Here is a 144,179-nt window from a genome sequence, read left to right as displayed (position 1 = left end):
AAAACAATCAATTATAAATGATCAATTTTGGTACTTCTGTCTACATATTGTAAAATGGTACGGTCCATGTTGATGTTCCCTAAATCCATCTGTTGGAACCTGTTAAAGACACTAGTGGATTCACAATACCCGTGGGGCAAACAAGTGTGTAGGAATCTCTTTCTGCGGTATGAAAATGCTGTGAAGTACTGAGCGTCTGGATGCAATGCTATTCTGAAGCAGGCATTTTTAACATCTTCTACAGAAAAGTAAACTGCATCGGCGGATATGTTGCACAATATGGATGCAGGGTTTGTCACTTGAGGATATTCTACTCCCACTATGTTGTTTAGAGGGCGGAGATCCTGAATGAATCTCAATGATCCCCCTTTGCTTTTTTCAATGGTTATATAGCTGTGTTGCAAGGTGAGTATGAAGGCACTAGGATGCCTTGGTCAATCAATGTTTTGATTGTGTTGTAAATTCCCCCATCTGCTTCTTTGGACAGTGGGCATTGTTTTACTCCAGCGAGTATGGTACATGGTTTCAGTTAGATTTGTACTGCCCCTATACTGGTCAGTCATCACGTTGGTTGCTTGTCCATAGTCAACTAGGCACCTTTTCTACGTCTTTGTGTAACTGTGTATGTATTGTTGTAGCTGTCAGGCTTCCTTATGTTGTATTACCAAATGACAGATATGCTGGTTTCAGAAACTATCTCCCTTCCATGTTCAAGTTTACAAATAGCTGTTCATCTATAATTTAGCTCAATGGCGGGATGGGGGCGATGCATAGCACACTTCTCCACTCCATCTCTTCCTTACAATGATTGCGTCTTTTCTCATCATCATTGCATCAATGTGTAGGGTGAAAACTGTTCCTGGGGGTTCCTCATGTGGCACTGCTAGCCTAAATAGGAATTCTGCTCCAAGGCAAAATATCACATGTTGCATTCATGGTAATCAACCTATCAAAATGGTAACTGCATATGCAAATAGTGACTCATTCAGTGGTAATTTGCGAATTGTGTTGGTACTGCAAACTGTATGTATGACTGTGGTTATTTCGTTGTAATGCATGCCTGGTGTTGAACACATGATTCCTTTGTCAGTGAATATAATTGTCATATTGAGCGTCTTAAGGAGATTGCTCCCTAATACATTCACTGGTGTATCGGTACTATACAGTAATGGTGTGACTATCACTTGAATACCTATAGTGAGCGGTACATCTTCTGTGAAAGGAACCTTTACAATTGCCCCAGAAAAACCTTGATTATCCATGTTGTTGTCTATTAACCGAGACTGTCCTTCCCTTATGCAAGATTGCATGGTTCCTGTGTCAAACATGAGAGTAAACATTATGTTCCCTATCTTCACCCCTACTTTGGGGTCCTTCACTGCATTCAGAGTGATCACAAGAACTGGGCACACTAAGGCTTGCTGTGGGCTGTCCTATTGTGCATAAGTGTTGTATCATAGAAGAGGGAAAGTATTGTTGCTTATAACACTGGCTCCAGTGCAGTGTGCAAGTGTTCCCCGTGCTAGGGCATTATGTTCCCATGGTGCTTTAATTTTTTTTTAAATAAAATGCATTTGGTTTGTATCTTAAACCTTACATTTGTGATTCAGCTAAATTAACATTGTCCTTGTCATAAAGTCTTTAACTTTAATACTCTGTGTTACTGAGACAGTTTTCAGAAATAATGGTTTCCCAGAAATGGATGATAGTAGCAACCATCTTTCTGTTGTTTCCCATTAGGATTTGGCTCAATCGTACTTCAGTTTCCATTTCAACAGGAGCACTTTGGTATTTGCCACTGTATATAAGTTGTTTCTGATTGAGTGCCTCACATTCCATTATTACATGGTATAAAGTTTCAGTTTTCCCCGAAGTTAAGCAGAATCTACAATCTTTGTTTGAAGCTTTGTTTTGGGTCCATTTACCCACAACTTCTCTTGTGGGGAGAAGATTCAGCCTCAGTCTTAGGAACTTGTCACAAATTCTTCAATCTGGGTATAGATTGAGATAGTGGGGTAATTGATTAAGCGCTCTTGATTCACCATTGCACTTTAGATTCAGCTTATAACGGTCTTTCTGATCTTGAGTGGCAATCCAATCTAGCCGTGCCAGCTTTTTTTTTTGCGTTTTGGCGCATTTGCGTCAGTGTCTCTAATGAAATTTCTCTTTTATTCCATATGCTCATAGCTGCTTTGTTCCATTTTGTTAGTACAGTGTCATTAACCTTTAAATGTGAAGTTCTCAAGATGTCCAGGGCCGGGATCTTTTCTTCACTGTTCAGCTTTCTGAATAGATCCAATGTTTTCCATTCTACTATTGATACGAGTGATTGGAGGCCCACTCATAGCGTATACGGGACATTGGCATAGCTTGTGGCAGGCCAAGTATTTTCCGCCAGTAAATCGCCTCCAGCTTTGTCCATATAGTTTGATCCAGGTTGATCATCGATTCAGCTCCGTATACAAGAATAGCTGTCACCTTTTGTTTGTAAAAGACTAGCGCTGGCTTAAGAGAACATTTCCCAAGTTTTCTATGGATCATCAAACCCTGTCGTGCTAGGGCTTTCGTTTTGGACTTCAAATGCTGTGACCACAGAATTTCTGTCAGTGATTGGTTGATCCAGATTCCTAGATATTTGTAGGTTGAATCCTGTGCCAATTTTTCTTTTTGAAAATAATATGCAAATACGTTTTTCCCTTTTTGCTTTCTACATGTCAAAGTCATGATTTTTGTTTTCTTGATGTTTATTGAGAGTTTGTTTTTGTCCAGATATTCTTGTGTTTTATTGAGTGCGGTTTGTAGCAACAAGCTGATCTGCTCGAAAACTGCATTAACAAAGTGAGCCCCATTGTCTGACCTCATTACCTCGCACACCCCCCATCTAGGGAACACTTCCCTCACTAGACATTTGGCACCACAGGTAGAGTCTGGATGTGCACAGGGACCTGCTTCTATCCATCTAGAGAATGGACACACCACCACAATTAAATACCTGCACCCATTGCACACTTGAATCATGTTGACGTAGTCGATATGCAAGTGCTGGAATGGCCCATTTGGCCGGGGATAACTCCTCTTACTACTTTTAGTGTATGCCCAGCGGTGAATTGCTGGCAGATTATGCCGTTCACCATGAAGAACGCAACATGCAGTGATAAATGCGGTGTTAACCAGTCTTCTGCAAGTGTTGCAGCTAGATTTTCTTTTGACATATGCATAGGGTAGTCTAATTGCTCCAATGCTACTTTCAGTAGGGCGACAGGCATTACTGGTTTACCAGTGCTGTCTTGCCTCCGCAACCCATCAGAGGGGTTTAAGGAACACCTTCAACGCTTCCACAAATTTTTCTCCTCCTGAGGTGCATCCCCTTTGAGTTCCATTTGCTGAGTCTGTCCCATGTTGCTATAGGCCTCTGGTGTGGCTTGTGCTACCATCATACGCTCATGGATACGTGTCACCTCCACGTCCATGATTGTTTCATCCTTGGATGCCATGCACTTGGCTTCCGTGTCCGTTTCATGATTTCCACGTGACACAAAATCTCTCCCTTTGGTGTGAGCGGCACATTTCACGACCGCTATGCCCACTGGGAGCTGTAGTTCTTTTATCAACCTGTCCAATAAGTCTGCATGTTGCACTGGCGTGCCATCCGCTCGGAGATAGCCCCTCCTTTCCCAGCATGCTAAGCCTGCGTGCACGGTCGATGTCACATAGGCGGAGTCACTGTACACTATTACTTCCTGGCCTGCATGATTCTCAATGGCGAGTATCTGCACCAATATTTCTGCAGCTTGCGCAGAATAGTGAGATGGTATTCGTGCACTGATGAGTACCTGGAACTCTCCATTCGCTAGATATTTTATCACGGCCACGCCTGTGTATCTTTGTCCATCTTCTTGGTCGATTCTTGATGAGCCATCAATAAACACAATCTCACCACCTGCCAGGGCATTTTCATTACCCTGCGGATTTCATCATAGAATTCCTCATTATTCGTGCAGTCATATACTGGTTCTCCCTCTGTGACCGGCTCAGCTATGAACGTAGCTGGATTCACAATTTTACATCACACTATTTTTATCGATGGGTTAGAAATAATCACTTCATATGCGGATGTTCTCTGAGATGTTAGCCTGCCCTTTGGCTTCTCTGGTATGGAGAATAACGAGTGCTTGACATACAATGTCATGGAGCACCCTATCACAATAGATGACGCCTTTTCAATGGCAAACGCGGCAGCAGCTAGATTTTGTTCACATGGGAAGTTGCCCTTCATGACCGGGCCCAGACTCCTGCTTTAGTATGCTAGGGGCTTGTACCCCAGTGAGGTTCACTGCGCGAGCACTGCTGTTATAAAATTACCATCAGTATGTGAGAACAGGTAAAATTCCTCTGCATAATTAGGAATCCCGAGAACTGGGGCCTTACAAATCGCCCCCTTGAGTTCTGCAAACCCCTTTTCCATTGCCTCCGTCCATTCGATATTTTCCCTTGTCGCCTGGGCCTTCTTTAGGGCCTGAAGCAAGGGCTTGGTATACGAGCTGTAGTTGAAGAGCCATGCTCAGACATAATTGCACAGGCCTAAGAAGCTTTGCTTTTGTTTTATCGTGAGCGGTTTAGCCGTGTTCATGATAGCTTCAGCCCTTTCTGGGGTTACCTTTTTCCCCTCATGTGAGATTATATGTCCTATATACAGCACCTCTCACTGACAGTATTGTAGCTATTCCTTGTCAACTTTATATCCTTTCTCAGCCATGATAGTCAATAACTGGACAGAGTCGTGCCTGCATTGTTCCTCAGTGACGCTGCAGATCAGAATATCATCCACATACTGCAAAACAACACTGTCTACTGCAATATTGCTTAGATCCATCTGCAGGACTCTGTTGAAAATGGATGGAGAATCATAGTACCCCTGTGGCAGCCTTGTGCTTTTGAAATGCATTTGCCTAAAAGTAAATGACGTCAGGTCTTGTGAGTCACGGTGCAACGTAATTGAGAAAAACATGTTTTTCAAGTCAATCACCGTGAAATATTTTGCCTCAGTGGGTATGTTGCATAGAATTGTGGATGGATTAGGGACTAGAGGGAACTCGGCTCCAACTATATCGTTTAATGCTCTTAAATCTTGGATTACACGCCAAGACCCTCCCTTTGATTTCTTGACAGGGTAAATCACTGTGTTGCAAGATGATTCTGATGTCACTAGGATGCCCTGTTCCATCATGGTGGAAATTGTCTTAGCGATCCCTTCATCTGCCTCTCTGGACACAGGATATTGTCGGGCTCATATTCAATTTAGTCATTAAGTCCCAACCCAGGATGTTTACTGGGGTCTGATGCGAATATAATAAGGGTACATTCATTTTGTGCTCTCCCACAGTGACTGGGAGCGCGCCTGTAAAGGGAACTCTACTGTGAGCTCCCGTGAAACTCTGAGTATCTATGGCCTTGCCGGACAAAGGAAAACTTGCCTTCTCTTATGCATGAGCGCATCGCACCTGTGTCAACTAAGAAGGAATATTCTTTACCCCCTATGACGACATTCACCCTAGGTTCCCTTTTAGGGTCTGATGTCACTGATAGGATAGAACACATCAGAGTCCCCCGTGAGCTGTCCTTTTTCATATATAAGTTCGGTCCACTGTATACTTGCTGATTCCTCCCATTTCCAGGGTTGACTCCCCCTCCAGAACTTGTGCCCTGTGACATTTGCTGTGGTGCCTGCTGGGATTGTCCTTGCGGTACGTTCCCCATGTGCGAGGGTTGAACCACTTTCTGTGAGCCTGACACCTCCTGCTGCACTGTATGATTTTGGGCACTGCCCTGGTGTGAGATGGCAGGCTGATTCACCATGCCTGTTCCCATTCCCTGGCCGTTTTGCCACATGCCTTGGCTTCCGCACATGCGCGCCACATGTCCTGTCATTCCACAGAGCCAACACACTGGCGGTGGTCGGGCCATCTGTCCATCTGGCGCAGCTGGACTGCCCATCTGTGCGTTCTGAAAGCCATCTTGATTATTCTGAAAGCCTCCTTGGTTACCTCAAAACCCACCCCAATTACTCTGCCATCGTGTTCCTCCAAAACCACTTCCCCTCGGGTAAAATCCCGCTCTACCCTGATTATTCAGCGATGGGTTAGTTGCTTGTGTGCACGCGGTTCAGCTGGGCTTGTCAGCATGGCTCCGTCGAGAGCATACTTTGAGAGTTTATTTTGCACCAGCTTCACCTCCTCCCCCTTACGAGTTGCCTCCTTTTTCCGATTCTTTTCTTGCAACAATCTACAGTAATATGTAATTGTCAACTGTATTTCAGCCCATGGTTTGGCTTCTATTCCTACTAATTTCGTGAGCTGTTTTTGCTCTGGCTCAGGCAACCATTGGCATAATATGTGGTAGAATACAGGGATAGATTTTGTGCAATTCTCATGCGTTTCGAGCACCCATGTGTCTTGAAGGTTCTGGATATAAATCAATGGATCCTCTGACTCTTTCATTTTCTGAGTCATTATAGCCCCCATATCAGAAGTGTCTGGATACAGCATTCACAGCGCTTTCCACATTGCTGCTCTACAATTATTAATTGGCGCTCCGTCATGGGAAGTTTTAATTAGGGTTATCCTATCGTAGCCTGCCCGTTTCCATACATTGTCTGCTCTTTCACCAAGTATGGCAATTAGGAGGCCCTTAATGTCCCCTATAGCTAAGGAGACACCCCCCGTCATTTTCTCTAACTCATGTGTCCACTTCCCGGTTCCCGATGTCAGCATTGGAAGCTTATTTTTTAGGTTCTCTCGGTCCATCTGTGGCCATGGAATATATTGTGGTCTTGCTCCCCATTTTCTAGCAGCAGGAATTGGAATGCGCAGTCTTCCTTTTCTTTCCCCATAGCTCTCCAGTCTATTGCTGGGGTGGCATTTCCGTGTTGCCGTCTCCCTGGCAATGCCCTGAATCTATCTGACGCCCCCCTCTGACCGTGGGGTGTTCCTTCATGTTGGCCGTACTGCGCGACAGACTTTGGTGTCCTACTTGCGGACTTGCTAGCATCTGACCATCGTACCCCTCGGTCCCCTGGGAGCCGTTTTTCCTCGTGTGCCACATCCTCCGTTTCCCCACATGAGTCAGATTCTGAATACTCCCAGTTTACACAACTCCTTGCATCTTCTTCGTCCTGCCCAATCTCCAGTCTGTCTAGGGACAGTCCCCTGTTCCCACTACTTTGGGTTGTTAAGTGACTTCAATTCAGCAATCCCACTAAGTCAGTGCCTCGTCTGGGACGCCCAAGGGAAGCCCTTATTTATATATTTTTATGACAAGTTATACTCTGGATGATAAACCCTTGCATATCACCCCTCTCTATGAATCCCCCTGATCTCACTGAGCCAAGAAGTAGGTTTGTTTTGCAATTTAAACGATTTATTGGAAAATGTAAACAATATATACATCACACTTTTATAATAAATTAATATTTGATATCACACTTAGGAATATGATGTTGATCAACAATGGATAATCTTACACTAGCACACTTATTTTATTACTTAGGAGTTGGTATGGAAAGGATAAGGTAGCAGAGAATACTTTTATGGTTTCAAGGAATGCAGTGATGGAAAAGAATGCAGCACAGGAATAAACTGACATGGGTTAAACAAAAGCTAATATGTTCACTTTTCCCCTTGTGGAAATTCACTCCCCCCCTTTATGCAATATAAGGAGATGGAAGTAAGCACACAGTTTTCAGGAATACTATCAACATGCAATTCAGTTCCCATTCCCCCCAGCAAGCTTAGAGAAACAGGGATGATTTTAAACACAGGCAAAAGTACTTTAAATGTGGTATGCAAAGAAGGGAAAAATATTCTAAAAATGATTTTAATTCCCTATAAGAGATTCAGGGTGGGTGATAGCTACTTTAAATTAGTTCAGGATCACTTTAGCAATGCTCTATGAATGATTGTCAGGTTGCAAACGAATTTCAGCAAGGGAAAGCAAGAAGCTGCTATTTTGACAAGTGAAGAAATTTGAGCCAAATCGCAAATCGCGGCACTTTTTCGGAGTGCATCGAGCGTGATTATGGAAAAAGTATAATGAATAGAAAGTTGGAAAGCCTAGAATCCTAGCTTTAAAATGAAAGTTAAAACTCGCTTCTAGCACAAACAGTTCAAGAGATACGGACGATTTAGTGGAGGTAGATTTTTCAGAAATGAAATTACAGTTTCAGAATGACAGATGCGCTTGGAAGGTTTGAATCAACAGGATGGACAGACGATTTCCTATGATGCAGTTCTAAACAGGTTCATATGTTTTGAATCAGATTATTTTAAGCTAAGAGATGGGTTCTGCACAGTTATAGCTGGGTACTCACACTATAAATGTTAAAGGAATGGCCTCGTCACAGATCTGGTCAACAAGTTTAGCTGCAGTTCTCTCTGCTCGGTGGGTCAATCAGGCACCGCTTCTGTTCACAGCGGTCTGGTCTGGGTCTCTGGTTCTGCTGGTCTGGATCAAGTGGATTCTGGATACCGCACTGCTTTCTGGGTACTGGTCCTGTTCTGGATACCCAGGACTCTTTGCAAGCAGCAAACCGCACAGCCCGGCGGTTGAATAGTTTGCAAAAGATTTTGAGGCCTGCTGAAGAGTCCAGCTCTTTGGAGTTTTTGTTCTGGAGTTAGTCTGGATCTCTGGAGTTCTGATTCTGGAGTTCTTCGTCAGCATGCTGCGCAGGAATTCAGTTGAAAGTTGGAAAATGAATGTCCCTGTCTGGCTTCCAGTGGCTCTTTTTATGTCTTTTGAAAATGGGTGTGGATGCTAACTTGCTATGCCCAACCCACTCATGATTTGATAGGTCAAGGATTTCTCTTGGACCTGATTTGAGAAGGGAGCAGTGAGTCATCCTATGTCATCAGGTGGCATGTTTATGGCTCCAAAGAAAGAACACTCCCCTTTCCTTTTACCTTAGAAAATGATTTTCATAATTAAACATATTTCCCAAATACACAAGTGGTTGACATTACATGTACATATCATATATTATTTCAGGTAGGTCTCTGTTCCAACTCTGATGTTTCTAAGAGCCAGGGTTCAAAAATGGCAACTTATTTTCGTTTTTAGTTGGTTTACCAATATTGGATTTATACCATAAATTACACAGATGTACACCGCCATTCTACACATATTCGAGTACATTTTTTATTTTTCTAGCGTGAACCCCGTGTCTGCAATCTCCATAATTCATGGGGTTTTGCCTCAGAACATGGTACAGAGTCCTAACACCTCTTAAAATGTGCACATAAAAATCACAAGAATAATGATATTAATTATATAATTTTGACAAGTCCGTACTATGAATTATCCATCTTTTTAAAATTATGCTCTGGCCCAGAGGGGTGTGGTTTCCCAAAGCACATGTTGGAATTTCTGGTTTGTCCACTTCCTCCAACTCAAGTTGCTCACAGAGGCACTGCCCCTTCCAGTTTCTCTCAAGAGGAAGCCATTTACGACCCCCACCACCCTAATTTAACATTTGCCTGAGCCAAGGAAGGCTCAATGTTCAGTTTCCTGCAGTCCCCAGCTGCTCCTCCCCTAATCCAATCAGAGAGGTGTCATCTCCCTTTGGTGAGGGCAGGAAAATGCAGGCCAGGCTTGGGAACATTTGTTGAGCAAGTTTCAACTCCCGTCGGGGGTAGTTGTCAGGCAGAATTCAATCTCTTTAAGCCAGGCTTCAGCTAAATGTCACTTTTGTTCCCAGTTTTTCTTCATCCAAATCAAACTTACAATTTTTACACATGCAGCTAGAACACTGATTCTAAGTTCAAAACTATGACATTTAACAGTTGCAAACTATGTGACACTCAACAGAAGGTCACTCATTTATTCTAAACATTTAGATTTTAGTGGCTTTCAGTCCAATTTAACTTAGGCTGCTGACATCCACAGCTCAGCCAGTTTAATTATGAACATTATTTTAGGCTCTTTCTCTTTCCAGATTTTGTATGCACACAAGTCTACCTTCTGCCAAATGTCTGCTGGTGTTCATTGAGATTTTTGAATATCTTGCAATGTTTAAAATAGGACTTTTTAGCTTGCATTTCAGAGAAACAAAGGTGATTTCAAAGCACTTTTTGAGCTAACCGGCACTGCTGTTTTTCCTTTGGCACACATTCCACTCATGGCACTCCTGGCCCATCACGCTCGCACTGGTGGGTGGTAGGTCAGGCGAACAATTTTGTTGTGCGCAAAAAAAGCGCGGTGTTCATGGATTCTGGCGCAACGTGGGCTTTTTCGACCATCTAGGATTTTCTGAGCCCACAGCCCCAAATGTTGCAGCATAATAGGCCAAACGTGGGTCAGGACACCCATCAAGCCCCCCCGCCTGACTGCGCTATGATTTCGAGTCGAGGTGGAGTCGGGTGCAAAGGATATTTTGATACACGCGCTGGGATGTCCGCATCATCTTCTTCCGATTCCGCAGATGACAAAGTTCAGCATCTTTTCCTCCATCAGGGTGGATCGATCGGTTCTCCTCGCCAGTCCTGATGGGAGTATTGGTGGTACCCGGGCCCCTTGGATCTTTGCTCCTGGTCCCCAGGTCATATTCTGTGGTCAGTCTCCAGGTTTTCTTTCTCCTAGGATGACAAAGCAAAGCGGCAATACCTATTCGTAGACATTTCTCCCCCACTATTGATATAGAGGGGCGGCATAGACATTTTATAAATCAGTAGACATTTACATTCTTATTTTAAAAAAAAACAGATATCATCAAGAATTATTCAAGAATCATAATAGTTTAGAGACTATATGTGGGATATTTTAGGGTTGGAACTGAATTACTCTGGAGCTGCCCCCTCTGGTATTGCAGATGACTCCTCCAGTTGCTGCAGAGTGTGCTTGGGATGGCAACACTTTAACTGATTTATATGGACCCACTTGTCTTCCCCTTCTACCAAACTACCTTTGGGGATGCGGATCTTGTAGGCAACTTGGGAGATCTTGTCTATAATTTCAAACAGTCTCTTCAATGTAGGCAAACATTTTCGCTGTTTGGCCTGGTTCCTTTGGAAATTGCATAGATAAACCCGGTCTCCCACATTGTATTCTTTCCGGGTGGTCTTCAGGTCGTAATGGGTTTTCATGCTATCAGCTGATCTTTCCAGATTCTGCTGAGCATAGGCAAAAGCATGTTGGAGGTGTTTCCTCAAATTCTCCACATACTCATGAGTTGTGGAGGCATTTATCAATGTCTGCTCTTGGGTCCTGTAGAGCAAATGCTGGGAAGCACCATCTTGCGTCCAGTCATCAACTCAAATGGCGACATTTTGGTTGCAGATGAAGGGGTAGATCCGATGGCCATTAGGACCAGAGGTAATCGGATATCCCAACTTGGCCCAGAATCTGCCACAAACTTTTTTAAGATGTTCACAATGGTTCGGTTATAGCGTTCTACTGCCCCAGAAGAAGCTGGACGGTAAGCAATGTGTAGCTTCCTTTTGACCCCCAGTATCTCCCACATCTTTGTCATCACTTCACTAGTGAAGTGACTTCCTCGGTCCGACTCGATCCGCTGGGGCAGTCCAAACCGGGACAAGATATGGTTTATCATCAGGGCAGCTGCAGTTTCTTTCTTGCAATTTGGGGCTGGGAGACAATCCAACCACTTGGTAAACAAGCATGTGACCATCAACATGTACTTATTCCCCCGAGAGGAGCGAATCACGGGGCCTATGAAATCGATATGTAAATCTGACCATGGCAGTGTCATCCCCCTCTTTTGGAGAGGCGCACGGTGTGTGAGGGATGTAGGCTGAAATTGTGCACACACAAGACACCCCTTCAAGTATTGGTCGAGGTCCTGCCCCATGTGTTGCCAGTATGCAACCTCTCTTAAGATCTCAAGTGTTGTATGAAACCCCCTATAACCGGCGGTGGCCGCATCATGGGTGTGATAGGTGTAGAGACCACCCACTGATCATGGCCAGCTTGGGATTTCCTTACCAACAAACTGTCTTGGATTCGGAACATCTTTGGACATTTCATCAACACTCTAAGGTTCTCTTTCCCAATGTAATCGGTATCCGTCAGGGGAAAGTTCTCAGGGTCCTCAATGTGTTGGTAAAACGTACCAATTGTTGGATCCCCCTTTTGAGCCGTAATCAAATCAACATCTGGGGTCTCCTTACTCCATTGTGCAGTTGAAAGATCATTGTGAGCATTTGTCTGGGACCTAGTGATAGCAGTGACCTGGATTTCCCCCAACAGGGACTCGATCTCTATTAGATTCCCTTGGATGGCCCCGGTTTTGGCCAGCTGATCAGCTAAGTCATTTCCAGTTTTGTCTGGTCCCTCTACTTTGGAATGACCCTTGATCTTTTTCCAGTAGATGATCATCCCATTTGAGGTGACAAGATCATCAATGTTTTGGATTAACTTCCCATGTTTCAAGGGTTTGTTATTAGCACATAACATGCCTCTGGTTTTCCAATTAACCAGGTGTTCCACAAACCCGTTCCGTACATAATCTGAATCTGTGATTATGACCAGTTCGTGGAGTTGATGTTGGACAGCAGTGAGGATGGCCTGATGCACAGCCATCAATTCTGCCACCTGACTACTTCGGGGACCAATTTTGTACCCAGCGGAGGGTTCTGGGGACTCCTTCACCAATGCATTCCCTACGCCGGCCACCAGTTCTTTCTCCCCATTGTTGTCAACATGTTAAGAGCATCCATCCACATAGACAGTGGGCATTCCCTCACACTTGTCTTCTTCAAAGACTTTGTGTGGGGAATTAAGATATGCCTCCATGTTGTCCTTGATTTTTAGACTTTTGTCCTCGAGACATTTTTCTCTGGCACAATCATACAAGTCGGCCAGACCTTGCGCAAGGGGACTCTTCTTGTTTTGGCCATTTCTGACCTCCACAGGAAAGCCTTGCATTGACAGAATCCAGGATGTAATTCAGGAATTACTCACATTTCCGGCTCGGATTCTGTCACTTTGGAGATATTGCAGAGGCAGGTGTGGAGTCTCCACTATGATGTGTTCCCCCTGGATGAACAGGCGATAATTCTTCAATGCCCAAACCATTGCCAGGAGTGCCTTCTCACAATCGTTGAATTTTTCCTCCACAGAGGATAAAGTTTTGCTCGTATAAGAGATTACTTTATTGATCTTGTCATGCTTTTGGTATAATACTGCCGTCAAGCACGTATTAGAGAACCCTCTCTCCAGGAAAAACTCCTTGTTTCTGACAGAGTAAGCTAAGCAGGGCTCTTGTGAGAGGCTTCTTTTGAGCTGTCTTATTGCCTCGGATTGTCCTGGACCCCATTCCCACTTTACCCACCCTTCAAGAGATGAATCAGGGTTCTGGTGATCTCTGCGTAGCCCTCAATGAACTTTCTGCTGTAATTAGTCAGTCCAAGGAGGCTCCTTAGTTCCTGCAGAGTTGTGGGGTCTTTCAGTTTCTGAAGTGCTTCCACTTTCTTTTCTTGGGGACAGAGACCCTGAGGAGTAATCTCATGCCCCAAGAAATTAACACGGGTTCTGCACCACTGTGCTTTCTGAAAGGAAAGTTATGCTCTGGCGGCCCGCAACTGGGTCAGAACATAACGGATCTCCGCTATGTGTTCTTCCACAGATGAACTTTTGATGAGGACATCATCTACATAAGCCAGGTTACCCCTCGCACCTAGGTCGGGCATGGCCTTGTGTAGGAAAATGTAGAACTCATTGCCGGAGTTGAGGTATCCGAAGGGAGTCCGGGTCCATGTGTACTGCTGGCCCCCAAAGGTAAAAGCCAGTTTGTATTGGTCCTCCCTACTGACAGGCATGGTCCAGTATCCATTTTTCAGGTCTATTGCAGTGAATACCTGTGACCCCTGAATCTGGGCCAGCCCTTGGTCAATGTAGGGCAGAGGCCATCGGGCAGTATGGACCCGTTTGTTGAGCTCCCTAAGGTCGGCGCAGAGTCTCCACTGGCCATTTGGCTTCAATATTCCCAGCACCGGATTATTGAAGGTGCTGTGTACTGGACGGATTATTCCCCGGGACTCAAGGTTCTTAATTATTTCAGTAAGGGACTCCATTGATGCGAGAGGCAAGCGATATTGCTTCACAAACACTGGAGTCATGCCAGGGTCCGTGGGAATTGTTGTTGTGTGGATGTCGGTGCGACCACAGTCATATGAGTCTACCGCTAAGAGATCTTGGAAATCCAAGAAAACTTGTTTTAACTTTTGCTTCTGTTCCAGAGTCACACAGGCATCAGCTAGGTTGACTCTCTCTTCCACCATCCGCCTGAAGCCTGGAAAGACTTTTGGTTTTGCTATCTCAGCGGCCTCCTCCAGCTGGGTGGAGAAGTCCCTGGTCAGAGTGCTGATTTGGACCGGAGGCTTCAGGTGGAAAAGGCAGCCCTCATGGACCTGGAAAATCACCTCATCCCCTCTGAAGTCACAAATCACATCTTCCTTACCATAAGAGCAAGGAGTGTACACCAGGAAGTTCCCCCCATGCTGGGTAAAGATCCTGTCTGGTGTTGTATTGTCATCACTATCACTGTCAAAACAGTCCTTGGGGATTGGTCCTAACAGATCATTTCCTAAATCAATGGAGAAATGTCGTTCATTAACCGCCATTCCAATAATGGTGCCCGTGGCTAGAGTAATACTCTTTAAGTCGCTGTTATCCACCTCTATTGGAATGGTGTCATGTTCTATTTTGACTAATGGTGATGGGTTTACCCGTAACCCTTGCTGTGGAGAGAAGCATTTAGATGAATATAAGCATCAGGGTTTTTCAAATTTTGTCCTCTTTTAACTTTCACTTCCAGGGAGAATTGTCAGGTCCTTTCTGGGATGGTCACTTCCTCTTTAATCTGAATTTCAACTGCATAAGGTAGCAATTGAGCTGACCAAAATGCTTTTTCTGGATCATCAAAGCCCATGGAATTATCTGCTAATCGGGACCAAGCTTTGAAGTTTATTAGGTCCAAACTAATGCCAAAGCGATTGAGAATGTCAATGCCTAAGTAAAAGGCGGCAGTGACGTCTCGCACGACCCAACAATTATGGACTATGCTCTTGTTGCCAATGGAGATTTTGAGCATACACCTGCTTGGCAGGAGATGTTTGGAATTGGGTGTTTCCAGATCCATTTCCCATTTGTCTATCAGTTTGAATGCGGGAATGGCTGGATCTTTTGGGAGTTGGCGGAACATGGCTTCGCTGATGAAGCTCTTACTGTTGTTCACACACACTCGGGCGAGAACAGAGTCCTTCACATCATTTGACTGAACAGGGATGAACAACTGCTCTCCAATTTGCTGAATATCAGCCAGGCTCTGAGCTGATTTCACATCTTTCTGGACTATCGGAGTGGGAATGTCTGATTGTGGATTAGTAAAGAGTTTCAGAGTGTTTCCTTCCAGTGTGGAATACCACCTTAAACTCGAAGGAAGGTTGATTTTCAGAAATAGAGAGGACCCCCCATTACCAGTCTGTTGTCGTACTGCTATTACTGTCACATCTGGAATTTGGTTGTTCTGGAAGTGAAAATCTACTTGTCAGATCTTTGTTCAACCAAGTGGCACGTGCCGTTTAAACTAACATGGTTGACACTCTGTTTTAGTTTTATTGGTCGGCTAGTCTGGATCCAGAGGACCCTGTTTACGCAATCTATTAGGGGTGACAACCTTCTCAGGAGGTCGTTCCCTAGTAAACAAGGGGTGCCATCTGGAGTCACTACTATGACCGGGTGTTTCACCTTGTGTCGCCCAATTTTAATGTCCAAATCTGCCATCCCCTCGACGGGAATTTCCTTCCCGTCAATGTTCTGAAGCTGTCCAGGAAGAGAGGTGAGAGGAATACGGTAATTCTCCCCCCTTCCTACATTTAGTTCATCAAAGGCCCTTTTGGACAGAAGGGTAGCTTGGGATACAGTGTCCACCAGTGCCAAAATTGTACCCTGCCCCTGTACTTGTACTGGGGCATAGTATCTTCCCTCCTTCTCCTCACAGGTGCACAGATAATGCAAATTTTTTGGACAACTGGTGGACATTGGGAGGGGAGAGATTTGGGCAGAATTCTGTGGAGAGTCATGGGAACCTGCAAGAAAAAGTTGGCAACTTGAAAGAAGATATTCGAGTTCCCCTGGTTCCGGTCCTGGGCCGCCCCCCCTTTTTGGAGGCAGTCACCAGAATGGGGTTGAACCCGGAGATTTTGATGCTGTTGGTTCTGGGATAGAATGATGGGTGGTGACAGCTCAATCCCCACATCTACCCAGTCTATTGATGCGGTTTTGGGTTCCCCTGGTTCCGGTTCTGGGCCGCCCCCCCCTTTTTGGAGGCAGTCACCAGGATGTGTTTGAACCAGGGGTTTTCGGTCTTGTTGGTTCTGGGATAGAATGATGGGCCGCGACAGCTCAATCCCCACATCTACCCAGTCTGGGTTGGAATCCCTTGGAACCCATTTTTCCTTGGGAGGAGTTCCCCCATCTCTGAATGAGAAGATCCTTTTCCCAGGATCCTCTGAGGATCCCTCTCCCTCAAATTGGAAGACCTGTACATCCTCCACAAAATAGGTCTGTTTGGGTCCTTTGTTTCTCCTACCTCCTCTCTACTCCTTGGGTGGCAGACATTCAGGGGTAGGAGATTTTGTTTCCGGTTCCTGGATTTCCAGGGGCTGTTTGCAAGTGGGGAAGGAAGCTTCCTCCAAGGCTTTACACCCCCCTTCCCCTTGTGCCTCCTCCATGGGAACCGGTGGGTTATCGGGGTGCTGCCCCCGTCATTGTTCTGGAGCACCAGGCCCAGAGTTTGGGGCATTCTGCGCCAGCATGCTCATCTGAGGGTTCTGCTGAGCCCTCAGCACGCGACCCAGCTCCTGTGCCAGATTTTGGACCTGGCGCTCTAACTGTGAAACCCGCTCAGGCTGATACCGGGTTCTATTTTCTCCCCTGGGCTGATCCCGGGAAGGTTAGCTATCACTTCTCTGGTAGTACCCCGGGTTGGGAAGATTTGGGTACCCCTCCATCCTTGGACTCCCCTCTCCCGGATTAGGTTGTCTTGGCTCAGGGATTTGGGGAAAGAAGGATGGATGATTTTGGGGCTGGAAGTTGGGTGGATACCTGGGGAACAAGTTCTGCCCAGGATTTGGTGAATTTCTGCCCTCCTGGGGGAAGTGCGGAGGGAAGTTCCCTGGGTTGGTCGAATGGTTGGATCCCCCATTGGGCCGGAGGAGTCCACACATAACCCAGGATTGGACTGTTTCCCTTATAGCGGGGATTTACATAGTCAGGGGAGCGAGGGACCCCATTTGTGGGACTACCTCCTCGACTCCCAGTCTGTGACTGGCCCGAGGGCCTTCTGGGCTTAGAATTATTTGGTGCCGGCAGGTTTTTAGGTCCCCCATCTCCAAATCTAAAACGGGGGCAACCTTTAGCTCTGCCACCTTGGCAGCAGCAGCTGTGCTGTTGGTTTTGGGGTTTTTGGGCTGATTCTTATTTTCCACTGGTTTCTGCACCTCATAGATGCGGGTGGCTTGCTCAATGACCCAGTCTAAACATCTTTTCTCGTGAAAGTCTCTCACGAGCTAGGTCATTATGTATTTGGGTAAGGCATGGAAAAACGTATTAACATATTCTTTACTGTCCGTGCGTACCCTTTTGTAGTTTGCGCAAAAGCACGCTTTAACTCCTGCACAAATTCTTGTGGGGCCTGATCCTCCTCACATTGTAAATTGTAGGCTACCTTGCGAACCTCTTGGGGATTTCTGTGGACAGAAAAATGTTTCAAGATGGCCGTCTTGTAGCTGGACCATCTTGAATGATTTTGGTCCTCCAGCCCCGCAAAGAAACTGGAGTATTCTGGGGAGAAAGTCCATTTTACATACTGAATGCAGCTACTGCTGTCTTTCAAATGGAAAGTCTCCATCATTTGCTCATAAAGCTCCAAGTGTTCCCAAACAGAATACTTGGCGTTCTTGTGATAAGGGGTGATGACACTCCTTATTGCCTTGATCTGCTTAAAGGGGTCCTTAAGCAAGGCCCTTTTTTGCCTTATTGGCCTTTTTGGTTCGGGTAACCCTGGTCCACTCATCCTCTGACTCAGAGGCACTGCTCCCAGAGGTGCCCGTCTGATCTTCCAGGTTTTCCCGGATTCTGCGAGCCTGGGAATGGCTGGCCGAATGTGGGGACCTAGTCTCCTGTGTCCTGGGACACTCAGAGGAGTCTTCAGATCCCTCCTTGCTGCCAGGATTTGATGGGTACCCCCCAACTGACCTAACTGGGCAGAGGTTTTTAGGATGCCCTTAATGGGCCTACTTTCCTGAGGTTCCCCACTAAATTGCACTGTGCTTGGGTGCCCATACCCGGATGCCCGCCCATCCATTCGTGGGAGGTACTGGCCTATGAACTCCATACTTTTGGCTGGATAGTCATCTGCCATCCCCGTGGCCTTGGGCTCATGTGCGCCATGGGACATGGGGGTGGCAGAGTCCAAGGACTGGGAGAGATGAAGGCCTCTGGTACTAGGGATCCTGAGGTTATGCTCCGGTGTTTCCCTTTCCCAGCAAACCTCATCTCTATCAGCCCCTGCTCCCTGTTGCAATGCAAGAGCCTGCGCGTTCAGTTCCTCAGTTACGGCCTTACTAGACTCTATCAGTCTCTCCTGCATGGCTACCTGTTGCTGGAGCCTATCATTGTGCTGACAGAAAGCCTCATTTTCTCTCTGCGCCTCCTGATTGGTCCTGGAATACTGGGCCAGTCTTTGCTGCAGGAGGGTTACCTCCTGAGTCCCATCCCTACTGGCCTGTTCCTTTCTTGCCAGAGCATCTTCCACCCTCCTGGTGTGCTTTAACAAGTTCTGGTGCTCTTTTTGGAGGTCACCCAGCCCCTGGATGGCCAGGTGATTTTCTTCAACTTTTTCTTTTAATTGGCAGACTTCCTGGCCTAAGGTGTCCCTTTCCTGACTAAGAGCCTGCATCTGTGCTGCCAGGTCGTCCCTTTGCCTTTGAAAGACACCAGCTTTCTGGCATTCTTGATCAAACTCTACCTGGGTATCCAGGTCTTTCAAAATCAATGTATTGCTTTACTCTTTCTCTCTGTCTAGTCGGATTTGCAGGGTGGCTACCTGCTCTGTGCATGCCCTGTTAAAGTCTAGTTTTTGCTCCAGTTTTTTTTTTCTCTGCAGTAGGGAGTCCAAACCTTCTTGGTACTCCTTCTGCAAGGCCAGAAATCTGGTATCCTGGTCAGCCTTTTCCTGTTGCAGGATATCCATACCCTCCTTTATTTTAATGATGTACTGTCTACTCTCATTTTCTGACTCCTGGCTCCTCTGCAGCCTCTGCTCAGAAGAGACCAGGTCGGATTGGACCTTATCTAATGCCATCAGTTGCCTATTTGCCAGATCTTGGCCTTCAGCACATTTGTCCTGTATGGCTTCCATATATAAATATAAATATGCCGCTATCCTGGCAATCTTGTTGTGCTCATCCTTTGCCTTAGGGGCCATATATATTTCACTCAGGGCCACATGTAAGGGACCCTGATATCTCCATATATCTGACCCTGTTTCAGTGATCTGGGGTGCGATTGCCTGCAACCAGACAACCTGGTCCTGATGAGCCCACTCACCTCTCACAAATAGCTTATGTAAGAGGTGTTCTCTGGCTATTTTGATATCTACCAAGGTCGTCATTCTTGAAATTGATTTTTTTCCAGATTTACCAAAGTTAGTATTTTATTTTGCAAAACAGACCGTTTCTTGAGAGCGTTCCTTTTTGAGGGGTGTTTTCACAGCGTAGCACAGTGTGGTGATCCAACAGGATTTATGTATCCTATCAGTTAGTACACTGTATTAAGCTGCACAAGTGGTAGCTCTAATCCAGAATCCCCGGCTACGAGCCCCCACCCTGGTTAAGTGACTTCAATTCAGCAATCCCACTAAGTCAGTGCCTCGTCTGGGACGCCCAAGGGAAGCCCTTATTTATATATGTTTATGACAAGTTATACTCTGGATGATAAACCCTTGTATAACACCCCTCTCTATGAATACCCCTGTCTCACTGAGCCAAGAAGTAGGTTTGTTTTGCAATTTAAAAGATTTATTGGAAAATGTAAACAATATATATATCACACTTTTATAATAAATTCATATTTGATATCACACTTAGGAATATGATGTTGATCAACAATGTATAATCTTACACTAGCACACTTATTTTATTACTTAGGAGTTGGTATGGAAAGGATTAGGTAGCAGAGAATACTTTTATGGTTTCAAGGAATGCAGTGATGGAAAAGAATACAGCACAGGAATAAACTGATATGGGTTCAACAAAAGCTAATATGTTTACTTTTCCCCTTGTGGGAATTTACTCCCCCCCTTTATGCAATATAAGGAGATGGAAGTAAGCACACAGTTTTCAGGAATACTATCAACATGCAATTCAGTTCCTGTCCCCCCTCCCCCAGCAAGCTTAGAGAAACAGGGATGATTTTAAACACAGGCAAAAGTACTTTAAATGTGGTATGCAAAGAAGGGAAAAATATGCTAAAAATAATTTTAATTCCCTATAAGAGATTCATGGTGGGTGATAGCTACTTTAAATTAGTTCAGGATCACTTTAGCAATGCTCTATGAATGATTGTCAGGTTGCAAACGAATTTCAGCAAAGGAAAGCAAGAAGCTGGTATTTTGACAAGTGAAGAAATTTGAGCCAAATCGCAAATCGTGGCACTTTTTCAGAGTGTGTCGAGCGCAACTACGGAAAAAATATAATGAATACTGGGTTCTGGGTTCGTTGGAAAGCCTTGAATCCTAGCTTTAAAATGAAAGTTAAAACTCACTTCTAGCACAAACGGTTCAAGAGTTACAGACGATTTAGTGGAGGTAGATTTTCAGAAATGACAGAATGACAGATGCGCTTGGAAGGTTTGAATCAACAGGATGGACACACGATTTCTTATGATGCAGTTCTAAACAGGTTCAAATGTTTTGAATCAGATTATTTTAAGCTAAGAGATGGGATCTGCACAGTTCTAGCTGGGTACTCACACTGTACATTTGAAAGGAATGGCCTCGTCACGTATCTGGTCAACAAGCTTAGCTGCGGTTCTCTCTGCTCGGTGGGTCAATCAGGCACCGGTTCTGTTCACAGCGGTCTGGTCTGGGTCTCTGGTTCTGCTGGTCTGGATCAAGTGGATTCTGGATACCGCACTGCTTTCTGGGTACTGGTCCTGTTCTAGATACCCAGGACTCTTTGCAAGCAGCAAACCGCACAGCCCGGCGGTTGAATAGTTTGCAAAAGATTTTGAGGCCTGCTGAAGAGTCCAGCTCTTTGGAGTTTTTGTTCTGGAGTTAGTCTGGATCTCTGGAGTTCTGATTCTGGAGTTCTCCGTCAGCGTGCTACGCAGGAATTCAGTTGAAGGTTGGAAAATGAATGTCCCTGTCCGGCTTCCAGTGGCTCTTTTTATGTCTTTTGAAAATGGGTCTGGATGCTAACTTGCTATGCCCAACCCACTCATGATTTGATAGGTCAAGGATTTCTCTTTGACCTGATTTGAGAAAGGAGCAGTGAGTCATCCTATGTCATCAGGTGGCATGTTTATGTCTCTAAAGAAAGAACACTCCCCTTTGCTTTTACCTTAGAAAATCATTTTCATAACTAAACATATTTCCCAAATACACAAGTGGTTGACATTACATGTACATATCATATATTACTTCGGGTAGGTCTCTGTTCCAACTCTGATGTTTCTAAGACCCAGGGTTCAAAAATGGCAACTTATTTTCGTTTTTAGTTGGTTTACCAATATTGGATTTTTACCATAAATTACACAGCTGTACACCGCCTTTCTACACATATTCCAGTACATTTTCCTTTTTCTAGCGTGCACCCCGTGTCTGCAATCTCCATAATTCATGGGTTTTTGCCTCAGAACATGGTACAGAGTCCTAACACCTCTTAAAATGTGCACATGAAAATCACAAGAATAATGATATTAATTATATAATTTTGACAAGTCCGTACTATGAATTATCCATCTTTTTAAAATTATGCTCTGGCCCAGAGGGGTGTGGTTTCCCAAAGCACATGGTGGAATTTCTGGTTTGTCCACTTCCTCCAACTCAAGTTGCTCACAGAGGCACTGCCCCTCCCAGTTTCTCTCAAGAGGAAGCCATTTACGCCCCCCCGCCCCCCCCTAATTTAGCATTTGCCTGAGCCAAGGAAGGCTCATTGTTCAGTTTCCTGCAGTCCCTAGCTGCTCCTCCCCTAATCCAATCTGAGAGGTGTCATTTCCCTTTGGTGAGGGCAGGAGAATGCAAGCCAGGCCTGGGAAAATTTTTTGAGCAAGTTTCAACTCCCGTCGGGGGTAGTTGTCAGGCAGAATTCAATCTCTTTGAGCCAGGCTTCAGCTAAATGTCACTTTTGTTCCCAGTTTTTCTTCATCCAAATCAAACTGCTGTTTTTCCTTTGGCACACATTCCACTCATGGCACTCCTGGCCCATCACGCTCGCACTGGTGGGTGGTAGGTCAGGCGACCATTTTGGTGTGCGCAAAAAAACTGTGCGGTTTTCCTGGATTCTGGTGCAATGTGGGCTTTTTCGGCCATCTTGGATTTTCTGAGCCCATAGCCCCAAATGTTGTAGCATAATAGTCTAAACGCGGGTCAGGACACCCAACAGGGTGACATCCTCTGTGTCATATAGCTGAGTGCTCTCCAGGCGCTCATCTTCCATTCCCACATGGGATATCCGTTCTACCCCCATCTCATTGTATATCTTATCAATCGTTTCCCCGATGCTTCTGGTGTCGAAGTCATCCTCAATATTTGTCCCACTCACACGTGGTACCGAGTTATGTGCAGGAAAGAATTCTTCTATGTCTTCCCATTCTACAACAGGATTGGGTGTTTTAACTTCCCGCTCCAAATATTCAAGATCTCGTGTCCTCTGTCTGCGCTTACCTTCTGCTTCCTCATCTATTTCCTTGCACTTCCTCACTTCTTCTCTAGCCTTGTCTACTTCCCTCATCCTTTCGTTTCTACGTTCCTTTGCCCTTCTAATTTCCATATCTTCTTTTCTCTTCATTCTCTTCTCTCGTACCCTTTGCTCCTCTTCCAACCTTTGCTTATTCTGTTTATACTGGTCGTAGGCTGCCTTTTGTTTGCGATCAAGCTGTTTCTTTTGCTCTTCGCGATATAGTTGTTCTTGCTTCAGCCTATCCTTCCCTCTTGTCCTTTCATCCCTTATTTCCTTCTCCTTTTCTCTCTCTCTCCTTGGTGTCTCATCAGACCTCTCTCTTGGCCTTTCATCATCACTTCCTTTCCATCTTGTTTCAGCAATATCTGCCCTCCCATCCATTCGTCTTTTGCAAATGTTATTTCATCAGTTCTACCTTCGTTTCCCTTTCGTTTCTTTCCCTCTCTCTCCTTAACGAGAGATGCTCAACTCTGTGCTTGATCCTTTCCTTCGTCATTGCGTCTCTCCTTGTCCCTCGGGACTGCGGAGGCAAGATTAATTTCCTGGTCCTTTTCTTTATTGTTGTTGTTAATATACATAGGCAACTCATATGCGGGGTTGCTATACCCCATGGCTGCTTTGTTCTCTTAACGGGTAGAGCCCCTCTGTCTTATTTCCCTTGATGGCTGGCTCAGGTGGGGCCCGTGGCGCGGTAGGCGTTTCACCCCCTTCTTTGCATATGTTCAATATCCAATCTGCAGGAGGCTCTTCCTCCTTCGTTTGCTCAAACATCTTCCACAGTTCTAGAACAGCAAGACGTTTCTCTAGCTTCTTGCCTGTATATGTGGCATGTAGATGAGTTGACATGTGTTGAAAGTCGGCTTTTTTTAGGGACCCACTCTGTGGCCAATGCATACACATCTTGTGGGCGGTACCCTTAACCCACTCTGTGCTATACTTTTTAAATTTAGGTGCATGCTTAGGTAGTTGCTTGCATAGATGCACAAGTGGGGTGACCTCCTCCATTTCAATTCCGTTACCAACAATATTTATACAGTTTTCTATCCTTATACTAGTATGACCGAGCACCAGATATGCAAGCTCCAATCCAATCTTTTCCCGCCACAATTTATACCATCAATTAACTCAACACCATCAATTCATTGGCGATTCCCTCTTCGTCACAGAATCGCGTAAAATCAGTTTTATCTCACACAATCAACGATACAGTTCTCTTACATTCAGCATACAACAGAACACATAGAACAGACACTTGACAGACTAGACAGACACCAGCTGGTCATACATATACCTGCCTTCTAATCAATACCCCGTCATGGAGTTTAAACAAACTCCTTTAATGCATCTTTAAACGTCATCGTAGTCTAATTGTCCCTTATTATATGAGCTATGAGTTGACGTTTCTTCTGACCGCTGTATTAAAGCGCAGGAACAAGGCAAATCCTTACGTTTTTCTCTCGGGTGCCCCACCGGTAACCTTACGTTTTTCTCTTGGGTGCCCCACGGTAACCTTACATTTTTCTCTTTTATACTCGAGTTATTAACCCCTTATATATACAGTCTTCTCTACTTCTGACTATTTTATTTTTCCTCCGCCACCCTCCGTTACCTTTCCCTTGCTTGTTCTAATGCCTACAAGACATTTGCCAAAGTAACGAGTTTGTTGTTTCACTCATCGATCGCATCTTTTCCTCTCTGGAGCTTCAGGATCACCACCCCTTCCTCTTCAGCCTCTTGCAGTCTTTTCGTCCGATTGGCTGCCCGTGGGAATGAGAAGGGTTATTCTTGGAAAGGCAGGTTCCTTCAGACCCACTGCAGATTTATATGGATTACACTATCATTGTCCACAGGAAGCTTCTCATCCTACTCAGCCGGAATGGCGAAAGGACTTGTGATATTGCCGAAGGCCTAGAATTACTTTGTGCAGTCGGTCTATAGGTGTTTTATAACTATATTAATCAATAATCCATAATCAATGGCCAAAACCATCCTCACGCTACCAAGTGTACAGGAGAGCGAGATGTCCACCAACGGGCCCATACGTCAGTGCTCACCCTCTAGAAGACAAGATAGATGCACCATGTGAGGGATGGGGATGCAGGATTCACTTACTCCAACACGACTCAATAATGTGGACTCAGTAGTTTGGCAAAGGGAAGTCCGTTTAATGACAAGTACATCAAACAGGGAAGCATTGCGACACAGCATCGTTGCAACCACCTGTCTCGCTCCGACTTCCTCAAACTTCAGTTGAACAGCAATTTATATACACAAAACTCGTCATCATTGACGTCTAATGCAATATCATTGGTTAGGAAAGGTAACTTAAATATAGGTGCTATATCTGTATATGATAATGGAGCATGCGGATTGGATAACTCTTATCGGGTGGGCGTCTGCACACCTCATTCTACATCACACGTGATAGACATCACTACAAGTACGACGTCACATTGGTTCTACGTTATATAGGATCCTAGATAACTTGGTCCATTGTGATTGGGCAGGTTACACCCCTTGACATAAATCTCCACTTTTAATTAGCAGCATGCAGAATGGACACCCAGGTGCCTGGTGTCCCAAGTTTCACCCTGCCTCCCTCCCTTCCATCAATCAGTATCTTGGGCTATGTGTCAATTAGTTGGCTGGGTGTGGCCTCGAAACTGTAGCCTTTTTCAGGAAAAGTTATGGCATCCTCGGGTTCCGGGTGACATCAGGCGGTGGTACCTCTTCGCGCCTGGCTGATCATGTGTTAGTTCACCATCAAACTGCTTCAGTTTCCAGCTTTTAGGGTGTTTAATTCTGTTTCGGCCTCGCCACCTGCATGGGCCCCCCTTATCTTGACCTTCATGGGGCAGGTTGGTATGCTCGGAGGTTTGATTCTTGTTAGCTGACGCTCTCCTCCCTTTCTCAGGATGACCTTGATTTCCTAGGCATGAGCCGCTCTTTGCTGAGTTTCGATTCCGCTCCTTCTTTTGACTCTGGCTGGGTTATGAAACTTGTCCTGTTAGGCCTCTGGCAGCCTGGGTACATTTCTGCTTTACAAAATGGAGTTGCACTGTTATAATGTGTATTGTTGAGGTAGATATATGGTTGGCGCTTGCCGCTCTACTCTTCTTCTAAGCATTGCAAGGAGTATTGGTTTATTAGTTTCTTGCATTCCAAGCCTATTTACACACGTTTAACTTGTTGGTTACTTCCATCTTATCTTGTAGCAACATTTCCTTACGTTTTAACATCGTCTTTTCCCTGTGTCCATTACATCTATTTTCATAGATACTCGCACTGCCGTGCTATCTTCGATAGCCGTTTTTGTTCATTCACAAGTATGTTCAGGCCCTTGTGTCATTTCCACTGGCCTTCCATTAAGGCTTTTTGGGTCTCTTGATGGACCGTCTGTAGGTATTCTTCATTTCGTCTCAGCGGCTGGTACTGCTGTCTAATAGGGTACTGTGCTGCCCAGAGCTGTCTGGTTATGGGCGCTTCAACAGGTATGATCTTCTGATGTACACTGGGCAGAGTCCCATTGTAGCTCTTTGTTGGTTCATCTGCTCCTCATACGTCACATACCTTGGTGAGTACTCTCCTGTTACCTCAAAATGAGGTGCAGGGATGCTGGCCAAGTCTGGGACCTCCTCTACACCATACAGGGGGTATTTTGACTATATGCTGTCAATAGTTGACACTTTTTTGATAGTCCTTATGCTGTTTTTCCTCCCCGTTTTCTTTCCTTTCTACATTTCCATTGCTCATGAGACTTGTGCAACTTCTAATGTCTGTGTACATTTTGTTGTTATACCGCCAGGTTGTGATGGAAGTATCATCATGCCTAATATCCTGTCTATCTTCGGGTGTCACTATAAATCCAAGTGATTTAATTTCTTTAGCACATGATGTTATTAGACTCTGCAGTTCCGTTGAATAACAATGTATCCATATTTTGTTGAGTCTTTGTTCATCTATAAACTTGATTAATTTGAGGTTGTGGTTGTTCACAGTTTTCAATTTGGGTATTGCATTGAAGAGGCATAGTATATTGGTTCTGTTAATAACAATTTCAGACTCTTTATCTGATGTTCCTTCTAATTTCATTCTAATTGTTTTTGACCTGTAGTGGGGATCTACAAACCGGGGTTGCTCAAGGTGTGGACTTTCTGCGGTCGAATCTTGTTTCTTACTCCAGTCTGTACGTACGTTCATTGCTGGAGCTACTGGTATCCTCTACTTGTTGTTCCTGGTCTGACCTCTCCCATCTTGTAGAACGCATGGTGCTGTTTCTAGAGTACAGTTCTTCATCATAGTTCTCTTCACAAGTTAGCTCTATAGATATGTGTGATCCTGTAAGTGTTTCCTCTTAGCAGCCAATTACGATCATTGAAGAAGAATTTATTTGTGGTTCAGGTTGTACAGTTCTTGGGAGTTCTTCATTCTCGACACTATCTAATTCATTTGTCTAATAGGTGGATAAAGTCATCAATTAATCAATGTTTCCTTGATCTATTGTTATGGAGCTTGGGGACTATGTGGATTGGTTCGCTCTGGTCTTTTCTTGGCTTCGGGTGGATTCTTTGTTTGCTCCAATTCTGGTAACAGTTTAGTTTATTTCGGAATTAGTTGTTCTCAAGCCCTTTGGTTATGGGTGTTTAGATTTCTTTGTGGTATAATTCGCACTGTGTGACAGATTTCTAAGGAAAGCTCTTGAACCACTTTATTGGTTTTTTGTACATTTTTTTGAAGCCTCTGTTTTTACTTTTTGCAAAGTATTCTGAGACTGTTGTTCGAATATACTATAATTCTGGCTCCCTTTAGGTGGTTTACTGTTTTGGTCAGAATTTGTCGCAATTGGCTCAGAGAACAGGCTCTTTTTGCTCATCTTTTTCTGTAGGTCTTCCGTTGTCAAATCAATCAAAAGTATGTCCTCATCTGTGATCAGGCCATCTGATTGGTGCTTACCAATCTTGGACTGAGGGCGAGGCGATCTTGAATTGGAGAGGTGAGCATTTGTTTCTTCATCTGTGAGTCTGTTTATCTTTTGTGTATTATCTTGAATGTGTTCTTTAAAGATGTCTTAGTAATCGTAATTAAAGCATCAGTTAGCGATGCGTTGTCCATTCGGTCTTGTCTTGCTATATTGGCAAGCCATTACTGCCAAATGCAGCTGTTTTCCGCTTCTATGCTGAGGCGTTCTTGAATCTTGTATATGAGATGTTCGAGGCTCTTTTGTTTGGAAAAAATAGAGCTGAGTAGCGTAGTGTGTTCTTTGGCAGTTTCAGTATTTGCCTCCTGTAGCTTTATATAGGGTATCATTGTTTGGGTTGTTACAGCAATCATCATATTCTGAAGATCTAGCATAGTAGTGGCAACAAACTCCTGTTGATGTACTGGATTTGTTGGGCAGGAACAAGCAGACTCTTCCATCTTGTGAGCTTTTTTACTGTCATATAATTCAGTATTCGGTATTTGTGTCTTATTTATTGTTGCATTGCCTAAATAAGTATAGGGAAAAGTTGTATTGTCCATGGTGCTAATTTCCATATTGATTCCAGGTAAATTAGCCTGATGTTTGTTTTTCCTATTTGTTTGTTGTAGTTCCGTAAGAGGTTCAATTTCAGTTAAATCAAGCGAAAGGTGTTCCAAACGTCGGTGGCTTATTGGTGCAGTTTCCTTTACCTATCGTTCTTATTTGGTTGCTCTTTATTAATATTGCTTCCATTGTTCCTTGGCCTTGATGGCTCTCTCTTTCTGTGAGAGTGGTACCATTTTGGATGTACTTTGGTCATTTACATATGCTGTTTCATTTGTAGTATCAATTTTGTTTGGCTCTACATGTATTTCAGCCTCTCTGGTTTGAAGATATTCAGTCTTAATGACTTGTTCCTTTCCCCGTTGTGATTGCAACATGATTTTTCTCCAGAATCTGTTTTATTGTTACTGACCGCTTTATCAAGGTACGGATCTAAAGTACTTGGAATGTAGTCATATATGTTTGTTGTTTCACTGTGTCTATTGTATACAGCGCGGATTTAAGGTTTATTTCCTTTGTGTTATCATCTATACTAATATCGGGCACTGTCTCTTTAAGAGTGGAACCACCAGGGACTTCAGCCTGACACAGTCTATCCTCCTCCGCTATGCTGCTGCAGCTATCAATAAGGGGCTTAGGCTGCTTCCCCGACATTTTTTTTGTTCTTAATCTTGTTTGACGTCCTGATAGCTGTTTTATTGTTGGTGTTTTTGGGTCTTCAACAGCTTTAGTCATTGTTCCGTAGCAGTTGGAGTTGGGGGAGGAGCTTGGGCATGCTCCGCGGCCTCTCCACCCTGGTTTCGCTCTATGCTTCTCTGTGGGCAGCTCCATGGCTCGTATTCAGCTGTCAACGTGTCGCTGCACGGGCACTCGCCCACCGCCTCGCCTCCGACACGGAAACAACAAGGAAACGCTCACACTCCACCGGCACACAGTTATCAGATTGTACTGTTTGAAGAGGGAGGGAGGAGGAGAGGGTTGTACTATGGACTTTATCGCCGGCCGTGTGGGGGTCAAAGGACAGGGTCCCACAGTCCCCCCACACTAGGCACTCCCAATGTCAAGTGTGGCTTCTAGTGCCAAAGGATCAAAGGTTTAGTCCGTCTGTCAGTGCGTCAATTAAGGGGCTTCTTATGTTATAGAAAAGCCTCAGTGGGGGTGAGCTAGGAGTAGTTGCTCCTGTAGTGGTATAGTGGTGCACAGTTAAGATTTCCTACCTACACGGGTCACAACCACAGATCCGCTGATCCTGCAGACTCCAGCAGACTCCACACTCTACCTCCACACTCCGCTATCGCTCCGCGGCCAGTAGTGGTAGATATAGTTCCAGGGAAACTCCTCCAGGCAATAGACACAGTGGACAGACTCGACTGCAGCAGACTCCACACTTTACCTCCACACTCCGCGGCCTGTAGTGGTAGATATACTGTTCCAAGGAAACTCCTCCAGGCAATAGACACAGTGGACAGACTCGACTCCAGCAGACTCCACACTCTACCTCCACACTCCGCGGCCTGCTCCGTGGCCAGTAGTGGTAGATATACTGTTCCAGGGAAACTCATCCAGGCAATAGACACAGTGGACAGACTCGACTCCAGCAGACTCCACACTCTACCTCCACACTCCGCCTTTAATTGCCTGTGCTAAAGCTTGTTGGGTGACATTCTGAATTGCATTAGGTGTGTGATACTATATAGGTGGTCCCTGTTTTGGAGCGATCATTTGTATTTGGTCTGTATTCTGTGGTTTGTTCCGATCCGGGGCCATACATTGGCACTGTAGCTGCAGCCTGCAGTGGGGCATAACATCACGCTGTTGTAGCATATGCATAGTACAGGGATGTGGATGCTCTGTGGATGATATTGCATGGGAGCTCTACTGCGACAATCGTTAGACCTATGTCCAATCTCCCTGCATGTCCAACATGTCCACCAAAATCATGGCCTTGATGCTCCAAATACTCCCCCTCCTCTATTCTGTGAGTTACCTCTTGCTCCTTGGATGCTTCCCCTATCTCGCCGACTGTTGTCATGTGAGTTTGCCCAGTCCTGGGATGGTCCTGACTGTTGTTGTTGCACCTCGGTGAGTCTTGGCACTACATTTCCCTCCATGCTGACCTTTGCTAGTTTCTTCTGTACTAGTTTAGCTTCTGAACGCTGTGCTTTCGCTTCACCCTCACGCTTGCAGATATGCACCATATGTGCCTGTATTTCACCCCATCCTTTGGTTTCCTTCCTGAAAATTCTATCTTGTTCTGTTTGCACTTCAGTGGGTAAGCCCTTTCTTATTACATGGTAGACAAATGGGATGCTCTGTTCCCACATTTTTGCTGTCTCTTCTCACCACATTTCCTGAATAGACTGAATATGCAATGCAGGGTCGTCATCACTTTTATAGCACCTATATGAGGTCTATCAGGGTGTGTCTCTCTCAATCCATCCCATAGACGGGCTCAGCAGTTATTAAATGGAGAACTGTTATGCATGTCTCGTTCTAATTGGACCCCTCGGTATCCCACTCTCTTCCATATTGTGTTAGTCTGATCCCCAATTATGCTAGCTAATAAGCTGTTCATGTCCCCCATACATATGGTAGCCTCTGCTGTGTGTTTTTCTATTGCACTACTCCATTTACCCACCCTCCGGTAAGAGGTGGTAGCATCTTAATCAAAGTATGTTTATCGATATGTGGCCATGATATGTACTGTGATCTGCCCACATCTTTTTGTATTAATGGGAACTGCCATCCCCGCTTTAGGCAATGCTGTATTATAGCCTTCATCCTTCCTCTGACCACTGCCATTGTTCTGGGGTGAGGCCTCATTCATCCCCCCCAAGTTATCTCTTCCTGGTCCTCCTCTGTTTCCTAATTCCCCTCACCTTCTTCTTGCTCATCTTCACTTTCTGTTACATCTGATGGATAATCTACATCCTGTGGCTCAATTTCTTCAGTTTCTACTTCCACATCCTTTGTTGCCACCAGGAAACCAATGAAACATGCCGACAAGAACACATGTCTTACCTTCCCACATTCCCACATGTGACCCAATGAAAACGGTACCTCAGATGTGTTGGTGCACTTACCTGGGCACACAAGGAAAAGGCTAAACCACTGGCACACCAAAGGGCCTCAGAAGACCACATTTTTAGTGCATTTTGTGTTGTAGACAAACCACAGATTTGGGCCTGGTGGCTCGTCGCAGCCACCAAGGAAAACACGTAACCCCATGCATTTTTGAAAAGAAGACAACTGTGGGAATCCAAAGAGATCTGACTTGCGTACATTGCTTAAGAATGTATTGCCCACAAGGCCAGGCAATTTTCAAAATGTAGGGGAAAAACACAATTCCAGAAATTTGCCACCAGCGAAACACATCGGCAACAAAACATGTCCTACCTTCCCACGTTACCACAGGTGTCCTGACGTTCCAGTGAAGAGGAGCTAGAAGAGCAAAGGAGTGAAATCGACATTGAGCACAAGGGGGTTGAGGTGCCACCAGGAGAAATTGAGAGGAGAAGCATAGAGAACAAGAAGGGATATAGAAAGATACCAAGATAGAGAGAGTCAGGGGCAAGACCATGTAGGGACTTGAAAACGAGACATAAGAAATCCAATTTGAGTTGATAGTGAAAAGATAACCAGCGAAGAGTAGCAAGAGAGGGAGAGATAGTATCTCGAAAAGAGAGAAGACAGAGAAGATGAATATATGAGTTAAAGACAGATTTTAGAGGAGCAAGACAGGAGATTGGGAGCCCAAAGAGAGCAGTGGAACAGTGGAAGAGTTGAGAAAAAATCAGAGAAGAAATCAGCAATTTTAAAGCTTGAAATGGGCAAGCTATGCAGATTTTATATATGTGATAGCTGCATGCACGAGATGCTAGATAGATGTCGTGAAAAACAGATAGAGAGGAGTCAAGATAAAGCCCCAGATTTCGAGCCATATGGGAGATTGGGAGCTGGTATGGTGCAAAAGAAATAAAAGATGGAGGAAGAGAAGGGGGCACAGTATTAGCAGGGAAAAAGAGTACCTCTGTTTTCCCAGCATTGAGTGTGAAATAATTAGAAGACATCCAAGATTTGATAGCTAACAGACAAGCCAATAGAGTGTGGTGAATCTCAGTGGAGAAAGAAGAAAATGAAAGAATATTTTGAGCATCATCAGCATAGAAGTGGTGTGAAAGGCCAAATGAAGAAATAACCGCATCAAGAGGGGAAGTTTAAAGAGAGAACAGAAAAGGGCCCAAGACAGACTCTTGTGGGATGTCATGGGCAAGCAGAACAGACTCAGATAATTTGCAGACAGAAAAGGTTCTTTGAGACGGATATGATTTATTTATTTATGTATTTATTTATTTATTTTGATGATTATATAGTGCGCCAAGCCCGAAACATATGTGCGCTTCCTTACAGGGCAAAAGTTACATTTGTTGCAGAGGTTCCATATAAACAAGGCATAGTATATACAGTTCAGATACATTTTGGCAGGTAGGGGTTTGATGAGTTCAGCAGACGAGCGTAGGAGCGTTAAGTAACCAGGTCTTGATTAAAACCAGAGAAGGACATGACCCTTGAAACCAAAGGATAGGGGCGCTAATAGAAGCGAGTAATGAACAGTGTCAAACGCCGCAGACAAATCCAGGAGAATAAGAAGGGATGAGTGTTTAGAGTAACATGCAGTAAGTAGTGATTTCAGAACAGAGAGAAGAATGGTTTCAGTAGAATGACAGTGGCTAAAATCTAACTGGAACAAGTGAAGAATAGAAGAATTAGAGACGAAAGTAGAAACCTGAGAATAAACCAGCCATTCAAGTATATCTGACAGATAGGGTAGTAGAGAAATAGGATGAACATTTGAGACAAGCAAAGGGTCTGCAGTAGGTTTCTTTAAAATTGGATAATAGAGGCATGCTTAATAGATGAGGGAAAAGCTGATGCAGAGATACAGGTACTGAATAAGAAATAAGGTAAGACATCAGAGGAGGATAAACTTTGAGAAGAAAAGTAGAAGGAATTGGATTGGTAGTAGAAGCAGTATGTTGGACTTTAGCCAGTAGAAGAGAAGTATCTGCATTGGAGATTGGTGTAAAGCATGACAATGAAGCGGAGGAAACAGGAGTAAAAGAATGTGAACACGTCGGTGAGATGGAAGCTTCAATATCCGAACAGAGGGAATCCACCTTAGAAGAATAGAATTGCGCGAAGTCAGAGGCTGAACGAGTGGAACTAGCTGAATAGTCAGGGATGGGGGGAGAAAGAAAACAAGAAAGAATTTGAAAAAGACGCCTAGGATGGGCAGACTGTGTTTGTAGGAGATCAGAGAAATATATAAGTTTAGCAGAAAGTAAACCGTTGTCATAGAGGCCATGATAAGCAAAGTATGAAGAGTAATTTGCCGTAGAGTTGGTCTTAAACCAGTGTCTTTCAAAACAACGAAGAAGGTGGTACATAGAGAAGAGATAAGGTGAAAGCCATGGTTGAGTAGGTTTACGAGTTGGAAGAACGGGTGACTTTGGGTAGAGCGAATCAAGAGAAGAGAGAGACAAAGAGAGCATAGAAGCAGCCTCATCAGCAGACAGGGTTACAACAGAGGAATGGGGAGGAAGAGCAGAGATACAGGCAGAGGAAAAGAGTGAAGAGTTGAAATTGCATAAACCATGCTGATAGAAAGATGACGTGGCGAAAAAGGCAGGGGGACTTGGAAAGGCTTGATGAAAAATGACACAGAAAGAAGATAGTGATCAGAAAGATGAACTGGAAGCGAAGAGAAGGAAGAAGCAGAAAAAGAAGAGAGAAAAATAAGGTAAATATGAGATGGGGGAGTAGAAAGAGGGTAGAGGAAATGGGAATAAAGAATTGCAAGGAGCGGAAGAGAAGAGTTAGTCGAGGAAAGGTGAAGATTGAAATTACCCAACAGTATAAGATGGGTGGGAGATGGAAGAATATAGGAGAAGATGATCGAGATCTTAACAAAAGGAACCAACAGCTCCAGGAGAATGATAGATAAGCAGGAAAGAAATAGGATAGGGTTTAGAAAATATGTTATACAAAAATTCAAAGGAAGAATAGGTATGTAGAGCCAGAGTTAAAGAAATAGGTAAGAAAGAAGAGTGATAAATAATGCCAGTGCCCCCTCCCTGGGCAATCGGATGAGAGTAATGACAAAAGGAGGGCGGCAAGGCGGTCAGAAAGGCAGCAACACTGGTGTTGTGCAGAGGAATCCAAATGTCTGTGATACAAAGTAAATGTAAGTTATGTCTTGGAAAAAGATCCAGCACGGCAGAGTATTTATTGCAAACTGATCTTGCATTCCATAATCCAAGGTCAATAACTGCAGCATTGGGAATGAGTGGAGGGTAGATAAGATTATCATGATTTCGAGTAGAAGTATGTCGAGAAGTAGAGAGATTGCTTTCTGGAGGCATGTTGTTAAAAAAGGAAGCAAATAAGTAAAATATTACCAGCACCAGAATAGAATACAGCGCAGAACCAGCAATTTGCAGTGCTGGCAAACAGAAGACAGGTGGTGCTGTCATGGCTCTTCGTGATGGAAATCAAGTAAGGTACATTGAAGCTGATGTAGTAACTTTGGGACTGTGCCCTATCCGCAGACAGCCGCAGACAGCAAGGTCAGAATTTCCCAGAATTTTCCTGGGCATTCCCCAGCCCGGATGTTATCAGGCAGGGAGAGCAAAGTAAGTCTGGGGCTGGAGGAGTCATCACAAGCATTGCTTGGCAACAGGAAACACCAGTGGGTGAACCAGAAGAGTGGGCGGGAAAAGCAGAATGAAGGCTGTACTTACCTGTGTTATAGTTTTCCCCTCTGGAAATGGATGGGGACCCTGTCAGGGCTCCCTGGGACCACTGCTGGGCTTGGAAATGGTCGACTCAAGGCCAGGGCCAGCATTCCTGGGCATCGTAGAGCTCTGCCCGTCCCCCATTACATCTTTTCCAAACGGGAAGAGATGGGGATTTTGAGACGGTCGACCCGCATGGCAGACAGGTGCCCAAGGCTGGGGACATTAGCCCAGACCATCCTGGAGCTCTGGCAGGCGTGCGTTACAAGTTTTCCCTTCATGGAGGGATGGGACCCTGCCGGGGCTCCCTTGGACGCTGCTGGAATTGGGGACGTTTGACCCACATGGGAGACAGGCACCAAAGTCTGGGGCCAGCACCCCCGGCTGTCCTGAAGCTCTGGCTGGGCTGTGTTACAGCTTTTCCCTCTGTGGTGGGATGGAGAACTTTGCTGGAGAACCCTGGGACTGCCGCTGGCTTGTGGATGGTCAACCCACATGGGAGACAGGCCCAATTCACATATCCCTACCGCCCTGGAGCTCTGTCTGGCCTGAGTTACAGCCTTTCACTACAGGGAGGGATTGTGACACTGCTGGAGATCCCTAGGACCGATGCTGGACTTGGAGATGGTCAATCCACATGGAAGACAGGCACCCAATGCTGGGGACATCACCCCTGACAGTCCTGGAGCTCTGTCTTGGCTGCATTACAGCCTTTACCTCTGAGGAGGGATGGGAACCCTGCAGGGACTCCCTGGGAACGCTGCTGCACTTAGGGATGGTCGCCCCACATGGGAGACAGGTGCCCAAGGCTTGAACATTACCCCCAACCATCCTGGAGCTCTGGCTGGCCTGCATTAAAGTGTTTCCCTCCAGGAAAGTACAGGGACCCTGCCAGGGCTCCATTGGACTGCTGCTCCACTTCAGGATGGTCAACCCACATTGAAAATAGGAGCCCAAGTCCAGTTACCACCATCCTCGGCTTTCCTGAAACTCTGGCTTGGCTGTGTTACAGTGTTTCCCTTCGGTGAGGGATGGGTGACCCTGCCAGGGCATCCTGGGACTGTCACTGGTCTTGGGTATGGTCGGCCCACATGGGAGACTAGGACCCAAGGCTGGGGACATCACCCCCAACCATCATGGTGCTCTGGCTGACCTGCATTTATGTTTTTCCCATTGGGAGAGCACAGGGACCCTGCTGGGGTTACCTGTGACCGACGCTGTGCTCGAGGACGTTCTTTCCACATGGGAGACAGGTGCCCAATGCTGGGTACATTACCCAAGACCATCCTGTAGCTCTGGCTTGCCTGCAATACAGATTTTCCCTCCTGGAAACGACAGGGAACCTGAAAGAGCTCCATGGGGCTGCCGCTGGACTTCGGGACGGTCGACCCATATTGAAAATAGGTGCACAAGCCCAGGTGCCTCCACCCTGGTGATCCTGAAGCCCTGGTTGGGCTGCGTTAAAGCTTTTCCCTCTGGGGAGGGATGGGGACCCTGCCGGGGCACCCTGGGACTGCCGCTGGACTTGGGGATGGTCGACTCACATGGGAGACAGGGGCCAAAGGACAGGGACATCACCCCCCGACCATCATGGAGCTGCGGCTGGCCTGTGTTCATGTATTTTCCTCCAGGACAAGAGAAGGACCCTGCCAGGGATTCCTGGGACCGCTGTGGTGCTTAGGGATGGTCAACCCACATGAGAGACCAGCGTCCAAGGCCAGGGACATCACCCAGGACCATCCTGGATATCGGGCTGGCCTGCGTTACTACTTTTCCCTCCTGTAAAGGATGGGGAACCTGCCAGGAGTCCATGGGGCTGCCCTGGGCTTTGGGACGGTCGACCCATATTGAAAATAGGTTATTTTAGAAAATAAGGGCCCAAGGCCAGGTACCAACCCAAATCATCCTGAAGCTCTGGCTGGGCTGCGTTAAAGCTTTTCCCTCTGGGGAGGCATAGGGATCCTGCCAGGGCACCCTGGGACTCCCACTGGACTTGGGGATGGTCGACCCACATGGGAGACAGGGGTTGAAGGACAGGGATATTACCCCCAACCATCATGAGCTCTGGATGGCCTGCATCAATGTTTTTTCCTCCAGGACAGGAGAGGGACCCAGCCACGGTTACCTGGGACCACCGCTGGGCTTGGGGACGGTCAACCCACATGGGAGACAGGCGCCCTAGGCCGGGGACATTGCCAACGAGCATCATGGAGCTCTAGCTGGCCTGTGTTACAGATTTTCCCTCCAGGAAAAGTACGGGGACTCTGCCGAGGTTCCCTGGGACCGCTGCTGGGCTTGGAGACGGTCCTCCCACATGGGAGACAAGCACCCAAGGCTGGGGACATCACCCATGCATGTCCTGGAGCTCTGGCTGGGATGTGTTACATATTCTTCCTCCGGGAGGGATGGGGCCATGTTGGGGCTCCCTTGGACAGGCACTGGAAATGGGGACGGCCAATCTACATGGGAGACATACACCCAAGGCTGGGGCTAGGACTCCCGACCAGCCTGAAGTTCTGGCTGAGCTGTGTTACAGTTTTACCCTCTGGGAAGAATGGGGACTTGCTGGGGCTCGCTGGGGACACAGCTGGACTTGGGGACTGTCAACCCACTTCGAAGACAGGTGCCCAAGGCCAGCGGCCAGCACTCCAGGCTGTCCAGTAGCTCTGAATGGGCTGCATTACAGATTTTCCCTCTAGGTAGGGATAGGGAGCCTGCTGAGGCTCCCTGGGACTGCCACTGGACTTGGGGATGGTTGACCCACAATGGGGACAGGCACCCAAGGCAGGGGACATCACCCCGACCATCCTAGAGTTCTGGTTAGCAATACTTACAGCATTTATCTCCGGGAAAGGATGGGAACCCTGCCTGGTCTCCCTGGCACCGCCGCTTGGCTTGGGGAAGATCGCCCCACATGGAAGACAGGTGCCCAAGGCCAGGGACAAGGAACTCTGTCTGTCCTGAAGCTTTGGCTGGGCTGCTTTACAGTTTTTCCCTTCAGGTAAGGATGGTGACCTTGTTAGGACACCCTGGGACTGCCGCTGGACTTGGGGATGGTCAGCCCTCATGGCAGACAAGCGTCCAAGGCAGGGGACATCACCCCCGCCTGTCTTGAAGCTCTGGCTGGGCTGTGTTACAGTTTTTCCCTCTTGTGAGGGATGGGGTCCCTACCGGGGCACCTTGGGACTTCTGATGGTCTTGGGGATGGTCGACCCACATGGGAGACAGTGGCCCAGGGCTGGGGAAATCACCCCCGACCATCACGGAGCTCTGGCTAACCTGCGTTAATGCTTTTCCCATCGGCGAAGCACCAGAACCCTGCCCGGGATTACCTGGAACCAGTTTTTCCCTCTTGGATTACCTGGAACCAGTTTTTCCCTCTTGGAAAGGATGGGGAACCTTCCAGGGCTCCATTGGGGTGCCGCTTCGGGGCAGTCAACCCATATTGAAAATAGGTTCTTTTTGAAAATAGGTGCCCAAGGCCAGGAGCAACACCCCAGAAACCCCCCCTCCTAATCCCCCCGAGCCCCTCGGCCATCCTGAATCTCTGGCTGGGCTACATTAAAGCTTTTCCCTCTGAGGAGGGATGGGGACGCTGCCGAGGCACCCTGGGATTGCCACTGGACTTGGGGATGGTCGACCCACATGGGGACATCACCCCCGACCATCATGGAGCTCTGGCTGGCTTGCATTAATGTTTTTCCATCCAGAACAGCAGAGGGACCCTGCCAAGGTTACCTGGGTCCGCCGCTGTGCTTGGGGATGGTCAACCCACATGGGAGACAGTCACCCAAGCCAGGTGACTTCACCCACGACCATCATCGAGCGCTAGCTGGCCTGTGTTACAGCTTTTTCCTCCAGGAAAAGTATGGGGACTCTGATGAGGCTCCCTGGGACTACTGCTGGGCTTGTAGAAGGTCCTCCCACATGGAAGACAAGCAACCAAGGCTGGGGACATCACCCCTGTGTTTCCTGTAGCTCTGACTGGACTGTGTCACATATTTTCCCTCCAGGAGGGATGGGGACCATGCTGGGGCTCCCTTGGACAGGCACTGGAATCAGGGACGGTCAATCCACATGGGAGACCAGCAGTCCCGGCCAGCCAGAAGTTCTGACTGAGCTGTGTTACAGTCTTTCCCTCTGGGAGGAATGGGGACTTGCTGGGGCTCCCTGGGAACACAGCTGGACTTTGAGACTGTCAACCCACATTGAACACAGGCACCCAAGTCCGGGGGCTAGCACTCCAGGCTGTCCTGATCCTCTAGCTGGGCTTAATTACAGAGTTTCCCTCTGGAGAGGGATGAGGAGGCTGCTGGGGCACCCTGGGACTGCCGCTGGACTTGGGGCTGGTCGACCCACATGGGGACATCACCCCCCGACCATCATGGAGCTCTGGTTGGCTTGCATTAATGTTTTTCCATCCAGAACAGCATAGGGACCCTGCCAAGGTTACCTGGGACCGCCGCTGTGCTTGGGGATGGTCAACCCACATGGGAGACAGTCGCCCAAGACAGGTGACTGCACTCACGACCATCATCGAGCGCTAGCTGGCCTGTGTTACAGCTTTTTCCTCCAGGAAAAGTACGGGGACTCTGATGAGGCTCCCTGGGACTACTGCTGGGCTTCTAGAAGGTCCTCCCACATGGGAGACAAGCAACCAAGGCCGGGGACATCACCCCTGTGTTTCCTGTAGCTCTGACTGGACTGTGTTACATATTTTCCCTCCAGGAGGGATGGGGACCATGCTGGGGCTCCCTTGGACAGGCACTGGAATCAGGGATGGTCAATCCACATGGGAGACCAGCAGCCCCGGCCAGCCAGAAGTTCTGACTGAGCTGTGTTACAGTTTTTCCCTCTGTGAGGAATGGGGACTTGCTCGGGCTCCCTAGGAAAACACAGCTGGACTTTTAGACTGTCAACCCACATTGAGCACAGGCACCCAAGTCCGGGGGCTAGCACTCCAGGCTATCCTGAACCTCTAGCTGGGCTGAATTACCGATTTTCCCTCTGGAGAGAGATGGGGAGGCTGCTGGGGCTCCCTTGGACTGCCACTAGACATGGGGATGGTTGACCCACAATGGGGACAGGCGCCCAAGGCCAAGGACATCACCCCAACCACCCTAGAGTTCTGGCTGGCCTGCCTTACAGCTTTTGCCTCTGGAAAAGGATGGGAACCCTGCCTGGTCTCCCTGGAACTTCCGCTGGGCTTGGGCATGGTCGTCCCACATGGAAGACAGGTGCCCAAGCCCGAGGGCAAGCAACTCTGTCCGTCCTGAAGCTCTGGCTTGGCTGCTTTACAGCTTTTCCCTTCGGGGAAGGATGGGGATCTTGCTGGGGCACTCTGGGACTGCCACTGGACTTGGGGATGGTCAACCCTCAAGGGAGACAGGCGTCTAAGGTGGGGACATGCCCCCCCGACCACTCTGAAGCTCTGGCTGTCTTGTGTTACAGCCTTTCCCCCCGGAAAACCACAGGGACCCTGCCAGGGCTACCTGGGACCGCAGCTGGGATTTCAGACGGTCGACCAACATGGGAGACCTGCATCCAAGGCCAGGGGCCAGCACCCCTCGGCCAGCCTGAAGCTCTGGCTGGGCTGCATTATAGCTTTTCCCTCTGGGGAGGGATGGGAAGCCTGTCGTGGCTCCCTGGGACTGCTGCTGGACTGCGGGATGTTCGCCCCATTTTGAAGTTAGGCACAGAAGGCCGGGGACATCACCCCCGACCATTTTAGAGCTCTCACTGGTCTGTCTTAAAGCTTCTACCTCTGGGAAAGGACGGGGGCCCTGCCTGGGCTCCCTGGGATATCCACTGGACGTGTGGGCGGTCCTCCCACGTGGAATACAGGCGCACAAGGCTGTGGGCATCACTTCAGACCATCCTGGAGCTCTGGCTGTTCTGCGTTAGAGCTTTCCCCTCCAGAAAAGGACAGGAACCCTCCCAGGGCTCTCAGGGAGCGTAGCTGGGCTTGTGGACAGTCGACCCACATGGGAGACATGCATCCAAGGCCGGGGCCAACACCCCCTGGCACGTCTAAAGCTCTGGCTGGGAGGCGTTACAGCTTTTTCCTCTGGGGAGGGATGGGGAGCCTGCCATGGCTCCCTGGGACTGCTGCTCGACTTGTGGACAGTCGACCTGCTTTGAAGACAGGCACCCAAGGCTGAGGACTTCACCCCTGACCATCCTAGAGCTCGGGCTGGCCTGCCTTTGTAATTGTAATTATAATTGTAATTGTTTGTTTATATCACGCTTAATACCAAGAGGTTTCTAAGCACGGACCCAGGAATCGAACCTGTGTTGCTCTGCGTTGTCTTGCTTCCATGGCAAGCGCATTGCCCCTGAGCTATCCCGCCAAGAACTTACAGCTTTTACCTCTGGGAAAGGACGGGGACCCTGCCAGGGCTCTCTGGGACCTCCGCTGGGCTTGGGGGCGGTCTTCCCACATGGGAGACAGGCACCCAAGGCTGGTGGTAAGCACCACTGGCCATCCTGGAGCTCTGGCTGGGCTGCGTGACAGCTTTTCCCCCCGTGGAGCAATGGGGTCTCTGCCCTGCCTCACTGGAACTGCTGCTGGACTTTGGGATAGTCGACCCACATGGGAAACAGCCACCCCAGGCCGGAAACATCGCTCCTGACCATCCTGGAGCTCTGGCTGGGCTACATTACAGTTTATCCCTCCAATGAGGAATGGGAACCATGCCAGGGCTCCCTGGGAATGTCGCATGTCTTGGGGACGGTCGACCCACATGGGAGACAGTTGCCCAAGTGCCGGGACATCACCCCCTGACCATCCTGGAGCTCTGGCTGGGCTGTGTTACAATTTTCCCCTCCGGTGAGGAAAAGGGACACTGCCGGGGCTCCCTGGGAGTGCCACTGGACTTGGGGACAGCCAACCCCTGTGGGAGAATGGTGCCCAAATCCGGGGGCAGGATCCCTGGCCATCCTGGATCTCTGGCTGGGCTGCATTATAGCTTTTCCCTCTTGGGAGGGATTGGGACTCTGCTGGGGCACCCTGGGACAGCCGCTGGACTTGCGGATGGTCGACCCACATGGGAGACAGGCATCCAAGGTTGGGGACATCACCCCCGACCATCCTGGAGTTCTGGCTGGCTTACGTTACAGGTTTTCCCTCTGGGAAAAGACGGGAAACCTGCCAGGGAGTAAAGCCTGGAGGTGGGTATCTGTACTTCTGTCCTCTATATGGCAGAGTAGAGGCACAGAGCACCCCAGCCAAGGTTCTCTATATGGCAGCTATGGACGAGCAACCAAGGCTTAAGCTCTCAGGAGGTGATATGGGCTGGTTCTTAAGTACAGTGTAGTCCCAAAGCCCCATACAAAGGAATGTCCACACACTATCGGCCTCATTATGAGGTTGGCGGAATGGGTTTAACGGCACCGGTAATGGTGCTGGTAAACCAATTCTGCCCTATTACGAGGTCCCCTTGCAGGACCCGCTCTGAACGTCTCGTCAGACCAACGTCCTTTGCGGGTCCCTCAACAGGTCCAGGGAGCTAATAACGGGCCTGTTATTAGCTCCCTTCCCTATGGGGGCTTCAATGGGAATGGGGATGGGTTTTTTGAATGAGGAATTACCGGGTCCGCCAAGGTTGGAATGGCCCGGTAATTCCTCATTCAAGGAATCCAGACCCGGACCCGAGTTTGGAGACAGCCATGCCCTTATTTTGGCATGGCTGCCTCCAAACTCGTAATGAGGCCCTATGTTATGTGCTAACACAAATAATGAGATGTGTACACCATTCAATAACACACTTTGTACTCTGGTAATTCTATAATGACAAATCTATACAATTCTATGTGGTACCACTCCTAGGGCCTCATCACAGCTCTAAACTGGGGGTAAATGCACCAATCTAACACCCATTTTCGGACGCAATTAGCGCTGCACCATTAGCGCCTGCTAATTCCGCTGAAAATACCCCATTGGGTCCATAGGACCCAATGGGAAATGGGGACTACCCATTACTGCCCAACCCTTGATCCGGCGCTAATGGCACCAGACTGGTTGGCAGTAACACTATTAGCCCGGGCGGTATCCCTCGTGATGTAGCCCTTACACTTTAGATTCCTTTAAAATGCATCAACTGCTGGCAGTTACAATAGAGCATATAAATCATGCAGTAAGGTCTATCAGCATAGATAATAAGGAAGGAAGGCAGGTTAAGCTTAAGCAATGGCAGAATGCTTTCTTTGGAGATAGATGCACAAATCTGAATGAGAACCCCCCACCTGGGCAATCTGTAATAAAAAAATTCACAAGCCCAGTCCATAAATGCTGAATAAGCCTTGCTTCTTGGTTAAAAAGTTCAACCACCCAAATGTGCCGGAAGTTGAAGAGTTTCTTCAACGATTGTCAACGGGATCCTTCGAGGGAGTACTCTCTTTCAAGCAGGAGCCACTGGGTGTCGAGAAACTCAAGGAAAAGTGTAACACTGGTGCTGATACAGCAGCTTTGACGTTCCCTGTGCTCTTTGACGATTGTTTCCTCGATGGTGTATGTCCTTTGGTAGGTGAGACATGCGGTAGACCTCAATGCAATGTGTTTGGTGCTGCAAGTAAGATCCTGTAGACTTGAAAGACCTTCATTGGTATTGGATGCAGGCCTGGCAATGGGCGTTGGTTGTCGAGGATAGTGGTCGGCATCCTCTGATGTGCCAGTGCAGCAAACACAGCATGTACCTCGGGATAGCTTTGGCGATCGGGACTCGACCACAGGCTGGACCTCGGATTTTGACTCCATCCGTGCCCTCGGGGCGTCTTTGTCGTCTTCTGGTGGCCGGAAACCTACCGGCGGACTTGGGATCGAGGGTGATGGCAAGGAAGACCTTGTTAAAATGTTCTTAGGCAATGCAGAGCTTTTCTGCTCCGGCCGTCCTGCAGCACAGCGTCAAAATTCCCCACTTCTGGGCGTCACTATTCGACTGGCTTCCAGCGGTCCCGGAAATCTTCCAAACCCCGGTCGACATCAATGGACTTCGATGGAATCGATCTCCTGGATTATCGGTGGACCCCTTCCCAGGACGTCAGACTGATGGAACTAGCTTCCAGGGTGCCTTGATGAAGAACGATGGTCCCTCGTAGCTTGGGGAGAGGTCTCCTTTCCAGGTGCTGTCTCAGATCAGTACTCAACAGACTCCACATCTTTTAGATTACTTCAAAGGAAATGCAGTAGCAATCTTCTACTTCCAGCTGGGTTTCAAGGATGTGCTTCAAGTTTCAACTTCAGCTTCTGATCAAATTGGTAAGTGAGAGGTCCCCTGATATACACATCTGTCCTTCATTCACTCTGGCTGAGTCAGACTCAGTCAGGCAATCACACAGAAGGGCACTCATGCAGGCAGGCAGCCAATCAAACTCACAGACATTCATGCCACTCACTAGCACCCAGACACCCATAACAAGAAATGTGGATTGGGGAAAGGACCCAGCCTTTCAGCAAACCACACTGCATTCATGTCAGTTTCAGGCAGGGCTGTGTCACTCATTGTGTAACACACAGAGAAACCAGACCCCATAAGATAGAATGCATATTGGTCGCACACTCCATTCACACAGGTCCCACCCCAAGGGTGTACCCACAACATACAGTCACTGGGAAGACTCTAGCCAGTCTGGCCCAGACTTCCCCACAATACCATATGCCAGACCCTCCAGCTTATAGCGATTTTGCGATCCCGCAAAATGCTGCGAAAAGGGCCGGTTTGCGCAAAATGCCGCAAAACTGCCGTTTTTTGCAAAAACAGCATCTTTAAAAAAAAAAAAATTGTAATTTTTATTTTTTTAAGTAATCTGCAAAAATTACTGTTTTTAAAAAATAATACTCAGGGTGCCAGGTTCTCAACTTTTATTTACACACGGAATGAAATGCGCTAACACATCTCATCACTTGCGCCCCAAAAAAGTGCAGCCCAATCCACAAGGGACACATGAATGGGCACATTTTATATGCACGCCCATTCAGATGGCTTTTTCACCTCCTTGATCAAATAATGTAGCGTTTCTGTCAATTTAAAAGCGCATCCCTCATTTCCAAGCAAGATGCACTTTTAAATGTGCAGAAATTGTAGGCAACCCTATGCGCACGGGATGTGGGGCTGCCACTGCATGACAGGGTCTTTCCTGACCCTGTCATGCATTTCTTTTAAGGTATGAACCGCTGCTGTGTAGCTTGCATTTCTGTTCCTCAAACAGGATAAAAATGCATTTTTTGGGTCGCATTTTACAGTGGCAGGCACCTAGAGGGCCTGTCCCTGTGAAAGGCGCTGGGAGCTTGCAGAACACTGTTGGGAGAGCGATTATATTCAAAGTACTGCCCATTTTGATGACAAAAATCTAACAAATGTTACAATTTGACCTATTTCGTCCAGTACTATTCGATCGATTTTTATAAATACTGAACATATGTTGTGGGGGTGTCACCCGCTCCCCATGTTCAGTATTTTTGGTCTCGGGGGGTTGCAGAAGTGTTTTCCCCTTTTTCCTCAAAATTGGAGGCAGGAACAGAAAAAAAAGAAAATAACGAAAAAGGAACCCTGCGCAGTCGGATCCGACCCACGTTAGAGGGACGGATCTGGCACCGCAGGGTTGTAGGGGAAGCAGCAGCGACCAAGCAGTTAAGTAGGCGAGGGGGTGGGGTGGTGGTGTAAGGTACATTATGGGTTGTTTGGCTGAAGTGCAAATCAATTTGCAGCGAAATTGACTACGGTCAATTCCGCTGCAAATAATTACACTTCGGTTAAACAACCCAGAACATCATTCAAGGCCACTGTCCAGCGCACAATTTGCGCTACAGCTCAAGCCTGTGGAAATGCACCGGTCCTTTGAGAATAAGGTGACCTGCTCAAATCCAAAAATGGCTTGTCTAAAAATAGCATATCCTCCGTTCTATTTTTTAAATGCCCCATTATTTGAGGAACTGGGTCGAAATCTACATTAAAAAAAAAAAAAATGGTGACACTATGAGAGAAAGGGAGAGTGATGGGTGAGATGTGAAGTGATAGGCAAGAAAGCAGAGGGAGAGCAGTGGGTCAGAGGAGGAAGCGCTGCTCAAGAGAGCAGAGGAAGCAGTGATGCGGTGGGCCAGAAATCTGAGAGCGAGCAGAGGTACAGAAAGTAGAGGGAGTGTGTGGTCAGTGAGCCAGAAAGCAGAGAGGAAGCGGTTGGCCAGAAAGAGGCAGTGAGCTGCAGATTGGGGAAAAAGGATGAGGGAAGAGTGCGATAGAATGGGAGAAAGGATGCCAGATGCAGAAGCAGCACAAAAGAATGAAGGACTGTATATTGCGGGAGGAATTGTAGGGTGTAAGGTGTGAGTTGGGAGTATGATTTGGAGTGTGGCAGGGGCTGGGCAGTGCAAATTGTGACTTGACAGTGTGACATAGCACGTGATTATTTGTATGACAGAGTGAGAGGTTAAGGAATGTAAAATGTGATAGAGAGATGGTGAGGTGTGTTGGTGAGAGAGGTGTGTGGGTGTTTGTGGGATTGGAGAACATAGAAGGGGAATATTTTCAGCATTACAATTGATAATGATCAATTTAGTTAATACTATTAAATAGGCATGAACATTAAACCAGAAATGTAGCCAAATCAAACAATGTTCTGCCAAGCCAGAGACATATGGGACTCTTCCTATTAAATTAATACAAAAGATACATAATAATGATACCGTGGATCTCTTGTAGCCTTGCACTCTGCCCATTTCCTGCAATGTGGCAATCTTACACCCTCCAGTTAATACAAAACGTCCCGCAAAAATGCTGCAATAAATAAAGGTTTGTGCGGCAAAATTTGCCATTTCATGCCGCAAAATCCAGGAAGGTCTAATATACGGTTCTTCCACCAAACAGCCAGTAAGGGGAAGGGACTGAGTCAGGGCTTCCCAAGACTTTGGGAAATCAAGGTACAGGCAATTGAAACCAAAAGGCCAAAGGGCCCTTCTTGCTTTCTATCAGGAATCCATTGATTCCTATGGCAGGGCCTGGTTTTGCCAAAATGGAGGATACTCAAAGCTCCTGTCACATCAGCATGAAACTGTGATCAACCCATACCCTGCTCTGTGGACAACACACAGGTGCCCACAAATAAACACTAGGGGTGCAGGATTTTACCTCCACCCATGGGTGCCATATGGTTATCCCAAGGGTCTCTGTCCAACATGACCAAAAAGAGGAAGAGCTGCATTGCCAGGGGTCCCAACTATACTTCTGTGCAGAAAAGATCACAGGACACACACGATAAGGGAGTACAGGACAAGGACATGGATGCCCGGTCCCTCCCATGCATTTCCAGCATTACACAGGGCTGCCTGGGATCGCTACTGGCCGCCCTGAAGCTCTGACTGGGCTGGGTCACACCTTTTCACTCCAGGTAGATATGGGAACCCTGCTGGGGCACCATGGGACTACCGCAGTACTTGGGGATGGTCGGCCCACATGGCAGACCGGCGCCCAAGGCCAGGGACATCACTCACAACCCTCCAAGAACTCTGGCAGGCCTGTCTTACAGCTTTTACCTCGGGAAAGGATGGGGACCCTGCCGGGGCTCCCTGCGTCCGCAGTACTGGCTGGCCGGCCTTAAATATTTTCCCTCCAGGAAAGGACATGGACCCTGCCAGGGCTCAATGGGACTTCTGCTGGGCTTCGGAATGGTCGACCCACATGGAAAACAGGTGTCAAAGGTCGCTTGCCACCAGTCCCGGCCGGCCTGAAGCTCTGGCTGGGCTGTGTTACAGATGATCCTTCTAGGGAGAATGGGGAGCCTGCCGGGGCTCCCTGGGACTTCTACCCGACTTGGGGACAGTTGACCCACATTGGAGACAGGTGCCCAAGGCTGGGGAATCACTGCAAACCATCCTAGAGCTCTGGCTGGCCTCTCTTACAGCTTTTACCTCCTTTTACCTATGGGAAAGGATGGGTACCCTGCCGGTGCTCCCTGCAACCATTGCTGGGCTTGGGGACATTCATTACACATGGGAGACAGTCGCCCAAGGCCGGCTGCAAGCAACACTGGCCGTCCTGAAGTTCTGACTGGGCTGAGTTACTGCTTTTCCCTCCGGGGAGGGATGGGGAACTTGCCAGGGCACCCTGGGATGGCTGCTGGACTTGGGGATAGGCAGCCCACATTGGAGACAGGAGTCCAAGGCTGGGGACATCACCCCCGACCACGTTGGATCTCTGGCTGTGCTGCGTTAGAGCTTTTCCCCCTGGGGAGGGATGGGGACCCTGTCGGTGGTCCCTGGGACTGTTACTTTATTTGGGGATGATCGACCCACATGAGAGAGAGCCGCCAAAGGCCGGGGACATCACACCCCACCATCCTGGAGCACTGACTGGCCTGCATTACAGCTTTTCACTCTTTGACAGAAATTCAAGATGCCAGTCACTGTTTGGCTAGCCCCAAGGAGTGTCAGTGACATCCACATATGAGAACAGATATTGGGCCTCATTACGAGTTTGGAGGTAGCCATGCCGTTCTTATCGGCATGGCTACCTCCAAACTCGTGTCCGGGTCCAGGTCCCGAAAAAAGGGAATAACCGCGCCATTCCGACTTTTGCGGGCCCTGTAATTCCCATTTTCGGGACCCGGACCCGGTATATCCCAATTCCCATTCGAGCCCCCAAAGGGCACAATGGGAATGGGGAGGATGCTAACAACGGACCCGTTAATGACGGGTCCGTTGTTAGCATCATGGTCTGCTCACGGGTGCCGGTATGCACATCTGGTCAGGCCCAGACGTGCATACCGGCACCCGCGAGCAAACTCGTAATGTGGTGGCACCGTTCATTCTGCGGCCGCCAGGGTTGTAATGACCCCCATTCTCTCAGACAACCATTCAAACCTTATCCAACTGACATCTTCCTGGATACAGGTGCCTCATTGGCTATGGATGCAGATGCCTCACTGCATCTGATTGACTAATGACAACTATTTAGGTCTGCTGACATTATTAGATACACCAGGACATAGTCATGTTAGCCATGAAGCAAACTCACATCGATGCACAGAGTTACACAGACACGCACGTGCACACATGAAGAACATGCTTACACAGATCTGTAGAGGACAGTGACATATACATATTGTCAAAAGCCTATATTATTTTCTTTCATTAGCCAAATGCAGAAATGCAGAAATGCAAATAAACAAGACATGCAGAGCAAGCTTGCAGACACTTACTGCAATTACCCATATTGCACTACAAGCTTGTATAATGGACCTGGAAGAGCCAAAATTCTACTAACCTATAAGAAGAATAGCACAACAATGACATATAGCGATTATAGTACAACTACAGTAGAATTACATGAAGCAACATGCCTCAGTACAAGAGGCGAAGAAAAGCAGAATTAGGCTGCACAAAGCACCAAACCAGAGCTCGCAGCCAAGGTCAGAGACAAGCAGAACATTCCTAAGCCTCAGAGACAAGGAACCGCCTGCAAAATAGCAGAATCAATACTCACTAATTGCTGAGCAGAAAGATACGTTTTGTGGTCACCACACAATCATGCATGCTCTTAGGTTTGAGTGACTTCAAAACTCAAAAAAATCCCTGACACAGGCTCAGGAGCTGTGATTGCTGGAGATCTTGTCATTTCCTGTAGGATCCCTGTCTGTTATGGAAAATAAAGGACAGTTCTAACTTGCTCTTGGCTGAGTCCTCAGCCTGTATACTGGGAGGGGGTTTGCTGGGCCCTGGTTGCTCTGAACGGTGAATTTGTAGTGTGAACCCCAGATCTATCTGGAATACCTAAACAATGGCTCTCAAGGTCTGGGACATAGCCCTGTCAATCTTGGAGACATTGCTGGCCAGCCTTACAGCTTTTTCCAAATAGAAAGGAAAAGGACCATGCTCGGGCTACCTGGGACTGTCGTGGGCTTGGGGAAGGTCGACCAACACAGGAGATGGGTGCCCAAAGCCGAGGACATGACCCCTGACTCTCCTGGAGCTCTGGCTGGCCGGCATTAAAGCTTTTCCCTCTGGGAAAGGACATGGACCCTGCCAGAGCTCCATGGGACTTCTGCTGGGCTTCGGAACGGTCTACCCACATGGAAAACAGGTGTGGAAAGCCCATTGCCACCACCCCCGTCTGTCCTGAAGCTCTAACTGGACTTCTTACTTGCCAACCCTACCGATTTAGGCGGTAGGATACCGCTTTTTAAGCAGTTCTACCGCCTACCGATTTTTGGACACCAAATACAGATTTTTTTTGTAAACAAAAAAACATGTTTACATTTTTTTTTCTGCCCACGCCAGCACGGGGGAGTCTTTCAAGGGCTCCCCCGAGCTGGCATAGCAGGAGAAGGCGTGGCATGCAGACTTTTAATGTCAAAGGCACCCACGGTGGTGGGCTAAAAGCGCCCCTCCACCACGGGTGCCTTTCACAAAAGGCGCCATTAGCCCCCACCACGTCAACTCGGGCGAGTCTTTCAAGGGCTCCCCCGAGCTGGCGTGTTGGCAGAAGGCATGGCAGGCGCCTCATTGTCATTGAATACACTTGCGGCGGCGGGCTCATTCAATGACAATGGGCTGCTGACGCACCCTATTCCTATCATTACCTCCTTGCCTGACTATTTTTGAAACTTTAAGATTCCTACAGATTTTTGATCACAGAATGTTGGCATGTATGTATGAACTGGCCGTCCTGACGTTCTGACTGGACTGCATTACAGCTTTTCCCTCTGGGGAGATATGGGGACCTTGCCAGGGCACCCTGGGACTGGCGCTGGACTTGGGGATCGTCACTTCACATTGGAGACAGGCGTTTGTGGCCGGGGACATCACCTATAACCACCTTGGAGCTCTGGCTGTGCTGCATCACACATTTTTCCTCTGGGAAAGGACAAGGACCCTGTGAGGCTCCCTTGGACCACCACTTGGTATGGGAGCAGCCTACACACATGGGAGATGGTTGCCCAAGTCTGGGGGCCAGCACTCCCATTATGCTGGAACTCTGGCTGGACCGCTTTACAGCTTTTCCCTCCAGAAAGGACAGGGACCCTCTTGTGGCTCCCTAGAACTGTCGCTGTGTGGAACAACCAACTTGCATGGGAGATGGGTTTCCAAGGCCAGGGACTTCACCCCTGACCATCCTGGAGCTCTGGCTTTGCTGCGTTACAGCTATTCCCCATGGGGAGGGATGGAGACCCTGCCGGGACTCCCTGGGACTGCTGCTGGACTTGGGAATGGTCGATCCACATGGGAGACAGCTCCCCAAGGCGGGTGACATCACCCCCACTATCCTGGACCTCTGGCTGGACTACTTTTACAGCTTTTCCCTCCATAAAAGCACATGGACCCTCCCGTGGCCTCCTAGAAATATCGCTGTGTGGGACGGTCAACTTGCATGGGAGATGGGTAACCAAGGGTACTTCACCCCTGATGAGGTATAGGGACCCTGCTGGGACTCCGTGGGACTGTCACTAGACTTGAGGATGGTAGACCACATGAAAGACTGCCACCCAAGTTCGGTTACATCACACCCGACCATCCTGGAGCTCTGGCTGGCCTGCGTTACAACGTTTCGCTCTGGGAAAGGACAGGGAACCTTCCAGGGAACCCTGGAAGCGCTGCTTGACTTGAGGATGGTTGTCCCACATTGAAGATAGGTGACCAAGCTCGTGGGCCAGCACCCCCAGCTGTCCTGAAGCTCTGGCTGTGCTGCATTGCACCATTCCCTCTGTGGAGGGATGGGGACCGTGCCGTGGCTCCCTGGGATTGCTGCTGGACTTAAGAATTGTAGACCCACATGGGAGACAGTCGACCAAGGCCAGGGAGATCACCCCCCACGGTCCTGGAGCACTGGCTGGCCTGCTTTACAGCTTTTCCCACCGGGAAAGGACAGGTACTCTGCCAGCGCTCCGTGGAACCACCTCTGTACTTGGGGACGGTCGACCCACATGGGATACAGCTAACCAAGGTCAGGGACATCATCCCTCACCATACTGGGGCTCTGGCTGGCCTGTATTACAGCTTTTCCCTCATGGAGGGATAGAGACCTTGACAGGGTACCCTGGGACTGCCACTGGACTTGTGGATGGTCAACTGGCATGGGAGGCAGTTGAAGAGAGAGTCCCTGGAATGCCCTTCAGCACCCCCATAAACATGACAGGCCAAATAACCAGAAATGCAATATGCCAGTCACTGTTTGGCCAGCCCCAAGGAGGGTCAGTGACATCCACATATGCGAACAGATATGATATGATATTATATGGCATTTATAACGCGCCTATACACAAGTGTTTCAAGGCGTGACGAGGCAAGGGAGGGGAACAAAGGGAGGACGGACAGCGATCCTACTAGGCCAGGTGTCATTCAGATCGCGCAAGTGCGTGGGAAAGGGGAAAGGACAGTGCAGTACATGGGAATAGATAATAACAATAAGTAAAATAACGGCCAGCATGTGGCAAGTGCATGGGTAAGTGCGGACATCAGGTGTCAAGGGCTGGTCGGGGGACTGTAGGGATACAGAACAGTCCCCAAGTGTGTGCCAGGTGGGCAGTGCTGGTGAGTGACGCTGGCGGGTGAGGGACCTGGGCTCGAGATCAGAGGGTGTCCAGGTAGCTAGTGCAGTACTGGTTACAGCCAGGAGGTGAGCAGAGGAGAGGAGGAGAAAAAACAGAAGCAAAGAGAAAGGTTTTGAGGTGCATCCTGAACCGGAGATGGTTCTCCTCAAGTTTAAACGAGGCAGGGAGGCTGTTCCAGAGGGAGGCGCCAGCCGAGGAAAGAGATCTACCACCAACTCGTTGCTTGGAGAAGTGACTGACCCTGAGGGAGTTGGAGGCGGATGAGCGAAGAGCTCGAGAAGGAAGATATTTAGGAAGAGAGAGTTGAAGGTATTGAGGCCCCAGAACCCAGAAGGCCTTGTGGACGATGCAGAGGGTTTTCAACTTAATACTTGCAGTCACTGGGGAGTTAGTGCAGAGATTTGAGTCTTGGAGAGATACAATCCCTGGTCTTGAGGCCAAGAATAAGTCTCACAGTCCTGCTCTGGATGAGTCGCAGAGGGCGGAGAGTAGAAGCAGGCAGATTTAGAAAGAGGCTGTTGCAATAGTCCAGCCTAGAGAGAACAAGAGCACTGGAGACAGTGAGCTTCTGGGGGAAGGAGAGGAAAGGAAGAATACCTCTGAGGAGGTTCAGCTGGTAGTGTGACTTCTTGGAGACGTCAGAGATTTGAGGAGAGAAGGAGAGTCGAAGATGACCCCGTGGTTTTTGGCCTTGCAGGTGGGAGCAGAAGAGGACCAAGAGAGGCCGGCCAGAGAGCAACAGGAAAGGAGGCAAAATTACTTCTGTTCAGCAGTAGTACAGGGATATATAGGCCCTCATTACAACACTGGCGGGAACCCATGGCGCTATTAGCACCATGGTTGCTGCCGGTGTTGTAACAAGTCCGCCAATGTTCAATGGGGAATTACCACCCCATTCCAAGGTTGGCGGGGTGGTAATTCCCCATTGAACATTGGCCCTTCCCCATTCCCATTTTTGCCCCATAGGGCTCAATGGGACTGGGGAAGGCGGTAATTACGGTACCGTAAATTGCGGTACCGTAATTACCTCGAAGTTCCCTTTGCGGGTCCCTACTTTAACGGCTGGTACAGACAGCCGTTCATGTCTGGTCCCGCAAAGGAACCTCGTAATTAGGTGCCAAGGGGTTAACTGCGCTGCAGACTTTACGGCGCCGTTAACCCCTTAGTGCCAAGGTCGTAATGACCCCCATAGTGTTTTCTAACTCACATTCAGCTGCACATAAATACTAAACAAGCAATGATGCCAATCATAAAGGTGAAACATGCACAACACCACAGCTATACCTCTTGCGGTTACGTGGGTCGAGCGTAGGCTACACTCTTCAAGAGGGGTGTGAGCAGGCAAAGAAGCATCCATACAAAAATAGTACTGTTATACCAAAATAAGGGAAATTCCCAATTAAGGTTCTATACACAATAGGAGGCTTTCCTCCAACTATAACTACAAATACACTACAAACACTAACAACCCACCCCTGTAAAGGAAAACACATAATATGCAGACTTTAAAATGGACGAAGCACTTTCGGTCTAAAGATAGTGGCAGACATGCAAAGACTCTGCATCAATGTTCAAGTTTAAAGGGTATCTATTTAAAATATAAAGAGTAGATGTTTAATGTCTTGAGGGTCCTTTAGACCAGGCCATGTGGACATGAGTATATTCTATAATACAACCATTCGAACCGTATCCAACTGACATCTTCCTGGATACAGGTGCCTCATTGGACCTGATTGACAAATGAAACATATTTAGGTGTGCTGACGTTATTAGATACACCACGACATAGTAACATAAGCCATGAAGCAAACTCGCATCCATGCAAGAAGTTACATAGACACACATGTGCACACACAAACCTCATGCTTCCACAGTTCTGTAGAGCACAGATAAATATCCATACTGTCAAAAGCCTTTATTATTTTCTTTCATTAGCCAAATGCAGAAACACAGAAACTCAATGAAACAAGAGATGCAGAGCAAGCTTGCAAGTGCTTATTGCAACTACCCATATTTAACTACAGGATCGTATAAGGGACTTGGAAGAGCCAAATACTACTAACCTGTAAGAAGAATAGCACAACATAGACATATAGCAATTATAGTACAACTATAGTAGAATTACATGAGGCAACATGCCTCAGTACAAGAGGCAAAGAAAAGCAAAATTAGATTGTACAAAGCACCAAACCAGGGCTCGCAGCCAGGGTCAGAGATGAGTATAACATTCCTAAGCCTCAGAGACGAGGAACCACCTGCAACATAGCAGAATCTATTCTCACTAATTGCAGACCAGAAAGATACATTTAACAGTCTTCATCCACATGATGCAGCCGAACCGAACAATGGCCATTTACTTGTGATGGGAAGAGGACTAGTTCCCAGTGAAGCAGACACAAAGTGATACATGTGTTGTTTTACAACGTTACAACGTTGCAACCCGGCAGGCACTCTGAAAGGCAAAGTGTTTCGACTGATGGCAACAATGGGGCCACACCGTCTTTCTCATCACCTTGAGAAGGTGCATGGAGTGCTGAGAAGAGTGCTGGGTCCCAGGCCTGGGGAGAATAGCTCCAGCCAATCAGGGAACACAAATCCAAGGGTGGGTGGCAACGGGCAAGGGCCAATGGTAATCCTGCGACTCTGTATTATATAGTTTCTGGGAAATGTTCAGGAAATAACCACCTGACATGAGAGGCTAGTCAGCTAGCATTGCTAGGTGTAGGTATATAGGTAACACCCCCCCAACCACCCAATCATGCATGCTCTTAGGTATTTGTGGAAGAGTCCCGACTTTTGTTGTCGAACCTCAACAAAAGTCCCTGACACGGGTTCAGGAGCTGTGATTGCTGGAGATCTTGCAATTTCCTGTATAATCCCTGTCTGTTAGGGAAAATAACGAACAGTTCTAACTTGCTCTTGGCTGAGTCCTCCGTCTGTATACCGGGAAGGGGTTTGTTGGGCCCTGGGTGCTTTTAACGGTGAATGTGTAGTGTGAACCCAAGATCTTTCTGAAATACCTAAACAATGGCGCTCAAGGTCGGGGACATAACCCCGTCAATCCTGGAGCCATTGATGGCCTGCTTTACAGCTTTTTCCTCTGGCAAAGGACAAGGACCATGCTGGGGCTAGCTGGGGCTGTCGCTGGGTTTGAAAGGTCACAGGCACACAGGAGATGGGTGTCCAAAGCTGAGGACATGACCCCTGACCCTCCTTGAGCTCTGGCTGGCACGCGTTAAAGCTTTTCCTCTGGGAAAGGACATGGACCCTGCCAGTGCTCTATGGGACTTCTGCTGGAATTCAGAACCGTCGAACCACATAGAAAACAGATGCCCAAGTCCCGTTGCCACCAACCCCAGCCGGCCTGAAGCTCTGACTGGGCTGCGTTTCAGCTTTTCCCTCTCGGGAGGATGGGGAGCCTGCCTGGACTCCCTGGGACTGCTGCTGGACTTGGAGACAGTCGACCAACATTGGAGATAGGCAGCCAAGGTCGGGGACATCACCTTAAACCATCCTAGAGATCTGGCTGGCCTGCCTTACAGCTTTTACCTATGGGAAAGGAAGGGGACCCTGCCGGGGCTCCATGCTACCACCGCTGGGTTTAGGGACATTAGTCCCACATGGAAGACAGGCACCCAAGACCGGGGGCAAGAACCACTGGTCGTCCTGAAGTTCTGACTGGGCTGCGTTACAGCTTTTCCATCTGGGGAGGGATGGGGACCTTGCCAGGGCACCCTGGGAATGTTACTGGACTTGGGAATGGTCACCTCACATTGGAGACAGGCGTCCAAGGCCAGGGACATCACCTCTGACCACCCTGGAGCTCTGGCTGTGCTGCATTACACCTTTTTCCTCTGAGGAAGGACAGGGAACCTGTGAGGCGACCTTGGACCACCACTTGGCTTGGTGCCTGGACTGCTTTACAGCTTTTCCCTCCAGAAAAGGACAGGGACCCTCGTGTGACTTCCTAGAACTGTTGTTTGGCACGACGGTCAACTTGCATGGGAGACTGGTAACCAATGCGGGGGACATCAACCCTGACCACCCTGGAGCTCTGGCTGTGCTGCGTTAAAGATTGTACCCCTGGGGAGTTATGGGGACCCTGCTGGGACTCCCTGGGACTTCTGCTGGACTTGGGGATAGTCGACCCACATGGGAGACACCTTCCCAAGGCCGGGGACATCACCCCCCTATCCTGGACCTCTGGCTGGACTGCTTTACAGCTTTTCCCTCCAGAAAAGGACAGGGACCCTCCTGTGGCTTCCTAGAACAGTTGTTGTGTGGGACGGTCATCTTGCATGGGAGACAGGTAACCAAGGCCGGGGACTTCACCCCTGAACATCCTGGAGCTCTGGCTGTGTAGTGTTACAGCTTTTCCCCCTTGAGAGGGATGGGGACCCTGCTGGGACTCCCGGGGACTGTCGCTAGACTTGGAGATGGTAGACCCACATGGGAGACAGCCGGCCAAGGTTGGATATATCACACCCGACCATCCTGGAGCTCTGGCTGGCCTGCGTTACAGCTTTTCACTCTGGGAAAGGACAGGGAACCTTCCAGGGTGCCCCGGAAGCACTGCTTGTCTTGAGGACGGTTGTCCCACATTGAAGATAGGTGCCCAAACTCGTGGGCAACCACCCCCAGCTGCCCTGAAGCTCTGGCTCAGCTGCATTGCACTTTTCCCTCCAGTGAGGGATGGGGACCCTGCTGGGGCTCCCTTGAACTGCTGCTGGACTTAAGGATTTTTGTCCCACATGGGAGACAGTCGCCCAAGGCCAGCGATGTCACCCCCTACCATCCTGGAGCTCTGGTTTGCCTGCATTACAGCTTTACTCTCCGGGAAAGGAGAGGTACTCTGCCGGGTCTCTCTGGGACCACCTCTGTGCTTGGGGATGGTCGACCCACATGGGAGATAGCTGATCAAGGTCAGGGACATCACCCCTCACCATCCTGGGGCTCTGGCTGACCTGATTACAGCTTTTCATTCGTGGAGGGATAGGGACCTTGACGGGGCACCCTGGGACTGCTGCTTGACTTTTGGATGGTCAACTGGCATGGGAGGCAGTTGAAGAGAGGGTCCCTGGAATGCCCCCCTGCACATCCATAAGCATGACAGGCCAAAGAACCAGAAATGCAAGATGCCAGTCACTGTTTGGCCAGTCCCAAGGAGGGTCAGTGACATCCACATATGCAAACAGATATTATCTCAGGCAACCGTTCGAACATTATCCAACTGATGTCTTCCTGCATACAGGTGCCTCATTGGTTAAGGATGCAGGTGTCTCACTGGCCCTGATTGACTAATGACACATATTTAGTTGTGATGACGTTATTAGATACACTACAACATAGTAACATTAGCCATGTGCAAACTCGCATCCATGCAAGAAGTTACACAGACACACATGGGCACACACGAAGAACATGCTTCCACAGTTCTGTAGTGCACAGATACATATACATACTGTCAAAAACCTTTATTATTTTCTTTCATTAGCCAAATGCAGAAACACAGAAACTCAATGAAACAAGAGATGCAGAGCAAGCTTGCAAGCGCTTATTGCAACTACCCATATTTAACTACAGGATCGTATAAGGGACTTGGAAGAGCCAAATACTACTAACCTGTAAGAAGAATAGCACAACATAGACATATAGCAATTATAGTACAACTATAGTAGAATTACATGAGGCAACATGCCTCAGTACAAGAGGCAAAGAAAAGCAAAATTAGATTGTACAAAGCACCAAACCAGGGCTCGCAGCCAGGGTCAGAGATGAGTATAACATTCCTAAGCCTCAGAGACGAGGAACCGCCTGCAACATAGCAGAATCTATTCTCACTAATTGCAGACCAGAAAGATACATTTAACAGTCTTCATCCACATGATGCAGCCGAACCGAACAATGGCCATTTACTTGTGATGGGAAGAGGACTAGTTCCCAGTGAAGCAGACACAAAGTGATACATGTGTTGTTTTACAACGTTACAACGTTGCAACCCGGCAGGCACTCTGAAAGGCAAAGTGTTTCGACTGATGGCAACAATGGGGCCACATCGTCTTTCTCATCACCTTGAGAAGGTGCATGGAGTGCTGAGAAGAGTGCTGGGTCCCAGGCCTGGGGAGAATAGCTCCAGCCAATCAGGGAACACAAATCCAAGGGTGGGTGGCAACGGGCAAGGGCCAATGGTAATCCTGCGACTCTGTATTATATAGTTTCTGGGAAATGTTCAGGAAATAACCACCTGACATGAGAGGCTAGTCAGCTAGCATTGCTAGGTGTAGGTATATAGGTAACACCACCCCAACCACCCAATCATGCATGCTCTTAGGTATTTGCGGAAGAGTCCCGACTTTTGTTGTCGAACCTCAACAAAAGTCCCTGACACGGGTTCAGGAGCTGTGATTGCTGGAGATCTTGCAATTTCCTGTATAATCCATGTCTGTTAGGGAAAATAACGAACAGTTCTAACTTGCTCTTGGCTGAGTCCTCCGTCTGTATACCGGGAAGGGGTTTGTTGGGCCCTGGGTGCTTTTAACGGTGAATGTGTAGTGTGAACCCAAGATCTTTCTGAAATACCTAAACAATGGCGCTCAAGGTCGGGGACATAACCCCGTCAATCCTGGAGCCATTGATGGCCTGCTTTACAGCTTTTTCCTCTGGCAAAGGACAAGGACCATGCTGGGGCTAGCTGGGGCTGTCGCTGGGTTTGAAAGGTCACAGGCACACAGGAGATGGGTGTCCAAAGCTGAGGACATGACCCCTGACCCTCCTTGAGCTCTGGCTGGCACGCGTTAAAGCTTTTCCCTCTGGGAAAGGACATGGACCCTGCCAGTGCTCTATGGGACTTCTGCTGGAATTCAGAACCGTCGAACCACATAGAAAACAGATGCCCAAGTCCCGTTGCCACCAACCCCGGCCGGCCTGAAGCTCTGACTGGGCTGCGTTTCAGCTTTTCCCTCTCGGGAGGATGGGGAGCCTGCCTGGACTCCCTGGGACTGCTGCTGGACTTGGAGACAGTCGACCAACATTGGAGATAGGCAGCCAAGGTCGGGGACAACACCTTGAACCATCCTAGAGATCTGGCTGGCCTGCCTTACAGCTTTTACCTATGGGAAAGGAAGGGGACCCTGCCGGGGCTCCATGCTACCACCGCTGGGTTTAGGGACATTAGTCCCACATGGAAGACAGGCACCCAAGACCGGGGGCAAGAACCACTGGTCGTCCTGAAGTTCTGACTGGGCTGCGTTACAGCTTTTCCATCTGGGGAGGGATGGGGACCTTGCCAGGGCACCCTGGGAATGTTACTGGACTTGGGAATGGTCACCTCACATTGGAGACAGGCGTCCAAGGCCAGGGACATCACCTCTGACCACCCTGGAGCTCTGGCTGTGCTGCATTACACCTTTTTCCTTTGAGGAAGGACAGGGAACCTGTGAGGCGACCTTGGACCACCACTTGGCTTGTTGCCTGGACTGCTTTACAGCTTTTCCCTCCAGAAAAGGACAGGGACCCTCGTGTGACTTCCTAGAACTGTTGTTGGGCACGACGGTCAACTTGCATGGGAGACGGGTAACCAATGCGGGGGACATCAACCCTGACCACCTTGGAGCTCTGGCTGTGCTGCGTTAAAGATTGTACCCCTGGGGAGTTATGGGGACCCTGCTGGGACTCCCTGGGACTTCTGCTGGACTTGGGGATAGTCGACCCACATGGGAGACACCTTCCCAAGGCCGGGGACATCACCCCCCTATCCTGGACCTCTGGCTGGACTGCTTTACAGCTTTTCCCTCCAGAAAAGGACAGGGACCCTCCTGTGGCTTCCTAGAACAGTTGTTGTGTGGGACGGTCATCTTGCATGGGAGACAGGTAACCAAGGCCGGGGACTTCACCCCTGAACACCCTGGAGCTCTGGCTGTGTAGTGTTACAGCTTTTCCCCCTTGAAGGGATGGGGACCCTGCTGGGACTCCCGGGGACTGTCGCTAGACTTGGAGATGGTAGACCCACATGGGAGACAGCCGGCCAAGGTTGGATATATCACACCCGACCATCCTGGAGCTCTGGCTGGCCTGCGTTACAGCTTTTCACTCTGGGAAAGGACAGGGAACCTTCCAGGGTGCCCTGGAAGCACTGCTTGGCTTGAGGACGGTTGTCCCACATTGAAGATAGGTGCCCAAACTCGTGGGCAACCACCCCCAGCTGTCCTGAAGCTCTGGCTCAGCTGCATTGCACTTTTCCCTCCAGTGAGGGATGGGGACCCTGCTGGGGCTCCCTTGAACTGCTGCTGGACTTAAGGATTTTTGTCCCACATGGGAGACAGTCGCCCAAGGCCAGCGATGTCACCCCCTACCATCCTGGAGCTCTGGTTGGCCTGCATTACAGCTTTACTCTCCGGGAAAGGAGTGGTACTCTGCCGGGTCTCTCTGGGACCACCTCTGTGCTTGGGGATGGTCGACCCACATGGGAGATAGCTGATCAAGGTCAGGGACATCACCCCTCACCATCCTGGGGCTCTGGCTGACCTGATTACAGCTTTTCATTCGTGGAGGGATAGGGACCTTGACGGGGCACCCTGGGACTGCTGCTTGACTTGTGGATGGTCAACTGGCATGGGAGGCAGTTGAAGAGAGGGTCCCTGGAATGCCCCTCTGCACCCCCATAAGCATGACAGGCCAAAGAACCAGAAATGCAAGATGCCAGTCACTGTTTGGCCAGTTCCAAGGAGGGTCAGTGACATCCACATATGCAAACAGATATTATCTCAGGCAACCGTTCGAACATTATCCAACTGATGTCTTCCTGCATACAGGTGCCTCATTGGTTAAGGATGCAGGTGCCTCACTGGCCCTGATTGACTAATGACACATATTTAGTTGTGATGATGTTATTAGATACACTACAACATAGTAACATTAGCCATGTGCAAACTCGCATCCATGCAAGAAGTTACACAGACACACATGGGCACACACGAAGAACATGCTTCCACAGTTCTGTAGTGCACAGATACATATACATACTGTCAAAAACCTTTATTATTTTCTTTCATTAGCCAAATGCAGAAACACAGAAACTCAATGAAACAAGAGATGCAGAGCAAGCTTGCAAGTGCTTATTGCAACTACCCATATTTAACTACAGGATCGTATAAGGGACTTGGAAGAGCCAAATACTACTAACCTGTAAGAAGAATAGCACAACATAGACATATAGCAATTATAGTACAACTATAGTAGAATTACATGAGGCAACATGCCTCAGTACAAGAGGCAAAGAAAAGCAAAATTAGATTGTACAAAGCACCCAACCAGGGCTCGCAGCCAGGGTCAGAGATGAGTATAACATTCCTAAGCCTCAGAGACGAGGAACCACCTGCAACATAGCAGAATCTATTCTCACTAATTGCAGACCAGAAAGATACATTTAACAGTCTTCATCCACATGATGCAGCCGAACCGAACAATGGCCATTTACTTGTGATGGGAAGAGGACTAGTTCCCAGTGAAGCAGACACAAAGTGATACATGTGTTGTTTTACAACGTTACAACGTTGCAACCCAGCAGGCACTCTGAAAGGCAAAGTGCTTCGACTGATGGCAACAATGGGGCCACAACGTCTTTCTCATCACCTTGAGAAGGTGCATGGAGTGCTGAGAAGAGTGCTGGGTCCCAGGCCTGGGGAGAATAGCTCCAGCCAATCAGGGAACACAAATCCAAGGGTGGGTGGCAACGGGCAAGGGCCAATGGTAATCCTGCGACTCTGTATTATATAGTTTCTGGGAAATGTTCAGGAAATAACCACCTGACATGAGAGGCTAGTCAGCTAGCATTGCTAGGTGTAGGTATATAGGTAACACCACCCCAACCACCCAATCATGCATGCTCTTAGGTATTTGTGGAAGAGTCCCGACTTTTGTTGTCTAACCTCAACAAAAGTCCCTGACACGGGTTCAGGAGCTGTGATTGCTGGAGATCTTGCAATTTCCTGTATAATCCCCGTCTGTTAGGGAAAATAATGAACAGTTCTAACTTGCTCTTGGCTGAGTCCTCCGTCTGTATACCGGGAAGGGGTTTGTTGGGCCCTGGGTGCTTTTAACGGTGAATGTGTAGTGTGAACCCAAGATCTTTCTGAAATACCTAAACAATGGCGCTCAAGGTCGGGGACATAACCCCGTCAATCCTGGAGCCATTGATGGCCTGCTTTACAGCTTTTTCCTCTGGCAAAGGACAAGGACCATGCTGGGGCTAGCTGGGGCTGTCGCTGGGTTTGAAAGGTCACAGGCACACAGGAGATGGGTGTCCAAAGCTGAGGACATGACCCCTGACCCTCCTTGAGCTCTGGCTGGCACGCGTTAAAGCTTTTCCCTCTGGGAAAGGACATGGACCCTGCCAGTGCTCTATGGGACTTCTGCTGGAATTCAGAACCATCGAACCACATAGAAAACAGATGCCCAAGTCCCGTTGCCACCAACCCCGGCCGGCCTGAAGCTCTGACTGGGCTGCGTTTCAGCTTTTCCCTCTCGGGAGGATGGGGAGCCTGCCTGGACTCCCTGGGACTGCTGCTGGACTTGGAGACAGTCGACCAACATTGGAGAGAGGCAGCCAAGGTCGGGGACATCACCTTGAACCATCCTAGAGATCTGGCTGGCCTGCCTTACAGTTTTTACCTATGGGAAAGGAAGGCGACCCTGCCGGGGCTCCATGCTACCACCACTGGGTTTAGGGACATTAGTCCCACATGGAAGACAGGCACCCAAGACCGGGGGCAAGAACCACTGGTCGTCCTGAAGTTCTGACTGGGCTGCGTTACAGCTTTTCCATCTGGGGAGGGATGGGGACCTTGCCAGGGCACCCTGGGAATGTTACTGGACTTGGGAATGGTCACCTCACATTGGAGACAGGCATCCAAGGCCAGGGACATCACCTCTGACCACCCTGGAGCTCTGGCTGTGCTGCATTACATCTTTTTCCTCTGAGGAAGGACAGGGAACCTGTGAGGCGACCTTGGACCACCACTTGGCTTGGTGCCTGGACTGCTTTACAGCTTTTCCCTCCAGAAAAGGACAGGGACCCTCGTGTGACTTCCTAGAACTGTTGTTGGGCACGACGGTCAACTTGCATGGGAGACGGGTAACCAATGCGGGGGACATCAACCCTGACCACCCTGGAGCTCTGGCTGTGCTGCGTTAAAGATTGTACCCCTGGGGAGTTATGGGGACCCTGCTGGGACTCCCTGGGACTTCTGCTGGACTTGGGGATAGTCGACCCACATGGGAGACACCTCCCCAAGGCGGGGACATCACCCCCCTATCCTGGACCTCTGGCTGAACTGCTTTACAGCTTTTCCCTCCAGAAAAGGACAGGGACCCTCCTGTGGCTTCCTAGAACAGTTGTTGTGTGGGACGGTCATCTTGCATGGGAGACAGGTAACCAAGGCCGGGGACTTCACCCCTGAACACCCTGGAGCTCTGGCTGTGTAGTGTTACAGCTTTTCCCCCTTGGGAGGGATGGGGACCCTGCTGGGACTCCCGGGGACTGTCGCTAGACTTGGAGATGGTAGACCCACATGGGAGACAGCCGGCCAAGGCTGGATATATCACACCCGACCATCCTGGAGCTCTGGCTGGCCTGCGTTACAGCTTTTCACTCTGGGAAAAGACAGGGAACCTTCCAGGGTGCCCTGGAAGCACTGCTTGGCTTGAGGACGGTTGTCCCACATTGAAGATAGGTGCCCAAACTCGTGGGCAACCACCCCCAGCTGTCCTGAAGTTCTGGCTCAGCTGCATTGCACTTTTCCCTCCAGTGAGGGATGGGGACCCTGCTGGGGCTCCCTTGAACTGCTGCTGGACTTAAGGATTTTTCTCCCACATGGGAGACAGTCGCCCAAGGCCAGCGATGTCACCCCCTACCATTCTGGAGCTCTGGTTGGCCTGCATTACAGCTTTACTCTCCGGGAAAGGAGGGGTACTCTGCCGGGTCTCTCTGGGACCACCTCTGTGCTTGGGGATGGTCGACCCACATTGGAGATAGCTGATCAAGGTCAGGGACATCACCCCTCACCATCCTGGGGCTCTGGCTGACCTGATTACAGCTTTTCATTCGTGGAGGGATAGGGACCTTGACGGGGCACCCTGGGACTGCTGCTTGACTTGTGGATGGTCAACTGGCATGGGAGGCAGTTCAAGAGAGGGTCCCTGGAATGCCCCTCTGCACCCCCATAAGCATGACAGGCCAAAGAACCAGAAATGCAAGATGCCAGTCACTGTTTGGCCAGTCCCAAGGAGGGTCAGTGACATCCACATATGCAAACAGATATTATCTCAGGCAACCGTTCGAACATTATCCAACTGATGTCTTCCTGCATACAGGTGCCTCATTGGTTAAGGATGCAGGTGCCTCACTGGCCCTGATTGACTAATGACACATATTTAGTTGTGATGACGTTATTAGATACACTACAACATAGTAACATTAGCCATGTGCAAACTCGCATCCATGCAAGAAGTTACACAGACACACATGGGCACACACGAAGAACATGCTTCCACAGTTCTGTAGTGCACAGATACATATACATACTGTCAAAAACCTTTATTATTTTCTTTCATTAGCCAAATGCAGAAACACAGAAACTCAATGAAACAAGAGATGCAGAGCAAGCTTGCAAGCGCTTATTGCAACTACCCATATTTAACTACAGGATCGTATAAGGGACTTGGAAGAGCCAAATAATACTAACCTGTAAGAAGAATAGCACAACATAGACATATAGCAATTTTAGTACAACTATAGTAGAATTACATGAGGCAACATGCCTCAGTACAAGAGGCAAAGAAAAGCAAAATTAGATTGTACAAAGCACCAAACCAGGGCTCGCAGCCAGGGTCAGAGATGAGTATAACATTCCTAAGCCTCAGAGACGAGGAACCACCTGCAACATAGCAGAATCTATTCTCACTAATTGCAGACCAGAAAGATACATTTAACAGTCTTCATCCACATGATGCAGCCGAACCGAACAATGGCCATTTACTTGTGATGGGAAGAGGACTAGTTCCCAGTGAAGCAGACACAAAGTGATACATGTGTTGTTTTACAAAGTTACAACGTTGCAACCCGGCAGGCACTCTGAAAGGCAAAGTGTTTCGACTGATGGCAACAATGGGGCCACATCGTCTTTCTCATCACCTTGAGAAGGTGCATGGAGTGCTGAGAAGAGTGCTGGGTCCCAGGCCTGGGGAGAATAGCTCCAGCCAATCAGGGAACACAAATCCAAGGGTGGGTGGCAACGGGCAAGGGCCAATGGTAATCCTGCGACTCTGTATTATATAGTTTCTGGGAAATGTTCAGGAAATAACCACCTGACATGAGAGGCTAGTCAGCTAGCATTGCTAGGTGTAGGTATATAGGTAACACCACCCCAACCACCCAATCATGCATGCTCTTAGGTATTTGTGGAAAAGTCCCGACTTTTGTTGTCGAACCACAACAAAAGTCCCTGACACGGGTTCAGGAGCTGTGATTGCTGGAGATCTTGCAATTTCCTGTATAATCCCTGTCTGTTAGGGAAAATAACGAACAGTTCTAACTTGCTCTTGGCTGAGTCCTCCGTCTGTATACCGGGAAGGGGTTTGTTGGGCCCTGGGTGCTTTTAACGGTGAATGTGTAGTGTGAACCCAAGATCTTTCTGAAATACCTAAACAATGGCGCTCAAGGTCGGGGACATAACCCCGTCAATCCTGGAGCCATTGATGGCCTGCTTTACAGCTTTTTCCTCTGGCAAAGGACAAGGACCATGCTGGGGCTAGCTGGGGCTGTCGCTGGGTTTGAAAGGTCACAGGCACACAGGAGATGGGTGTCCAAAGCTGAGGACATGACCCCTGACCCTCCTTGAGCTCTGGCTGGCACGCGTTAAAGCTTTTCCCTCTGGGAAAGGACATGGACCCTGCCAGTGCTCTATGGGACTTCTGCTGGAATTCAGAACCGTCGAACCACATAGAAAACAGATGCCCAAGTCCCGTTGCCACCAACCCCGGCCGGCCTGAAGCTCTGACTGGGCTGCGTTTCAGCTTTTCCCTCTCGGGAGGATGGGGAGCCTGCCTGGACTCCCTGGGTGTTGCTGCTGGGCTTGGAGACAGTCGACCAACATTGGAGATAGGCAGCCAAGGTCGGGGACATCACCTTGAACCATCCTAGAGATCTGGCTGGCCTGCCTTACAGCTTTTACCTATGGGAAAGGAAGGGGACCCTGCCGGGGCTCCATGCTACCACCGCTGGGTTTAGGGACATTAGTCCCACATGGAAGAGAGGCACCCAAGACCGGGGGCAAGAACCACTGGTCGTCCTGAAGTTCTGACTGGGCTGCGTTACAGCTTTTCCATCTGGGGAGGGATGGGGACCTTGCCAGGGCACCCTGGGAATGTTACTGGACTTGGGAATGGTCACCTCACATTGGAGACAGGCGTCCAAGGCCAGGGACATCACCTCTGACCACCCTGGAGCTCTGGCTCTGCTGCATTACACCTTTTTCCTCTGAGGAAGGACAGGGAACCTGTGAGGCGACCTTGGACCACCACTTGGCTTGGTGCCTGGACTGCTTTACAGCTTTTCCCTCCAGAAAAGGACAGGGACCCTCGTGTGACTTCCTAGAACTGTTGTTGGGCACGACGGTCAACTTGCATGGGAGACGGGTAACCAATGCGGGGGACATCAACCCTGACCACCCTGGAGCTCTGGCTGTGCTGCGTTAAAGATTGTACCCTTGGGGAGTTATGGGGACCCTGCTGGGACTCCCTGGGACTTCTGCTGGACTTGGGGATAGTCGACCCACATGGGAGACACCTCCCCAAGGCCGGGGACATCACCCCCCTATCCTGGACCTCTGGCTGGACTGCTTTACAGCTTTTCCCTCCAGAAAAGGACAGGGACCCTCCTGTGGCTTCCTAGAACAGTTGTTGTGTGGGACGGTCATCTTGCATGGGAGACAGGTAACCAAGGCCGGGGACTTCACCCCTGAACACCCTGGAGCTCTGGCTGTGTAGTGTTACAGCTTTTCCCCCTTGGGAGGGATGGGGACCCTGCTGGGACTCCCGGGGACTGTCGCTAGACTTGGAGATGGTAGACCTACATGGGAGACAGCCGGCCAAGGTTGGATATATCACACCCGACCATCCTGGAGCTCTGGCTGGCCTGCGTTACAGCTTTTCGCTCTGGGAAAGGACAGGGAACCTTCCAGGGTGCCCTGGAAGCACTGCTTGGCTTGAGGACGGTTGTCCCACATTGAAGATAGGTGCCCAAACTCGTGGGCAACCACCCCCAGCTGTCCTGAAGCTCTGGCTCAGCTGCATTGCACTTTTCCCTCCAGTGAGGGATGGGGACCCTGCTGGGGCTCCCTTGAACTGCTGCTGGACTTAAGGATTTTTGTCCCACATGGTAGACAGTCGCCCAAGGCCAGCGATGTCACCCCCTACCATCCTGGAGCTCTGGTTGGCCTGATTTACAGCTTTACTCTCCGGGAAAGGAGAGGTACTCTGCCGGGTCTCTCTGGGACCACCTCTGTGCTTGGGGATGGTCGACCCACATGGGAGATAGCTGATCAAGGTTAGGGACATCACCCCTCACCATCCTGGGGCTCTGGCTGACCTGATTACAGCTTTTCATTCGTGGAGGGATAGGGACCTTGACGGGGCACCCTGGGACTGCTGCTTGACTTGTGGATGGTCAACTGGCATGGGAGGCAGTTGAAGAGAGGGTCCCTGGAATGCCCCTCTGCACCCCCATAAGCATGACAGGCCAAAGAACCAGAAATGCAAGATGCCAGTCACTGTTTGGCCAGTCCCAAGGAGGGTCAGTGACATCCACATATGCAAACAGATATTATCTCAGGCAACCGTTCGAACATTATCCAACTGATGTCTTCCTGCATACAGGTGCCTCATTGGTTAAGGATGCAGGTGCCTCACTGGCCCTGATTGACTAATGACACATATTTAGTTGTGATGACGTTATTAGATACACTACAACATAGTAACATTAGCCAAGTGCAAACTCGCATCCATGCAAGAAGTTACACAGACACACATGGGCACACACGAAGAACATGCTTCCACAGTTCTGTAGTGCACAGATACATATACATACTGTCAAAAAACTTTATTATTTTCTTTCATTAGCCAAATGCAGAAACACAGAAACTCAATGAAACAAGAGATGCAGAGCAAGCTTGCAAGTGCTTATTGCAACTACCCATATTTAACTACAGGTTCGTATAAGGGACTTGGAAGAGCCAAATACTACTAACCTGTAAGAAGAATAGCACAACATAGACATATAGCAATTATAGTACAACTATAGTAGAATTACATGAGGCAACATGCCTCAGTACAAGAGGCAAAGAAAAGCAAAATTAGATTGTACAAAGCACCAAACCAGGGCTCGCAGCCAGGGTCAGAGATGAGTATAACATTCCTAAGCCTCAGAGACGAGGAACCACCTGCAACATAGCAGAATCTATTCTCACTAATTGCAGACCAGAAAGATACATTTAACAGTCTTCATCCACATGATGCAGCCGAACCGAACAATGGCCATTTACTTGTGATGGGAAGAGGACTAGTTCCCAGTGAAGCAGACACAAAGTGATACATGTGTTGTTTTACAACGTTACAACGTTGCAACCCGGCAGGCACTCTGAAAGGCAAAGTGCTTCGACTGATGGCAACAATGGGGCCACAACGTCTTTCTCATCACCTTGAGAAGGTGCATGGAGTGCTGAGAAGAGTGCTGGGTCCCAGGCCTGGGGAGAATAGCTCCAGCCAATCAGGGAACACAAATCCAAGGGTGGGTGGCAACGGGCAAGGGCCAATGGTAATCCTGCGACTCTGTATTATATAGTTTCTGGGAAATGTTCAGGAAATAACCACCTGACATGAGAGGCTAGTCAGCTAGCATTGCTAGGTGTAGGTATATAGGTAACACCACCCCAACCACCCAATCATGCATGCTCTTAGGTATTTGTGGAAGAGTCCCGACTTTTTTTGTCGAACCTCAACAAAAGTCCCTGACACGGGTTCAGGAGCTGTGATTGCTGGAGATCTTGCAATTTCCTGTATAATCCCCGTCTGTTAGGGAAAATAATGAACAGTTCTAACTTGCTCTTGGCTGAGTCCTCCGTCTGTATACCGGGAAGGGGTTTGTTGGGCCCTGGGTGCTTTTACCCGGTGAATGTGTAGTGTGAACCCAAGATCTTTCTGAAATACCTAAACAATGGCGCTCAAGGTCGGGGACATAACCCCGTCAATCCTGGAGCAATTGATGGCCTGCTTTACAGCTTTTTCCTCTGGCAAAGGACAAGGACCATGCTGGGGCTAGCTGGGGCTGTCGCTGGGTTTGAAAGGTCACAGGCACACAGGAGATGGGTGTCCAAAGCTGAGGACATGACCCCTGACCCTCCTTGAGCTCTGGCTGGCACGCGTTAAAGCTTATCCCTCTGGGAAAGGACATGGACCCTGCCAGTGCTCTATGGGACTTCTGCTGGAATTCAGAACCGTCGAACCACATAGAAAACAGATGCCCAAGTCCCGTTGCCACCAACCCCGGCCGGCCTGAAGCTCTGACTGGGCTGCGTTTCAGCTTTTCCCTCTCGGGAGGATGGGGAGCCTGCCTGGACTCCCTGGGACTGCTGCTGGACTTGGAGACAGTCGACCAACATTGGAGATAGGCAGCCAAGGTCGGGGACATCACCTTGAACCATCCTAGAGATCTGGCTGGCCTGCCTTACAGCTTTTACCTATGGGAAAGGAAGGGGACCCTGCCGGGGCTCCATGCTACCACCACTGGGTTTAGGGACATTAGTCCCACATGGAAGACAGGCACCCAAGACCGGGGGCAAGAACCACTGGTCGTCCTGAAGTTCTGACTGGGCTGCGTTACAGCTTTTCCATCTGGGGAGGGATGGGGACCTTGCCAGGGCACCCTGGGAATGTTACTGGACTTGGGAATGGTCACCTCACATTGGAGACAGGCGTCCAAGGCCAGGGACATCACCTCTGACCACCCTGGAGCTCTGGCTGTGCTGCATTACACCTTTTTCCTCTGAGGAAGGACAGGGAACCTGTGAGGCGACTTTGGACCACCACTTGGCTTGGTGCCTGGACTGCTTTACAGCTTTTCCCTCCAGAAAAGGACAGGGACCCTCGTGTGACTTCCTAGAACTGTTGTTGGGCACGACGGTCAACTTGCATGGGAGACGGGTAACCAATGCGGGGGACATCAACCCTGACCACCCTGGAGCTCTGGCTGTGCTGCGTTAAAGATTGTACCCCTGGGGAGTTATGGGGACCCTGCTGGGACTCCCTGGGACTTCTGCTGGACTTGGGGATAGTCGACCCACATGGGAGACACCTCCCCAAGGCCGGGGACATCACCCCCCTATCCTGGACCTCTGGCTGGACTGCTTTACAGCTTTTCCCTCCAGAAAAGGACAGGGACCCTCCTGTGGCTTCCTAGAACAGTTGTTGTGTGGGACGGTCATCTTGCATGGAAGACAGGTAACCAAGGCCGGGGACTTCACCCCTGAACACCCTGGAGCTCTGGCTGTGTAGTGTTACAGCTTTTCCCCCTTGGGAGGGATGGGGACCCTGCTGGGACTCCCGGTGACTGTCGCTAGACTTGGAGATGGTAGACCCACATGGGAGACAGCCGGCCAAGGTTGGATATATCACACCCGACCATCCTGGAGCTCTGGCTGGCCTGCGTTACAGCTTTTCACTCTGGTAAAGGACAGGGAACCTTCCAGGGTGCCCTGGAAGCACTGCTTGGCTTGAGGACGGTTGTCCCACATTGAAGATAGGTGCCCAAACTCGTTGGCACCCACCCCCAGCTGTCCTGAAGCTCTGACTCAGCTGCATTGCACTTTTCCCTCCAGTGAAGGATGGGGACCCTGCTGGGGCTCCCTTGAACTGCTGCTGGACTTAAGGATTTTTGTCCCACATGGGAGACAGTCGCCCAAGGCCAGCGATGTCACCCCCTACCATCCTGGAGCTCTGGTTGGCCTGCATTACAGCTTTACTCTCCGGGAAAGAGAAGGTACTCTGCCGGGTCTCTCTGGGACCACCTCTGTGCTTGGGGATGGTCGACCCACATGTTAGATAGCTGATAAAGGTCAGGGACATCACCCCTCACCATCCTGGGGCTCTGGCTGACCTGATTACAGCTTTTCATTCGTGGAGGGATAGGGACCTTGACGGGGCACCCTGGGACTGCTGCTTGACTTGTGGATGGTCAACTGGCATGGGAGGCAGTTGAAGAGAGGGTCCCTGGAATGCCCCTCTGCACCCCCATAAGCATGACAGGCCAAAGAACCATAAATGCAAGATGCCAGTCACTGTTTGGCCAGTCCCAAGGAGGGTCAGTGACATCCACATATGCAAACAGATTTTATCTCAGGCAACCGTTCGAACATTATCCAACTGATGTCTTCCTGCATACAGGTGCCTCATTGGTTAAGGATGCAGGTGCCTCACTGGCCCTGATTGACTAATGACACATATTTAGTTGTGATGACGTTATTAGATACACTACAACATAGTAACATTAGCCATGTGCAAACTCGCATCCATGCAAGAAGTTACACAGACACACATGGGCACACACGAAGAACATGCTTCCACAGTTCTGTAGTGCACAGATACATATACATACTGTCAAAAACCTTTGTTATTTTCTTTCATTAGCCAAATGCAGAAACACAGAAACTCAATGAAACAAGAGATGCAGAGCAAGCTTGCAAGTGCTTATTGCAACTACCCATATTTAACTACAGGATCGTATAAGGGACTTGGAAGAGCCAAATACTACTAACCTGTAAGAAGAATAGCACAACATAGACATATAGCAATTATAGTACAACTATAGTAGAATTACATGAGGCAACATGCCTCAGTACAAGAGGCAAAGAAAAGCAAAATTAGATTGTACAAAGCACCAAACCAGGGCTCGCAGCCAGGGTCAGAGATGAGTATAACATTCCTAAGCCTCAGAGACGAGGAACCACCTGCAACATAGCAGAATCTATTCTCACTAATTGCAGACCAGAAAGATACATTTAACAGTCTTCATCCACATGATGCAGCCGAACCGAACAATGGCCATTTACTTGTGATGGGAAGAGGACTAGTTCTCAGTGAAGCAGACACAAAGTGATACATGTGTTGTTTTACAACGTTACAACGTTGCAACTCGGCAGGCACTCTGAAAGGCAAAGTGTTTCGACTGATGGCAACAATGGGGCCACATCGTCTTTCTCATCACCTTGAGAAGGTGCATGGAGTGCTGAGAAGAGTGCTGGGTCCCAGGCCTGGGGAGAATAGCTCCAGCCAATCAGGGAACACAAATCCAAGGGTGGGTGGCAACGGGCAAGGGCCAATGGTAATCCTGCGACTCTGTATTATATAGTTTCTGGGAAATGTTCAGGAAATAACCACCTGACATGAGAGGCTAGTCAGCTAGCATTGCTAGGTGTAGGTATATAGATAACACCACCCCAACCACCCAATCATGCATGCTCTTAGGTATTTGTGGAAGAGTCCCGACTTTTGTTGTCGAACCTCAACAAAAGTCCCTGACACGGGTTCAGGAGCTGTGATTGCTGGAGATCTTGCAATTTCCTGTATAATCCCCGTCTGTTAGGGAAAATAATGAACAGTTCTAACTTGCTCTTGGCTGAGTCCTCCGTCTGTATACCGGGAAGGGGTTTGTTGGGCCCTGGGTGCTTTTAACGGTGAATGTGTAGTGTGAACCCAAGATCTTTCTGAAATACCTAAACAATGGCGCTCAAGGTCGGGGACATAACCCCGTCAATCCTGGAGCCATTGATGGCCTGCTTTACAGCTTTTTCCTCTGGCAAAGGACAAGGACCATGCTGGGGCTAGCTGGGGCTGTCGCTGGGTTTGAAAGGTCACAGGCACACAGGAGATGGGTGTCCAAAGCTGAGGACATGACCCCTGACCCTCCTTGAGCTCTGGCTGGCACGCGTTAAAGCTTTTCCCTCTGGGAAAGGACATGGACCCTGCCAGTGCTCTATGGGACTTCTGCTGGAATTCAGAACCGTCGAACCACATAGAAAACAGATGCCCAAGTCCCGTTGCCACCAACCCCGGCCGGCCTGAAGCTCTGACTGGGCTGCGTTTCAGCTTTTCCCTCTCGGGAGGATGGGGAGCCTGCCTGGACTCCCTGGGACTGCTGCTGGACTTGGAGACAGTCGACCAACATTGGAGATAGGCAGCCAAGGTCGGGGACATCACCTTGAACCATCCTAGAGATCTGGCTGGCCTGCCTTACAGCTTTTACCTATGGGAAAGGAAGGGGACCCTGCCGGGGCTCCATGCTACCACCACTGGGTTTAGGGACATTAGTCCCACATGGAAGACAGGCACCCAAGACCGGGGGCAAGAACCACTGGTCGTCCTGAAGTTCTGACTGGGCTGCGTTACAGCTTTTCCATCTGGGGAGGGATGGGGACCTTGCCAGGGCACCCTGGGAATGTTACTGGACTTGGGAATGGTCACCTCACATTGGAGACAGGCGTCCAAGGCCAGGGACATCACCTCTGACCACCCTGGAGCTCTGGCTGTGCTGCATTACACCTTTTTCCTCTGAGGAAGGACAGGGAACCTGTGAGGTGACCTTGGACCACCACTTGGCTTGGTGCCTGGACTGCTTTACAGCTTTTCCCTCCAGAAAAGGACAGGGACCCTCGTGTGACTTCCTAGAACTGTTGTTGGGCACGACGGTCAACTTGCATGGGAGACGGGTAACCAATGCGGGGGACATCAACCCTGACCACCCTGGAGCTCTGGCTGTGCTGCGTTAAAGATTGTACCCCTGGGGAGTTATGGGGACCTTGCTGGGACTCCCTGGGACTTCTGCTGGACTTGGGGATAGTCGACCCACATGGGAGACACCTCCCCAAGGCCGGGGACATCACCCCCCTATCCTGGACCTCTGGCTGGACTGCTTTACAGCTTTTCCCTCCAGAAAAGGACAGGGACCCTCCTGTGGCTTCCTAGAACAGTTGTTGTGTGGGACGGTCATCTTGCATGGGAGACAGGTAACCAAGGCCGGGGACTTCACCCCTGAACACCCTGGAGCTCTGGCTGTGTAGTGTTACAGCTTTTCCCCCTTGGGAGGGATGGGGACCCTGCTGGGACTCCCGGTGACTGTCGCTAGACTTGGAGATGGTAGACCCACATGGGAGACAGCCGGCCAAGGTTGGATATATCACACCCGACCATCCTGGAGCTCTGGCTGGCCTGCATTACAGCTTTTCACTCTGGTAAAGGACAGGGAACCTTCCAGGGTGCCCTGGAAGCACTGCTTGGCTTGAGGACGGTTGTCCCACATTGAAGATAGGTGCCCAAACTCGTGGGCACCCACCCCCAGCTGTCCTGAAGCTCTGGCTCAGCTGCATTGCACTTTTCCCTCCAGTGAAGGATGGGGACCCTGCTGGGGCTCCCTTGAACTGCTGCTGGACTTAAGGATTTTTGTCCCACATGGGAGACAGTCGCCCAAGGCCAGCGATGTCACCCCCTACCATCCTGGAGCTCTGGTTGGCCTGCATTACAGCTTTACTCTCCGGGAAAGAGAAGGTACTCTGCCGGGTCTCTCTGGGACCACCTCTGTGCTTGGGGATGGTCGACCCACATGTTAGATAGCTGATCAAGGTCAGGGACATCACCCCTCACCATCCTGGGGCTCTGGCTGACCTGATTACAGCTTTTCATTCGTGGAGGGATAGGGACCTTGACGGGGCACCCTGGGACTGCTGCTTGACTTGTGGATGGTCAACTGGCATGGGAGGCAGTTGAAGAGAGGGTCCCTGGAATGCCCCTCTGCACCCCCATAAGCATGACAGGCCAAAGAACCATAAATGCAAGATGCCAGTCACTGTTTGGCCAGTCCCAAGGAGGGTCAGTGACATCCACATATGCAAACAGATATTATCTCAGGCAACCATTCGAACATTATCCAACTGATGTCTTCCTGCATACAGGTGCCTCATTGGTTAAGGATGCAGGTGCCTCACTGGCCCTGATTTACTAATGACACATATTTAGTTGTGATGACGTTATTAGATACACTACAACATAGTAACATTAGCCATGTGCAAACTCGCATCCATGCAAGAAGTTACACAGACACACATGGGCACACACGAAGAACATGCTTCCACAGTTCTGTAGTGCACAGATACATATACATACTGTCAAAAACCTTTATTATTTTCTTTCATTAGCCAAATGCAGAAACACAGAAACTCAATGAAACAAGAGATGCAGAGCAAGCTTGCAAGTGCTTATTGCAACTACCCATATTTAACTACAGGATCGTATAAGGGACTTGGAAGAGCCAAATACTACTAACCTGTAAGAAGAATAGCACAACATAGACATATAGCAATTATAGTACAACTATAGTAGAATTACATGAGGCAACATGCCTCAGTACAAGAGGCAAAGAAAAGCAAAATTAGATTGTACAAAGCACCAAACCAGGGCTCGCAGCCAGGGTCAGAGATGAGTATAACATTCCTAAGCCTCAGAGACGAGGAACCACCTGCAACATAGCAGAATCTATTCTCACTAATTGCAGACCAGAAAGATACATTTAACAGTCTTCATCCACATGATGCAGCCGAACCGAACAATGGCCATTTACTTGTGATGGGAAGAGGACTAGTTCCCAGTGAAGCAGACACAAAGTGATACATGTGTTGTTTTACATCGTTACAACGTTGCAACTCGGCAGGCACTCTGAAAGGCAAAGTGTTTCGACTGATGGCAACAATGGGGCCACATCGTCTTTCTCATCACCTTGAGAAGGTGCATGGAGTGCTGAGAAGAGTGCTGGGTCCCAGGCCTGGGGAGAATAGCTCCAGCCAATCAGGGAACACAAATCCAAGGGTGGGTTGCAACGGGCAAGGGCCAATGGTAATCCTGCGACTCTGTATTATATAGTTTCTGGGAAATGTTCAGGAAATAACCACCTGACATGAGAGGCTAGTCAGCTAGCATTGCTAGGTGTAGGTATATAGATAACACCACCCCAACCACCCAATCATGCATGCTCTTAGGTATTTGTGGAAGAGTCCCGACTTTTGTTGTCGAACCTCAACAAAAGTCCCTGACACGGGTTCAGGAGCTGTGATTGCTGGAGATCTTGCAATTTCCTGTATAATCCCCGTCTGTTAGGGAAAATAATGAACAGTTCTAACTTGCTCTTGGCTGAGTCCTCCGTCTGTATACCGGGAAGGGGTTTGTTGGGCCCTGGGTGCTTTTAACGGTGAATGTGTAGTGTGAACCCAAGATCTTTCTGAAATACCTAAACAATGGCGCTCAAGGTCGGGGACATAACCCCGTCAATCCTGGAGCCATTGATGGCCTGCTTTACAGCTTTTTCCTCTGGCAAAGGACAAGGACCATGCTGGGGCTAGCTGGGGCTGTCGCTGGGTTTGAAAGGTCACAGGCACACAGGAGATGGGTGTCCAAAGCTGAGGACATGACCCCTGACCCTCCTTGAGCTCTGGCTGGCACGCGTTAAAGCTTTTCCCTCTGGGATAGGACATGGACCCTGCCAGTGCTCTATGGGACTTCTGCTGGAATTCAGAACCGTCGAACCACATAGAAAACAGATGCCCAAGTCCCGTTGCCACCAACCCCGGCCGGCCTGAAGCTCTGACTGGGCTGCGTTTCAGCTTTTCCCTCTCGGGAGGATGGGGAGCCTGCCTGGACTCCCTGGGACTGCTGCTGGACTTGGAGACAGTCGACCAACATTGGAGATAGGCAGCCAAGGTCGGGGACATCACCTTGAACCATCCTAGAGATCTGGCTGGCCTACCTTACAGCTTTTACCTATGGGAAAGGAAGGGGACCCTGCCGGGGCTCCATGCTACCACCACTGGGTTTAGGGACATTAGTCCCACATGGAAGACAGGCACCCAAGACCGGGGGCAAGAACCACTGGTCGTCCTGAAGTTCTGACTGGGCTGCGTTACAGCTTTTCCATCTGGGGAGGGATGGGGACCTTGCCAGGGCACCCTGGGAATGTTACTGGACTTGGGAATGGTCACCTCACATTGGAGACAGGCGTCCAAGGCCAGGGACATCACCTCTGACCACCCTGGAGCTCTGGCTGTGCTGCATTACACCTTTTTCCTCTGAGGAAGGACAGGGAACCTGTGAGGTGACCTTGGACCACCACTTGGCTTGGTGCCTGGACTGCTTTACAGCTTTTCCCTCCAGAAAAGGACAGGGACCCTCGTGTGACTTCCTAGAACTGTTGTTGGGCACGACGGTCAACTTGCATGGGAGACGGGTAACCAATGCGGGGGACATCAACCCTGACCACCCTGGAGCTCTGGCTGTGCTGCGTTAAAGATTGTACCCCTGGGGAGTTATGGGGACCCTGCTGGGACTCCCTGGGACTTCTGCTGGACTTGGGGATAGTCGACCCACATGGGAGACACCTCCCCAAGGCCGGGGACATCACCCCCCTATCCTGGACCTCTGGCTGGACTGCTTTACAGCTTTTCCCTCCAGAAAAGGACAGGGACCCTCCTGTGGCTTCCTAGAACAGTTGTTGTGTGGGACGGTCATCTTGCATGGGAGACAGGTAACCAAGGCCGGGGACTTCACCCCTGAACACCCTGGAGCTCTGGCTGTGTAGTGTTACAGCTTTTCCCCCTTGGGAGGGATGGGGACCCTGCTGGGACTCCCGGTGACTGTCGCTAGACTTGGAGATGGTAGACCCACATGGGAGACAGCCGGCCAAGGTTGGATATATCACACCCGACCATCCTGGAGCTCTGGCTGGCCTGCGTTACAGCTTTTCACTCTGGTAAAGGACAGGGAACCTTCCAGGGTGCCCTGGAAGCACTGCTTGGCTTGAGGACGGTTGTCCCACATTGAAGATAGGTGCCCAAACTCGTGGGCACCCACCCCCAGCTGTCCTGAAGCTCTGGCTCAGCTGCATTGCACTTTTCCCTCCAGTGAAGGATGGGGACCCTGCTGGGGCTCCCTTGAACTGCTGCTGGACTTAAGGATTTTTGTCCCACATGGGAGACAGTCGCCCAAGGCCAGCGATGTCACCCCCTACCATCCTGGAGCTCTGGTTGGCCTGCATTACAGCTTTACTCTCCGGGAAAGAGAAGGTACTCTGCCGGGTCTCTCTGGGACCACCTCTGTGCTTGGGGATGGTCGACCCACATGTTAGATAGCTGATAAAGGTCAGGGACATCACCCCTCACCATCCTGGGGCTCTGGCTGACCTGATTACAGCTTTTCATTCGTGGAGGGATAGGGACCTTGACGGGGCACCCTGGGACTGCTGCTTGACTTGTGGATGGTCAACTGGCATGGGAGGCAGTTGAAGAGAGGGTCCCTGGAATGCCCCTCTGCACCCCCATAAGCATGACAGGCCAAAGAACCATAAATGCAAGATGCCAGTCACTGTTTGGCCAGTCCCAAGGAGGGTCAGTGACATCCACATATGCAAACAGATTTTATCTCAGGCAACCGTTCGAACATTATCCAACTGATGTCTTCCTGCATACAGGTGCCTCATTGGTTAAGGATGCAGGTGCCTCACTGGCCCTGATTGACTAATGACACATATTTAGTTGTGATGACGTTATTAGATACACTACAACATAGTAACATTAGCCATGTGCAAACTCGCATCCATGCAAGAAGTTACACAGACACACATGGGCACACACGAAGAACATGCTTCCACAGTTCTGTAGTGCACAGATACATATACATACTGTCAAAAACCTTTATTATTTTCTTTCATTAGCCAAATGCAGAAACACAGAAACTCAATGAAACAAGAGATGCAGAGCAAGCTTGCAAGTGCTTATTGCAACTACCCATATTTAACTACAGGATCGTATAAGGGACTTGGAAGAGCCAAATACTACTAACCTGTAAGAAGAATAGCACAACATAGACATATAGCAATTATAGTACAACTATAGTAGAATTACATGAGGCAACATGCCTCAGTACAAGAGGCAAAGAAAAGCAAAATTAGATTGTACAAAGCACCAAACCAGGGCTCGCAGCCAGGGTCAGAGATGAGTATAACATTCCTAAGCCTCAGAGACGAGGAACCACCTGCAACATAGCAGAATCTATTCTCACTAATTGCAGACCAGAAAGATACATTTAACAGTCTTCATCCACATGATGCAGCCGAACCGAACAATGGCCATTTACTTGTGATGGGAAGAGGACTAGTTCTCAGTGAAGCAGACACAAAGTGATACATGTGTTGTTTTACAACGTTACAACGTTGCAACTCGGCAGGCACTCTGAAAGGCAAAGTGTTTCGACTGATGGCAACAATGGGGCCACATCGTCTTTCTCATCACCTTGAGAAGGTGCATGGAGTGCTGAGAAGAGTGCTGGGTCCCAGGCCTGGGGAGAATAGCTCCAGCCAATCAGGGAACACAAATCCAAGGGTGGGTGGCAACGGGCAAGGGCCAATGGTAATCCTGCGACTCTGTATTATATAGTTTCTGGGAAATGTTCAGGAAATAACCACCTGACATGAGAGGCTAGTCAGCTAGCATTGCTAGGTGTAGGTATATAGATAACACCACCCCAACCACCCAATCATGCATGCTCTTAGGTATTTGTGGAAGAGTCCCGACTTTTGTTGTCGAACCTCAACAAAAGTCCCTGACACGGGTTCAGGAGCTGTGATTGCTGGAGATCTTGCAATTTCCTGTATAATCCCCGTCTGTTAGGGAAAATAATGAACAGTTCTAACTTGCTCTTGGCTGAGTCCTCCGTCTGTATACCGGGAAGGGGTTTGTTGGGCCCTGGGTGCTTTTAATGGTGAATGTGTAGTGTGAACCCAAGATCTTTCTGAAATACCTAAACAATGGCGCTCAAGGTCGGGGACATAACCCCGTCAATCCTGGAGCCATTGATGGCCTGCTTTACAGCTTTTTCCTCTGGCAAAGGACAAGGACCATGCTGGGGCTAGCTGGGGCTGTCGCTGGGTTTGAAAGGTCACAGGCACACAGGAGATGGGTGTCCAAAGCTGAGGACATGACCCCTGACCCTCCTTGAGCTCTGGCTGGCACGCGTTAAAGCTTTTCCCTCTGGGAAAGGACATGGACCCTGCCAGTGCATTATGGGACTTCTGCTGGAATTCAGAACCGTCGAACCACATAGAAAACAGATGCCCAAGTCCCGTTGCCACCAACCCCGGCCGGCCTGAAGCTCTGACTGGGCTGCGTTTCAGCTTTTCCCTCTCGGGAGGATGGGGAGCCTGCCTGGACTCCCTGGGACTGCTGCTGGACTTGGAGACAGTCGACCAACATTGGAGATAGGCAGCCAAGGTCGGGGCCATCACCTTGAACCATCCTAGAGATCTGGCTGGCCTGCCTTACAGCTTTTACCTATGGGAAAGGAAGGGGACCCTGCCGGGGCTCCATGCTACCACCGCTGGGTTTAGGGACATTAGTCCCACATGGAAGACAGGCACCCAAGACCGGGGGCAAGAACCACTGGTCGTCCTGAAGTTCTGACTGGGCTGCGTTACAGCTTTTCCATCTGGGGAGGGATGGGGACCTTGCCAGGGCACCCTGGGAATGTTACTGGACTTGGGAATGGTCACCTCACATTGGAGACAGGCGTCCAAGGCCAGGGACATCACCTCTGACCACCCTGGAGCTCTGGCTGTGCTGCATTACACATTTTTCCTCTGAGGAAGGACAGGGAACCTGTGAGGCGACCTTGGACCACCACTTGGCTTGGTGCCTGGACTGCTTTACAGATTTTCCCTCCAGAAAAGGACAGGGACCCTCGTGTGACTTCCTAGAACTGTTGTTGGGCACGACGGTCAACTTGCATGGGAGACGGGTAACCAATGCGTGGGACATCAACCCTGACCACCCTGGAGCTCTGGCTGTGCTGCGTTAAAGATTGTACCCCTGGGGAGTTATGGGGACCCTGCTGGGACTCCCTGGGACTTCTGCTGGACTTGGGGATAGTCGACCCACATGGGAGACACCTCCCCAAGGCCGGGGACATCACCCCCCTATCCTGGACCTCTGGCTGGACTGCTTTACAGCTTTTCCCTCCAGAAAAGGACAGGGACCCTCCTGTGGCTTCCTAGAACAGTTGTTGTGTGGGACGGTCATCTTGCATGGGAGACAGGTAACCAAGGCCGGGGACTTCACCCCTGAACACCCTGGAGCTCTGGCTGTGTAGTGTTACAGCTTTTCCCCCTTGGGAGGGATGGGGACCCTGCTGGGACTCCCGGGGACTGTCGCTAGACTTGGAGATGGTAGACCCACATGGGAGACAGCCGGCCAAGGTTGGATATATCACACCCGACCATCCTGGAGCTCTGGCTGGCCTGCGTTACAGCTTTTCACTCTGGGAAAGGACAGGGAACCTTCCAGGGTGCCCTGGAAGCACTGCTTGGCTTGAGGACGGTTGTCCCACATTGAAGATAGGTGCCCAAACTCGTGGGCAACCACCCCCAGCTGTCCTGAAGCTCTGGCTCAGCTGCATTGCACTTTTCCCTCCAGTGAGGGATGGGGACCCTGCTGGGGCTCCCTTGAACTGCTGCTGGACTTAAGGATTTTTGTCCCACATGGGAGACAGTCGCCCAAGGCCAGCGATGTCACCCCCTACCATCCTGGAGCTCTGGTTGGCCTGCATTACAGCTTTACTCTCCGGGAAAGGAGAGGTACTCCGCCGGGTCTCTCTGGGACCACCTCTGTGCTTGGGGATGGTCGACCCACATGGGAGATAGCTGATCAAGGTCAGGGACATCACCCCTCACCATCCTGGGGCTCTGGCTGACCTGATTACAGCTTTTCATTCGTGGAGGGATAGGGACCTTGACGGGGCACCCTGGGACTGCTGCTTGACTTGTGGATGGTCAACTGGCATGGGAGGCAGTTGAAGAGAGGGTCCCTGGAATGCCCCTCTGCACCCCCATAAGCATGACAGGCCAAAGAACCAGAAATGCAAGATGCCAGTCACTGTTTGGCCAGTCCCAAGGAGGGTCAGTGACATCCACATATGCAAACAGATATTATCTCAGGCAACCGTTCGAACATTATCCAACTGATGTCTTCCTGCATACAGGTGCCTCATTGGTTAAGGATGCAGGTGCCTCACTGGCCCTGATTGACTAATGACACATATTTAGTTGTGATGACGTTATTAGATACACTACAACATAGTAACATTAGCCATGTGCAAACTCGCATCCATGCAAGAAGTTACACAGACACACATGGGCACACACGAAGAACATGCTTCCATAGTTCTGTAGTGCACAGATACATATACATACTGTCAAAAGCCTTTATTATTTTCTTTCATTAGCCAAATGCAGAAACACAGAAACTCAATGAAACAAGAAATGCAGAGCAAGCTTGCAAGTGCTTATTGCAACTACCCATATTTAACTACAGGATCGTATAAGGGACTTGGAAGAGCCAAATACTACTAACCTGTAAGAAGAATAGCACAACATAGACATATAGCAATTATAGTACAACTATAGTAGAATTACATGAGGCAACATGCCTCAGTACAAGAGGCAAAGAAAAGCAAAATTAGATTGTACAAAGCACCAAACCAGGGCTCGCAGCCAGGGTCAGAGATGGGTATAACATTCCTAAGCCTCAGAGACGAGGAACCACCTGCAACATAGCAGAATCTATTCTCACTAATTGCAGACCAGAAAGATACATTTAACAGTCTTCATCCACATGATGCAGCCGAACCGAACAATGGCCATTTACTTGTGATGGGAAGAGGACTAGTTCTCAGTGAAGCAGACACAAAGTGATACATGTGTTGTTTTACAACGTTACAACGTTGCAACTTGGCAGGCACTCTGAAAGGCAAAGTGTTTCGACTGATGGCAACAATGGGGCCACATCGTCTTTCTTATCACCTTGAGAAGGTGATTGGAGTGCTGAGAAGAGTGCTGGGTCCCAGGCCTGGGGAGAATAGCTCCAGCCAATCAGGGAACACAAATCCAAGGGTGGGTGGCAACGGGCAAGGTCCAATGGTAATCCTGCGACTCTGTATTATATAGTTTCTGGGAAATGTTCAGGAAATAACCACCTGACATGAGAGGCTAGTCAGCTAGCATTGCTAGGTGTAGGTATATAGATAACACCACCCCAACCACCCAATCATGCATGCTCTTAGGTATTTGTGGAAGAGTCCCGACTTTTGTTGTCGAACCTCAACAAAAGTCCCTGACACGGGTTCAGGAGCTGTGATTGCTGGAGATCTTGCAATTTCCTGTATAATCCCCGTCTGTTAGGGAAAATAATGAACAGTTCTAACTTGCTCTTGGCTGAGTCCTCCGTCTGTATACCGGGAAGGGGTTTGTTGGGCCCTGGGTGCTTTTAACGGTGAATGTGTAGTGTGAACCCAAGATCTTTCTGAAATACCTAAACAGTGGCGCTCAAGGTCGGGGACATAACCCCGTCAATCCTGGAGCCATTGATGGCCTGCTTTACAGCTTTTTCCTCTGGCAAAGGACAAGGACCATGCTGGGGCTAGCTGGGGCTGTCGCTGGGTTTGAAAGGTCACAGGCACACAGGAGATGGGTGTCCAAAGCTGAGGACATGACCCCTGACCCTCCTTGAGCTCTGGCTGGCACGCGTTAAAGCTTTTCCCTCTGGGAAAGGACATGGACCCTGCCAGTGCTCTATGGGACTTCTGCTGGAATTCAGAACCGTCGAACCACATAGAAAACAGATGCCCAAGTCCCGTTGCCACCAACCCCGGCCGGCCTGAAGCTCTGACTGGGCTACGTTTCAGCTTTTCCCTCTCGGGAGGATGGGGAGCCTGCCTGGACTCCCTGGGACTGCTGCTGGACTTGGAGACAGTCGACCAACATTGGAGATAGGCAGCCAAGGTCGGGGACATCACCTTGAACCATCCTAGAGATCTGGCTGGCCTGCCTTACAGCTTTTACCTATGGGAAAGGAAGGGGACCCTGCCGGGGCTCCATGCTACCACCGCTGGGTTTAGGGACATTAGTCCCACATGGAAGACAGGCACCCAAGACCGGGGGCAAGAACCACTGGTCGTCTTGAAGTTCTGACTGGGCTGCGTTACAGCTTTTCCATCTGTTGAGGGATGGGGACCTTGCCAGGGCACCCTGGGAATGTTACTGGACTTGGGAATGGTCACCTCACATTGGAGACAGGCGTCCAAGGCCAGGGACATCACCTCTGACCACCCTGGAGCTCTGGCTGTGCTGCATTACACCTTTTTCCTCTGAGGAAGGACAGGGAACCTGTGAGGCGACCTTGGACCACCACTTGGCTTGGTGCCTGTACTGCTTTACAGCTTTTCCCTCCAGAAAAGGACAGGGACCCTCGTGTGACTTCCTAGAACTGTTGTTGGGCACGACGGTCAACTTGCATGGGAGACGGGTAACCAATGCGTGGGACATCAACCCTGACCACCCTGGAGCTCTGGCTGTGCTGCGTTAAAGATTGTACCCCTGGGGAGTTATGGGGACCCTGCTGGGACTCCCTGGGACTTCTGCTGGACTTGGGGATAGTCGACCCACATGGGAGACACCTCCCCAAGGCCGGGGACATCACCCCCCTATCCTGGACCTCTGGCTGGACTGCTTTACAGCTTTTCCCTCCAGAAAAGGACAGGGACCCTCCTGTGGCTTCCTAGAACAGTTGTTGTGTGGGACGGTCATCTTGCATGGGAGACAGGTAACCAAGGCCGGGGACTTCACCCCTGAACACCCTGGAGCTCTGGCTGTGTAGTGTTACAGCTTTTCCCCCTTGGGAGGGATGGGGACCCTGCTGGGACTCCCGGGGACTGTCGCTAGACTTGGAGATGGTAGAACCACATGGGTGACAGCCGGCCAAGGTTGGATATATCACACCCGACCATCCTGGAGCTCTGGCTGGCCTGCGTTACAGCTTTTCACTCTGGGAAAGGACAGGGATCCTTCCAGGGTGCCCTGGAAGCACTGCTTGGCTTGAGGACGGTTGTCCCACATTGAAGATAGGTGCCCAAACTCGTGGGCAACCACCCCCAGCTGTCCTGAAGCTCTGGCTCAGCTGCATTGCACTTTTCCCTCCAGTGAGGGATGGGGACCCTGCTGGGGCTCCCTTGAACTGCTGCTGGACTTAAGGATTTTTGTCCCACATGGGAGACAGTCGCCCAAGGCCAGCGATGTCACCCCCTACCATCCTGGAGCTCTGGTTGGCCTGCATTACAGCTTTACTCTCCGGGAAAGGAGAGGTACTCTGCCGGGTCTCTCTGGGACCACCTCTGTGCTTGGGGATGGTCGACCCACATGGGAGATAGCTGATCAAGGTCAGGGACATCACCCCTCACCATCCTGGGGCTCTGGCTGACCTGATTACAGCTTTTCATTCGTGGAGGGATAGGGACCTTGACGGGGCACCCTGGGACTGCTGCTTGACTTGTGGATGGTCAACTGGCATGGGAGGCAGTTGAAGAGAGGGTCCCTGGAATGCCCCTCTGCACCCCCATAAGCATGACAGGCCAAAGAACCATAAATGCAAGATGCCAGTCACTGTTTGGCCAGTCCCAAGGAGGGTCAGTGACATCCACATATGCAAACAGATATTATCTCAGGCAACCGTTCGAACATTATCCAACTGATGTCTTCCTGCATACAGGTGCCTCATTGGTTAAGGATGCAGGTGCCTCACTGGCCCTGATTGACTAATGACACATATTTAGTTGTGATGACGTTATTAGATACACTACAACATAGTACCATTAGCCATGTGCAAACTCGCATCCATGCAAGAAGTTACACAGACACACATGGGCACACACGAAGAACATGCTTCCACAGTTCTGTAGTGCACAGATACATATACATACTGTCAAAAACCTTTATTATTTTCTTTCATTAGCCAAATGCAGAAACACAGAAACTCAATGAAACAAGAGATGCAGAGCAAGCTTGCAAGTGCTTATTGCAACTACCCATATTTAACTACAGGATCGTATAAGGGACTTGGAAGAGCCAAATACTACTAACCTGTAAGAAGAATAGCACAACATAGACATATAGCAATTATAGTACAACTATAGTAGAATTACATGAGGCAACATGCCTCAGTACAAGAGGCAAAGAAAAGCAAAATTAGATTGTACAAAGCACCAAACCAGGGCTCGCAGCCAGGGTCAGAGATGAGTATAACATTCCTAAGCCTCAGAGACGAGGAACCACCTGCAACATAGCAGAATCTATTCTCACTAATTGCAGACCAGAAAGATACATTTAACAGTCTTCATCCACATGATGCAGCCGAACCGAACAATGGCCATTTACTTGTGATGGGAAGAGGACTAGTTCCCAGTGAAGCAGACACAAAGTGATACATGTGTTGTTTTACAACGTTGCAACCCGGCAGGCACTCTGAAAGGCAAAGTGCTTCGACTGATGGCAACAATGGGGCCACAACGTCTTTCTCATCACCTTGAGAAGGTGCATGGAGTGCTGAGAAGAGTACTGGGTCCCAGGCCTGGGGAGAATAGCTCCAGCCAATCAGGGAACACAAATCCAAGGGTGGGTGGCAACGGGCAAGGGCCAATGGTAATCCTGCGACTCTGTATTATATAGTTTCTGGGAAATGTTCAGGAAATAACCACCTGACATGAGAGGCTAGTCAGCTAGCATTGCTAGGTGTAGGTATATAGATAACACCACCCCAACCACCCAATCATGCATGCTCTTAGGTATTTGTGGAAGAGTCCCGACTTTTGTTGTCGAACCTCAACAAAAGTCCCTGACATGGGTTCAGGAGCTGTGATTGCTGGAGATCTTGCAATTTCCTGTATAATCCCCGTCTGTTAGGGAAAATAATGAACAGTTCTAACTTGCTCTTGGCTGAGTCCTCCGTCTGTATACCGGGAAGGGGTTTGTTGGGCCCTGGGTGCTTTTAACGGTGAATGTGTAGTGTGAACCCAAGATCTTTCTGAAATACCTAAACAATGGCGCTCAAGGTCGGGGACATATCCCCGTCAATCCTGGAGCCATTGATGGCCTGCTTTACAGCTTTTTCCTCTGGCAAAGGACAAGGACCATGCTGGGGCTAGCTGGGGCTGTCGCTGGGTTTCAAAGGTCACAGGCACACAGGAGATGGGTGTCCAAAGCTGAGGACATGACCCCTGACCCTCCTTGAGCTCTGGCTGGCACGCGTTAAAGCTTTTCCCTCTGGGAAAGGACATGGACCCTGCCAGTGCTCTATGGGACTTCTGCTGGAATTCAGAACCGTCGAACCACATAGAAAACAGATGCCCAAGTCCCGTTGCCACCAACCCCGGCCGGCCTGAAGCTCTGACTGGGCTGCGTTTCAGCTTTTCCCTCTCGGGAGGATGGGGAGCCTGCCTGGACTCCCTGGGACTGCTGCTGGACTTGGAGACAGTCGACCAACATTGGAGATAGGCAGCCAAGGTCGGGGACATCACCTTGAACCATCCTAGAGATCTGGCTGGCCTGCCTTACAGCTTTTACCTATGGGAAAGGAAAGGGACCCTGCCGGGGCTCCATGCTACCACCGCTGGGTTTAGGGACATTAGTCCCACATGGAAGACAGGCACCCAAGACCGGGGGCAAGAACCACTGGTCGTCCTGAAGTTCTGACTGGGCTGCGTTACAGCTTTTCCATCTGGGGAGGGATGGGGACCTTGCCAGGGCACCCTGGGAATGTTACTGGACTTGGGAATGGTCACCTCACATTGGAGACAGGCGTTCAAGGCCAGGGACATCACCTCTGACCACCCTGGAGCTCTGGCTGTGCTGCATTACACCTTTTTCCTCTGAGGAAGGACAGGGAACCTGTGAGGCGACCTTGGACCACCACTTGGCTTGGTGCCTGGACTGCTTTACAGCTTTTCCCTCCAGAAAAGGACAGGGACCCTCGTGTGACTTCCTAGAACTGTTGTTGGGCACGACGGTCAACTTGCATGGGAGACGGGTAACCAATGCGGGGGACATCAACCCTGACCACCCTGGAGCTCTGGCTGTGCTGCGTTAAAGATTGTACCCCTGGGGAGTTATGGGGACCCTGCTGGGACTCCCTGGGACTTCTGCTGGACTTGGGGATAGTCGACCCACATGGGAGACACCTCCCCAAGGCCGGGGACATCACCCCCCTATCCTGGACTGCTTTACAGCTTTTCCCTCCAGAAAAGGACAGGGACCCTCCTGTGGCTTCCTAGAACAGTTGTTGTGTGGGACGGTCATCTTGCATGGGAGACAGGTAACCAAGGCCGGGGACTTCACCCCTGAACACCCTGGAGCTCTGGCTGTGTAGTGTTACAGCTTTTCCCCCTTGGGAGGGATGGGGACCCTGCTGGGACTCCCGGGGACTGTCGCTAGACTTGGAGATGGTAGACCCACATGGGAGACAGCCGGCCAAGGTTGGATATATCACACCCGACCATCCTGGAGCTCTGGCTGGCCTGCGTTACAGCTTTTCACTCTGGGAAAGGACAGGGAACCTTCCAGGGTGCCCTGGAAGCACTGCTTGGCTTGAGGACGGTTGTCCCACATTGAAGATAGGTGCCCAAACTCGTGGGCAACCACCCCCAGCTGTCCTGAAGCTCTGGCTCAGCTGCATTGCACTTTTCCCTCCAGTGAGGGATGGGGACCCTGCTGGGGCTCCCTTGAACTGCTGCTGGACTTAAGGATTTTTGTCCCACATGGGAGACAGTCGCCCAAGGCCAGCGATGTCACCCCCTACCATCCTGGAGCTCTGGTTGGCCTGCATTACAGCTTTACTCTCCGGGAAAGGAGAGGTACTCTGCCGGGTCTCTCTGGGACCACCTCTGTGCTTGGGGATGGTCAACCCACATGGGAGATAGCTGATCAAGGTCAGGGACATCACCCCTCACCATCCTGGGGCTCTGGATGACCTGATTACAGCTTTTCATTCGTGGAGGGATAGGGACCTTGACGGGGCACCCTGGGACTGCTGCTTGACTTGTGGATGGTCAACTGGCATGGGAGGCAGTTGAAGAGAGGGTCCCTGGAATGCCCCTCTGCACCCCCATAAGCATGACAGGCCAAAGAACCATAAATGCAAGATGCCAGTCACTGTTTGGCCAGTCCCAAGGAGGGTCAGTGACATCCACATATGCAAACAGATATTATCTCAGGCAACCGTTCGAACATTATCCAACTGATGTCTTCCTGCATACAGGTGCCTCATTGGTTAAGGATGCAGGTGCCTCACTGGCCCTGATTGACTAATGACACATATTTAGTTGTGATGACGTTATTAGATACACTACAACATAGTACCATTAGCCATGTGCAAACTCGCATCAATGCAAGAAGTTACACAGACACACATGGGCACACACGAAGAACATGCTTCCACAGTTCTGTAGTGCACAGATACATATACATACTGTCAAAAACCTTTATTATTTTCTTTCATTAGCCAAATGCAGAAACACAGAAACTCAATGAAACAAGAGATGCAGAGCAAGCTTGCAAGTGCTTATTGCAACTACCCATATTTAACTACAGGATCGTATAAGGGACTTGGAAGAGCCAAATACTACTAACCTGTAAGAAGAATAGCACAACATAGACATATAGCAATTATAGTACAACTATAGTAGAATTACATGAGGCAACATGCCTCAGTACAAGAGGCAAAGAAAAGCAAAATTAGATTGTACAAAGCACCAAACCAGGGCTCGCAGCCAGGGTCAGAGATGAGTATAACATTCCTAAGCCTCAGAGACGAGGAACCACCTGCAACATAGCAGAATCTATTCTCACTAATTGCAGACCAGAAAGATACATTTAACAGTCTTCATCCACATGATGCAGCCGAACCGAACAATGGCCATTTACTTGTGATGGGAAGAGGACTAGTTCCCAGTGAAGCAGACACAAAGTGATACATGTGTTGTTTTACAACGTTACAACGTTGCAACCCGGCAGGCACTCTGAAAGGCAAAGTGCTTCGACTGATGGCAACAATGGGGCCACAACGTCTTTCTCATCACCTTGAGAAGGTGCATGGAGTGCTGAGAAGAGTGCTGGGTCCCAGGCCTGGGGAGAATAGCTCCAGCCAATCAGGGAACACAAATCCAAGGGTGGGTGGCAACGGGCAAGGGCCAATGGTAATCCTGCGACTCTGTATTATATAGTTTCTGGGAAATGTTCAGGAAATAACCACCTGACATGAGAGGCTAGTCAGCTAGCATTGCTAGGTGTAGGTATATAGATAACACCACCCCAACCACCCAATCATGCATGCTCTTAGGTATTTGTGGAAGAGTCCCGACTTTTGTTGTCGAACCTCAACAAAAGTCCCTGACACGGGTTCAGGAGCGGTGATTGCTGGAGATCTTGCAATTTCCTGCATAATCCCCGTCTGTTAGGGAAAATAATGAACAGTTCTAACTTGCTCTTGGCTGAGTCCTCCGTCTGTATACCGGGAAGGGGTTTGTTGGGCCCTGGGTGCTTTTAATGGTGAATGTGTAGTGTGAACCCAAGATCTTTCTGAAATACCTAAACAATGGCGCTCAAGGTCGGGGACATAACCCCGTCAATCCTGGAGCCATTGATGGCCTGCTTTACAGCTTTTTCCTCTGGCAAAGGACAAGGACCATGCTGGGGCTAGCTGGGGCTGTCGCTGGGTTTGAAAGGTCACAGGCACACAGGAGATGGGTGTCCAAAGCTGAGGACATGACCCCTGACCCTCCTTGAGCTCTGGCTGGCACGCGTTAAAGCTTTTCCCTCTGGGAAAGGACATGGACCCTGCCAGTGCTCTATGGGACTTCTGCTGGAATTCAGAACCGTCGAACCACATAGAAAACAGATGCCCAAGTCCCGTTGCCACCAACCCCGGCCGGCCTGAAGCTCTGACTGGGCTGCGTTTCAGCTTTTCCCTCTCGGGAGGATGGGGAGCCTGCCTGGACTCCCTGGGACTGCTGCTGGACTTGGAGACAGTCGACCAACATTGGAGATAGGCAGCCAAGGTCGGGGCCATAACCTTGAACCATCCTAGAGATCTGGCTGGCCTGCCTTACAGCTTTTACCTATGGGAAAGGAAGGGGACCCTGCCGGGGCTCCATGCTACCACCGCTGGGTTTAGGGACATTAGTCCCACATGGAAGACAGGCACCCAAGACCGGGGGCAAGAACCACTGGTCGTCCTGAAGTTCTGACTGGGCTGCGTTACAGCTTTTCCATCTGGGGAGGGATGGGGACCTTGCCAGGGCACCCTGGGAATGTTACTGGACTTGGGAATGGTCACCTCACATTGGAGACAGGCGTCCAAGGCCAGGGACATCACCTCTGACCACCCTGGAGCTCTGGCTGTGCTGCATTACACATTTTTCCTCTGAGGAAGGACAGGGAACCTGTGAGGCGACCTTGGACCACCACTTGGCTTGGTGCCTGGACTGCTTTACAGATTTTCCCTCCAGAAAAGGACAGGGACCCTCGTGTGACTTCCTAGAACTGTTGTTGGGCACGACGGTCAACTTGCATGGGAGACGGGTAACCAATGCGTGGGACATCAACCCTGACCACCCTGGAGCTCTGGCTGTGCTGCGTTAAAGATTGTACCCCTGGGGAGTTATGGGGACCCTGCTGGGACTCCCTGGGACTTCTGCTGGACTTGGGGATAGTCGACCCACATGGGAGACACCTCCCCAAGGCCGGGGACATCACCCCCCTATCCTGGACCTCTGGCTGGACTGCTTTACAGCTTTTCCCTCCAGAAAAGGACAGGGACCCTCCTGTGGCTTCCTAGAACAGTTGTTGTGTGGGACGGTCATCTTGCATGGGAGACAGGTAACCAAGGCCGGGGACTTCACCCCTGAACACCCTGGAGCTCTGGCTGTGTAGTGTTACAGCTTTTCCCCCTTGGGAGGGATGGGGACCCTGCTGGGACTCCCGGGGACTGTCGCTAGACTTGGAGATGGTAGACCCACATGGGAGACAGCCGGCCAAGGTTGGATATATCACACCCGACCATCCTGGAGCTCTGGCTGGCCTGCGTTACAGCTTTTCACTCTGGGAAAGGACAGGGAACCTTCCAGGGTGCCCTGGAAGCACTGCTTGGCTTGAGGACGGTTGTCCCACATTGAAGATAGGTGCCCAAACTCGTGGGCAACCACCCCCAGCTGTCCTGAAGCTCTGGCTCAGCTGCATTGCACTTTTCCCTCCAGTGAGGGATGGGGACCCTGCTGGGGCTCCCTTGAACTGCTGCTGGACTTAAGGATTTTTGTCCCACATGGGAGACAGTCGCCCAAGGCCAGCGATTTCACCCCCTACCATCCTGGAGCTCTGGTTGGCCTGCATTACAGCTTTACTCTCCGGGAAAGGAGAGGTACTCCGCTGGGTCTCTCTGGGACCACCTCTGTGCTTGGGGATGGTCGACCCACATGGGAGATAGCTGATCAAGGTCAGGGACATCACCCCTCACCATCCTGGGGCTCTGGCTGACCTGATTACAGCTTTTCATTCGTGGAGGGATAGGGACCTTGACGGGGCACCCTGGGACTGCTGCTTGACTTGTGGATGGTCAACTGGCATGGGAGGCAGTTGAAGAGAGGGTCCCTGGAATGCCCCTCTGCACCCCCATAAGCATGACAGGCCAAAGAACCAGAAATGCAAGATGCCAGTCACTGTTTGGCCAGTCCCAAGGAGGGTCAGTGACATCCACATATGCAAACAGATATTATCTCAGGCAACCGTTCGAACATTATCCAACTGATGTCTTCCTGCATACAGGTGCCTCATTGGTTAAGGATGCAGGTGCCTCACTGGCCCTGATTGACTAATGACACATATTTAGTTGTGATGACGTTATTAGATACACTACAACATAGTAACATTAGCGATGTGCAAACTCACATCCATGCAAGAAGTTACACAGACACACATGGGCACACACGAAGAACATGCTTCCATAGTTCTGTAGTGCACAGATACATATACATACTGTCAAAAGCCTTTATTATTTTCTTTCATTAGCCAAATGCAGAAACACAGAAACTCAATGAAACAAGAAATGCAGAGCAAGCTTGCAAGTGCTTATTGCAACTACCCATATTTAACTACAGGATCGTATAAGGGACTTGGAAGAGCCAAATACTACTAACCTGTAAGAAGAATAGCACAACATAGACATATAGCAATTATAGTACAACTATAGTAGAATTACATGAGGCAACATGCCTCAGTACAAGAGGCAAAGAAAAGCAAAATTAGATTGTACAAAGCACCAAACCAGGGCTCGCAGCCAGGGTCAGAGATGGGTATAACATTCCTAAGCCTCAGAGACGAGGAACCACCTGCAACATAGCAGAATCTATTCTCACTAATTGCAGACCAGAAAGATACATTTAACAGTCTTCATCCACATGATGCAGCCGAACCGAACAATGGCCATTTACTTGTGATGGGAAGAGGACTAGTTCTCAGTGAAGCAGACACAAAGTGATACATGTGTTGTTTTACAACGTTACAACGTTGCAACTTGGCAGGCACTCTGAAAGGCAAAGTGTTTCGACTGATGGCAACAATGGGGCCACATCGTCTTTCTTATCACCTTGAGAAGGTGCATGGAGTGCTGAGAAGAGTGCTGGGTCCCAGGCCTGGGGAGAATAGCTCCAGCCAATCAGGGAACACAAATCCAAGGGTGGGTGGCAACGGGCAAGGTCCAATGGTAATCCTGCGACTCTGTATTATATAGTTTGTGGGAAATGTTCAGGAAATAACAACCTGACATGAGAGGCTAGTCAGCTAGCATTGCTAGGTGTAGGTATATAGATAACACCACCCCAACCACCCAATCATGCATGCTCTTAGGTATTTGTGGAAGAGTCCCGACTTTTGTTGTCGAACCTCAACAAAAGTCCCTGACACGGGTTCAGGAGCTGTGATTGCTGGAGATCTTGCAATTTCCTGTATAATCCCAGTCTGTTATTGAAAATAATGAACAGTTCTAACTTGCTCTTGGCTGAGTCCTCCGTCTGTATACCGGGAAGGGGTTTGTTGGGCCCTGGGTGCTTTTAACGGTGAATGTGTAGTGTGAACCCAAGATCTTTCTGAAATACCTAAACAGTGGCGCTCAAGGTCGGGGACATAACCCCGTCAATCCTGGAGCCATTGATGGCCTGCTTTACAGCTTTTTCCTCTGGCAAAGGACAAGGACCATGCTGGGGCTAGCTGGGGCTGTCGCTGGGTTTGAAAGGTCACAGGCACACAGGAGATGGGTGTCCAAAGCTGAGGACATGACCCCTGACCCTCCTTGAGCTCTGGCTGGCACGCGTTAAAGCTTTTCCCTCTGGGAAAGGACATGGACCCTGCCAGTGCTCTATGGGACTTCTGCTGGAATTCAGAACCGTCGAACCACATAGGAAACAGATGCCCAAGTCCCGTTGCCACCAACCCCGGCCGGCCTGAAGCTCTGACTGGGCTACGTTTCAGATTTTCCCTCTCGTGAGGATGGGGAGCCTGCCTGGACTCCCTGGGACTGCTGCTGGACTTGGAGACAGTCGACCAACATTGGAGATAGGCAGCCAAGGTCGGGGACATCACCTTGAACCATCCTAGAGATCTGGCTGGCCTGCCTTACAGCTTTTACCTATGGGAAAGGAAGGGGACCCTGCCGGGGCTCCATGCTACCACCGCTGGGTTTAGGGACATTAGTCCCACATGGAAGACAGGCACCCAAGACCGGGGGCAAGAACCACTGGTCGTCCTGAAGTTCTGACTGGGCTGCATTACAGCTTTTCCATCTGGGGAGGGATGGGGACCTTGCCAGGGCACCCTGGGAATGTTACTGGACTTGGGAATGGTCACCTCACATTGGAGACAGGCGTCCAAGGCCAGGGACATCACCTCTGACCACCCTGGAGCTCTGGCTGTGCTGCATTACACCTTTTTCCTCTGAGGAAGGACAGGGAACCTGTGAGGCGACCTTGGACCACCACTTGGCTTGGTGCCTGGACTGCTTTACAGCTTTTCCCTCCAGAAAAGGACAGGGACCCTCGTGTGACTTCCTAGAACTGTTGTTGGGCACGACGGTCAACTTGCATGGGAGACGGGTAACCAATGCGTGGGACATCAACCCTGACCACCCTGGAGCTCTGGCTGTGCTGCGTTAAAGATTGTACCCCTGGGGAGTTATGGGGACCCTGCTGGGACTCCCTGGGACTTCTGCTGGACTTGGGGATAGTCGACCCACATGGGAGACACCTCCCCAAGGCCGGGGACATCACCCCCCTATCCTGGACCTCTGGCTGGACTGCTTTACAGCTTTTCCCTCCAGAAAAGGACAGGGACCCTCCTGTGGCTTCCTAGAACAGTTGTTGTGTGGGACGGTCATCTTGCATGGGAGACAGGTAACCAAGGCCGGGGACTTCACCCCTGAACACCCTGGAGCTCTGGCTGTGTAGTGTTACAGCTTTTCCCCCTTGGGAGGGATGGGGACCCTGCTGGGACTCCCGGGGACTGTCGCTAGACTTGGAGATGGTAGAACCACATGGGTGACAGCCGGCCAAGGTTGGATATATCACACCCGACCATCCTGGAGCTCTGGCTGGCCTGCGTTACAGCTTTTCACTCTGGGAAAGGACAGGGAACCTTCCAGGGTGCCCTGGAAGCACTGCTTGGCTTGAGGACGGTTGTCCCACATTGAAGATAGGTGCCCAAACTCGTGGGCAACCACCCCCAGCTGTCCTGAAGCTCTGGCTCAGCTGCATTGCACTTTTCCCTCCAGTGAGGGATGGGGACCCTGCTGGGGCTCCCTTGAACTGCTGCTGGACTTAAGGATTTTTGTCCCACATGGGAGACAGTCGCCCAAGGCCAGCGATGTCACCCCCTACCATCCTGGAGCTCTGGTTGGCCTGCATTACAGCTTTACTCTCCGGGAAAGGAGAGGTACTCTGCCGGGTCTCTCTGGGACCACCTCTGTGCTTGGGGATGGTCGACCCACATGGGAGATAGCTGATCAAGGTCAGGGACATCACCCCTCACCATCCTGGGGCTCTGGCTGACCTGATTACAGCTTTTCATTCGTGGAGGGATAGGGACCTTGACGGGGCACCCTGGGACTGCTGCTTGACTTGTGGATGGTCAACTGGCATGGGAGGCAGTTGAAGAGAGGGTCCCTGGAATGCCCCTCTGCACCCCCATAAGCATGACAGGCCAAAGAACCAGAAATGCAAGATGCCAGTCACTGTTTGGCCAGTCCCAAGGAGGGTCAGTGACATCCACATATGCAAACAGATATTATCTCAGGCAACCGTTCGAACATTATCCAACTGATGTCTTCCTGCATACAGGTGCCTCATTGGTTAAGGATGCAGGTGCCTCACTGGCCCTGATTGACTAATGACACATATTTAGTTGTGATGACGTTATTAGATACACTACAACATAGTAACATTAGCCATGTGCAAACTCGCATCCATGCAAGAAGTTACACAGACACACATGGGCACACACGAAGAACATGCTTCCACAGTTCTGTAGTGCACAGATACATATACATACTGTCAAAAACCTTTATTATTTTCTTTCATTAGCCAAATGCAGAAACATAGAAACTCAATGAAACAAGAGATGCAGAGCAAGCTTGCAAGTGCTTATTGCAACTACCCATATTTAACTACAGGATCGTATAAGGGACTTGGAAGAGCCAAATACTACTAACCTGTAAGAAGAATAGCACAACATAGACATATAGCAATTATAGTACAACTATAGTAGAATTACATGAGGCAACATGCCTCAGTACAAGAGGCAAAGAAAAGCAAAATTAGATTGTACAAAGCACCAAACCAGGGCTCGCAGCCAGGGTCAGAGATGAGTATAACATTCCTAAGCCTCAGAGACGAGGAACCACCTGCAACATAGCAGAATCTATTCTCACTAATTGCAGACCAGAAAGATACATTTAACAGTCTTCATCCACATGATGCAGCCGAACCGAACAATGGCCATTTACTTGTGATGGGAAGAGGACTAGTTCCCAGTGAAGCAGACACAAAGTGATACATGTGTTGTTTTACAACGTTACAACGTTGCAACCCGGCAGGCACTCTGAAAGGCAAAGTGCTTCGACTGATGGCAACAATGGGGCCACAACGTCTTTCTCATCACCTTGAGAAGGTGCATGGAGTGCTGAGAAGAGTGCTGGGTCCCAGGCCTGGGGAGAATAGCTCCAGCCAATCAGGGAACACAAATCCAAGGGTGGGTGGCAACGGGCAAGGGCCAATGGTAATCCTGCGACTCTGTATTATATAGTTTCTGGGAAATGTTCAGGAAATAACCACCTGACATGAGAGGCTAGTCAGCTAGCATTGCTAGGTGTAGGTATATAGATAACACCACCCCAACCACCCAATCATGCATGCTCTTAGGTATTTGTGGAAGAGTCCCGACTTTTGTTGTCGAACCTCAACAAAAGTCCCTGACATGGGTTCAGGAGCTGTGATTGCTGGAGATCTTGCAATTTCCTGTATAATCCCCGTCTGTTAGGGAAAATAATGAACAGTTCTAACTTGCTCTTGGCTGAGTCCTCCGTCTGTATACCGGGAAGGGGTTTGTTGGGCCCTGGGTGCTTTTAACGGTGAATGTGTAGTGTGAACCCAAGATCTTTCTGAAATACCTAAACAATGGCGCTCAAGGTCGGGGACATAACCCCGTCAATCCTGGAGCCATTGATGGCCTGCTTTACAGCTTTTTCCTCTGGCAAAGGACAAGGACCATGCTGGGGCTAGCTGGGGCTGTCGCTGGGTTTGAAAGGTCACAGGCACACAGGAGATGGGTGTCCAAAGCTGAGGACATGACCCCTGACCCTCCTTGAGCTCTGGCTGGCACGCGTTAAAGCTTTTCCCTCTGGGAAAGGACATGGACCCTGCCAGTGCTCTATGGGACTTCTGCTGGAATTCAGAACCGTCGAACCACATAGAAAACAGATGCCCAAGTCCCGTTGCCACCAACCCCGGCCGGCCTGAAGCTCTGACTGGGCTGCGTTTCAGCTTTTCCCTCTCGGGAGGATGGGGAGCCTGCCTGGACTCCCTGGGACTGCTGCTGGACTTGGAGACAGTCGACCAACATTGGAGATAGGCAGCCAAGGTCGGGGACATCACCTTGAACCATCCTAGAGATCTGGCTGGCCTGCCTTACAGCTTTTACCTATGGGAAAGGAAGGGGACCCTGCCGGGGCTCCATGCTACCACCGCTGGGTTTAGGGACATTAGTCCCACATGGAAGACAGGCACCCAAGACCGGGGGCAAGAACCACTGGTCGTCCTGAAGTTCTGACTGGGCTGCGTTACAGCTTTTCCATCTGGGGAGGGATGGGGACCTTGCCAGGGCACCCTGGGAATGTTACTGGACTTGGGAATGGTCACCTCACATTGGAGACAGGCGTTCAAGGCCAGGGACATCACCTCTGACCACCCTGGAGCTCTGGCTGTGCTGCATTACACCTTTTTCCTCTGAGGAAGGACAGGGAACCTGTGAGGCGACCTTGGACCACCACTTGGCTTGGTGCCTGGACTGCTTTACAGCTTTTCCCTCCAGAAAAGGACAGGGACCCTCGTGTGACTTCCTAGAACTGTTGTTGGGCACGACGGTCAACTTGCATGGGAGACGGGTAACCAATGCGGGGGACATCAACCCTGACCACCCTGGAGCTCTGGCTGTGCTGCGTTAAAGATTGTACCCCTGGGGAGTTATGGGGACCCTGCTGGGACTCCCTGGGACTTCTGCTGGACTTGGGGATAGTCGACCCACATGGGAGACACCTCCCCAAGGCCGGGGACATCACCCCCCTATCCTGGACTGCTTTACAGCTTTTCCCTCCAGAAAAGGACAGGGACCCTCCTGTGGCTTCCTAGAACAGTTGTTGTGTGGGACGGTCATCTTGCATGGGAGACAGGTAACCAAGGCCGGGGACTTCACCCCTGAACACCCTGGAGCTCTGGCTGTGTAGTGTTACAGCTTTTCCCCCTTGGGAGGGATGGGGACCCTGCTGGGACTCCCGGGGACTGTCGCTAGACTTGGAGATGGTAGACCCACATGGGAGACAGCCGGCCAAGGTTGGATATATCACACCCGACCATCCTGGAGCTCTGGCTGGCCTGCGTTACAGCTTTTCACTCTGGGAAAGGACAGGGAACCTTCCAGGGTGCCCTGGAAGCACTGCTTGGCTTGAGGACGGTTGTCCCACATTGAAGATAGGTGCCCAAACTCGTGGGCAACCACCCCCAGCTGTCCTGAAGCTCTGGCTCAGCTGCATTGCACTTTTCCCTCCAGTGAGGGATGGGGACCCTGCTGGGGCTCCCTTGAACTGCTGCTGGACTTAAGGATTTTTGTCCCACATGGGAGACAGTCGCCCAAGGCCAGCGATGTCACCCCCTACCATCCTGGAGCTCTGGTTGGCCTGCATTGCAGCTTTACTCTCCGGGAAAGGAGAGGTACTCTGCCGGGTCTCTCTGGGACCACCTCTGTGCTTGGGGATGGTCAACCCACATGGGAGATAGCTGATCAAGGTCAGGGACATCACCCCTCACCATCCTGGGGCTCTGGCTGACCTGATTACAGCTTTTCATTCGTGGAGGGATAGGGACCTTGACGGGGCACCCTGGGACTGCTGCTTGACTTGTGGATGGTCAACTGGCATGGGAGGCAGTTGAAGAGAGGGTCCCTGGAATGCCCCTCTGCACCCCCATAAGCATGACAGGCCAAAGAACCATAAATGCAAGATGCCAGTCACTGTTTGGCCAGTCCCAAGGAGGGTCAGTGACATCCACATATGCAAACAGATATTATCTCAGGCAACCGTTCGAACATTATCCAACTGATGTCTTCCTGCATACAGGTGCCTCATTGGTTAAGGATGCAGGTGCCTCACTGGCCCTGATTGACTAATGACACATATTTAGTTGTGATGACGTTATTAGATACACTACAACATAGTACCATTAGCCATGTGCAAACTCGCATCCATGCAAGAAGTTACACAGACACACATGGGCACACACGAAGAACATGCTTCCACAGTTCTGTAGTGCACAGATACATATACATACTGTCAAAAACCTTTATTATTTTCTTTCATTAGCCAAATGCAGAAACACAGAAACTCAATGAAACAAGAGATGCAGAGCAAGCTTGCAAGTGCTTATTGCAACTACCCATATTTAACTACAGGATCGTATAAGGGACTTGGAAGAGCCAAATACTACTAACCTGTAAGAAGAATAGCACAACATAGACATATAGCAATTATAGTACAACTATAGTAGAATTACATGAGGCAACATGCCTCAGTACAAGAGGCAAAGAAAAGCAAAATTAGATTGTACAAAGCACCAAACCAGGGCTCGCAGCCAGGGTCAGAGATGAGTATAACATTCCTAAGCCTCAGAGACGAGGAACCACCTGCAACATAGCAGAATCTATTCTCACTAATTGCAGACCAGAAAGATACATTTAACAGTCTTCATCCACATGATGCAGCCGAACCGAACAATGGCCATTTACTTGTGATGGGAAGAGGACTAGTTCCCAGTGAAGCAGACACAAAGTGATACATGTGTTGTTTTACAACGTTACAACGTTGCAACCCGGCAGGCACTCTGAAAGGCAAAGTGCTTCGACTGATGGCAACAATGGGGCCACAACGTCTTTCTCATCACCTTGAGAAGGTGCATGGAGTGCTGAGAAGAGTGCTGGGTCCCAGGCCTGGGGAGAATAGCTCCAGCCAATCAGGGAACACAAATCCAAGGGTGGGTGGCAACGGGCAAGGGCCAATGGTAATCCTGCGACTCTGTATTATATAGTTTCTGGGAAATGTTCAGGAAATAACCACCTGACATGAGAGGCTAGTCAGCTAGCATTGCTAGGTGTAGGTATATAGATAACACCACCCCAACCACCCAATCATGCATGCTCTTAGGTATTTGTGGAAGAGTCCCGACTTTTGTTGTCGAACCTCAACAAAAGTCCCTGACATGGGTTCAGGAGCTGTGATTGCTGGAGATCTTGCAATTTCCTGTATAATCCCCGTCTGTTAGGGAAAATAATGAACAGTTCTAACTTGCTCTTGGCTGAGTCCTCCGTCTGTATACCGGGAAGGGGTTTGTTGGGCCCTGGGTGCTTTTAACGGTGAATGTGTAGTGTGAACCCAAGATCTTTCTGAAATACCTAAACAATGGCGCTCAAGGTCGGGGACATAACCCCGTCAATCCTGGAGCCATTGATGGCCTGCTTTACAGCTTTTTCCTCTGGCAAAGGACAAGGACCATGCTGGGGCTAGCTGGGGCTGTCGCTGGGTTTGAAAGGTCACAGGCACACAGGAGATGGGTGTCCAAAGCTGAGGACATGACCCCTGACCCTCCTTGAGCTCTGGCTGGCACGCGTTAAAGCTTTTCCCTCTGGGAAAGGACATGGACCCTGCCAGTGCTCTATGGGACTTCTGCTGGAATTCAGAACCGTCGAACCACATAGAAAACAGATGCCCAAGTCCCGTTGCCACCAACCCCGGCCGGCCTGAAGCTCTGACTGGGCTGCGTTTCAGCTTTTCCCTCTCGGGAGGATGGGGAGCCTGCCTGGACTCCCTGGGACTGCTGCTGGACTTGGAGACAGTCGACCAACATTGGAGATAGGCAGCCAAGGTCGGGGACATCACCTTGAACCATCCTAGAGATCTGGCTGGCCTGCCTTACAGCTTTTACCTATGGGAAAGGAAGGGGACCCTGCCGGGGCTCCATGCTACCACCGCTGGGTTTAGGGACATTAGTCCCACATGGAAGACAGGCACCCAAGACCGGGGGCAAGAACCACTGGTCGTCCTGAAGTTCTGACTGGGCTGCGTTACAGCTTTTCCATCTGGGGAGGGATGGGGACCTTGCCAGGGCACCCTGGGAATGTTACTGGACTTGGGAATGGTCACCTCACATTGGAGACAGGCGTCCAAGGCCAGGGACATCACCTCTGACCACCCTGGAGCTCTGGCTGTGCTGCATTACACCTTTTTCCTCTGAGGAAGGACAGGGAACCTGTGAGGCGACCTTGGACCACCACTTGGCTTGGTGCCTGGACTGCTTTACAGCTTTTCCCTCCAGAAAAGGACAGGGACCCTCGTGTGACTTCCTAGAACTGTTGTTGGGCACGACGGTCAACTTGCATGGGAGACGGGTAACCAATGCGTGGGACATCAACCCTGACCACCCTGGAGCTCTGGCTGTGCTGCGTTAAAGATTGTACCCCTGGGGAGTTATGGGGACCCTGCTGGGACTCCCTGGGACTTCTGCTGGACTTGGGGATAGTCGACCCACATGGGAGACACCTCCCCAAGGCCGGGGACATCACCCCCCTATCCTGGACCTCTGGCTGGACTGCTTTACAGCTTTTCCCTCCAGAAAAGGACAGGGACCCTCCTGTGGCTTCCTAGAACAGTTGTTGTGTGGGACGGTCATCTTGCATGGGAGACAGGTAACCAAGGCCGGGGACTTCACCCCTGAACACCCTGGAGCTCTGGCTGTGTAGTGTTACAGCTTTTCCCCCTTGGGAGGGATGGGGACCCTGCTGGGACTCCCGGGGACTGTCGCTAGACTTGGAGATGGTAGAACCACATGGGTGACAGCCGGCCAAGGTTGGATATATCACACCCGACCATCCTGGAGCTCTGGCTGGCCTGCGTTACAGCTTTTCACTCTGGGAAAGGACAGGGAACCTTCCAGGGTGCCCTGGAAGCACTGCTTGGCTTGAGGACGGTTGTCCCACATTGAAGATAGGTGCCCAAACTCGTGGGCAACCACCCCCAGCTGTCCTGAAGCTCTGGCTCAGCTGCATTGCACTTTTCCCTCCAGTGAGGGATGGGGACCCTGCTGGGGCTCCCTTGAACTGCTGCTGGACTTAAGGATTTTTGTCCCACATGGGAGACAGTCGCCCAAGGCCAGCGATGTCACCCCCTACCATCCTGGAGCTCTGGTTGGCCTGCATTACAGCTTTACTCTCCGGGAAAGGAGAGGTACTCTGCCGGGTCTCTCTGGGACCACCTCTGTGCTTGGGGATGGTCGACCCACATGGGAGATAGCTGATCAAGGTCAGGGACATCACCCCTCACCATCCTGGGGCTCTGGCTGACCTGATTACAGCTTTTCATTCGTGGAGGGATAGGGACCTTGACGGGGCACCCTGGGACTGCTGCTTGACTTGTGGATGGTCAACTGGCATGGGAGGCAGTTGAAGAGAGGGTCCCTGGAATGCCCCTCTGCACCCCCATAAGCATGACAGGCCAAAGAACCAGAAATGCAAGATGCCAGTCACTGTTTGGCCAGTCCCAAGGAGGGTCAGTGACATCCACATATGCAAACAGATATTATCTCAGGCAACCGTTCGAACATTATCCAACTGATGTCTTCCTGCATACAGGTGCCTCATTGGTTAAGGATGCAGGTGCCTCACTGGCCCTGATTGACTAATGACACATATTTAGTTGTGATGACGTTATTAGATACACTACAACATAGTAACATTAGCCATGTGCAAACTCGCATCCATGCAAGAAGTTACACAGACACACATGGGCACACACGAAGAACATGCTTCCACAGTTCTGTAGTGCACAGATACATATACATACTGTCAAAAACCTTTATTATTTTCTTTCATTAGCCAAATGCAGAAACATAGAAACTCAATGAAACAAGAGATGCAGAGCAAGCTTGCAAGTGCTTATTGCAACTACCCATATTTAACTACAGGATCGTATAAGGGACTTGGAAGAGCCAAATACTACTAACCTGTAAGAAGAATAGCACAACATAGACATATAGCAATTATAGTACAACTATAGTAGAATTACATGAGGCAACATGCCTCAGTACAAGAGGCAAAGAAAAGCAAAATTAGATTGTACAAAGCACCAAACCAGGGCTCGCAGCCAGGGTCAGAGATGAGTATAACATTCCTAAGCCTCAGAGACGAGGAACCACCTGCAACATAGCAGAATCTATTCTCACTAATTGCAGACCAGAAAGATACATTTAACAGTCTTCATCCACATGATGCAGCCGAACCGAACAATGGCCATTTACTTGTGATGGGAAGAGGACTAGTTCCCAGTGAAGCAGACACAAAGTGATACATGTGTTGTTTTACAACGTTACAACGTTGCAACCCGGCAGGCACTCTGAAAGGCAAAGTGCTTCGACTGATGGCAACAATGGGGCCACAACGTCTTTCTCATCACCTTGAGAAGGTGCATGGAGTGCTGAGAAGAGTGCTGGGTCCCAGGCCTGGGGAGAATAGCTCCAGCCAATCAGGGAACACAAATCCAAGGGTGGGTGGCAACGGGCAAGGGCCAATGGTAATCCTGCGACTCTGTATTATATAGTTTCTGGGAAATGTTCAGGAAATAACCACCTGACATGAGAGGCTAGTCAGCTAGCATTGCTAGGTGTAGGTATATAGATAACACCACCCCAACCACCCAATCATGCATGCTCTTAGGTATTTGTGGAAGAGTCCCGACTTTTGTTGTCGAACCTCAACAAAAGTCCCTGACATGGGTTCAGGAGCTGTGATTGCTGGAGATCTTGCAATTTCCTGTATAATCCCCGTCTGTTAGGGAAAATAATGAACAGTTCTAACTTGCTCTTGGCTGAGTCCTCCGTCTGTATACCGGGAAGGGGTTTGTTGGGCCCTGGGTGCTTTTAACGGTGAATGTGTAGTGTGAACCCAAGATCTTTCTGAAATACCTAAACAATGGCGCTCAAGGTCGGGGACATAACCCCGTCAATCCTGGAGCCATTGATGGCCTGCTTTACAGCTTTTTCCTCTGGCAAAGGACAAGGACCATGCTGGGGCTAGCTGGGGCTGTCGCTGGGTTTGAAAGGTCACAGGCACACAGGAGATGGGTGTCCAAAGCTGAGGACATGACCCCTGACCCTCCTTGAGCTCTGGCTGGCACGCGTTAAAGCTTTTCCCTCTGGGAAAGGACATGGACCCTGCCAGTGCTCTATGGGACTTCTGCTGGAATTCAGAACCGTCGAACCACATAGAAAACAGATGCCCAAGTCCCGTTGCCACCAACCCCGGCCGGCCTGAAGCTCTGACTGGGCTGCGTTTCAGCTTTTCCCTCTCGGGAGGATGGGGAGCCTGCCTGGACTCCCTGGGACTGCTGCTGGACTTGGAGACAGTCGACCAACATTGGAGATAGGCAGCCAAGGTCGGGGACATCACCTTGAACCATCCTAGAGATCTGGCTGGCCTGCCTTACAGCTTTTACCTATGGGAAAGGAAGGGGACCCTGCCGGGGCTCCATGCTACCACCGCTGGGTTTAGGGACATTAGTCCCACATGGAAGACAGGCACCCAAGACCGGGGGCAAGAACCACTGGTCGTCCTGAAGTTCTGACTGGGCTGCGTTACAGCTTTTCCATCTGGGGAGGGATGGGGACCTTGCCAGGGCACCCTGGGAATGTTACTGGACTTGGGAATGGTCACCTCACATTGGAGACAGGCGTTCAAGGCCAGGGACATCACCTCTGACCACCCTGGAGCTCTGGCTGTGCTGCATTACACCTTTTTCCTCTGAGGAAGGACAGGGAACCTGTGAGGCGACCTTGGACCACCACTTGGCTTGGTGCCTGGACTGCTTTACAGCTTTTCCCTCCAGAAAAGGACAGGGACCCTCGTGTGACTTCCTAGAACTGTTGTTGGGCACGACGGTCAACTTGCATGGGAGACGGGTAACCAATGCGGGGGACATCAACCCTGACCACCCTGGAGCTCTGGCTGTGCTGCGTTAAAGATTGTACCCCTGGGGAGTTATGGGGACCCTGCTGGGACTCCCTGGGACTTCTGCTGGACTTGGGGATAGTCGACCCACATGGGAGACACCTCCCCAAGGCCGGGGACATCACCCCCCTATCCTGGACTGCTTTACAGCTTTTCCCTCCAGAAAAGGACAGGGACCCTCCTGTGGCTTCCTAGAACAGTTGTTGTGTGGGACGGTCATCTTGCATGGGAGACAGGTAACCAAGGCCGGGGACTTCACCCCTGAACACCCTGGAGCTCTGGCTGTGTAGTGTTACAGCTTTTCCCCCTTGGGAGGGATGGGGACCCTGCTGGGACTCCCGGGGACTGTCGCTAGACTTGGAGATGGTAGACCCACATGGGAGACAGCCGGCCAAGGTTGGATATATCACACCCGACCATCCTGGAGCTCTGGCTGGCCTGCGTTACAGCTTTTCACTCTGGGAAAGGACAGGGAACCTTCCAGGGTGCCCTGGAAGCACTGCTTGGCTTGAGGACGGTTGTCCCACATTGAAGATAGGTGCCCAAACTCGTGGGCAACCACCCCCAGCTGTCCTGAAGCTCTGGCTCAGCTGCATTGCACTTTTCCCTCCAGTGAGGGATGGGGACCCTGCTGGGGCTCCCTTGAACTGCTGCTGGACTTAAGGATTTTTGTCCCACATGGGAGACAGTCGCCCAAGGCCAGCGATGTCACCCCCTACCATCCTGGAGCTCTGGTTGGCCTGCATTGCAGCTTTACTCTCCGGGAAAGGAGAGGTACTCTGCCGGGTCTCTCTGGGACCACCTCTGTGCTTGGGGATGGTCAACCCACATGGGAGATAGCTGATCAAGGTCAGGGACATCACCCCTCACCATCCTGGGGCTCTGGCTGACCTGATTACAGCTTTTCATTCGTGGAGGGATAGGGACCTTGACGGGGCACCCTGGGACTGCTGCTTGACTTGTGGATGGTCAACTGGCATGGGAGGCAGTTGAAGAGAGGGTCCCTGGAATGCCCCTCTGCACCCCCATAAGCATGACAGGCCAAAGAACCATAAATGCAAGATGCCAGTCACTGTTTGGCCAGTCCCAAGGAGGGTCAGTGACATCCACATATGCAAACAGATATTATCTCAGGCAACCGTTCGAACATTATCCAACTGATGTCTTCCTGCATACAGGTGCCTCATTGGTTAAGGATGCAGGTGCCTCACTGGCCCTGATTGACTAATGACACATATTTAGTTGTGATGACGTTATTAGATACACTACAACATAGTACCATTAGCCATGTGCAAACTCGCATCCATGCAAGAAGTTACACAGACACACATGGGCACACACGAAGAACATGCTTCCACAGTTCTGTAGTGCACAGATACATATACATACTGTCAAAAACCTTTATTATTTTCTTTCATTAGCCAAATGCAGAAACACAGAAACTCAATGAAACAAGAGATGCAGAGCAAGCTTGCAAGTGCTTATTGCAACTACCCATATTTAACTACAGGATCGTATAAGGGACTTGGAAGAGCCAAATACTACTAACCTGTAAGAAGAATAGCACAACATAGACATATAGCAATTATAGTACAACTATAGTAGAATTACATGAGGCAACATGCCTCAGTACAAGAGGCAAAGAAAAGCAAAATTAGATTGTACAAAGCACCAAACCAGGGCTCGCAGCCAGGGTCAGAGATGAGTATAACATTCCTAAGCCTCAGAGACGAGGAACCACCTGCAACATAGCAGAATCTATTCTCACTAATTGCAGACCAGAAAGATACATTTAACAGTCTTCATCCACATGATGCAGCCGAACCGAACAATGGCCATTTACTTGTGATGGGAAGAGGACTAGTTCCCAGTGAAGCAGACACAAAGTGATACATGTGTTGTTTTACAACGTTACAACGTTGCAACCCGGCAGGCACTCTGAAAGGCAAAGTGCTTCGACTGATGGCAACAATGGGGCCACAACGTCTTTCTCATCACCTTGAGAAGGTGCATGGAGTGCTGAGAAGAGTGCTTGGTCCCAGGCCTGGGGAGAATAGCTCCAGCCAATCAGGGAACACAAATCCAAGGGTGGGTGGCAACGGGCAAGGGCCAATGGTAATCCTGCGACTCTGTATTATATAGTTTCTGGGAAATGTTCAGGAAATAACCACCTGACATGAGAGGCTAGTCAGCTAGCATTGCTAGGTGTAGGTATATAGATAACACCACCCCAACCACCCAATCATGCATGCTCTTAGGTATTTGTGGAAGAGTCCCGACTTTTGTTGTCGAACCTCAACAAAAGTCCCTGACATGGGTTCAGGAGCTGTGATTGCTGGAGATCTTGCAATTTCCTGTATAATCCCCGTCTGTTAGGGAAAATAATGAACAGTTCTAACTTGCTCTTGGCTGAGTCCTCCGTCTGTATACCGGGAAGGGGTTTGTTGGGCCCTGGGTGCTTTTAACGGTGAATGTGTAGTGTGAACCCAAGATCTTTCTGAAATACCTAAACAATGGCGCTCAAGGTCGGGGACATAACCCCGTCAATCCTGGAGCCATTGATGGCCTGCTTTACAGCTTTTTCCTCTGGCAAAGGACAAGGACCATGCTGGGGCTAGCTGGGGCTGTCGCTGGGTTTGAAAGGTCACAGGCACACAGGAGATGGGTGTCCAAAGCTGAGGACATGACCCCTGACCCTCCTTGAGCTCTGGCTGGCACGCGTTAAAGCTTTTCCCTCTGGGAAAGGACATGGACCCTGCCAGTGCTCTATGGGACTTCTGCTGGAATTCAGAACCGTCGAACCACATAGAAAACAGATGCCCAAGTCCCGTTGCCACCAACCCCGGCCGGCCTGAAGCTCTGACTGGGCTGCGTTTCAGCTTTTCCCTCTCGGGAGGATGGGGAGCCTGCCTGGACTCCCTGGGACTGCTGCTGGACTTGGAGACAGTCGACCAACATTGGAGATAGGCAGCCAAGGTCGGGGACATCACCTTGAACCATCCTAGAGATCTGGCTGGCCTGCCTTACAGCTTTTACCTATGGGAAAGGAAGGGGACCCTGCCGGGGCTCCATGCTACCACCGCTGGGTTTAGGGACATTAGTCCCACATGGAAGACAGGCACCCAAGACCGGGGGCAAGAACCACTGGTCGTCCTGAAGTTCTGACTGGGCTGCGTTACAGCTTTTCCATCTGGGGAGGGATGGGGACCTTGCCAGGGCACCCTGGGAATGTTACTGGACTTGGGAATGGTCACCTCACATTGGAGACAGGCGTTCAAGGCCAGGGACATCACCTCTGACCACCCTGGAGCTCTGGCTGTGCTGCATTACACCTTTTTCCTCTGAGGAAGGACAGGGAACCTGTGAGGCGACCTTGGACCACCACTTGGCTTGGTGCCTGGACTGCTTTACAGCTTTTCCCTCCAGAAAAGGACAGGGACCCTCGTGTGACGTCCTAGAACTGTTGTTGGGCACGACGGTCAACTTGCATGGGAGACGGGTAACCAATGCGGGGGACATCAACCCTGACCACCCTGGAGCTCTGGCTGTGCTGCGTTAAAGATTGTACCCCTGGGGAGTTATGGGGACCGTGCTGGGACTCCCTGGGACTTCTGCTGGACTTGGGGATAGTCGACCCACATGGGAGACACCTCCCCAAGGCCGGGGACATCACCCCCCTATCCTGGACCTCTGGCTGGACTGCTTTACAGCTTTTCCCTCCAGAAAAGGACAGGGACCCTCCTGTGGCTTCCTAGAACAGTTGTTGTGTGGGACGGTCATCTTGCATGGGAGACAGGTAACCAAGGCCGGGGACTTCACCCCTGAACACCCTGGAGCTCTGGCTGTGTAGTGTTACAGCTTTTCCCCCTTGGGAGGGATGGGGACCCTGCTGGGACTCCCGGGGACTGTCGCTAGACTTGGAGATGGTAGACCCACATGGGAGACAGCCGGCCAAGGTTGGATATATCACACCCGACCATCCTGGAGCTCTGGCTGGCCTGCGTTACAGCTTTTCACTCTGGGAAAGGACAGGGAACCTTCCAGGGTGCCCTGGAAGCACTGCTTGGCTTGAGGACGGTTGTCCCACATTGAAGATAGGTGCCCAAACTCGTGGGCAACCACCCCCAGCTGTCCTGAAGCTCTGGCTCAGCTGCATTGCACTTTTCCCTCCAGTGAGGGATGGGGACCCTGCTGGGGCTCCCTTGAACTGCTGCTGGACTTAAGGATTTTTGTCCCACATGGGAGACAGTCGCCCAAGGCCAGCGGTGTCACCCCCTACCATCCTGGAGCTCTGGTTGGCCTGCATTACAGCTTTACTCTCCGGGAAAGGAGAGGTACTCTGCCGGGTCTCTCTGGGACCACCTCTGTGCTTGGGGATGGTCAACCCACATGGGAGATAGCTGATCAAGGTCAGGGACATCACCCCACACCATCCTGGGGCTCTGGCTGACCTGATTACAGCTTTTCATTCGTGGAGGGATAGGGACCTTGACGGGGCACCCTGGGACTGCTGCTTGACTTGTGGATGGTCAACTGGCATGGGAGGCAGTTGAAGAGAGGGTCCCTGGAATGCCCCTCTGCACCCCCATAAGCATGACAGGCCAAAGAACCATAAATGCAAGATGCCAGTCACTGTTTGGCCAGTCCCAAGGAGGGTCAGTGACATCCACATATGCAAACAGATATTATCTCAGGCAACCGTTCGAACATTATCCAACTGATGTCTTCCTGCATACAGGTGCCTCATTGGTTAAGGATGCAGGTGCCTCACTGGCCCTGATTGACTAATGACACATATTTAGTTGTGATGACGTTATTAGATACACTACAACATAGTACCATTAGCCATGTGCAAACTCGCATCCATGCAAGAAGTTACACAGACACACATGGGCACACACGAAGAACATGCTTCCACAGTTCTGTAGTGCACAGATACATATACATACTGTCAAAAACCTTTATTATTTTCTTTCATTAGCCAAATGCAGAAACACAGAAACTCAATGAAACAAGAGATGCAGAGCAAGCTTGCAAGTGCTTATTGCAACTACCCATATTTAACTACAGGATCGTATAAGGGACTTGGAAGAGCCAAATACTACTAACCTGTAAGAAGAATAGCACAACATAGACATATAGCAATTATAGTACAACTATAGTAGAATTACATGAGGCAACATGCCTCAGTACAAGAGGCAAAGAAAAGCAAAATTAGATTGTACAAAGCACCAAACCAGGGCTCGCAGCCAGGGTCAGAGATGAGTATAACATTCCTAAGCCTCAGAGACGAGGAACCACCTGCAACATAGCAGAATCTATTCTCACTAATTGCAGACCAGAAAGATACATTTAACAGTCTTCATCCACATGATGCAGCCGAACCGAACAATGGCCATTTACTTGTGATGGGAAGAGGACTAGTTCCCAGTGAAGCAGACACAAAGTGATACATGTGTTGTTTTACAACGTTACAACGTTGCAACCCGGCAGGCACTCTGAAAGGCAAAGTGTTTCGACTGATGGCAACAATGGGGCCACATCGTCTTTCTCATCACCTTGAGAAGGTGCATGGATGGAGTGCTGAGAAGAGTGCTGGGTCCCAGGCCTGGGGAGAATAGCTCCAGCCAATCAGGGAACACAAATCCAAGGGTGGGTGGCAACGGGCAAGGGCCAATGGTAATCCTGCGACTGTGTATTATATAGTTTCTGGGAAATGTTCAGGAAATAACCACCTGACATGAGAGGCTAGTCAGATAGCATTGCTAGGTGTAGGTATATAGGTAACACCACCCCAACCACCCAATCATGCATGCTCTTAGGTATTTGTGGAAGAGTCCCGACTTTTTTTGTCGAACCTCAACAAAAGTCCCTGACACGGGTTCAGGAGCTGTGATTGCTGGAGATCTTGCAATTTCCTGTATAATCCCCGTCTGTTAGGGAAAATAATGAACAGTTCTAACTTGCTCTTGGCTGAGTCCTCCGTCTGTATACCGGGAAGGGGTTTGTTGGGCCCTGGGTGCTTTTAACGGTGAATGTGTAGTGTGAACCCAAGATCTTTCTGAAATACCTAAACAATGGCGCTCAAGGTCGGGGACATAACCCCGTTAATCCTGGAGCCATTGATGGCCTGCTTTACAGCTTTTTCCTCTGGCAAAGGACAAGGACCATGCTGGGGCTAGCTGGGGCTGTCGCTGGGTTTGAAAGGTCACAGGCACACAGGAGATGGGTGTCCAAAGCTGAGGACATGACCCCTGACCCTCCTTGAGCTCTGGCTGGCACGCGTTAAAGCTTTTCCCTCTGGGAAAGGACATGGACCCTGCCAGTGCTCTATGGGACTTCTGCTGGAATTCAGAACCGTCGAACCATATAGAAAACAGATGCCCAAGTCCCGTTGCCACCAACCCCGGCCGGCCTGAAGCTCTGACTGGGCTGCGTTTCAGCTTTTCCCTCTCGGGAGGATGGGGAGCCTGCCTGGACTCCCTGGGACTGCTGCTGGACTTGGAGACAGTCGACCAACATTGGAGATAGGCAGCCAAGGTCGGGGACATCACCTTGAACCATCCTAGAGATCTGGCTGGCCTGCCTTACAGCTTTTACCTATGGGAAAGGAAGGGGACCCTGCCGGGGCTCCATGCTACCACCGCTGGGTTTAGGGACATTAGTCCCACATGGAAGACAGGCACCCAAGACCGGGGGCAAGAACCACTGGTCGTCCTGAAGTTCTGACTGGGCTGCGTTACAGCTTTTCCATCTGGGGCGGGATGGGGACCTTGACAGGGCACCCTGGGAATGTTACTGGACTTGGGAATGGTCACCTCACATTGGAGACAGGCGTCCAAGGCCAGGGACATCACCTCTGACCACCCTGGAGCTCTGGCTGTGCTGCATTACACCTTTTTCCTCTGAGGAAGGACAGGGAACCTGTGAGGCGACCTTGGACCACCACTTGGCTTGGTGCCTGGACTGCTTTGCAGCTTTTCCCTCCAGAAAAGGACAGGGACCCTCGTGTGACTTCCTAGAACTGTTGTTGGGCACGACGGTCAACTTGCATGGGAGACGGGTAACCAATGCGGGGGACATCAACCCTGACCACCCTGGAGCTCTGGCTGTGCTGCGTTAAAGATTGTACCCTTGGGGAGTTATGGGGACCCTGCTGGGACTCCCTGGGACTTCTGCTGGACTTGGGGATAGTTGACCCACATGGGAGACACCTCCCCAAGGCCGGGGACATCACCCCCCTATCCTGGACCTCTGGCTGGACTGCTTTACAGCTTTTCCCTCCAGAAAAGGACAGGGACCCTCCTGTGGCTTCCTAGAACAGTTGTTGTGTGGGACGGTCATCTTGCATGGGAGACAGGTAACCAAGGCCGGGGACTTCACCCCTGAACACCCTGGAGCTCTGGCTGTGTAGTGTTACAGCTTTTCCCCCTTGGGAGGGATGGGGACCCTGCTGGGACTCCCGGGGACTGTCGCTAGACTTGGAGATGGTAGACCCACATGGGAGACAGCCGGCCAAGGTTGGATATATCACACCCGACCATCCTGGAGCTCTGGCTGGCCTGCGTTACAGCTTTTCACTCTGGGAAAGGACAGGGAACCTTCCAGGGTGCCCTGGAAGCACTGCTTGGCTTGAGGACGGTTGTCCCACATTGAAGATAGGTGCCCAAACTCGTGGGCAACCACCCCCAGCTGTGAAGCTCTGGCTCAGCTGCATTGCACTTTTCCCTCCAGTGAGGGATGGGGACCCTGCTGGGGCTCCCTTGAACTGCTGCTGGACTTAAGGATTTTTTTCCCACATGGGAGACAGTCGCCCAAGGCCAGCGATGTCACCCCCTACCATCCTGGAGCTCTGGTTGGCCTGCATTACAGCTTTACTCTCCGGGAAAGGAGAGCTACTCTGCCGGGTCTCTCTGGGACCACCTCTGTGCTTGGGGATGGTCGACCCACATGGGAGATAGCTGATCAAGGTCAGGGACATCACCCCTCACCATCCTGGGGCTCTGGCTGACCTGATTACAGCTTTTCATTCGTGGAGGGATAGGGACCTTGACGGGGCACCCTGGGACTGCTGCTTGACTTGTGGATGGTCAACTGGCATGGGAGGCAGTTGAAGAGAGGGTCCCTGGAATGCCCCTCTGCACCCCCATAAGCATGACAGGCCAAAGAACCAGAAATGCAAGATGCCAGTCACTGTTTGGCCAGTCCCAAGGAGGGTCAGTGACATCCACATATGCAAACAGATATTATCTCAGGCAACCGTTCGAACATTATCCAACTGATGTCTTCCTGCATACAGGTGCCTCATTGGTTAAGGATGCAGGTGCCTCACTGGCCCTGATTGACTAATGACACATATTTAGTTGTGATGACGTTATTAGATACACTACAACATAGTAACATTAGCCATGTGCAAACTCGCATCCATGCAAGAAGTTACACAGACACACATGGGCACACACGAAGAACATGCTTCCACAGTTCTGTAGTGCACAGATACATATACATACTGTCAAAAACCTTTATTATTTTCTTTCATTAGCCAAATGCAGAAACACAGAAACTCAATGAAACAAGAGATGCAGAGCAAGCTTGCAAGCGCTTATTGCAACTACCCATATTTAACTACAGGATCGTATAAGGGACTTGGAAGAGCCAAATACTACTAACCTGTAAGAAGAATAGCACAACATAGACATATAGCAATTATAGTACAACTATAGTAGAATTACATGAGGCAACATGCCTCAGTACAAGAGGCAAAGAAAAGCAAAATTAGATTGTACAAAGCACCAAACCAGGGCTCGCAGCCAGGGTCAGAGATGAGTATAACATTCCTAAGCCTCAGAGACGAGGAACCACCTGCAACATAGCAGAATCTATTCTCACTAATTGCAGACCAGAAAGATACATTTAACAGTCTTCATCCACATGATGCAGCCGAACCGAACAATGGCCATTTACTTGTGATGGGAAGAGGACTAGTTCCCAGTGAAGCAGACACAAAGTGATACATATGTTGTTTTACAAGGTTACAACGTTGCAACCCGGCAGGCACTCTGAAAGGCAAAGTGTTTCGACTGATGGCAACAATGGGGCCACATCGTCTTTCTCATCACCTTGAGAAGGTGCATGGAGTGCTGAGAAGAGTGCTGGGTCCCAGGCCTGGGGAGAATAGCTCCAGCCAATCAGGGAACACAAATCCAAGGGTGGGTGGCAACGGGCAAGGGCCAATGGTAATCCTGCGACTCTGTATTATATAGTTTCTGGGAAATGTTCAGGAAATAACCACCTGACATGAGAGGCTAGTCAGCTAGCATTGCTAGGTGTAGGTATATAGGTAACACCACCCCAACCACCCAATCATGCATGCTCTTAGGTATTTGTGGAAGAGTCCCGACTTTTGTTGTCGAACCTCAACAAAAGTCCCTGACACGGGTTCAGGAGCTGTGATTGCTGGAGATCTTGCAATTTCCTGTATAATCCCTGTCTGTTAGGGAAAATAACGAACAGTTCTAACTTGCTCTTGGCCGAGTCCTCCGTCTGTATACCGGGAAGGGGTTTGTTGGGCCCTGGGTGCTTTTAACGGTGAATGTGTAGTGTGAACCCAAGATCTTTCTGAAATACCTAAACAATGGCGCTCAAGGTCGGGGACATAACCCCGTCAATCCTGGAGCCATTGATGGCCTGCTTTACAGCTTTTTCCTCTGGCAAAGGACAAGGACCATGCTGGGGCTAGCTGGGGCTGTCGCTGGGTTTGAAAGGTCACAGGCACACAGGAGATGGGTGTCCAAAGCTGAGGACATGACCCCTGACCCTCCTTGAGCTCTGGCTGGCACGCGTTAAAGCTTTTCCCTCTGGGAAAGGACATGGACCCTGCCAGTGCTCTATGGGACTTCTGCTGGAATTCAGAACCATCGAACCACATAGAAAACAGATGCCCAAGTCCCGTTGCCACCAACCCCGGCCGGCCTGAAGCTCTGACTGGGCTGCGTTTCAGCTTTTCCCTCTCGGGAGGATGGGGAGCCTGCATGGACTCCCTGGGACTGCTGCTGGACTTGGAGACAGTCGACCAACATTGGAGATAGGCAGCCAAGGTCGGGGACATCACCTTGAACCATCCTAGAGATCTGGCTGGCCTGCCTTACAGCTTTTACCTATGGGAAAGGAAGGGGACCCTGCCGGGGCTCCATGCTACCACCGCTGGGTTTAGGGACATTAGTCCCACATGGAAGACAGGCACCCAAGACCGGGGGCAAGAACCACTGGTCGTCCTGAAGTTCTGACTGGGCTGCGTTACAGCTTTTCCATATGGGGAGGGATGGGGACCTTGCCAGGGCACCCTGGGAATGTTACTGGACTTGGGAATGGTCACCTCACATTGGAGACAGGCGTCCAAGGCCAGGGACATCACCTCTGACCACCCTGGAGCTCTGGCTGTGCTGCATTACACCTTTTTCCTCTGAGGAAGGACAGGGAACCTGTGAGGCGACCTTGGACCACCACTTGGCTTGGTGCCTGGACTGCTTTACAGCTTTTCCCTCCAGAAAAGGACAGGGACCCTCGTGTGACTTCCTAGAACTGTTGTTGGGCACGACGGTCAACTTGCATGGGAGACGGGTAACCAATGCGGGGGACATCAACCCTGACCACCCTGGAGCTCTGGCTGTGCTGCGTTAAAGATTGTACCCCTGGGGTGTTATGGGGACCCTGCTGGGACTCCCTGGGACTTATGCTGGACTTGGGGATAGTCGACCCACATGGGAGACACCTCCCCAAGGCCGGGGACATCACCCCCCTATCCTGGACCTCTGGCTGGACTGCTTTACAGCTTTTCCCTCCAGAAAAGGACAGGGACCCTCCTGTGGCTTCCTAGAACAGTTGTTGTGTGGGACGGTCATCTTGCATGGGAGACAGGTAACCAAGGCCGGGGACTTCACCCCTGAACACCCTGGAGCTCTGGCTGTGTAGTGTTACAGCTTTTCCCCCTTGGGAGGGATGGGGACCCTGCTGGGACTCCCGGGGACTGTCGCTAGACTTGGAGATGGTAGACCCACATGGGAGACAGCCGGCCAAGGTTGGATATATCACACCCGACCATCCTGGAGCTCTGGCTGGCCTGCGTTACAGCTTTTCACTCTGGGAAAGGACAGGGAACCTTCCAGGGTGCCCTGGAAGCACTGCTTGGCTTGAGGACGGTTGTCCCACATTGAAGATAGGTGCCCAAACTCGTGGGCAACCACCCCCAGCTGTCCTGAAGCGCTGGCTCAGCTGCATTGCACTTTTCCCTCCAGTGAGGGATGGGGACCCTGCTGGGGCTCCCTTGAACTGCTGTTGGACTTAAGGATTTTTGTCCCACATGGGAGACAGTCGCCCAAGGCCAGCGATGTCACCCCCTACCATCCTGGAGCTCTGGTTGGCCTGCATTACAGCTTTACTCTCCGGGAAAGGAGAGGTACTCTGCCGGGTCTCTCTGGGACCACCTCTGTGCTTGGGGATGGTCGACCCACATGGGAGATAGCTGATCAAGGTCAGGGACATCACCCCTCACCATCCTGGGGCTCTGGCTGACCTGATTACAGCTTTTCATTCGTGGAGGGATAGGGACCTTGACGGGGCAACCTGGGACTGCTGCTTGACTTGTGGATGGTCAACTGGCATGGGAGGCAGTTGAAGAGAGGGTCCCTGGAATGCCCCTCTGCACCCCCATAAGCATGACAGGCCAAAGAACCAGAAATGCAAGATGCCAGTCACTGTTTGGCCAGTCCCAAGGAGGGTCAGTGACATCCACATATGCAAACCGATATTATCACAGGCAACCGTTCGAACATTATCCAACTGATGTCTTCCTGCATACAGGTGCCTCATTGGTTAAGGATGCAAGTGCCTCACTGGCCCTGATTGACTAATGACACATATTTAGTTGTGATGACGTTATTAGATACACTACAACATAGTAACATTAGCCATGTGCAAACTCGCATCCATGCAAGAAGTTACACAGACACACATGGGCACACACGAAGAACATGCTTCCACAGTTCTGTAGTGCACAGATACATATACATACTGTCAAAAACCTTTATTATTTTCTTTCATTAGCCAAATGCAGAAACACAAAAACTCAAGGAAACACGAGATGCAGAGCAAGCTTGCAGGTGCTTATTGCAAGTACCCATATTTAACTACACAATCGTATAATGGACCTGAAAGAGCCAAATACGGCTAACCTATAAGAAGAATAGCACAAGATAGACATATAGCAATTATATTACAACTATAGTAGAATTACTTGAAGCCATAGGCCTCAGAACAAGAGGCGAAGAAAAGCAGTATTAGGCTGCACAAAGCACCAAACCAGGGCTTGCAGCCAAGGTCAGAGATGAGCAGAACATTCTTAAGCCTCAGAGATGAGGAACCACCTGCAACCTAGCGGAATCAATCCTCACTAATTGCAGACCAGAAAGCTCAACTTTGCACTCTTCACCCACATGGGGCTGCCAAGCCGAACTATGGCCATTTCCCTGTGTTCGGAAGAGGACTAGCTCCCAGCGAAGCAGACACGAAGTGATACTTGTGAGGAATGCCTGGTGTTAGAAAATTCAGAACAGTTTTGTGCAAAAGATCAAACAGCATCAAGGGACCACCCCGATAAACCCTTCTAGGTTCTTTGAGAGCGATGTAGAGGCCAGGGCGCTTAGTAATGAGGCAGAATGTGAGGTGGAGGTCTTCTCTTTTAGGCAGGTTACAGTCAAAGAAATATCAACAATTGTTGAAAATCTTAAACCCACCTCCTGTATGGGCGACATTTTGCCTGTGCACTTGTTTAAAAAATATTTTTCCAGCATAGCCACCCCATCACATCATTCATAAATCTCTTGTTTCAAGAAGGGATGGTTCCAGAGTGCATTAAGGAAGCCTGGATCTCCCCCTTATTGAAAAAGAAAGGGATTGACTTGCAGGAACCTTTAAACTATCCCCTGATTACTAACGTTCCCTTCCTCCTTAAGATCATTGACAAAGTTGCCTGCACACAATATACACTTTTGTTGAGGAGAGGGGCCTTTTGTCTGGTAGACAATCCGGATTTAGGAAAAATCACGGTACGGAAACGGTGCTGGTAGACTTTAAATCCATGTTAACCGGAATTGTTGATCAGGGGAAAGTGGCTATGTTGCTGCTGTTAGACCGGTCCGCCACTTTGGATCTTGTTAATCATGATAGGCTGGTGGACAGGCTAATTGAGGTGGGCAGATGTTCGAAATCAGTGGCCAACTGATTTAGATCTTTCTTGGGTCCCAGGAGAGCAAAGGTTATCCACTGAGACTTTAAGTCAGAAGAGGCCGCTCTTAGTTGCGGCATCCCTCAGGGCTCAAGCATGTCCCCACTGCTTTACTACATCTATTCCAAACCCCGTTTTGATGAACTGGACTGTCTGGGTGTCAAATTTGCAAAGTATGCGGATGACACCCAGATCGTCCTGGAACTAACAGGCTCCTATTAGGCAGATTCCTTGCTGGTGACCAGAGTCTTTTATACCATAAAGACCTGGATGAGAGACAACTTCTTGGCACTTAAAGACAAGAAGATGGATATGCTGATTGCTGGTTGGAATAGCCTGGTAAGTCCTCATTGGAGGAACCCGGTACTGGAACCCGGCATGGAGGCAGCCATGCCCTTATTAAGGGCATGGTTGCCTCCATACTCGTAATAAGGCCCTTGGTGTGGTCTTTGACAGCAATCTAAATTTTGAAAAACAGGTTGCCAATATAAGTACCGGCTGTACTTATACAACACATTTGTTGTAGCAGATCCTATCATACCTCTCAGAATGCATCAGAGCTCTAATAACGACAGCAACCATCAATTTAAAAATCGACTATTGCAATGCCTTACTGGTCGGTACTACAATGGCCAACGTAAAAACACTGCAGACAATCCAAAACAGAGCTGTCGGAGGAGTGTGTGGCTAAGGACGCAGAGACCATGGGCCTCATTATGAGTCTGTCGGTCCGGAATCCGGCGGATTACGGCTTGTGGGTTGCGCGCAACACACCAAGACGGAAACGGTGTCACCGTCATCACGTAAACACCCATGCACACGGACACATCGCTACAAAAAGTGGTGCAAAACCCATGTCTGCCCCCGCTGTTACGGAAACGGAAACACCGGAGGTGGAAATACCATGACCGCGAAAAAAAAACGGAAACAGAGAGGCGGCCATTATTTAAGCACAATCCACTGCCATTCTCAGACACCACAGGTCAGAACACCTCCCTGAGACTGAGAATACATCTACCACCATGGCATCCAGGATCCCAGCACGTAGACAGCGAAAGCAGCGCTTCAGTGAGGCCGAGCTCACAGTACTAGTAGAACATATTGTTCAGCATGAAGAAATACTCTTCAGCGCAGACCAGCGGCGCGCTACCCAGCAACGCTGCAAGGAGGTGTGGGCCGAAGTAGCACGCAAGTGCACAGCGGTCGGGGTGAAGACACGCACTGCCATAAGAGGTGGGATGACCTCAGGCTCCGGGTGTGAAATCTCATCGCTGCACACCGCCAGCACAGCACTGGCACCGGTGGAGGCAATGCATCCCCTCTGAAGTTGCAGTCGTGGGAGGAGCGCTGCAGCAGTGTCCTGCACCTCGAGGGCATCCATGGCATCAGAGACGCAGAGGCAGGAGTGAGCCCACCTGCAGATGCCGGTAAGTGCACAAAGTACAAAGCCAAAAGTGTGAATGCGCCCCAGAAGTGCCCCAATGGACCCACTGACCATGCCCCCCCAGCCAGGGCAGGAGTGACCCAATGGACCCACTGACCATGCCCCCCCACGCCAGCCAGGGCAGGAGTGACCCAATGGACCCACTGACCATGATCCCACCCAGCCAGGGCAGGAGTGACCCAATGGACCCACTGACCATGCCCCCCCATCCAGGGCAGGAGTGACCCAATGGACCCACTGACCATGCCCCCCCAGTCAGGGCGGGAGTGACCCAATGGACCCACTGACATGCCGTCCCCCCAGCCAGGACAGGAGTGACCCAATGGACCCACTGACAACCCAGATGACAAGTAACACACCCCCAAAGCTGGGGCTGTCGCTGGGCTTGGTGACGGTCAATCCACATGGATCACAGGTTTCCAAGGCAGACAATATCACCCACAACCTTCTGGGAACTCTGGTTGGCATGTGCTACAGCTGTTCCATCCGGGATAGGACAGGTACCCTGCCGGGGCAACTAAGGACCGCCTCTGTGCTTGGTGACGGTTGACCCACATTGAAGACAGGTGTTCAAGGCCGAGGATATCACCTCCAACCATTCTGGAGTAATGGCTGGCCTGCGTTACAGCTTTTCCCTCCGGGAAAGGACAGGTACCCTGCCAGGGCTGCCTGGGACCGCTGCTGTGCTTGGTGACAGTCGACCCACATTGAATACATGTGCCCAAGGCTGAGGATATCAATGCCAACCATCCTGGATTGATGGCTGTGATGCATAACAGCTTATCTCTCCAGGAAAGGACGGGGACTCTGCTGGTGCTCCCTGGGACTGCCGCTGGGCTTGGGGTCGGTCGACCCAGATGGAAGAAAGGTGCCCAAGGCTGGGGGCAGCACCGCCAGTCATGCTGGAGCTCTGGCTGGCCTGCGTTACAGCTTTTTCCTCCAGGCAGAGATGACAACCATGCCAGGGCATCCCTGGGAGCGCTGCTGGACTTGGGACGGTTGACCCACACAGAAGACAGGTGCCCAAAGGCCAGGATATCACCCCTGACTGGTCCTGGAGCTCTGGCTGGGCTGTGTTACAGCTGTTCCCTCTGGAGAGGAATGGGGATCCTGCCGAAGCTCCCTGGGAGCGCTGCTGGACTTGGGGATGGTTGACCCACATGGGAGGCAGGCGCCCAAGGCCGGAGGCAGCATCCCCGGCCATCCTGGATCTCTGGCTGGGATGTGCTTCAACTTTTCCCTCCAGGGAGAGATGTGTACCCTGCCGGGGCTCCCTTTGACCCCCACTGGCTTTGGAACGGTCGGCCCACATCGAAGACAGGGGCCCAAAGCTGTGAGTCAGTACACTCAGCCGTCCTGAAGCTCTGGCTGAGCTGTGTTACAGTTTTACCCTCCGGGGAGAGATGAGGGAACCTTGGACTGCAGCTGGACTTGGGGATGGTCGACCCACATGGGTGACAGGGGCCCAAGACCGGGGCCAGGAACCCCCGCCGTCCTGAAGCTCTGGCTGGGCTCAGTTACAGCTGTTCCCTCCAGGGAGGGATGGGAAACACTGCTGGGCCTCCTTGGGACTGCTGAGAATGGCCCGACGCGTAGTGACCTTGCACACACATGGAACAGGGATTATCCCATGACCCATTCAAAAGACGTAACGAAGAACAATGAACATGTACTAATTTGCCCACAATTTTTTGTTTTGAGAAAGGCCCTGGAGAGGCCGAAACACGTGTAAACAGTTTATGGGGAAAATCAAGTAATAAATATTACCTAAAAATCACCAAATGGCCTAAGGAAATGTATATCATGCCACAATTGGAGTCTAACTAATGTAGGCGGCACAGTTTTTGGTGTGTCTATTGTACACTGCAAGAAGCCAGGGAGGGGGGGATTGGTCCCTCATGAAAAACGACACCAACGCGACACAACCTAACAAGGTGGCATATCTAGGTTGCTGGCAGAAGAAGTTAAGCCCCTAACAAAACCCCAACTCCCTCAATCATCCTGGAGCTCTGTCTGGTGTTTGTTACAGCTTTTCCCCCTAGGAAAGGACAGGGACCCTTCCGGGGCTCCCTTGGACCGCAGCTGGACTTGGGGACAGTCGACCCACATGGAAGACAGGCGTCCAAGGCCAGGTGCCAGCACCCCCAGCCATCCTGAAGATCTGGCTGGCCTGCCTTGAGCTTCTACCCGAGGAAAGTAGAGGGTCCCTCTCAGGGCTCCCTGGGACCACCACTGGGCTTGGGGTTGGTCAACCGACATGGGAAATGGGTGCCCAAGGCCAGGGAAATCACCCCCAACTGTCCTGAAGTTCTGGCTGGGATATGTTACAGCTTTGCCCTCTGGCGAGAAATTAGGACCCTGCCGGGGCTCCCTTGGACCGCTACTGGACTTGGGGATGGTCGACTCATACGGAAGACAAGAGCCCCAAGTTGGAAAAATCACCCTCAACCATCCTGGAGCTCTGGCTGAGCTGCTTTATAGCCTTTCCCTGCGGATAGGGATGGGAACCTGCTAGGGCCCTGTGGGACCGCTGCTGATCTTGGGAACGATCAAACCACATGGGAAACAGCCACCCAAGGCTAGGGACATCTCCCCCTACCATCCCAGAGTTCTGGCTGAGCTGCATTACAACTTTTCCCTCTGAGGAGGGATGAGGACCCTTCGGGGCCTCCGAGGAACAACTGCTGAATTTGAGGATGGACGACCAACAATGGAGACAGGCGCCTAAGACCTGGGACATCACCTCTGACTGTCCTGGAGCTCTGGCTGGGCTGCATTATAGCTTTACCCTCTGGGGAGGAGTGTGGACCCTGCAGAGACTCCGTGCGAGTGCCTCTGGACTTGGGGATGGTCAACCCACATGGGAGACATGCGCCCAAGGCGGGGGCAGCACCTACGGCTCTCCTGGATCTCTGGCCTGACCGCATTACTGCTTTTATCTGCAGGGAGAGATGGGGACTCTGCCGAGGTTCCCTGGGACCACTGCTGGACTTGGAGACGGTCAAACAAAATGGTGACAATTGTAATAAAAGGAAAGCTCCATACCAAGTGTGCATTGCAAGCTCAGAAGAAACAAATGCCATGCATTACTTGCACAAACTAGGTTGACAAAGTGGTGGCCATTGTTATGCTCCCAAAATGCAGTTTGTTTTTATTCTAAGCATCCAGCATGATCTATTCAGGACACACACATTATTCTACAATTACCCCCACAACACCAGTTCTCACCCACACCACTGACACTCCAGCCACAGTGCCGCCCACCCCACTGACACCCGCCAATTATAATGGATAATAACGAAAGGACATTTCATACTGCTTTCATAAACCAGCAAAATCTTAAGCCTTGCACAACTGTAATGAAACCAAACCAAAGAAAAAAGCTATTCTTTGTGGACAGCCCAGCAAAACCACATCCAAACTTTCATGCTGCTATCTGCAAACATTTCCCTTCCTTGGACCAGATAAATTCACATACCATTGATCTGCCACCAAGGAAGGGTAAACTGCAAACTCATGGGAAATGAGGATGAGGGCAATGGGCATATGGTAACCCCCACCACCCAGAACATACTTTTCCAGATGGCCTAGTGACCATTGCTGCCTCATGGGGTTGGTGAAATGGTGGCCCAAATCTCCAAATTCCCCTCCCAGGTGAACATTAATGTTCTGCTGGCATGGGGGATATTTCGGGGTCTGACCCTGCAATTATGTCCCAGCCCTCCAAAATACCACCCCATGCACAGAGGAGGAATTGGACTTGGAACATGTTTGAGCTGTGCTCTTGTAAAATGTGTCTTGCTAACGCTCTGTTCTGTGTAGGCAAGACCCCCCACTCCCACACACACCACCAACAAAACACCCCCAGACCCAACCACCCCACTGACAATCTGCCCCCCTCTGTATAATGTACAAATTTGAAAAGAGCAGATTCTCTACTTACATAACAAAAAAGACGCTTCAACAGTACTAGACCTGTAAACTAAACAAAAACATGTTTTATCTGTGATCAGCCCAGCAAAAACAAATCCAAACTATCATGCTACTATCATTGCTCACCAGCCCAAGCTCAAACAATGAAACTGTGTAAAGCTGCATATATATATATATGTCTCATGATTTTCACACATTTTACTGCCAGGGTGACCATGGTGACAATGAAAATTAGCCCCATAGCATGTGTGCATCGCATGCAGTGAAGGAATGAACGTTTACATTACTAGCACACACTGTTCTGACTAACCCCCCTACTCAAAAGCGCAAACACATGGAACAGTATGTGTCATGCTTTGCACAAGCATGAGGCATACAGTTCCATGCGCTTGCACTACTGAGAAGCAGAGGGTAATCACAATGTTCATTCCTTAAGAAAACGCAATGCACACATACTATGGTGCTCATTTCTTCTGTCAAAATATTGTGCATAGGAAATAAGCACCACACCAATGTGTAGTGCCATTGTTGAGCATGAATACAACAATCTGTACCCAGAAATGCCCTTTGTTTTTATGCAAAGCAGCCAGCATCCTTCTTTTGCTGGCCACACACTCATCCCTGGAAGCCTAGTGACCCCCCACCACCCAGTAAAAACACATTTGCTCCTTCGTAGTAGCAGATTGGCAGACAACACTGCCAATTTGATCTCAGGGAGGGATAAATTGTATACCCTACTATTTGGGGCAGGCGGAGGAGAGGGCCACCACCCCTTTCATATTGGCCAACCCTGGTGATCTAGTTACTCCCAGCCTCAGTAAAAACACATGAGCCCCTTCCTAGGCACAGATTGGCATATTGGCAGTGTAATCTGTCAATATGTCCTCCAAGAGGGCTACATTACATGCCCCATATATTTGGGTCAGGATGGAGAGAGGACCACTCCCCCCTTTTATACAAGCCATCCCTAGCAACCCCCAATCCCCAGTAAAAAACACATGTACCCCTTCCTAGGGGCAGATTGGCAGATTGGCAGATTATACTGCCAGTGTGCCCCCATATATGGCTAAATAACATGCCCCCATCCATTTGAGGTAAGAGGGAGAGAGGGCCACGCCCCTTTAATATAAAAGATCCCTGGTGGTCTAGTGACCCCCACCCCCCAGTAAAAGCACAAGCAGTTTTTTTACATTTTTTGTATATGATTTGCCCCTTCCCTAGGGGCAGATTATTCTGCAAATATGCCCCCAGGATGGCTAAAACGCAATGCCCCATACCAGGTTGTGGGGGGGAGGGCCGGTTTTAAGCTTAGCAGCCTCTTGAAGAGGGAAAATGGGACGGTCCCTTCCCCCGACCCACGTACAAACTATGGCCGATGACGTAACGACCCAAGTACCCTCAGCGGGATGAGCTTGCACCTCTGTCCGCCGCCCCGGATGTCAATATCCACTGTGGCCACGCCCCACCTCCGTAAGAAGTCCACATCCCATCCAGAGCACGAGATGGGAAACAAGATGGAGTTGAGGCTGACCATATGGACCAGCTCGATTAAACGTCACAAACCTTTACTGCCATCATTAGAGATGACATGACGACATAACCACGATGAACATAAGCACATGTGCTGCCATGCACCTGGACCAGGCACGCACCAAACCACACGAAGAACACGCTCAGTGCTACAACTTAGAGCACCGTGCACACTCACAGACATGCATCGTTTTAATTTTTCACATATGCCAGCAACCGCACCGCAGAAACGCAAGACCCAGATGAGTTTGTGTATATGCTTGCAGATGCTTCATGCTACTAACCCCCGAAGATAAGACCCTATGGATGGATCAATGTACAGGGAACTACACTGCACCCTCATACCCCTCGCATTGTGAACTTTATAACGCCATGTATAACGAAGCCAAAGTAGGCTGCAAACCAGAGTCCACAGACCCAGAGCAGTTCACACAGAGCTACAAGGTGCTGATCATGCAGAACAACCCTGGCTAGAGCCCAACAGCCAAGGTTGCGATGTTGCAAACAACATGCCGTGCTCTCCAAAAGACAAGGTTACACCTGCCACTGCTGTGGCTCCCCGGAGCAGGAATACAAATCAAATCCCCGTAATTCTACCTCAGCCGCGGTCCCTCAACACATGACCAGGCCGAACTAGGTATGATGCCAAGCTCCAAGGACTGAAGAAGCTCTGGGGTCCCACGTATGGGACCCAACTTGCAACAAAGAAGTAACGAAGTAGACACTAACGGCAATGGGAAAGGAGTGCTCCAACATCAAGTAGCAGGACCTGTCCATTGTCCTCCACTGACACATAGTCACACATTCTTGAAATTACCCTAACAGTCCTCTCCCCCACTTCAAAAAAACATCATCCTTGGTGGTCTAGTGGTGTTGCTGTGCGAGGATTGAGTGATCTGTGCCCAGCAATGATTGAAGGTAGGTGTCGTTGGAAAAGGGAGAGTCTCCCCTTTCCAAAGACACCTCCCTCTATTAAAATGGCATAGAAATGCTGAAGATTGAGGGAGAAACCTACCTTCTCCATCACTCGCCAAAGCCAAAATAGCTGCGGCTAGCGAAACTACATTCAATGTCACGTCAGCGTTCATTGTGCACGCTGACGTGAAACTGAATTAAATCCAACCCATCGGCCGTGGGGAGACACCTCCTCCTCACATAGTCTGGCAGTTGGATTTAGAGTTTTCGCGATCACCGTTCTGCAGCAATTGCACATTGTTGAAATTACCCTAACACTCCTCTCCCCCACTTCAAAAAAACATTATCCTTGGTGGTCTAGTGGTGTTGCTGTGCGAGGATTGAGTGATCTGTGCCCAGCAATGATTGAAGGTAGGTGTCGTTGGAAAGGGGAGAGTCTCCCCTTTCCGAAGACACCTCCCTCTATTAAAATGACATAGAAAAGCTGAAGATCGAGGGAGAAACCTACCTTCTCCATCACTCGCCAAAGCCAAAATAGCTGCGGCTAGCGAAACTACATTCAATGTCACGTCGTCGTTCATTGTGCACACTGACGTGAAACTGAATTAAATCCAACCCATTGGCTGTAAGGAGACACCTCCTCCTCACATAGTCCGGTAGTTGGATTTAGAGTTTTCGCAATCACCGTTCTGCAGCAATCGCACAAAGTGAAGTGCTAAAAAGGGAGAGCTATCTCGTCCTCCACAATGCAAACGGAGTCCTGAGGATGAGATACCTCATCCTTAGCACTGAAGGGGGTTAAATGGTAATTGCTGGCTATGAATGGGGCCGTCGGCTGTGCAGGCACAGAAGCCTGTGCCGACTTGGTGCCTTTCTCTGCAGTTGTCTGGAGTGCGGACTGTGCAAGTGTTGAAGCCTGTGTCAATTTAGTGCTGTATGATAGGGGCCGGGTGGATACACCCTCGGTATTCCCCTTTTCTTTAGAATAACTTGCATCTTCCCTGTAGAGATGCCAAATCTCTAATATACTCTTTCTCTTTTGTAATGTATATGTTGATAGTAAATGGATACACATGTGCCAATAATATTTTCACCATGGGTGCCCTCAGCTAGCCAGGCTGTGAACATGTTTCCTTCTGTTTCTACCGCCCACTCCTCATTATACTTTGTAATGTTCTGCCAATAATTGGGTAGATCCCTGTTTATATGCTCTAAGGGAGTGATCATTATCTGTCTTATAGAACAACAAACAACACAACTGATCAGTATACATTTTTGACAAAGAACAGTAATTAAAACAATGCCTTTGACAATATGTCAAAAGTGCTGCCTCCCTATGGTGCACTCATAATCTGCCTCGTAATCCACAAAACATAGACTCCAATTTGAAAATCAACACCAAAAAACAAAGTCACAATGCGCTCCTGCTAAAAATCGCAACATTTTCAAAACCACATTCCCAAATGTGATCTCCACCTAATCGTTTCCCCACTCAAAACCTTAACAACATTCGCCTTTGATCTTTCATCATTATGTATAAATACGTACAATACAAATGAAAATACAAAATCACAGTTCTACAATGTTCTGCTCTTGTCTGCCTTTCACCCCGCACTACAGGTTGAGGATGCGGTCCTCACCACTGCACAACCTCCCACTCTTATTTCTAAAGCAGCACTACCCCGGCCTCCTTTACTGAGGGACATGTACAATTTACTTATCAATTTCTATTGTGACTTCACAGCTCCTCGCGACAGAAGCCCTCTTCACTTTCTACTAAAGAAAAAGAAAACTCGCCGAAACAAATCACGAGATGCACACAAGCATTCACTCTACTTCCACATGTATACTCACTTTCCCTGCTGTCCTCGTATCAGGTGCACCACCTCATTGTGGTCATGCAAATCCTCCCAAACTGTCTGTCCCCTTAATGGCCTGCACTTGAGGGGACAGGATCATGAGCCTGATCAGCCAGGCAGGCTTTCTGGGTTAACATCAGCACCTACTACCATCCTTCTGGATGTTGCACAATTTTCCGTTCCCTCCAGGTGGACCTCGCTTGTCCCCCAAGTACGGCAGAGGCGGCCATAGTTTTTCCGCAAGAGCCTGAATTGCCTGTATGGGCACCCAAAATGTAAGGTGATCCCCTTTTGTATCAATAAAAATGTATCCAAAGAGCCAAAAATAAATGTGATGCATGAGATATGAGAAAAACAAAAAGGAATTATAAACTGCCATGGCTGGGAGACATCTAACAAACATTTCATTTCAAGAAGAGAAAATGGCTGGTTATATAGCAAACACAGAAAGGGAAAGATAACACATATTTCAAACTTCTTCAATGGCATTGGCTTGTGTGATCATCGATATAGGTGCTTCTATACATTTTCTAACTTTATTGGCATGTTCAGAGCACATGATAAAAGTGACGTTCTTGCTGGCTAGCTCATGTGCACTGAAATCACTTCCATTCTCACGCACTTCTTTCGGACAGAACCTTTTGACACATGTAACGCCAGAACTAATTTACCATTGATTGCTTTAGGAGGAGTAGATGTGGCATGGACAGTTACAGAAATCCTGACCAATCATTAGTGTGAGATGTGACATTGTGACACATAACATATAAATGTAACTCTCTTCCTATTTTCCTCATTGGTTGGCACCATCGTAGTGCTCTCATCTTTGGAAAAAATTACTTGTGTGCCCTTCCTGTTCTGATGAGTTCATCTATCCTTTCTCTGACCTCATATGCCAGGGCTTAGCTGCTTGCAGCCTTTGATCTTTTGCAATGCGCCAAACGTGCATGTGTATATATATATATGTATATGCATATACGTGTTTGTGCAATGTACATTGTCATAAAATAGTCTTGGTTTACTACAACATTCAGAGTGTGAATTAGGTGTGAATTGCTATGCTAATCTATGAATCCTAGATAGGTCTCTTGTATGGGCAATGGTGTTCTGCATGATTTCTTCTCTAACAGGGAGTAGTCTGTAATTGCAATTTACTCTACAGGGGGCGGGGTGGTGCTGTGATTATTCTGTCTCTACAACCATGCTTATTCACTTCTTACTGCCCAACTCCAGACAACTTGTGACCTTTATCAAGTTGTTTGGTTGTTCTGCCGAGGGACATACATTGTTATAACTCTTTGGAACAAGGCTGTGGGATCTCGGCAGACCTGTTATGTTTTGACCAATCAGTACACTATGTCTTGTCCTTAAACTCTGGAGTCTAGTTGCTCTTTTGTGACTTCACTACCACAAACTAAACCCCGGGAAAGCATTTGCCCCTGTGCTCCAAACAATCATTGCAATGAATTCAGCCATTGGCTGTGTGAATTGTTGCAACTTGGAATGTATGTGTGTCTTTTTGCGAGGTTCTCGCTAATGTTTTCTGCTGTGAGGTAATGGGGAGTTTTCGTGCTTCAAGGAAAGCTAACTAATCAATTGTGTGTCCTACATGTATTGGGTATTCAGCGAATGCAGAACAGCGGTGGTCATTTATTCGTCATTATAAACACTTCTTCTATATTCTCCGATTTATTTTAGATACTGCTGGATCTGGTTAAGGGTACATGGTTTTGTGCATCTACAAAGTGTGTGCTAAAGTCTAATTAAAACATGGCTACTGGTGCTTCATATTACATAGGGCTGCTTACTTCTTTGCTACATGCCTTTTCATAGTGACTTTCAAAGCTTGTATTTTTGTGCATGTTTAATATGTTGAATGTACTCTCCCATATTCTCATACTCCCCTACACCAGCATTCATCAAAATAAATAAATCTTAACTTAAAAACAGGGTATTGGGTCTTATCATGCATATTACACTTTTTCTCTCAACATTGAAACTGACACAATTTCACTACATATTGCAAATGGTTAAAGGCTGGGAATTTGAACATGTCAGATTACCTGACAGTAAACAATCTTAGGTTCTCACTTTCAGTTTGGAGGTTGAAGTGGGAGAATGGAAGACCAGGCTCCCGTCCTTCACCTCTCGCGCTTGGCCTAAAGGGTCACGGCCCAGGCACCCGCCACGAAGAGAGTTTGCCCATCTACCAGACGACCAAATACCCTGGTACAGGAACATACGGATGTGTCCATCTGCCTGCCCAGCAGCCCGTCCTGGCCATGCCGACACCTGCGGCGCGGATCAACTAGACTAAAACCTACACGTCGTTAGAGATGCCATGACGACCTAGCCAACGGTCAGCACACCTGTACAAATATACACACTGGACACTCCCGCACCAATCTACACGAAGAATATACTCAGTGCTATGACGTAGGCGACAGACATACTCACTGACGTGCATCTTTATTATTTTCCACATAGGCTCTCAAATGCAGAAACGCAAGACGCATCATGAACGCATCTAAAGAGCTTGCTTACGCTTCTCCTAAACCCAGGTGCCACAATGAGAAATATAATGAAGACACGATACTGGTCATAAGACAATATGGTACTGTAACCTAAAGCGCCTGTGCACCAAACGGTTCCACCTATGCACCAGGCCTAAGTAGGCCGCAAGCAAGAGCTTCCATGGACGTTAAAAGAACAAGAGTCAGGTTGCTGATCCTGCAGAATGAGCCCGGCGAAAGCAAACAGCCAAGGTCGCAATGTTGCAAACCCACATTCCGAAAGCAGACCATCAAGGGCACGATGTTGCAACCTCGCACGCCGCACACCAACGTTAAAGTCACACCTGCAAATTAAACCAGGCACACAGTGGAAAAACAATATTAATTGTGCAGAATTATGCCTCAAACACGGTCCCACCTCACGTGACCAAGCCGAACCTGACAGGATGCCAAGCCCAGGAGAAAGAAGGCATCTGGATCCCTCGTTACAAGACATAGGCAGATACAATTAAAAGGCTCAATGGACATCTGCGACAGTGGGAGTAGTCGGTCTTCCAGCTATGAATAAGTCCTCACATTGTCTGCACGTACTCATAGTGAAACATTGTTGCAAATGACAGGTACACCGAGAGCTGGGAACAGCGATGGTCCCAGGCTGGGAAGCTCGCGGGCGCACCAATCAGAACATGGGGCTCCTATCACTGACGCCATTAACATTAACCAATCATCAGGGGTCTTCATGTAACAATTCTCATGTATCTAATTGTAGGGACAACCCAGATATATCACCTGACTAACCCTTGTCCACTAATATTGTTCTCTATACGTATGCTATACTAACCCTACCACTCGAGCAACCAATTAAGAGTGGCGATAGGTTTTTTGCTAACTTTCCAAGGTGACGCAAGTAGCGCGTCATACTAAGGTAAAAAGGGCCTGCGAGCCCTACGATTGTGTGTGTGTCAGGACGGACGCGTACGATCCTTGACCCATCCCTGCCGTTTTTGTTTAATAAACAGCAGAGTCACCTTGCTTCTTGCATGTGTCTCATACTCTATCTCATCTGGGATATACGGGAGGAGTTGGGGCCTCCCTGCCCGGAGGTCTGTGGACGTCCCGGCCGACCCCGGCAGAATTTCCCCCCGACAAGTTGGAGGCACCGCTGAGATCTGTTTAAGATCCGCCTTTTTATTTTTACTTTTTCCAGGCACTCCCGTTGCGAGGAGGCCCGGCGGCACGGCCCCCTCTGCCGTTGCCCCCTTCTGAGGACTACAGGACCATCGCGGAGCTGCGAGAAGACCGGACAGCGCAATCCAGATATTGGCCCTCGGGAGCCGGTTGAGAAGTATCCCGCCCGCGGTTGGCGAGTGTCCAGACGTGGTCCAGACGAGGGGAGGTGACGAGCCGCTTGGAGGGGTGCACGCAGTCGAGCGGCCCCGCATCAAGAGAACTTGGTGAGCATGCCACGCACAACAAGCAATGTGAAATTGTGAGGGAGGGGGGAGGAATTAAATACGGGAGGTGGGAGGTGTTGCACAGGTGCGCGGCGAAGGTTTGACAATTTAGTGTTGGCAATGGAATGAATGGTAGTCGAACGAGTGCGAGAGCAGTCGGCTACGTCACGCGAGAGAGGGGGCGGAGCACGAAAACATCACGTGCGGCAGCTCGTAGAAACTGATTGGCCTAGGTAGCGACTACGTGTAAGGGTGGGTGTGTGTGGTTTCCTACGATTTGGCATTTATTGATCAATAAGTAGTTGAGGATCCCTATTGTTCGAATAAGAAACTCGATAGGTAGATGACGTTTCCCTGTAGGCGGTAGCTAGTTAGTTGCCCAATACGGAAGATAATTGGCTGGTTAAGCCCTCCTGTTGAGGGGCGTATCACACGCGAGGCGACGCAGTGTGCGCAGTCCGATTATATTATTGATTTGATTACCTTGTTCCAGGAGTGACAGGAAGACAGCTGTAGGGTTAACGGGGGTAGATTGCAAGTGTATTTTGAACTTAAAGAATATATGAAGAACTTACCAGTAGCTCGAAGAGATCGGTGACGTCACCAGTAGGGCTTTCATAGGATATCTCGAGCACAAGGCATCTTCGTTTTGGGAGTGGTGGGGAAGAGAAGTGTAGTAAGGGAGTGGAAACGGAGATAAACGGTAAATGAGTTGATCGGGGAAAGGCGAAACGGGGGACGTGGCTGCGCACGGAGAACGCCGGCCACGGCAAGTGTAGAAGGGGGAGGAGCACGTGAAAATAGGACGACTGTATAAGAGCGTCATAAGGGGTACGCAGCCGCAGGGGGCCGTAAGGGTGTTGTATAAAGAAAGAAAGACTGAAGAAAATATACAAATGTAAAATACCATATTTTTTATAATTTTCCTTAGCGGACTATCGTAAGTCCCCAAACTTACGGGGCCAGGTAACGATATAAGGTTGTATATTGTAAACTGCTAGTGAGATAAACTGCCACCAGATAGGGGAAGGGTAACAAGTGGAGCGCTACTATGTCATACGGGACAGGATCGGGAGGGTGGGGGAACACCCTCACTACCCCACTACAACACATATGCACAACACTGCCACCCCATAGGGAGAAACTGATTAAGTATAGCATAGAATGGACCCAGGGGACGGATAACAAAATGCTAACACCGTGGCCGCCTAATGGTAGCTTCGATCCATATGCCCAACATTCACTGCTAAACCATCTGCACAATACATACAAGGGGAAGAAGTTGGCAAACCATGTGGAGGTGTTTAACTTATGGAGGATGTTCCAAGGGTCCCGACCAGGACCAAATGGAATGTTCACTATGGGGGAAATACCGGAAGAAAAACAGATTAAGGAGGAAGGAGAGTATGGGAAAAAGGGGAGTGAAGGCCCAAAGTACACGGGGAACGGACGGGAGGGAGGAGAAAAGAATAATACATCAGATGACATAAAAAAGGAACCGAGCAATGAGATACCCATAGCAAAGGGAGTGAAAACAGAGGGAGGGGGGTTGTACCCTTTAAGAGAATTAGGAGAAATAGAAAGAGGACAGTTAAGGGCGGCTGAGGGATACTCGAACCCGGCATACAGCCCTCCACCATATGTGGCTCATAGGAAGATGCCAGCAGGGGAGGGGAGGACTGGAGAAGACCAGACTGTGGAAATAGGAAATGATGAGTGGGTAGCTGCACAGATATTATTAAAATTACGAGGTTCATTAACAGGAGAAGAGAAGGAGGTAGTAAAGAAAACAGACGAGGATAATGCCAGGGAGAGTGAAATGAGGGGGGAAGAGCTATTACGGCAAAAGGAAGAGATTTTGGAGGAACGACTAGCAAAGCTAAGGGATGAGCAGAATGAATTGATCAAACAGCTCGAGAGGGAGGAGAGAGAGAGAGCGAGGAAAAGGAAAGAAGGTAAGAACGAATTGGAAAAAATAAGGGAACGGAATGAGGAGCAAAGGAGAGAAGCTGAAAGGGTAAAAACAGCAGCAGAAAGGGTATCAAGAGTAGTGCTGCGAGAAAAGAAAAGGGAAGAAGAAGAAAAGGAAAAAGAAATGGCAATGTGGAAGAGGAGATTACTATCAGAAACAACTAAGAAATATGAAGAAGGGAGGGTGATAGAGAGTATAGTAGAAAGAGAAAGGGTGAAATGGGAAAGGAAGAAAGAGGATGAAAGAATATTGGAACAGATGAGCAGTGAAGTGATGGAGGAATTAAAAAGGAAAAGGGAGGAAAATAGTAGGAAGATGGAGGAGAGAAATGAAGGAGAAAGAGAAGATAGGAGAAGGGAGAGTGGAGCATGGGGGGATGTATATAGAAACACAGAAGTAGCAACAACATCAGCACAAAGGGGAGCGGTTGATAAAGGAGAAAAAGGAGAACTGGACCTAATAGACTTACAAACAGTAACGATCAAGGGGAAAAAGACTGAGTGGGGGGTGCCATTTATGACTGACTTTTGTAGTGAGGAAGAAGAAGGAGTGGAGAAGGAAGGAAGAAACAGTGAAAGGGAAAGCTTAGATAAACTATACATCACCCGGACCAACACAGACTCACCATGGATCAGTAGGAGAAAGGATGAGCTGGAGAGAAGTGAGGAGGGAGAGCAAGGAATAGCGGAAAGACAGACACATGAGGCCGCACCATACCCATCCCCATCACGCCATCACCCATCGCACCCAACATGCTCAACCACCTCACACTCGTTACGCAAAATAAAACTTGCGCCCTTCACAGACGAACTGACACCCTATGCATGTCGGCTTAGAGACCTCCCTTGTCGCAGGCAGGACAGACGAATACACATGCCCACATTAAATACAGGAAATGATGGAAGAAGGGGAAAAGATGGAGAAGAAAGAGTTACGAGCAGGGGAAATAAGGACAAAATTGTAGATGTAGAAGAAAGGGAAGAGGAGGAAGGGTGTGAGGACTCGATATTATGGAACACAAAGGGTGAAACGAGACATAACTTAATGCCACTTTTGGAGAGAGGAGGGGTTAGACCACAGTATGTCCCTTGGAAGCATACAGATAAAGAAAATATAAAATGCAGACTCCCATCATTAAGTGGAGGTGCGGGTAAGTGGATATATGAAATGGAAAAACACACCGCAGGACAGAAACTGGCAGTAGGAGATGTAAAGGGCCTTTTAATATCAATATTAGGGGATAGAGCGGATGACATTTGGAAGAGAGCGGGATTCCATGGGGTAACAATAACAAACACATCGCATGATGGGGCACCATTCGCAAACTGCAGACATGCACTATGGCAGGCACTGAGGGTACAGTACCCAGACACATCAGACATAGGAGAAATTACCTCCCGCAAGATGCGTGAGAATGAAGATCCTGTTGATTATATCCAGGAGATCCAAGAGAAGTGGCGCATGGAAACTAGAGAGCAATGGGATAAAACACCAGCAATATTCTATCATATACTAGTACAAGGGCTCCCAGAAGGAGTTCAGAAACAACTAAAGAAAGTAGTGGGAATGGAAGAAAAACCATGGCCAGAAATACAACTGACTATAGTGCATCATTGCAGGACATGGCAAGGAAAAATGAAACAAAAGGAAGAGGACAGGAAAACGGAAGAGGCTAAACTAGTACAGAAAAAGCTTACTAAATACACAATGGAAGGGGCACTAATAACTACGCCTACAACAATGACCCAAAGCCCCACACAAGTAGTGGCTGCACAAGATTCCGCCCAAATACCACCTTCACAGACTGTAACACAACAGGCGCCGCCACTGCAACCATACACAACCAACATGGGAGGAGGACACCCAATGCAAGGAGCTGGGTATTATAATTATAACAGGGGGAGAGGAGGAATTATGAGAGGGAGAGGATACGGATATAACACCCAACAGCAGGTGGGAGGACTTAGAAATTCCTACCCCACAGGGCAACCAGTATACCAGGACAACACAGGGAGCTTCCCATGGCAGAGTAGGGAACCACCGGTGTGTTGGAGTTGTGGACTATTAGGGCACATGTCACGCACGTGTAGAGTTAGACCAGGAACACCATCATGGAGTGAACAGGGACAACCAAGGCCCTCACAGGAACAGCAGGGCCTACAGCAACAGCAGACGTTGCAACAGGGAAATGAACAACAACAACAAATAACACAACAACAGCCACAGACATATTCACTGCCACAACAACAGGTAGCGATGACACAACAACCCCAAGCACAACAAACACAACTGGGTAGGGTGACGGTCTTGGGACACAACCCTTACACAGGAAATGGCCAATCATTGTACCCTCAATAGGACAGCCCACAGACGGCCTTGGTGTGTCCCATCCTGTCAGTAACACCTAATAGTGCGGAGGAGCCACGCATAGAGGTAACGATAGGTGACAAAAAATTATCATTCCTTGTTGACACCGGGGCGACCCGGTCTTGCATAAGGGAAGGTAAATTTAAGATGTCAGGCGAAGCCATGAACACCCAAGGATTCTCTGGGGCTAGAGGGTTGGTTCCCTTTACTGATAACATTCCCTTATCTATTGGAGATTATGATCTGTCAGTTCCACTTCTATATTATAGTGCCTCACCAGTAAATATACTGGGGAGAGACATAATGAACTGGTTGAATATGACGATCTCGTTTACTGAGGACGGCATAATTTGCTCTACTCCAGGGATTAACATGCCCACAGCACGACAGATTATGCAAGCATACTGCGGACATACAGCGATTAGGGCGGAGCCAGTAGATGGCGAACTATTCCAGTATGGAACAGATATGGCATTTGCATGGATGCCAGGGATAGAAGGGAAAATATGGAGGAGGCCAGCAGCCTATCTGTTCAGACCAGAAACACCTGTTAATGAACCAGAAGGAAAGGTGGTTCTAATGGACATTGAGAGCATTATTGCAACAGCTGATTACATTGCTCTACATGCCCAAGACAGAGAAGGAAGAGCATGGAGGGCAGTGATAGCACTAGCAGAAGGATGTAGGCTCACCCAGGTGTCAGATGAGGAGCTGTTTTCAGAAGAAAAGGAGGAAGGTGAAATGGTGTTAATGATGAGTGTGGAAATATGGCTAAGAGTGGCTTACAAACAAGTAGCACAGAAAATTGCAATGGCACTTGAGGCACCCGCCTGCACCCCAGTCCCCTTCTTTAAGGAAGATATGTCAAAGGTACCCAAATCATTGTGGACTACTAGCCCCTATGACGTGGGGTGCATAAAAAGTATAGGGGGAGTAAGGATAAAATTGAAAAAAGGTGCAATACTCCCCAGAGTGAAACAGTACCCACTATCAAAAGAGGCAGATGAGGGCATATATGAAACCATTACGGCCCTTATAAACAATGGCATATTGGTCCCCTCAGAATCACCATGTAACACGGCTGTATACCCAGTGCGCAAGGCTAAAGGGGGGTCTTGGCGCTTCATACAGGATCTCAGGCCCTTGAACAACATAGTAGAAGCAGAATATCCCATAGCAGCAAACCCGGCCACAATATTGTGTGGCATTCCAGCAGAAGCATCACGATTTACAGTGATAGATCTTAAAAATGCTTTTTTCTCAATACCATTGCACCCAGACTCACAAGACCTGACAAGCTTCACTTACAGAAACACAAAGTGGAAGCACACCAGGTTGCCACAAGGGTATTGCGAATCACCCTCGATTTTCAATAGAGTAATACAGATGGATTTGGGTAACATTGAAGTGGAAAGCACAGTGTTGCAGTATGTGGATGACATAATAATTTGCAGTACAAACGAAAGAAAATGCAGAGAGGACTCCTTAAAGATGTTGACAATATTGGCTGAAAAAGGTTACAAGGTAGACATGGAAAAGATACAGTACTGTCAAGAACAGGTACTTTACATTGGTCAACTTATATCCCAGCATGGAAGAAAGATTGCACCACAAAGAGCACAGGCCATTTCAAGCACTCCAATGCCACAAACTGTGAGGGAACTGCAGCAATTCCTGGGGCTGTGCAACTAATGTAGAGCATGGGTATTTGATTACAGTTCGTACATAGGACCCCTGCTTGAGGCGTTAAGGGAAGCTAATAAAAGGGAGAAAAAGCTGGGGTGGACAATGGAAATGAAAGAGGCTTTGGATGAATTGAAAGATGCGATATCAACTGCTCCAGTACTGGCATCCCCAGACTATGGGCCTCATTACGACTCAGGCGGTAAGGGTTTTACGGCGGCGTAAACAGCGCCGACCCTTACCGCCTGATTCCGAGGTCCCTTAGCGCCATGGAGGTTTTAACACCTGCTTTTAGCAGGTGTTAAAATCCATGGCGTTAAGGGACCTTGATGTTAATTATGCCACCGTAATTTACGGTGGCGTAATTAACGCCTTCCCCACTCCCATTATGCCCTATGGGGCAAAATTGGAATGGGGAAGGGAAAATGGGAAAATGGGGATTTACCGCCCCGCCAAGGTTGGAATGGGGCGGTAAATCCGCCAACCACCATGGCGTAAACGTAGTTTACGCCATGGTGGTAAAGTCACGGCCCAGGCGGTAACTTACCGCCTGGGTCGTAATGAGGCCCTATGAGCGGCAATTGTTTATATTTTCACATTGCAACTCAGCAGTAATGAAAGCAGTGTTGGCTCAAAAAACAAGCATGGGCTACAAACCAGTAGCATTTTACAGCGGCCACTTAGATCCTGTGATGTTAGGTCACTTCCCTTGCGAACAAGGTCTCGCTGCAGCTGCTTTTGCGGTGGAAAAAGCATCAGCAATCACCATGGGGTGCCCAACTACACTGTTTGTGGAACATGCACTATTTGCAATATTGAATAAACCTAAGTCCACCCTAACCACGCAGAGGGCATCAGGTTATGAGATCATTTTATCCAGAGCTGAACTATCAATTGTTAGATGTAGCACGGTCAACCCTGCAAGGTTTCTAGCAGAAGTAATTGAGGAGGGAGATTATGCCCATGACTGTACGCAAATAACTGAAATGTACTCATGTACTAGAAAGGTTGAAGAAAACGCACTAGAGGGAGGTGAGCTTTTGTTTATTGATGGGTCATCAACTATCGATCAAAGGGATGGTATAAGGAGAACTGGGGCAGCAGTGGTAAAAATGATGGAGGTACCGGTGTGTGTGGCTATGAAATGTGTACAATTACCACAGCATTACTCCGCTCAAGTAGCGGAATTAGTTGCACTGATCTTGGCGTTGAAGGAAAGCTTTGACAAACGAGTGACCATATACTCCGACAGCGCATATGTTACATCCACTGTCCACTCAGGGCTGTCGAAATGGAGAAGAAGAGGGTTTAGGAGAGCTGATGGCACTCCAGTGCAACATGCCCTCTTATTGGCTGAACTAATTGAAGTAATAAATGACCCCCAAGAATTAGCCCTAGTAAAATGCACCGCACACACCAATGGTGAAGACCACGTCTCGAAGGGGAATGCAGCAGCAGACGCACATGCGAAGTATGCTGCATACTTTGGTGAGATATGGAACCCCCCAGAGTCACAGAGAGGGAGAGGGAGGGGAATGGCTAAGGAGATGTTGATAAGAGAAGGGTACACCCATCTCCCAGCCACGCAGATTATGGAGCTACAAGCGACTGCACCAATGGCCGAAAAAGAAATATGGGTAAAAAGAGGATGCACAATGTCACCAACCGACGCACTATGGCGCCAGGGTGGCACTGGAAAAGTTGTAATACCATTGGCACTTTTGAACACCGCCCTGAGCCAACTACATCATCCAGCCCACACAGGCAAGGAAGTAATTGCAGCACGAATTAGAGAAGATTGGGTCTGCCCCGAGTTAAATTCTCATGTGTCAAATTTTATCAGCAATTGTCTCACATGTCAACAGTTTACGGCCGGCCATACCCTAAAGGTGATAAGAGGTACTATACCCCGGCCAGAGGGACCTTTCCGGCATCTCCATATTGACTATGTTGATATGATCAACATATGTCAAGGAAATAGGTATATGATTGTAGTAGTATGCCCATTCTCTAGGTGGATTGAAGCAGGGCCCTGTTCACACCCAGATGCATTTAGAGCAGCTAAATTCCTAGTGAGGGAGGTCTTCCCCAGGTGGGGAGTGTGCGAGGTGTTAAGGTCAGACAATGGCCCACATTTCGCAAACGAAATGTTCCAGCACATCACATCCTTGCTGAACATAAAGCATAAATTTGCATGTGCATACCACCCACAGGCCAACGGTCTATGTGAACGCCTGAATGGCCTATTAAAGGAGGCAATTGCAAAGATACAGCAAACAACAAATAAGAGTTGGTTATATTGCCTTCCATTAGCTCTATTTGAGCTAAGGAATAGACCAGGGTCCGACCACCACCTCACCCCTCACGAGGTGGTTACCGGACGTCAAATGCGCCTTCCCCTAACGCCAACATCAAGAGCATTTACCGACCACGAAAGTACAGCGAGTGTTCTTGGTGATGAAATGTACCAATATGTGTCTTCTTTGATTACTAGTGTAGTGTTTGTGTCTCAACAGCTCGAGCGCACACGGGGCGGGTCTAACAGCAATCAACAAGAAGACGCGGATAAAGAATTGGAAAAGGAAAGACTGTGTAAAATTGCTAAAGGTGACCACGTACTACTTCGTAATTTCAACAGGAAATGGAATAGTCCACGATTCACTGGCCCCCATCTGGTAGAGGAGGTATCAACGAGAGCAGTAAAGCTACAGGACAAGCGTGCCTGGAACCACCTACACGATGTAAAGATCTACAAACTCCAGACCCGCCCCAGCGCCACCGACAGGTCCATTGGAAGAACAGCAACAACATCACCAACGGAAGAAGAGAGTTCTACCACAGCCAACGACCCAAGTGTTCCCATACCCTGTCACTCCCCAGATTTCCCAGAGACAATAACTGAAGAAGAAAGGGGTGATCCCCATACTGCCCACCCCATGGTCACACGCTCAAAGAGTAAAAATACTTCCGCCAGTTGAGCCCAAACCCCCTGCCCATTGACCCCTACCCCCACTGCAGTAATAACTGAACTGAAGGACATTGCCTTGCACACGTACACATGTAAACACGTGAATGCTCTCTTTTCTTTTCTCTCGCACATGCAGGAACTGCGTATTATTGTATTGATAAGAAAATAGATAACTAACAAATTCACTGCCCAGGAGTAGATGGTACCCTCAGACGATAACTACCCAGAAGAATTGTCACACCAATTTGTATATGAAATAAAAAGGCCAACGTACCTGAAAAGGAGAAGGGTACGTGTCTACGACACAGCATTCTTCTTGGCCATGGAATATTCAATGCCCCACCTCCACCCATACTTGCCTGTCCTAAGAGATAGATCGCTTAGAGTAGCGTGGGAACAGCTCTTCGCCTGGGCACTGAATGATTATTTGATAGGGAGAGCTTAAAAAACAACAACTAACATTTAATAACCAGCATATTGAGAATTTTCAGGCGGGCAACTTTAACATCGCAAGAATACGCTGCCGGACCGCAGCAAGGTAAGAGCAAAATGCCGGTGAAATTAGCATATGTAATAAAAATAATAGGGATTTTGATGATCACCGGGTTCTTGGCTGCCTCTGTATGGCAGTACAGCTATGCTTTCAATATTATTGCTGTACCCACCCCCATCCCCAGCTGCAACAGGTGTTACGTCAGGTGATACTAGTAAAATTGCACACAAGCAAAATAGAGTTCAACGCAGCACATACTCAGATAATAAAGGTATTGATAATTATATACAAGATTCAGCACACGTCTCAAACAACATATGGTACCAACACATGACCCGCATTGGTAAGCAGACAACAGAGGACAGCTGCTACGTTTGCTCATTAATACCATACGCCATGAGCGCTTCTCGAACATTCGTTGCCACAGAAATAGATGAAAAGACAGCACGATGCATAATATACTTGGCACTGTTCCAAACGAAAGGAAGATTCCAAGGGACAGTGGTGCATATGGTGTGGAAAACACGAGACTCATACCCATATGAAAACAACTTCCTCAAGACCTATTTGAGTTACCACAAGAGCAGTCTACATGCTGAAGCATTCAAATACATAACAAGTGGTCCTGCAAAAGGGGAAACAAAGAAAGTAACACTGCAGTATTTACCATGTGATTGGTACACCACTGAAGTTCCTGGTAAACCAGGATGTTGGGAGAGGCCACTGGTGACGATAACGGGGAAGGTGTACCTGGACAACAATTGGGAGATAGGAGTGATTGGCAGCAACATGGTAACAAAAGAAACTATCTCAACTATCGAGGCACACAACCACAGATGTTGGACGACTACGATCAAGTACGTACCCATGCTCACGTGGATAGAGACGGATGAAGACCCAATAACAATACTGCCGCTGACTGCGCCTAAGGTATGCTACCAACATAAAGGAGAGGGAGAGGTGGACGTAGGATACAACACCAACTGTGCAAGCGTGATGGAGTTACCTGAGGGGGGAGCAAGAACAGCAGTAATAATGGACCATTATTGGGCCTGTGGAGAAAAGGCA

This window comes from Ambystoma mexicanum, chromosome 5p (assembly GCF_040938575.1).
Source record: "Ambystoma mexicanum isolate Mex_15411 chromosome 5p, UKY_AmexF1_1, whole genome shotgun sequence".
In the NCBI taxonomy this organism is placed as follows: Eukaryota; Metazoa; Chordata; class Amphibia; order Caudata; family Ambystomatidae; genus Ambystoma; species Ambystoma mexicanum.
Note: the sequence above shows the minus strand (reverse complement) of the source record.